Below are 121,035 nucleotides of genomic sequence, written 5' to 3' on the forward strand. Positions count from 1 at the left end.
ACAGTGTGGAGCCTGCTTAGGATTCTCTGTCTCCCTCTCCTTCTGCCCCTCTGCTGCTCATACTCTCTCAAATTGAAATTTTTTTTTTTTTTGCTGTTCAGCTTGATTTCTAATACCCTGTGCTCCAGATTCATTTTTCTGTATCTTCTAATTCTGTATTTCTAATTCTGTAATTCTAATTCTAATTTCATTTGTTATTGTATTCTTCAGGTCTGATTGTTTTTTTTTTATCTTCTCTTTGTTGAAGTACTCCCTGAACTCAAGTCCAGTAGGGGCACCTGGGTGGCTCAGTCAGTTCAGCGTCCCACTTTGGCTCAGGTCATGATCTCATGGTTTGTGGGTTCGAGCCCCATATCGTGCTCTGTGCTTACAGCTCACAGCCTGGAGCCTGCTTCAGATTTCTGTGTCTCCGTCTCTGCCCTTCCCCTGCTCACATTCTAGCTCTCAAAAATAAATAAATGTAAAAATGAATTCAAGTCCAGTGAACATCTTTATGACTGTTACTCTGAACCCTTTTATTAGGTAGATGGCTTATCTCTGGTTCTTTTTTTTGGAACATACTCCTCTCATTTTGTCTCTGTATGAGGTCAGCTGCGGCAGGTCTGGAAGGTAGCGGCCTTATGTAGGAGGCATCCTATGGGGGCAGCAGTGCTGTCTCCCCTGGTCACCAGAATCAGGTGCCCTAGCTGTGTCCCCTGTGTGGGCTGTGTGTGCTGGGGAGTGGGGCTAGCCTCCGGTGAGACTGGCTGTGAGGTTTGGCCACAGCTGCAGTGAATACTGTGGTGGGCATGGCTCCACCCTGTGCCGTGGTACGGGGGTTGTGCCCGTTGGGAAGGTGGGTCCAAAGGGTAATGTCTAGGCCATGCTGGTGGTGCCAGCAAAGTAGATGAAAAGTGTCACATCTGGCACCCACCAGCCTCGGTCCAAGTAGGCTAAAAGATGGGAGTCTTCCATTCCCAGAAAAAACTCTTACAGATTGTTGCCCCTCCAGCACATGCCCTAAACTGAGTAAATAACCTAGGCACTTTTCAATCTGCTGCCTCTACTCTTTTGAGAGTAGAGCCTCGGTTTCCTATAACCTTCTGGAGTGAAGCTCCACAGATTTTCACAGCTAGACATCATGGGAGCGCATCTTCCCGGTGCATACGCCAAGGTAGGGGGTACTCAGGGTGGGGACTGACCCTCCACGCTTATGGGTGATATCTCTCCCTCTTCCGGGTCACTGCACCAGGGATTTGCCTCCTGGCCGCATCTCTGCCTCCTGTCCTTCTCAGTGCAGTTTTTTCTTTGTACCTTTGGCTGTGTAAGAGCTGTGCGGCTAGCCTTTGGGTCGTTCTCAGAGGGAGTTGCACTTCGTATAGCTGCACCATTGGTGTGTTTTTGCGAGCAGCTGAGCTCAGAACCTCCTTACTCTGCCATCTTCCTGGGAGTCCCAGTGGATGCACTGAGGGTCCACGCGCACACCACGTGCTTCCTCCTCACCTGTGCGGTCCCGCTGTGTGCCTGTGCCACCACACCTGCATCTGTGGTGTTGGCTACAGCTAGGTGTATACCTATATATTCTGAGTCCAGTTGAGCTGCTTGTGGTAGATAAAGGTTGAGCCATCTACCTTTCATAAATTGTGACAGGGTAGGCAACATTCAATTCCAGACTTGAGGGAAAGTGGCTCTTTAAAAGTAGACTCCTTTTCAAGGTTTCTTCTATTTGAAAAAAACAAAAACAAAAAAAAACCCAGACACACTGAGAGATGTTACTTGGATTCTTCTGTTTCTCCATAAATGCCAATCTGAAGGCCACTTCTGCAAAGAAACACTAGAACAGTGCTCTACTCTGAACAAGATTGGATTTTGCTCTGACACTTCCCACTTCTTCAATGTCACAATCATCTGGGTAGAGGCCAAAGCTTAAACCAATTTGTGTGCGTAAAAATAAAAAAAGCAAAGCAGGTCTTTCTGAACTTGGCTTCACAGTCCCAGAGTTAGGTCCTTGTTTGCAGAGGGAGCCTGAGGGCCAGCTCAGTCAGATGACCCATATCTGGGTGTTTGCTTCGTTTCTTGATGTATTCCAGAGTTTTCACCTAGGAGGAAAAAGAAAGATCAGTATCCTTTTGGTTCAGCTAGGCACCAACAAATCAACCGTATTGTGAGCTGATGCTGTCTTACAGCTAAAGTCTTTTGAAGCATAAAGGAGGGGAAGAAACCAAAAAGTGTTAAAGTAAAACTTCTTAGTTTACAATTTGCTTATAAAATCAGATTTTGGTATGACCAGGAATAGCTGCTATTTCTATATATGTCTTTTTGTTTTCATTTTGAGAGGGCACGAACAGGGGAGAGGTGGAGAGAGAGAGGGGGACAGAGGATCCGAAGGGGCTCTGCGCTGAGAGCAGAGAGCGTGACGCGAGGCTCAAAGTCACAAACTATGAGATTATGACCTGAGCTGAAACTGAACGCTTAACTGAGCCACCAGGCGCCCTATTATTCAGAGGGAAAAAAAGGAAGATGAGCACTGATGTGGTATTGAGGCCAGCTGTGCTTTGGCCAGTGGGTTTGTGTCGCTCACCAGGACCCCCATGCTCCCAGAGCCTCACCATGGTCCTGGTGTCTGCACAGCCGTGCCTCTGTGCCAGGTGCCACAGGTTGACAGAGAGTTGGTTGAGTCTGTTGTTGCGCAGGTCCCCGTGGGCCAAGATGCTATTAAAGAAGGAAAGGCCCAACGAGCTCTGGCGCTTCAGGGCCTGAAATAGAAGAGAGAGATCAGGATCAGGCAGTGGGGCACAGGCGGGGGCCCCGCGTGGACATCAGCTCTACCTTGGATCTTCTGGAGGGGCTGCTTAATCTCTGAGTCCCGCCTTCATCTGTAGGACAGGAAGGTAATGCCAGCTCACAGGGTAAGTGAGGACCGAATGAGATGATGCATATAAAGCCCTTTGCCCTGTGCCTCCATGGGCATTTATTACTCAAGTACAGATGAAAACGAAAAGTCTAAAATAAGTCTTTCAGTTGTGTCCTCAAGCCACCCAAAGTGCAGTCACTACCCAGTAACCAAAGGGCAGAAATAAAGGCCAAATGACAACAGCTCCCCAAGAGCAACAGCCAGGCCCAGCTTTTATAAGAACCATTCTATACTTTGATTCCAAATCTAGCCTCTCTTAATCTGATTTCAAGTACCTAAATAAGAAAAAGTCTAACCCAAATGTTAAAGGAGACCAGACCTGAATCCCAGCTTTGCATGGTACAAGACAAAAAGAGAAAGTCAATCTCCAAAATGCAACAACAGTCCTAGGAGAAAAGATACAAGTTCTGAAAGGTAAACAGAGGCATGTGGAAAGCCAAATAAATAGGGGGGTGCTGACAGGAGCCAAGTTCACTCATGTATCCATGTGGACCCTGGACGGTTGATGACCTGGGCCCTTGCTGAATGCCCTTGGCTCACACTGCAGAACATCACTGGGCTCAGAGCCTCATTCATCTCCTTTGCTCCCTGGCGGCTAATGGGAATGGAGCCCTTACGGGGGACCAGGTATTCTGCTCTGTGCTTTACAGAGCTCATCAGAGTTACCTACACAGCAGATCTTTGTGGGAGGCATACTTCTAACCAGCTGCGTGAAGCACATGTTTAGCACTGTCTCTCAGGAATCCCAACCCCTGGTTATTTAAGCGTCATGCTAGGTGCTGGGGTGAAGGGACTTAGCAGGTGTAAAGTTATGGACTGACTTTACAGAGTCCTGGATTACCTGGGTGGGCCCAATTGAATCACTTGAGCCCTAAACAGAGAAATTTCTGAGAGAGAAGTCGGCAGAAGGAGGGAGACTGGAGATCAGAAGCATTTGACCACCATTAATGGGTCTCAAGAGGGAAGAAGAGGGGCCAAAAGCCAAAAAAGCAGCTTCTAGAAGCTAAGAACCTCTAGCCAAGAGCCAGCAAAGAAACAGGACTTCAGTCCTACAACTGCATGGAACTCAAGTGTGCCAACACCCTAAAATAAGCTGGTCAGTCAACATCTTGATTTTGACCTTGTAAAATCCAGCCAGCGCCAACTCAAACTATGAAATAATAAATGAGTATTTTAAGCTGTTGAGTTTGTGCCAATTTTCTTAAGGCTGCAATAGGAACCCAGTCCACTCCCATTGTGTAGAGGCCTCCAAGTTCAGAAAGCTTTGGGGAATTTGCTCACAGATGACAGCGCAGAGGTCCAGTTGTCCCACTCCAGCTGATACGATATTCCCATAGACTCAGTGCTGGCATCACATTAGGAATCCAGACTCTGAGGAGGCTAAGAGTTGCCTCTGTCAACTACTCTAGGTGGACAAAACCAACCTACTAATCATGCATCTGTTCATCATTTCACAAATATTCATGGGGCCTGGACTCTGCTAACTGCTGAACCAACTTAACCCCTCCTGCCATCCTCTCCCAAGTGAGAATTTAAAATATCTTGGTGGAGGAAAAAAATAATGACCAAGGAGCAGCACAGCTGGGTGATGGTGGCTGAATGGCAAGGAAGAGACACCCCCCACCCCCCGTTGAGTCTGCTTTGGCAACAGCCTGGACCAGGTGACAGTCCTAGAAGCTGAGCTGACTCAACATCACAGTCAAAGAGTGGGGTCATCCTGTGCAGGGCCCAAGCCTGCAGGCACAGGGAACTCCTGCCTGCTTTGGGGTCTTTAATCTAATGAGACAATACAGTTCTACCCCAACCGGGAACCTGGGCAGAGATGACCATTCATTGAGTTCCAGCCCTGGTCTGATGCTGGGACTACAAGAGTGCACCCTTTCTGCTTACAAGAGGAAGCTAAAAGAAAATTCTATTTCAAATACAACTAAAAGAGTCACCCCTGAGAGAGGCCCTTGAACCACATTTCATTGAAGTGGGAGGTTTTTTTTTAAAGTCAAACAAGAGAGACCATATCTAACAAGTGGCTGTTTCCCCATTCTGGATCTTCCCAGTAAACATTTTACCCTAAAAAGCTCAATCCACATGTGGTTTAAGTGCATAGCCCCTTAAAAGTGAAATTATTAGAGACAGATCTGAGGGACGAGAAGTCATGCCAGCCAACAAGCAGACCCAGAAAACCACAAACACATTATGAGAGGACCAAATCAGGCCTTGAGCCCCCCTCCTCTTCTCCAAGGTTTTAAATAGAAAAGAGCTTTTCATTCTTTGCCTATGAGAAATGTCATTTCCAGGAAGCTCCATGGGTCTGGCATGATTCCCAGCTTCACCACACCCAAATAAACAACTTCATACTCAGGGGTAAAATGGCCAACTCCATGTGGATTAAGGGGACAATTTTGGAAGTAGGTCTACTACCAGCAACGAGAGATGGGATACTCAGGACTGGCATCAATCAGCATTGGGGTTTTTCAACAGCATGAAGCTTCACTTTCCACTAGGTAGAAGAATCTGACCCCTTTTTCCCAGAGACCAGACTCGAGAGGATCCCATCTCCAGGGATCCTGCCATGACACGGTTGTCTGTGCTGAATTTTACACTGCACTGTTAAAAGGATGATCTGTTCCATTTTAGCTCGATCCACCCATATTTTTCTAATAAATGTGCATATATAGAAGGACATTTTCATTTAATGTCCCTGGTATTTATGGGGAGTTAAAACGTTCTTTTGAAAAATTCCAACTTTGCTGTTTTCTCAGAACCCTGATTCAGAGTCATTATCACCATCAATGCTCCCTCCTTCAAGAGAAAAAGAGACATAAACATTAAATTACAGCACTGTCCCCTCCCACTCCATTAGCTGCAAGTATACATTCTAAGACACCCTAGTAAATGTCTGGAACCACAGACAGTACCGAGCTTTATATATACTGCTTTTTCCTATACATACATACCTATGGCAGTTTATAAATTAGGCACAGTAAGAAATTAACAAAATAGAATTCTATAATAAAAGTTATGTTAATGTGGTCTTGAAAATATTGTACCATACTCGCTCTTTTTAGGATGTAAGGTGATAAAATGCCTACATGAGGTGAATGATGTAGTGTTAGGCTACTACCAGCCTTCTAATGAGATGTCAGGAGGAGGATAATTTGCTTGTGGATCCTAGTTGAAACCAGGTACCTGCAACTGCGTGATGGGGCAAGGAGGTGGGAGGACGATGACTGGACATAACTACATATTTATATATATAGTTCTCAGGTTTATTTTTATTGTGAGCTTGGGATTTTTCTAGGCTATGGTCGTTTATGCTGTTGGTGGCCACCTGTGATTAAACCCAGCCTGTTGCATCAAGTTGAAGAAATGTATTTATTTTCAAGCCATGTAGCAAATTTTTCTTGAGTGTAAGCTGTTAAACACATACCATTGCTCTGAGGGCCCTGGGTTTTAAAAATCAGGAAAAGGTACTAAGAACAATTTTTCATGGCAGAGGAGCAGAGGGGGACCTGACTAGTGAAGTAAGTGGAAGCTGAAGGTGAAGGACTCCACTCCGTGGGGTAGAAAGAGCTCTCACCTGAAAACCACCTATTGGTGCAAAGGAAAGCTGGGTCTTTAACCCTAACAGTGTTTGAAAAAGGCCTCTTCTAATACTCACTGGTTTGATAAACCAGTTTCTCTGAAGAAACTGGGGTTCTGATTCTGCCCCTTGCCCAGACAGCCAGGCGCCCTCCATGTGTTAACTTCTCCAGAGTTCTGTAGCCCTGTGTCCAGAAGGGTCCCCAGGTTGGCGGGACACCCTCAAAGTACACTCCCTCCATAGAGAGGGCACTGTGACCAACTCTGGACCCAGGGCAGCAGTTCTGTATTTTCCTTCTGCCTCTTGGACTGCTAACCCTAAGGCTGGCCCTGAACTTGGCAGGGGCTGCTGGAGAATGGAGTCCAGAAAAAATACCTCTCTCTCTAGCACCTGCTTGAATACCCTGGGGATGATGGGAACCCAGAACACAGATGTATGTCACACATGCGTACACCCACAGCTGTGTAATATTCTGGTGGGGCAGGGGGATAAGGGCAATGGTGGTGTTTTATATAGCCCTGGAAATGAGTAATAATTTAACTTGAAATCCACTTTGATCTTACTCTGTATTCAAAGGATTTGATGGGGTGGGGATGCAGCAGCAAAAACTAGGAACCAGAGAATCTGAGGAAGGGAAGGAAGGGGAAGGCTTGGAAAGCTACTGGGAAGCAGGCAGTCCAAAATCTGCCTTAGGTTTGGGAAAGGGAATTGAGCAGGACACAGGCAAGAACAGGGCCTGCCATGATGAAATCCGGAACGAGACATCAGGTTGTCTCTTGACAGTTGGGAATAAAAAAGCCCCAAATGCTCAGAGCTTCAAGCTGACAGCTTGGAGTAATAAAGAGCAAGACCCCAGGGAGCAGGTGGAGGCAGAAACAAATTCAAGTGCCGGCTGACCCACAGAAGGAATGCAGAGAAAGGTCAGGCATCAGCTCTGACTCCTAAAGTACTGCCGGCCTCCACCCCCTAACGCAGTAACAGAGATGAGCATCGGTCTGAACAACTAACTGCCTCGGCCAAACCTGAGACGGGCTGCTGGGATCCATCTGTCACCCACATGTTTGGGTTGAAGCTGCAAAAAAGGAAGTCATGATTGGTCTAACGGGAAGGGAACCAGGTAGTTCTGTAGATTGGACTAAGTGAAAATTAACATTAAAATCAGTTAAGCATCTAACTTTATGGAGAACATGGAAAAACTGCTCTAAAAATGTAAAAGATCTAGCATCTGATACATTGGTGTATTCTGTGGGTAAGAACATGGGTTCCAGAAGACTGCCTTGACCACATATCGTGTGGCTGCCACTCCAGGATTTTGTCCTTGCCTGTGAAGTTTAAAGGCACAGCTGTCCGACTGTCCTGAGGTTTAGGTGAGACAATGCATGCAGAGTCGTCAACACCACACTTAAGTAGAACAAAGTCTGGAGAAACAGAACCTACCATCATAGGAGGACAATAACCACATGCTTATCTTACAAGATAAGCAGAAAGGCCTTGGTTGAGGAGGGCAATGCAGTCGTTAAAAAACTACTACTGTAAGCTGGGAGGTCTGTAGGTGGGGACCCTGGTGTTCATTCACCAGAGGAAACCCAGGGCTGTGGAGAAACCTGAGCCTCCATTTCCTTTTCTGTACAGTAAGAACAAACACAGCACTTGTACCTTGGCATGAAAAAAATGCAGGCAAAGCACAGGCTGTTTATTCAGTATGTAGTGGTCAAGGATTTGCTGTATGCCAGCCTCAAGGTGTGGGGATGCTGTGGTGAGTGACAGACCCTAGAGACTTAACCTCAGGCACAAGGAGGTCTCCAAAACTCATGGCACAAGGTCCCTGTCCCCATGGAGCTTAAATTCTGGTGGGAGAGGCAAACAACTGAAATAAGCAGAACATTTCAGAGAGTGACCAAGTAAAGTAGGAGCAAAACCCCTGGATGGAGCACTCATCATGTCTGCACATAAACACACTATTCACGTGAATGAGTTTCCTTTCCAGAATGAACCAACGTTTGCCCTAGAAACTTGTGCACTCAGAGCAAGCAGCAGCAGGAGGACAGGCAGAGGGCACCTACCTCATCCTTGGCCAAGGTTTTCAGATGCTCCAGGATCTGAGCCATCACCGTTTCACACAGCTTGTTGTTTTCAGCCAGAAATTTGGTGTCTCCCCCATAGAGGCTGTCGTTGGAGTCAACTGATGGAACAGACCAGAGCAGTGAGCAAAATGTGGTATGCCCATTCAAAGGAATATCATTTAATCATAAAAAGGAATGAAATTCTGACACGTTAAAACATGGATGAATCCTAAAATCTTTATAAGTGAAATGTGCCAGGCACAAAAGGGCAAATACTGCATGATTCCTCTTTTACGAGCTACTAGAATAGGTAAATCCATAGAAGGAAGTAGAATGGAGGTCAGCACAGGCTGGGGAGACAGGGAGGGAACAGGAAGTCACTGTATTGGGTACAGAGTGCTGGGATGATGAAAAAATTCTGGAAATGGACGGTGGTAATGGCTTCACAACATTGAATATACTTGATAAAACTGAATTGTACACTTAATGATAGTTAAAATGGTAACCTTTATTACTATGTGTATTTTAACAATTTTTTTAATGTAGTCTTAGTACAAAAAAGTCAAGATCTCTGATTACAGAGACCACTCCAAAGGATTTATTTATTTTAAGAAAATAATCAAGGGGTGCCTGAGTGGCTCAGTCGGTTAAGCATCCAACTTCGGCTCAGGCGAGAGTATCATAGTTCATGAGTTCGAGCCCCACGTCGGGCTCTGTGCTGACAGCTCAGAGCCTGGAGCCTGCTTCAGATTCTGTGTCTCCCTCTCTTTCTGCCCCTCCCCTGCTCATGCTCATGATCTGTCTCTCTCTCTCAAGAATAAATATTGAAAAAAAATTTTTTTTAAAGAAAATAATCCAGCAGGTACCCAAAGATGCACATATATGATGTTTGTTGTTTTGCTGTGAACAGCAGCATTCGTTATATGTTCACTGTATGTTCATTATAAACTTGTTTAAAAGGGTGAAATGAGAAGTAATGTAAATGTCGATCAACAGAGTTTTAACTAAATGCTCTGTTACGGGGCGCCTGGGTGGCGCAGTCGGTTAAGCGTCCGACTTCAGCCAGGTCACAATCTCGCGGTCCGTGAGTTCGAGCCCCGCATCAGGCTCTGGGCTGACGGCTCGGAGCCTGGAGCCTGTTTCCAATTCTGTGTCTCCCTCTCTCTCTGCCCCTCCCCCGTTCATGCTCTATCTCTCTCTGTCCCAAAAATAAATAAAAAAACGTTGAAAAACAATTAAAAAAAAAAAATGCTCTGTTACAATATTAAATACTAGGAGGATAATAAACGATGTGATCTATAGTTGTTAATTACCATATACTATGTTATACTATTAGTAACAGTTACAAGATACTATCAATTTTAATTTTAATTTTTTTTAAGTTTATTTATTTTGAAAAGAGAGTACATGAGTGGAGGAGGGGCAGAGAGAGGGAGAGAGAATCCCAAGGAAGCTCTGTACTGTCAGTGCAGAGCTGGACGTGGAGCTTGAACCTGTGAACCATGAGATCACAACCTGAGCCGAAGTCAAGAGCTGGACACTCAATGGAATGAGCCAATCAGATGCCCCAAGCTACTATTAATTTTTAAAAAGTAACAAAACAGTATCCATAGTAGAGCCTTTATATAAATATAGCACACAGATACACATATATCCATGTATATTTCCTAATTTATAGTTGCTTAAGAACCAATTTTTAATTATTTCCTTTCAATTTGTCTGAATCTTTTAGAGAATGGGACAGAGGCGCCTGGGTGGCTCAGTCGGTTGGGTGTCTGACTTTGGCTCAGGTCATGATCTCCAGGTCCATGGGTTCGAGCCCTGCATTGGGCTCTGTGCTGACAGCTTGGAGCCTGGAACCTGTGTTGGATTCTGTGTCTCCCTCTCTCCCTGCCCCTCCTCTGCTCGTGCTCTAGCTCTCTCAAAAATAAATAAACAAAAAAAGAGAACGGGACAGATAATAAGCATGTAGTAATTAATTGATAAAATAATTTCAGACATGTCTTATGTACATTTCTAGTTGCTGTTTCAAAGCAGTACGTTGAATACCTGCCTGTCTCACCTCGAAACACCAGCTGACACCATTTTGCTCCTTGTGTGCAAGCTCTCTCACTTGCTCTCTCCACACACACACACACACACACACACACACACACTCACTCACTCACTCACTCACACATAATGGGTTTTTCTAGCCAAACCATTTGTGAGCAGATTGCAGACCTGTTGTCTAAGAATAATGAACAACTGCTCCCCAGCAGTCTCCTTGCGCCCCGGCTTCTCTGTCCAAAGGCAATCTCTCATCCAATTCTGCCTGTTTATGGGTCTATGTCTCAACTACTATCCACCATTCAGAGGATGACAGCTATTCTTAAAAGAATGTAACAGACTGTGATTCTTGTAAAAGAATGTGATTCAGCCAGTCACCACCACCTGATTTTGCAGGGCAGCAAAACTGCAGCTGGTGAAGGAATTTCTCACATCCACTGCTGAGGACCAGAATAGTTCTTGGCATAAATTCTCAGTCTTACTCCGGGTTGGAACCTACTCTTTCTGATTAGCTCAGCACTGGAAAAGAGAGAAGGTCTGAGACTGCCCATGGCCAACACTCCCCAGGCGGGCCAGGCGTGTGTTCAGAGCAGGCTGCTCGCGTGCGCACACACACACTGCACCTCTTGGGTAAGGGTCTGCTCTGCACCAGATTCCACGCTAGGAGCTGGGGACCCAGTGGGGGCCAAGGCTGATTTGGTTCCTGCCTCAGAGAGCTCACAGACCATTAGCAGATGCAGACCAGCAAACTGAAAAGCACGTACTGAATGTCAGAAGGGGGCAGTACAAGGGGTTATGGGATCCTGAAATCTAGGCTTGGGACGGAACTCTGGAATTAACAAGGACAGGCTAAGCTCCACAGCTTGAATTCACCGGACAAGTGGAAAAAGGGGCTAGGGGGCAGGATGAGTTTTCCATACTTGATAATGATGGAGGGAGCAAAGGGCCAAGTTGAGAATTAAAAGGAAGTTGGTCAGACCAGTGTGTATAGTGGCCCCGAGAGTCCCCTGAGGGAGACATGATATCCCTGGCAGGTGGCCACTAAGAATAGCCCACAATCCCTGCATCTGTCTTGCCCTGCGATCACGACCCTGAACGCTTCAAGGGCCTGGCAGGTGACATGGAGGAGCAAAGGGGCTACACTGGCTTCACAGGGGCATCCTGGATTGTGGTCTTCCAACTAGCTGGATACACACTATCTGCATATTAAATAAACATGCAGGGGCACCTGGGTGGCTCAGCTAGTTGAGTGTCTGACTCTTGATTTCAGCTCAGGTCATGATTCCAGGGTCATGGGATTGAGCCCCATGTCAGGCACCGCGCTGAGTGTAGAGCCTGCTTGAGATTCTCCCTCTGCCCTTCTACCCGACTTGCATGCGCTCTCTCAAATAAAAGAATATAATAAAAAGTAAATAAAAAAGGAACACTCCATACACAGGAAACTTTCCCTCACACATCAAACATGTCTACTCTCTCACATTTGTAGGAGAGCACTGGAGTTCTTGCTCCAGGAAATCTCAGAATGTCATCGGATTAATCTAGAAAGAAAGTAGCAAAGGAATTCTTTGTAAATGCAAAAAAATTTTACCGTAGTTCTTGAGAAGTTCTAACCTGTTTCAACACTGTAAAAGGCTGCCTAGAGTAAGAAAGGGGTGGGGAAAGGAAGCGCCTCCCGTGGCCCCCTGGGCCTCTCTCCTCCTAAGCCAATTGTCAGGTCACAATTGCACATCCAGAGTAAACACAGCTGGGCCAAGAAAGAAGGAAAACAACCCACCCGGCCTTCCATTTTCTTCTCTAAAAGCCAGAAATCTAGACTCCTGTCTATTGCACATAGCCACACTCCCTTTGCTTGCACTCTGGCTCCCAGTCTGCCAGCTGTATAGTTTAGACAGAGGGTTAAACGAATCTGCTCAAATAGGAGGATGAGGAGAGGACAGGAGACAGGAAAGGGCTTACCCCTCTAACAGGGCCCAAGGTTTGCAGACCCAATTCCAGGTCAGTGCCTGGTCCTCAGAAGTGTCTCTACTGTTATATGTGCACTTGGCAAAAAAAGGAAATAAAAATGCCAACCAATAGGAGAGCCGGGGTGGCTCGGTCAGTGAAGTGTCCGACTTCAGCTCAGGTCATGATCTTGCAGTTTGTGGGTTTGAGGCCTGCATCAGGCTCTGTGCTGACAGCTCAGAGCCTGGAGCCTGCTTTGGATTCTGTGTCTCCCTCTCTCTGCCCCTCCCCCACTCATGCTCGCGCTCGCTCTCTCTCTCTCTTTCTCTCTCTCAAAAATAAAAAAAGGCAACAAATATAGGAAAAGGTGCACAATCTCATTGCTGAGAAATGCAAATTACACTCACTAAAACAGCCCAAATGAAAAAGACTGACCACACGGAGGGAACAAAGGGAACACTCATTCATGCCTAGTGGGAGTGTCAATTGGTACAACCACTTTGGAAGAAAACTGTGAGATAGTATCTACCAAAGCTGAACATAAGCAAATCCAGTGAGCCATCAATTCCACCCGTAGGCATATCGCCAGTGGAAATGTACACCAAGAGCACATATAAATGTGTTCACAGCAGCACTACCCTCAACAGCCAGAACCAGGACCACTGGAAACATGCAAATGTTCAAACCGGAGGGAATGAATAAATTCTGGTATGGTCACCGGGTGGAATACTACACGGCAATGCAAAAGGATGCACGCCAGCTACGCACGGCACAGGTGAATCTCACACACACAGAGTATCGAGTGGAAGAGGCCCGACACCAAAGAATGCTCGCTAAACAATTTCACTGACCTCAAAAGTCGAAAACGTACAAACTAACCTGTGATGCTGGAAGCAGAGTGGTGTGCCCTGGAGGGGAAAGTGGGGGCGATGACTGGGTGGGGGCATGATCTGGGTGGGGGTTACCTGGGTGTGTTCACTTTGTGATGATTCATTGAGCTTTCCAGCTGGCTGTATGTCTGACATATGTTATGATTTAATTAAAACACTGTTATTTTATAAGAGGAGGCAGCATGACGCATGCTCCACAGTTCAGGGTGTGACTTGCACTTCCACCAATAACCGGCCACAGGCCCTGGAGTAAACCATGGCGTCTCTCGGAGTCTCCCCTTGCTCACACATAAAATGGGGATGTAAATGCCTGTCTCACACGCTTCAGGGCCGTGAGGAGTACAGAAGAAAGATCCGTGGAGTCTGGGGTGGGCCTTGGCACGCAGTAGGAGCTCAAGTCTCAGGTGCTGTCATCATCCACATCAACCTGCCTCCCTAAGTTACATCTTAACTATTAGCCCCCAAATGCCAGCTAGAGGAAGGCTGAGAGTTGTAGCAGAAGGCCCTCCCTTAGCACTGCAAATGTGTTTCCAGAAATTTCCAAGTGGAGAGACCGTTGCTTAAACCCTGAAGTATGCAATTACCGGCCAACGCACTTTTCACAACAATAGGGCCATCTTGGGAAAACCGATAATTAGAACGGAGGGTCTGACAAGCAGGTGGGTGCTTGGGCTCAGTGGGCAGATGTCTGGAATTGGGACTGTCCTGCGTTACATGCAGGATGTGAGAAGTCTGCTTTCAAATTCCTGGCAGCAGATGCAGAATGGCTGGTAGCACGTGGGGGAGGCAAGGCCACCTCCTTCCTCCTGAGCATCTGAAATAGGGGTTCCCTGAGCCTCAGCATCACCTGAAGAACTAGGTAAAAACACCCAGGGTCCCACCTGAGTCTGTGGTTAGGGGCAGGCCTGGGAGAAGCTCATGCCTATGGACATCAAACCACCTTTCTAGGTTATTCTGTAGCACACCAGAGAGAGCACGGAGTGAGTGCTTGGAGTGCTCCCCTAAACTTGTCAGGTTGTCAAAATGATTTTGGATATTTGTTAAAGACAAAATTCTCCGGCCTCTTCTTGGGGTTCCCAATTGAGAAAGGGCAGGATGGGGCTCAGGGATCTGCTCAGGTTCTTACTTGGGCACATGTAGTGAGACCCTGGACTAGAAGTTTCTGGTGCGTAAAACCCTAAGGGATTTAAAAACAAAAACATTTTACTGGACTTTCATGAAATTCCAGCTCGGTGTAGTCCAGTGGGAGGGGACCCCACTACCTTTGTCTATGTGGTAGAGATAGGTCTCCTGGCTCATGGCGGATAGGAGGTGCAGGACACAGGTGTAGATGCGGATTTTGTCGTCACTGTTGTCCTCCCAGGTGTAGTCCTGGATCACGTTGAGAAGCTCTCGGACAAGGAACAGGACCCCATGTTCTGGGTGATCCTAGCGGAAAGCCAAAAAAGGATAAATAATGCTAGATAGGAAGCAGGAGGAGAAACCAAAAAACAAAAAATCCACCAGGATAGAAGCCCGGGTCCCTCCCTTTAGCAGCTCTCGGGGAATGGAAGTGCCAGCTACTTTGCAGGCGAGCCCACTCACAAGCCTGCTCAAACACCACTGAGAAAACGGACAGGATAATGTTCCTCCCGCCGACGAGCATGCTCCAGTCTGGGGAGACGAGCTTGGAGAGCCTCTTTGGGTCCAAGGAATGAGGGAGCTAAGTTACCTGTCAGCTTAATGGCCTGTTTCCAAAATTACACACTGGTTCTATGTGTAGAGCAGTAAAAAGTCCTGCTCCTCCGACTCCAAAAGCAAGATTGTGGGTGTTGTAGCAGATCCGACATCGGAAGCCACCTGCTTTGCGTAAGCCCCCAGTGATCACTGTCACCAGCAAGGGCACCAGCGTTAAATATAGCCTTGCTCTTCAGGGCGTTCAGTGACATTAACAGCTAAAGTGAGGACGCTCTCTCGGGAGAGGAAAAAACCCAAGAGGCAGAGCACAGAATGGTGTTCCTCAGATGTTGAAATGAATCGGAAGAGTGTGCCGGATGCCACAAAGCCAGCAGCTTAGTTCACTTCCAACAAGCTGCCTGCATTTCTCTGGCTCCCCTTCTGAACATGCTCCATGGAGGCCTACCGCCAAGAGTCAGTGCCCAGCTCTGCCACCATCGTCTTGCTCACCCGGTGGCTACACCTTGCCCCTCATCCACTCCAGCCAGCACCTTTATGTCTCCTGGGCCCAGCTGGACCACTCAGAATCCTGCCAGGACACAGTGGGCATGCTCAAAATGGTTCCGTGAGGACCAGTTCAAAAAGGATTATTTATCGAGACAGGGGCAGCGTGAAGGGAGCTGGAGAGGAAGGACAGGCGAGGCACCCGGGGCCTCATGACAGCAGGAAGCCCTTACCGACCCTGGACTGAAAGCACAAGGTGTGTGTGTGTGGGGGGGGGGGGGGGGGTAGGACCGGAAGTGCAAGACCCGCAGCTGGAGACGGCACCTAGCAGGAGCTGCAGCCTCGGGTAGAAGAACAAGGCCGCTGCCAACCCATGGCCGCGTCAGGGGACAGATGCCCCAAACTCGCTCTCCTCCCGCCTTCCAGTGTGCTGTTGGTCCTGCCGCTGGCTGAGCGACTTGGAGACCAGAAGGGAGCCCAGGTGAGGCGGTCCCCAGGGGCCGGTCTCCCACACAGAGCTCCACGGAAGCGCAGAGGATGCTGCCGCCGGCAGCTCGCGTGCCAAGGATGGCTGGCTTCCCGGCCCTACCGCACCCCCCGACTGGAATCTTCATCTGCAAGACTTGGCCACACTGGCTCCTCGACAGCCTCCAGATCCCATTGTACACGCCAGCTTCTCAGTGAGGCCTTCTCCGATCAGCCAGCCAGAGCCTTGCTCACCGCTGGCCCCCAGTCTCCATCACAGACCGTCCTGTCTGTAATTCTGCAGTGCAGTTCTCAAGTGACTTCCTCACTCCCGCAGTGAACTGCCCCACAATATCTCTTGTTTTCGCTTATCTTTCATCGTCGCCTGTAACCCAGCACGACAGACACTTCATCTGCCATATTTGCCGATACACAGCCAGGACTGCCCTGGGAACACAGTGTGAACGGTGTCCCGCCCTGTCCCTGGTTCTAGGACAGTGCTGGGCGCAGGCAAGCACCCAGTAAGTCATGGTGGTTGGATTCCAGTTTGGGCACCTTCTATGTGCCAGGCGCTGAGGTGGCTACAAAGACGAATAACAGTAGCTAAGTTTTATGGTGGCTATCGTAGCTTTTCTGTGTTCCAGTTAGATATGATCATGACCACCCCCCCCACCCCCAATTTCACAGATGGCAGATGAGCCACAGAATGGTTAAGTGGCACTGCTGGTAGGTGGAGGAACCAGGGCTTGAGCTCTGACAGTCTGGCTCCAGAGCAGAGATTCCTAACTGTTAATACTGTATTTTTCTTGCCCCTCTCTGACTTTATGGAGCTGGCTAACTAGGGGAAGCCTTACATGTAAGCCAGCTATTTTGTGACTATTGTTTTTTTAACCTTTGCTTTTTTTTGAGCAAGAAAGAGCGTGAGCAGGGGAGGGGCACAGAGAGAGGGAGACACAGAATCCAAAGCAGGCTCCAGGCCCTGAGCTGTCAGCACAGAGCCCGAAGGGGGCTCGAACTCAAAAACCACAAGATCATGACCTAAGCTGATCTTGAAGTCAGGTACTTAACCGACTGAGCCACCCAGGAGCTCCTCCATTGCCTACAATTTTTAACTGAATCAAAATTAGGCCTCTGAAGTGGTAACACTGAACCTGTTCAATCAAGTCTGTATGTCCTACCAAATGTTATAGAGAAGTCTGTCCGCCAAGAGGCTGACCGCTGCTAACACCACAGCAGATTACTTCAAAATGCTCTGAAAGTGACACCGTTTGCCGAAGAGAGGCTGGCCTGGGGAAATGTTTATTTCTGCATTTAAAATGACTTTAAATTTTTTTTCTAAACAAATAAAATGAAGTCTTTTAAAAGCCTTGTACACGGTTGGTAGGAACACAAAATGGTACAGCCACTATGGAAAACAGCATGGAGGTTCCTTGAAAAATTAAGAGGAGAACTACCAGGGGTGCCAGGATGGCTCAGTCAATTAAGCGTCTGACTCTTGATTTTGGCTCAAGTCATGATCTCACAATTGGGAGATCAAGCCCTACAGTGGGCTCCAGGCTGGATGTGAAGCCTGTTTTAAGATTCTTTCTCTCCCTCTCACTCTGCCCCTCTTTCCTGCTCACGCTGTCTCTCTCAAAAGAAAAAAAAAAAAAAGAACAGAACTACCATATGATTCAGCAGTCCAGCAATCCCACCTTCGGGTATTTGTCCAAAGAGTTGAAATCAGGATCTGAAAGAGGTATCGGTATTCTCATGTCCGCTGTGGCACTATTCACAGTAGCCAAGATGTGGAAACAACCTAAACGCCCACTAGTGGATGCATGGATAATGAAAATGTGATATACATACACAATGGATTAATATTCAGCCTTAAAAAAAACGGAAATTCTGTCAAATATGACAACATGGATGAACCCTGGAAGCCAGTAAGTGAAAGAAGCCAATCACAGAGAAATACTCATGATTCCACTTACATAAGGCATCTAAAACAGTTATGTTCACAGAATTAAGAATAGATGGTGGCTGCCAGGGGCTAGGAGGAGGAGGAAATGGAGAGCTACTCATCGATGGGCTTATGAGGCACCTGGGTGGCTCAGTCGGTTAAGTGTCCAACTCTTGATTTTGACTCGGGTCATGATCTCACGGTTCATGGGATCGAGCCCTGCATCAGGCTCTGTGCTGAGAGCAAAGAGCCTGCTTGGGATTCTGTCTCTGCACGCTCTGTCTCTGTCTCTGCACGCTTGCTCTCTCTCTCTCTCAAAATAAACAGTTTTTTAAAAATGGGCTTAAGGTTTCAATTAAGCAAGACGAAGACACTCTAGAGAGCTGCTGTACAACACGGTGCCTGTAGTTAACAATACTGTATCACATACTTAAAAATGTGTTAAGATGGTACATCTCTTGTTAAATGCTCTTACAATAATAAAATTAAACTTAAAAAATTAAGTAAAAGCTGTGACACGAAAGGATATGATCTGAACCAGGTAAAAGCGGGATACAGGAGTTGCCTTCATACTAAACCTACTCACAAGAGACGTGCCTCACGTGAGGCCCATCCTGGGGCCCCGGAGCCCACAGCCTCGGCTATTCAGGCTGAACATCTTCCATATTTATTACTAATGCTGTATCCCACAGGACGGATGGAGGGTTGCTAAGGCTCAGCCTTGAGGTGATAAAGTGCCCTGTCAACGTTTCAGACTCAGATGGTGCTGAACAGACCCCGGAGCAGCACAGACCTGCTGCTCTACTGCTCACTAGCTGTGCGACCTCAAGCTGCACAGGCTCCCCAGCATGGGTGCCTCACGTGGAAAAGGCACAGTGATCCCTACTTTGCAGGGCTTGGAGGAGGAGTCCCAGAGACTGAAGGCTGCTGAAGGTCTGCAGTACAGCACAGGACAGGGGACAGGCAATCACAAGGGATATTCATCTCCTGATCTTTACTAAACCCCCACAGAAGCGTGCACACTGATACCAGGAACGAGACAATCCGCTGAGGCCAGGGGGACGTTCTGGTGAATGCCAATGGACCAGGCAGGCGACAGAAATGGGTCCAGAGGCACTCATGGGAATTGGAGAGAGTGCACATGCCTCTTCCTCCCTCCACAGCATGGGCCAGCTGCCGCGGGTCGGAGAATGTGGGCCCCACATGGCAGGATCTGATTTCTCAAGAGGAACTAAAAAGCTGGGTTTTTCTGTGATCTACCAATTTTTAAACGTGGGTAATTCATACCAAATGTTTTCCATCATTGTGTGGCCAAAAACCGTGTCTCTGGGTTGGATGCCACCCACTGGTCATCAGCATGCAACCCCAGGGACAGAGCTTCTGGGTCAAAAGTACTTTCAGATCAACTGTTTCATTCAACCTCATAACAGCCCCGCCAGGCAGGCATTTGGGTGACATTTTAGAAAGGTGACAATTATCTGAGGCTCTGAAGAGTTACAAAACGTTCCCAATGCCATAAGGCTGCTGAGTCACTGGGTCAGACGGCACTCAAGTTTCTGACTCCAAGCACAAGGCTTTCGTCCAGTCTCTGATTTTTAACATGAAGAAAATCTCATGTGTAGAAGGACAATGCATCCCAATTAACCAACAAACAATGACACTGATCAGCTTAGATTACTCCTTAGAAATGCTGGGGATTTTTTCTTCTTTTTTTTTTTTTTGGTCCCCTCACTTGACAACTAGACTCTCCAAAATACAGAGAAACTGTTTATACAAAGGACTAAGAAGGTGATTTGAAAACACTGAGGTCAGGCGTTGAGCACTGCCTCCTGACCAAGCCATCTTGTCTCCCCAGAACCTGGGATTTCAACCTGGACACTTGGAAGCTAAGTCACTCTTTGCCTCCTCGGCTCCACTGAGAATTCACACGCCATTCCAAATGCACACTTCAGTGGTTAGGATACTCCCAGAGCTGTGCAACTGTCACCACAATCAATTTGAGAACATTTCTGTCACCCCAAAAAGGAACTGTGTACTCATGAGAAAGAGTTGCTTCCTGGCCTGAGTGCAGAGGGATGTTTTTTCAAGTGCGGTCCTGGACCATCCACACCTGAACTACTCAGGAGGCTTTCAAAAGTGCCGATTCAGGGCCCCATCCTAACCTACTGAGTCAACCTCTCTGGGAGGGGGCCCCAAGAATCTGTATTTTAGCACGGATCCCGGATTCCTGTACATGTTTTGTACCTGGACCCTGTCAGAGCCCGGTGAAGGCTATGGGCTCCTCAGGATATGACTTGTAATACAGGAAATACAATAAATAAAAACAAAAAAATAAAATAAATGCAGAAAATAAAATATGCAAGACCACAAAAGAAATATAAAACATACTCATCAAAATATTTTTTTCAATATATTTGTTATATAATGTATTCTATTAGTTCTTGATGAGTATGTTTGATTAGCAATTATGCTAAAATATACTTGTCAAAATATTTTTTCAATGTATTTGTTATACCGTATTCTATTACTTCTTGGTGAGTATGTTTAATTAAGTCTTCTGAAATATCTGTCACCTTAAATGTGATATGAACAAATGGTTGATTTCTTTGGTGACAAATTCCTAGCCCTGTGACTACCTGCTACTGTGGCTCGTTGCCTATATAACTCACAATGGAAAAAAACCAAAAAACTCACAAGGGAGCAAAGGGCCAATTTCAGTTTCACAGAGATTTGTAAAAATTGAGATTTTTTTTTCTCATCTAAATTCATGGTTGCCCTGCCAGACCCTCAGGAAGCAAGCAGGGAGACTGTGGGTTAAGAACCTCTGCTAGGGTGAGGGTCCTGGTGCTGGGTCTGGAGAGACAGAAGCCTGATTCCTGCCAGCCCAAGCCTGACTGCACATCAGAATGTTCCAGAAAAAACCCCAGCATCCTTCCAACAATGTCTTCTTTGATCTCCACTATCTCATTTTGGTTTCTAGCACTTGCCATCAAAAGAACATCACCATCACCGTTTACAGGGTTGGACTGTTCTAACCACATGTGTACACTCACTCACTTAATCCTCACAATGACCTGGAGATGAAGACACTATTGTTACTCCCGTTTTATAGATTAGGAAACTGCAGCCCAGGCATGTTATATAATTGCCTGAGCCTACGGGGTAGGAAGAGGGGGAGGGGAGATTCCACCCTAGGCATCTTCGTCCAAGGCCTCAGTCCTTAACCCCTAAGTGGCACCCACTTGACTACGTACAGAACCGCAACTAAGACACCCAGTATACAAAATGAATGGAAAAGACATTGAGTAACTTAGGGATGCCTGGCTGGCTCAGTTGGTAGAGCATGTGACTCTCGATCTCAGGGTCTTAAGATCGAGCCCCGTGTTGAGGGAGGAGATTATTTACTAAATAAAAGTAAACAAAACACTGAGCAACGTAAACCTCTGATTAGAAAAGCAGCACATAGACACAGATAGAATGTCCCTGCACTTTTAGGGCTGAAGATGTACATGAGGCAGATCAAAGAAGGACATCACCTATGGCTCTTCTGGCGAAACGTACCGGAACTATTAATAAAGTAGAAAAGAAATTGCAGAGGAATTCCAGAAGGAATGATTCTGACGGTCGCATCTTTCCATCGATATTAATCGTCTTTGGAACTTCTGGAATGAGGCTTATAGCGGCTTTGAAGAAGGCATCGGCTGCAAGACAGAAGAAAAGTCCGAGTATGAGAACTCTGAAAAATTCAGGGTCTGCTTTCTTCTTCACCTGGCTGCCAGGCCCGTCCTGCGAGTTACATGGAAGGCAGGCCATGCTGAGGGCCAGATACAGTGGGCAGGTCCGACTGGAGGGCTTCTGCAACCTTAACCGACTCGTAGAACATTCCGCGGAGAGGGTACTGCTGTTGCCTCACATCTCCACCTCTCTCCCTCCTTCTTCACTGAGCAATTCAGCTCAAAGAGCCTCCGTCAGGGTGGCTTTGATAATTAAGTGAAATAAACAAGTGGCCAATTTTTACAGAAAGCCAAGAAATAGTAGCTGCCGGGGCAGACAGCTCAACCCAGACTTGGTTCACCAAACCCTCCCGTTCACCTTGGGAGGAAGGCCACGTGCCTGCTCCTTCAGCAGTGTCCTGGGTATGCTCGAGGTGCCAGCACGAGACGTGGAGCGGGGTGCAAACTCTGGTCTGCCTGGGTCTACTCCAGCACCATATTTGTTACACCATATTTGTTAAAGTAACTGAACCCTCTGAAGGAATCCACACGTGCACGCCCACGCACATGCACACAACAAGCTTCTGAGACTTCTGACTAGGTAAATAGTTCTGAGAATCACTTGGGAGATAAAGATATACATATATTTTAAGTTTATTTACTTTGAGAGCCAGAGTGCGCAGGGGAAGGGCAGAAAGAGAGCAAATCCCGGTCAGCACCGAGCACAACTCAGGGCTTGAACCCACGAACCATGAAATCACGACCTGAGCCTAAACCAAGAATCCGGCACTTGACCGACTGAGCCACCCTGGTGCCCCAAGATATTTTTTAAACCACAAAGTTGTCTATAAAACAAGAAGACCTCAAAGGATGAGAGAAAGCAAGGGAAGGGGAGAGCAGAGGAAGAGAGGGATGGAAGAGTAGATGGGAGGGAGGCAGCAATAGGAGGACAGAGACAGGGAGGAACGGACGGGGAGACAAGCAAGGACTGGAGGTGGGGGTGGAGAGGGAGAGAGTTCTTAAGAGAACTGCCAAAGTATTCCACATGAGAAAAAGCCTCAAGGTCGAAACAGACAAAACACTGACCTGACAAGTGAAATTTTAAACTACCCAACAAGATCAAACGTTTACATGGTCCACATAAATATACTTCCACTCCGAAACGACTTGCAGCGATGCGGAGAGAACACTGCGCTGGCACACAGCATCCTGAACCCAAGCGGGAGCCCCACCCAGCAGCCCAAAGGGGCAAACCCAACAACAAACGCCTGCCCTCTGGGAACAAAGCCCTGCACTTAATGAGAAGAGTATGTGTCTGCAGCTCGATGTGGGCTTTTTTTTTTTTGGTCTTCCCTCCCTTCCTTCTTCAAAGAAAAAAAAACAAAAACCCAAAAACAAACATGTTAAGGAAAGACCATTCTCTCAGAGTTTTCTCTATAAAGTTACCTCTGGTCCTGAATACTCCCTTCCCAGGCTCTCTCCCACACTGAACTCACACCCTTACGTTCACCTCAGCAAATTTATTAAGCACCAACGGTGACCAGGCACTGTGGACACACAAGGAGGAAAGGGGGTGAAAGTTGACAACATCAGTAGGGTGATGAGACTGACCTGATCACACTATTTCACACCTACCTACGGGGAACCTGTTGTGTCCTTTGGTCTGGGGGTGGAGGGAGGACGGGGAGGACACAAAGCAGCTGATGTTGATCTTGTATAGAAAGAGATTAAATACAGGGGCGCTGGGAAAAGACACTTGATATCTCGGCCTACAGATAGTAGTAAATGACACTACTAAAGGGACCACAGACACTCCTAAGCCCTGTTTTAGGTAGTTTGTATTCTTAGTCCCCAGCAGTCCTATGGGAAAGACACAATGATTTCAACGCCCACATGAGGAAATAAGCTCAAAAAGGGGGTGGCCAAATCAGAGTAGCCCAGGGATGGTCAAAGACTGAGCTGAGCAGAGTTTAAAGGCCATCACCCTCACTGAGCAATACAATAAAATTTGCATTATTTTTTTAAAAATGTTTTATTTATTTTGAGTGAGATAGAGAGCACACATGCACGTGTGTAAGTGGGGGAGGTGCAGAAAGAGCGGAGAGAGAGAATCCCCAGCAGGTTCTGTGCTGTCAGCCTGGAGCCCGATTCAGGGGCTCGATCTCATGATTTGTGAGATCATGACCTGAGCCAAAATCAAGAGTTGGATGCTTAACTGACCGAACCATCCAGGTGCCCCAAAATCGTGTTTTTTAAAAAAAACACAAGCCTACAAATCATAGATCTGATAAGGGGTTTATATCTAGAATATATAAAGAAATTCTCCAATAACAGCAAAACAAGTAACCTGATTAACAATGGGCAAAGGACCTGAACAGTTTTCCAAATACACAAATGGTCAACAAGCACATGAAAAGATGCTCAACATCAATAATCATTGGGAAAATGCAAATCAGTGCAATCCCCCAGAGATTTCATCACTGGGAGAAAACTTCAGGATGGGCACCATAAAAAAACAAAGAACAAAAACAAAAACCAGTAAGTAACAAGTGCTGGCAAAGATGTAGAGAAGCTGCTGGTGGGAAAGTAAAACAGTGCAGCTGCCGTGGGAAACTCTTTGGTGGTCCCTCAAAAAGTGAAACACAGAATTATGCTCTCAGCCTGCAATCCTACTTCTAGGTTCACATTCAAAAGAAAGGAAAGCAGGGACTCAGATACTTGTACATGAATGTTCACGGCAGCATTATTCACATTAGCCAAAAGGTGGAAACAACCCTAGCATCCATCAACAGGTGAACGGATAGGAAAACGTAGAACATATATACAACAGGATTATTATGTAGCCTTAAAGAGGAAGCAGATTCTGATACATGCTACAACATGGACGCACCCTGAAAACATTACACCAAGTGAAACAGGTCTGACACAAGGACATATTGCTGTAGGATTTCGCTTTTATGAGGCAGAGGTATTGACTGCATGGAGACAGAAAGTAGAATGGGGAAAGGGGAATAGTTACTGTGTAAAGGGTACAGGTTGCATTGGGTTTGGAGGGATGAAAAGGTCTGGAAATGGATGGTGGTGAGGGCTGCGTGACATTGTGAATGTACCTAAAACCAATGAATTGTAGCTGAAAAATGCTTACAATGATACATTTTATGTTCCTCATTCGTAACCACACCACACAAGAAACAGAGCTGAATCTAGCGCTGAGGTTCAGCTCTCTGGGAACAGGCAGGCCTGGACGCCAGCTCTGGCTGTCTTCCTTCTACGGGAAAAGCTCTCTGTCCCCATGGCTCTACAGGAACTGCTTTCTGGTGAAAACATTAAGTCCGTAATGAGCAAGGTGAAGAGCTTCTCTCAGCGGAAATGAAAATTCTGCTCAGAACAACGCCAAAGACCATTATTTATTCTATTTATGTGCTTGTTACCAAGTGGCCACGAGAAAAGTGCCCATTATTATGCCTCATTAAAGAGGGCGCAGCTTTGTGCAGGGCACCCTGTTCCTCACAAACACCCCCCACTCAGTTCCCATTCCAAAGGAGAGGGCTAAAATAAACAGTTATTTAGGGGTTGGGGCAATGTTCCAGAGTGTTCCAAAGCAGATTTTTATTTCTATCCTTAGAAGACTTACTCCATATATAAAATCTTATCTAGGAGACTTCTCAATTTTGATCTCGTAATTAGAGCTCAAATCCTATTTTATATGAAAAGTTTTTCCTCCTAGAGTTCAGAATAATGACGTCAATACCATAGAACACTTTTGTGGCTATTAAAAGCCCTGGAAGACAATCCAAGATAAAATGGGCTACATGTGTTTTGTTTTGTTTTGTAAAAGACCTACAGAAAAAGGAGAAATCCGATTCCAATCCATAAACACTATTATTCCTGTTTCACCGCGGGGGGGTGGTGGGGGTTAGTAAGGGGCGGTGGGGAGGGAAAAGCAAGCATATGTACCAGCCTCCCTATGCTTTATCTTTTTCCACTGGATCTTCTGAGGTTTCACTGGACAACCGGGCTTCTTTTCCACATCTTACTTTAAAAAAGGAATTAAAAATAAAAACCAAAACTACCACTCAGGGATGCCTGGCCGGACCCACGTCCATTCTGTTGCGAGATCCTTCTTCGTGGGGTGTCCACTCCTCTGCAGAGCAGCATTCTGTTGTTTTCTGTGCCAGAGCCAACATGTCCCTCAGCGCTGCCGGGTTCTGGGTGAAGGGCAAGCAGAGCCACCATCCCTGCTCTCAGTACGAGGGGCTGAGCTGCTCGCGAAGCCAGTTTTCCAAAATTGCTTTAGCAGAAGCATCAGAAGCTTTGCTAAAAATACAGGTTCCCAGGCCTAATATGGCCGATGGGAACGTACTCTGCAGGACCTGGCGGTTCCTCCAACTTTAAGTGTGCATGGATGCTGTGTACACATGTTACATACAGGCTACAATGCGGCCGAACCTTAAAATCATATCCTAAATGAAAGGAATCAATCATAAGAGACCTGTATTGTAAGCCTGCACTTATATAAAATAATAAGAACAGGCAAATCCATAGAAACAAAAAGTAGACGGGCAGCTGCCTGGAGCTTGAAGGAGGAGCAAAAAGGAATGACTACTCAGTGGGTCCAGGGTTTCCTTTTGGGGTGATAAAAATGTGCTGGAATTAGTGATGACAGTTGCACAACTCTGTGAGTGTCCTAAAAACCAGTGAATTGTACACTTAGTAGAAGGATGGATTTTACGATACATGAACCTATCAGGTCTCACTCAGCTGTTACTTAAAAAATATATACGAATTCCTAGGTCCTGCCTTAAATGTACTGAACCACATTACCCAAGATAAAGAATGGGGTCAGGGGAGGCACATGGGTGGCTCAGTCAGTTAAGCATCTGACTTCAGCTCAGATCACGATCTTGTGGTTCACGAGCTCGAGCCCCGTGTCACACTCTGTGCTGACAGCTCAGAGCCTGAAGCCTGCTTCAGATTCTGTGTCTCCCTCTCTCTGTGTCCCTCCCTTACTCATGCTGTCTCTCTCAAAAATAAAAATAAAATGTTAAAAAAATAAAAAACAAACTGTTGCATTGTCATATCCTGGAAATGATGTGGCTAATAAACAGAACACAGTACATCTATGTAAAGATGCCTATGATATATTAAGCACAAATCGTTATATACCTGTGTACAGCAGCATCCTATCTTTGTAAGAAAAACGGGTATATCCTTATGTAGATGCATAAAAATAAGTGAGGCACTAGAATGCCAAAGTATTAACTGTGATATAGGACTTGTGGCTGAGGGTGAAAGAAACTGGGATCTTTCACTTACCGCTAAGTTACTGCTTGGAATTTTAATTTACATTTCTAAAAATAATTTTTCTTTAGCATACATACAAAGGCAATGTAATGCTTTAAACTTTTCAATCACAGAAATGTGCAAAAGAACAAGTGAGGCTGTAAGGTAGACAAGGCAGATGATCAAAGGGGGTATCTGAATAGTAACCCCTTCCTTCTTAACCAGGGGTGGGAGCCCACCCACAGCCCAGGGACTCCAGACTCCTGCTGCTCCAAGGGACATCCACCCTCCTCGTGTGCATCAAGCAAGGCACTAAGGGTGGCACACACCTTCCAGAGGCCCAGGTACTGGCCTGCCCCCCACAGCCAATGCGCCAGGAAGGTTCCTCTCTGATTAGTTGCTTGATGAAGTGAGGCGTAATTCAGGGTTCAAGCTCTCTAGACAGCTCCACTTGAATGGATTTTTCTGGAGGCTTTAGAAGGTCTCAGCCTGTGCTCTGAAGCCTTTTCCAGATCCCCGAAGGCAACTCAAGAACTAGTGGCCTCCCACAGGCATGCTCGCCTGAATAGACCATTCCTATCTGTTTTGTGCACCAAGGCTCTACATAGGACTCTGTCTGAATGACAGATAGGGTTCCACATTCTCAGAGACTAGAATATCCACCAATTTGACAACTACTGAAAACCTTCAAAATGTTCAGAATTAAGACGCCAGTTGCTCATTGTTGGCAAGAGCAAAAAAACTGGAAAGGGTCCAAATATTTTTCAATAGGAGTTTAGGAGAAAAATGGAGGGGGGCTGGGGAAATAATTTATAGCACTTCCAAAAAGAAAAGGAAATGACCTAGAACACTGGACAGCCATTACAAAGAATGGGGTGGATCTTTATGTACTGACATGGGTTAAGTGGGAAGGGGCAGGGGGAGAAAAGACCAATATTTACTGCTAAGTGAAAAAAGCAAATTGAAGGGGCGCCTGGGTGGCTCAGTCGCGGTTAAGCGGCCGACTTCGGCTCAGGTCATGATCTCGCGGTCCGTGAGTTCGAGCCCCACGTCGGGCTCTGTGCTGACAGCTCAAAGCCTGGAGCAGGCTTTGGATTCTGTGTCTCCCTCTCTCTCTGCCCCTGCCCCTGCCCCGCTCTCTACCCACCCCCCTCTCAAAAATAACATTAAAAATTTTTAAAAGAAAAAAGAAAAACATTGCAGAAGACACAATCCCATTCCTAAGGGTGGTGGGGACTGCGTGTATATATAAGAATATAGATAGAAGTGGAGGGAAGGAGAGCAGAAGAGAGGTAAAGCATGAGAATGAAGGAGTATTTCTAAATGAACCTATAGAAAAAAAAATTAAGAAAACTATCCCAAATGTTAACAATGGCTGTTTTTTCGAAGGGAGGAAACAGAGCAGATTACTGATGACTTTTATTTTGAGGCCTTTTATGTTTGTTTGTTAAGTTCTACACTTCTTTATTTGTGGGAATTTTTTCAAATGAGCATGAAATAAATTTTTTTAGTAAAAATCATTAAGATTTAAAGTAACGTACAAGCTATTATTCAGTGGGAAACAAGTCGGTACCCCCAAACACCCTCCATACATGGTAACATAAACTCAAGACTTGTGACCTCTGAGAGTCAGGTGATCCTTTTGTGTCCCCAGCATTGTCAACACAGACTAGGATTCAGCACATGAATCTAAACACACAGTCAAGAAGCGATGACCCACCTTAAGAGGTGGCATTTGGTTTTTTAAATAACAGATTAGGTCACTGCTAATGGAAGTCTATACTACTTGTCAGAACCATAAAATCCCAGGGCTAAACAAGAGCTCAGAAGCCACTCCACTCCCAAACACACCTTCAAAATCACATGCCCTCCTGGACACGTGAGACAAGACAGTCCTGGGTCCAGCTCTCTAAGAAAGGGGGCATCGTGATTTCTTGGGACAAAACGTCACAAGAAGGTGAAAGACTCCTTCCTGTCCCTTGAATATGCTTGATCAAAGCGGGATTCTGGCTACACTCCACAAGTTCTAACAACCCTGTTGCTAAACTAATCTTTACCAGTCTTCAACATTTTCCATCTCTTGATGAGTGTAGGTTTGGAGTGACAACATCAATATAATGGAAACTACTGTACAGATGTAATGTCAGGACGCAGCTTACCACCTCAAACTTTGTATTTTGGACTGTTAATGTCCTTCCACCCTACCCCCAAATCCGTATGCTGGAATCCTACCCCCAAAGATGGTACCGGTGGGAACACTGAGGTGTGAAATCATGAGGTGGAGCCCTCACAAATGGGATCAGTGCCCTTATACGAGAGGCCCCGGAGAAAACTCTCACTCTTTCCACATGTGAGCACACAGTGAGAAGATGGCGGTCTATGAGCCAAGAAGTCTTCGCCAGACACTGATCTGCTGGTAGCTTGGTCTTGGGCTTCCCTGAGCGACCAATGTTTGTCACTGAAGTCACTCAGCCCATGGGATTTTTGTTTCAGCAGGCTGAACTTTGGTCTGCACTGAAGATGCACTGTCACCAAGTGACAGGGCTGCCTTTGGGTAAAGCCTCAGAGTCCAAATGGCCAATTGATCGTCCACAGGTGAGTTATCCATAGAGATTTAACACTATTTATGACTACACTGTGTTTTTGTAATAGAATTTGTTATTACAGCAGTTAAGTTTGAGGACTGAAGGAGCCACTAATTTGATAATATGTAATGTATACAGAGTAAGATTTAAAGAAATATGAATGCCCAGAAACAATTAAATACTTTATTCATTAATGCTTAATTGTTATCAATGACAGCTTAATCTAACCTTGATTTTGCCATGTGGTTTATGCAGAATGCCTTTTCAATTCACTGATTATCAACACACTGTGAAAGTCCACTGGGGTCATAGAAATGACTTCTCAGTCCAATGTGCTACCCATGTCACCGGACTCCTGTCTTTGGAGCTAATGCACAGTCAACACACCTTCCTACCATCTCTGCAATGGCTCACAGGAGGTTGTGAAGAAGTCTCTGCGGATATTAGGTTTGGATTTCCCGAAGCAGAAAAGATTAACTAACTCTCATCTTCATTCTGGTTGTTTTCTACATAAACTTATCTAATGTTCAATCTGTAACAACTGGTCTCCAGCAACCACATACACCCAGGGTTAGAAATAATACTTTGTATTAGGGTTTAGAGGAACTAACCCACTTCAGGAAAGCTCAAGGGTGGAAAGAGCACTTGAAGTCAGATCAGGCCACTTATTAGCTGGACGGTCCTGGGCAAGTCATGTCACACTTCTGAGCCACAGTATCCTCATCTGTAAAATGAACATAAACCACCGAGCAAATACTACATACTGAATAAGACTAGATTGCTTTGCAGGAATTTTCAGTTCTCATCAGGCCCCAAACTATCTTCCTAAGTTGATCTCTTACCCATTCCTTCCAGATGCATTGTTTCCAGCCTGTAGGCCTTTGCACCTGGCTGCTGTCTCAGCCTAGAATGCCCTCTGCCTCATTTCAGCATATAAAGATCCTCCTTTCCCTCCAGGCAACTCAATGCCACCCATTTTAAAAAGCTTTATTTTTTTATTTTTTTTTATTTTTTGCTCTTCTAAGCCAAAGGGTCAGCTTTCTCTCCCTTAAAATTCTATCGCACGTTTTATGAAATCTTGCACAACATTTATCACAAGCTGCCTTGTTTAACTGTAAACAGATTCACTCTCCCCTATTAGCACACAGTCTCAAAGTGCATTCCTTTTCTGGCACAATGCTTGGCACAGTGGCTTGTGTGTAAAAAATGGCCAAGAAATGCTGGCGGGAGCAAGAAAATTGTTGATATTTACTAATATAAAGAGCTAAGTGAACTTACGGGGAGACTCTTGCCCTGCTCCTTTTCTGTGGGTTGCATTATGGGTTGCCCTCCATCCCAGGCCCTTATATTCTGTAAGGTGGATGGACCATGTGAACATGGATGACGAGTTTCATGCCATGTGCCCACGTGAACTGTTCTGGCAAAAATAACCTGCTTTGTCCACGATCACCAGAGGGTTTGTGAGAACAGTCACATCAAACACATTCTTCAGAGGATGGCCTGTCAACAGAACTAGTAAATGTGACCTTAAGCATAAACCCCAGTGACCTGGTAAGTGGATAGAGGATACTTTCCTCCATCACAAGCCACCCATCATTCTCCAGGAGGATAAAAAATGCTTTCTCTCCTCCACCCTGCTGTCCAGGCCACCTCCATTAGCCGTGATGGTTCACAGTGGTCAGTGGGCCTCCTAGTAGCAGGCCACAGCCTCTCCTCTGCTTTTTTGGGTTCCTCACGGATCAAAACAGCAAAATAGCTTCATTCAACAGGTCTATACAGCTTGGCATATGTTTGAGCCTAACTTGTTTTCTTTCACCTAAAACTATGAAAAGAAGTTATGTAAAACCTACTAGAAGGCTCTGATGGGACTCTCTTCTGAACAGCAGGGTTACTTAGTAGTTATGTCCATACCATGAAAAGCTTGGGTACCATTTTACATGTATTGATATTATTAAGAATTATCAACCATTATTATCGTAGGATTGCCACTCCTTCATTCAGCACCTCTTGAGCACCCGTGTGGTAGGCAACGTGCCAGGAGCCAGGGACGCAACGTCCAACAAGACACGTCAGATTTCATGGAGCAGATACTCTTGCAAGGGAGAAAAGTGGACATTTACTTATTAACCTGCTAAATAAAACAGCAGTAAGTCCAGTGAGGGAAAAGTGCCAAGATAACACATCTAGAATAACCTGATCTCACTCTTAGTTTGTTTAGGGGTGGAGAGGCCAAGGCTGGTTTTCCCTAAGAACTGGCTTGTGAGTAAGCTCTGAAGGATAAAGATGCAAAAAAATAAATAAAAATGTACAATTTAAAAGGAGGGGGAGACAATTCTATAGGAGTGGAAAGCATTATTATTAATAAAAGAACAAAACCATTTTGCTTGTTTTCTCTACTGTTTTGTCTTTGGAGGAACTGCATACCCGTTTTGATTTTTTCCCCCAGGGTAATTCAGCAGGTTAATCTTCAAAGAATGATCATCTTTCCTGTGGATTTCTCAAGGTTTTGCCTCGGACAAGTATGCTTTCAGAAGCCTGAAACCACAGAGCTGGCATTGTATGCAGAACTCCAGAGCATACTTTTGTCTTTTGAGAGACAATTCTGTGAGGTTAATGTTTACTGAGCAGCTACTGTGTGCCAGTGAGTCAAGTTCTCTGAGTACGTTTTCTCATTTAATCTGTGACAGGTACCATAGCCATCACCTCCACCTGACAGATGAGGAAACAGGCACAAAAAGGCCAATTTGGCCAAGGGCACCCTGCTGGTGAGTGGCAGAGTCCAGATTGGGAGACCAGCAGTGAGGGACTCATCTTGACATCCTGCTGCTGGCCAAATACACCACGGGCTTCCCCACCTCCCATGCCTTTGCTCAAGCCCTTTGCCCCACCTGGAACGCCAACTGTTCCTTCTCTCCTCCCCATCTCCGCCTGATAAGTTCTCCTTCTAAGCCCCATCTGAAACATGACTTCCATTGTAAAACCACCCTCCTTTCTCAGATTAGAAACTGTAAAGATAAAGGTACCAAGACAAAAATAAAGGGCAAAAAAATTTGTTCCTGCTGTGGCCTGGTAATAATCTTCTGGGAAGAACCACTCACAAACAAGAGCAAGCACTTATCTAATGAAGTGGCTGAAAGCAAAGATAAACACGCATCTCCAGGTGAGGGGCACAAGCCCCATTTCTCCTCACTACTGGGACAATGGGTGGCTTTGAAACAAATCCCCCCCACATCCCACTCTATGTACTACCTCAGTACGTCCATAGGACCAGAACTGGGCCTCCCCTGTAAAAAGCCTCCATCAGCATCCCACACAGCGCTGGCTGAGAGTTCAATGGGAATTTAACGTCAGGCTGGACCCAGTCCTGGCAAAGCCACCGTCCGATAAACAAGATACATACCACTGAAGCTGGATCAAGGGAGGCCAGAAAGTGGACTGGGGGGAGAGAATTGTTTTCTAACCAGCTGAGAGGGAGGGTGTTTAAGGTGGGGGTTGGGGGGGGGGGGTGAACAACAGTGGCCCATTTCCACAAGCTTCATTTAATTTATATTTAGCCTTCCCATGCTCAGTAATTGAATGTATTATTTATTTTGGCCACAACCGCTGCATGTGGCTTTCGGAACAACAATCATAGGCTTTTAAGGTTTAGTGCCATAGCATTTAGAGACTAGAGTAAAAATCATCAGATAAATTATTAAACATGAAGTGGACGCCACATTCCTGCTCCTCCTGCAGTGGCTTGAAGTGTGGGATGAGGCAGATGAGGAGGTCCAGAACTCTAACACCGAGGGCACTAATCACCCGCACAGCGGGTACCAGGCTGTTCCGATGCTGCTTATCTCCTGGTGTGGACCGAGGTCGTTACAGGGCAGCACAGGAAAGCAAAAGCCACCCAGGGCTCTTGAAGAACAGTTCTTAGAGCAGCAAATCTTTGATGATAGGGGAGACTTTATTTGGCTTAAGAATTTTTGCCTTAAAAAAAAAAATTGCATGAAGCCCCATATGGAGTCCAGTCATAATAAGCTTGCCTGGAATCTACAATATCTTAGATCATGGTCTTAGTTTGTAAGTTGGGAGGAGAAAGATCAAGGCTTCTAGAGCCCCCACTTACAGTTCTGTGCTCTGGTACCTGCAGTTCAGAATCTGTTCCCAATGTTTCAAGTTAGGCCAAACTCGAGCGTTCCTACATTAATTGTACTGTTCCTGAACTTTTTAAGAGGGAGCCAGTTTATAGTAAGATGTTAAGTTTCATACATCAACCTAAGCACCTAAGCTAATTAATCCACTCTACTCTTCATTTTGCATGGCATCAGGTTTTTGGTGGTGCCTGTTCATTTTTGTTTTAACTTGTTTCTTGCTAACCCATCATCCTTACCAAAGCAGGCACTAGGAGAAGTGTTTACCCACACACGACAAGGGCAGGTGGGGAGACTGGATGTCCAGACAATAAGCAACATATGCAATAAGAAAACACAGATCAACAGCATAATGACGATCACAAGGATGGTACAGAGCATGAGAGACTAGGAAGCTGCATTCAGCCAGACCGGTGTTTTGTTTTGTTTTGTTTTGTTTAATTTACGTCCAACTTAGTTAGCATATAGTGCAATGATTTCAGGAGCAGAATCCAGTGATTCAGCCCCTACATATAACACCCAGTGCTCATCCCAACAAGTGTTCTCCCCGATGCCCCTTGCCCATTTAGCCCAACCCCCCAACCACAACCCCTCCAGCAACCCTCAGTTTGTTCTCTATATTTAAGAGTCTCTTGGGGCGCCTGGGTGTCTCAGTCGGTTAAGCGGCCGACTTCGGCTCAGGTCATGATCTCGTGGTCCGTGAGTTCGAGCCCCGCGTTGGGCTCTGTGCTGACAGCTCAGAGCCTGGAGCCTGTTTCGGATTCTGTGTCTCCCTCTCTCTGACCCTCCCCCGTTCATGCTCTGTCTCTCTCTGTCTCAAAAATAAATAAACGTTAAAAAAAAAAAAAAGAGTCTCTTATGTTTTGTCTCCCTCCCTGTTTTTATGTTTTTATATTATTTTTGCTTCCCTTCCCTTATGTTTATCTGTTTTGTAGAGAGAATCTTAAGCAGACGTCACACCCAGCACGAGGGGCTTGGTCCCACCACTGAGATCATGACCTGAGCCAAAACCAAGAGTCAGACACTCAACCAACTGAGGCACCCAGGAGCCCCTGGGGGAAGATCATTTTAGAAAGAGGGAACAGCAAGTACAAAGACTCTGAACTGGAATACAGCTTAGCATGTTCAAAGAACAGAAGAAGGCCACTGTGGCTTAAGTGTGGTGGAAGACGAGGACAAAAGGCAGGCAGGCACCAGAACACACGAGGACTCACAGGCAGGGTGTTGGATGCAATTCCAAATGTGGTGGGAGGCTACTGGAGTCCTCAGGAGTCAGAAGCAAAACTAAGCGGAGTTTGAAAAGGCTCATGGGTAGCGATCATGTTTGGAGACCTCAGTGCCCAGAACTGCCCCAGGTGAATGAAGATACAGATCAACATACCAGAACTGCCATGCCGAGGACGACTCTCCAACCCACCCAGGGAGCCCATCCAAACCAAAGGCACCACGTGGTCGATCACGAAACTTGGCTTTATCCTGTGAGGTCAGGTGGGAGATGGGAGTGGAGGGCAGACCATGACTGAAAACATCAACCCACCGGTGTCAAAGAAGCCCTCAAGTTAGTCACTGAAGCTTCCCAATTGTGGGCACTGCAAATGCTCTGTCAGCAGTGAGAGGCACAGCCTTGAGTCGGACAGATGAGGGGCTGAGTGCTGGCCATGGAGCCCTGGGGGCTCACTTGGGAAAGCAGGCACCAGCCCCAGGCCTGCCTCATGTGGCCGTTGGGAGGTTGAAATGAGTGTGCCAAGAGCTCGCCACATAAAAATGCTCCATAAATGGAGCTCTTATACTCTTTGTGTTTCGGCCTGATGGATGGATACCTCCTGTCCCAGGGGGTGACAAGCGCCTCCTGTAGCAAATATGTGCGACCTCCAACACTCCGCCTGAGGGCTTTCTTTTGGGTCAAGTGGAGAACAGGGCAGGGTGCAGCTGATGACCCAGAAGCAGCCCTCAGTCAATGGCAGAATAAAGAGTAAATAACCCAATTCTCCTGGCAAGGCAGTGCCGAGGCTGTTCGACACCCGTCCTAGAGGTCCCCAGGGGGAACGTACCTCAGCTGCCCACAGCAGTAACCTGCCCAGAAGCACACCTCTTGTTGGCTTCCTTCCCTTCCTTGTCTCAGTGCCCCCATCACTCTACGGACACTCTCGGGGATCGCCTCCCAAATAAACCAGTTGGCTCCTATACCTAGTACAGGAATGGGTCTTGAGCACAATTTTTATCACTAAAAGTAACCTGTGGAGAGTATTCTTTCTATACTTATTAGATTCTATGTGTAGGTCTCTGGGGTTTCAAACAAACAAACATCAACAAAAAATAAACAGGAATCTACTGTGAGGAAGTAGTTCTAACTTGTAACATTCTCTACGCGCACTTATCCTGAGCTGCCTGACCTGGCCTGTGTGAGACAGATTTCAGAAGGTCCTTACAGGCAAATAGCTTCCCTCTGTAATCTGTCTGATTCTATAAAGGTGTGTATGTCCAATGTGCTTCCTGCTAAAGAAACAGATTTAAAACTCATCAGGTATTAATCAGTTATTTTTTTCTTTCCTTAAAAGAATCTCTCTCTTTACACACACACACATACACGCACGCACGCACACACACACACACACGCACACACACACAGAGCTGAGCCAGCTTTCCTAAGCAGCCAGGAAATGCTCAGAGGTGAGAATGACGGGCTTACCTTGGGAAAGGCACTGGTTGGCCAAGGCAACCTGACCAGAATGCAGGTAGAGGTTGAGGCGCGTGAAGATGCCCACCAGGGAGGGAATGGTAATGAAGCAGTAGGCAACACAGGCCTAGAAGGAGGGGAAGAAACACCGCAGGTTACATCAGCAGTACCATCACGGCAGACTGGTCCTCCTGTTCTCATCCGTCACGTATTTTCAAGCAAAAATACTTAATTAGTCTCCTCATTCTGAGCCCCAACTTTCCCCTCTTGAGTCTGCGACATACACTCCAGATGTGTCTGTGGGAGGAGGGGGAGGGGCAAGTGAGGAGAGTAAGGGTGTAAGAAAAATAAATCCTCATCCATCATCGAAGGAAATAGATAACACCCGACGTTGAATAAGAAGCAGAATCTGAAACCAATTACTTAAAAATATGGAGGTAATTACAAGAAGAAATTGCTCAAAGAGGGTTTGAGGTGGTTGTCTCTGAGGAAAGAGGTATGAGGTCAGGGTGGGATGGTATACTTTTTTTCTTGCTGCCTTCTTTTTGGTCCAACTCCATTTTTTTAAAAACACAGATATGTATTACTTTGATAAAAATTTTGAGTGGCACACTCAAGAAGGTGGATTTTTTTTTTCACAGTTGAGAACTTTTCAAGGGGGAAGAAGGTAGTAGACCTTCCAGTTACAGGCATAAGCAGGAGGTAATTCGGCTGGCACAAAACTGCAATCCACCGTTCAACCACTCCTTCATAACACACATCCAAGGTGAGACATCTTTGATCATTTCTTTTGAAAATAGTAGGAAAATTGGTTAGTCAGTAGATACTCAAGGAAAAGTTAATCTGGAAAATCAATACTGAACCACCCTTAGGACACACTTGTCTTCTGGGAAGAGCAATTTAGAAACTTACAAATCAAACAACTCATTAGGGTTCAAAGTCTGAGTCTTCTCTCTAGAACATACCCGCACAAATGCAGCCGTCTTTCTGGAATGATTTCCTTTCATTACTTTTCTTGTTTCCATTGCCAACCGGTTTACACTCTGGGTTTATTAATTAAAAAACAAAACAGAAATGGTTATGAAATGATAGCTGGCTCAGATTCATGCCTCCCATAGAGATCTGGATATTAACTGCATACAAGTCAGTAAGAACATGCTATCTGGGGCCCAGACTGGCTAATGCTGAACGCTGAAATGCCAGAGGGGCCATCAGGCCTGATTCCCCCTCGGCTTAAGCAAACATCTCCAAGACGGTAAGAACAAAAGGCACTCCTGCCTATCAGTCGGCACTGGGAATGACCATTTTCTGGTTTAATGAATAGCCAGGGTTCACTTCATTTCCAGAAATCCCACACACGAAGCTTGAGATCTTAGAGATCCTAAAAGAAATCTCCAAATCTGCAAGCAAACACACAAGTCAGCGATGCAACAGTAACATGAACCATAAGAACGGAAGTAATAGCTCCCACACTGAACTCAGAGGACACAGGTGCTGGGTGCTGTTCTAAGAGCCGTACCCTCATTAGGTCACTTAACCCCCCAACCCTACAAGGTGAGCACTATTACCTCCCACTGAATTCCAGATGAGGTCTCTACCTTTAGAACTTAAGTTCACATACCCTGATAACCAGCAACCAAATAAAAAGGTTGCTCTCCTTGAGTTTATGTGAAGCAATTAAAGAGCCTTGAGGAATCTTTCCACAAATTGAGAAGTTCGGTCCTATGGTTCCCAAACTGTGTGGTGTGACATCCTCGAGGGCTGTAGCAAACTCACGGGGGTAGTGCGATTATTTTAGGGCAACAGAACAATGTTCAATTTTTGAACACTGTGTCAAGAACGGGTATGAGGTGGCCCACAGATTCAACACTGGACTGCACTGTTGCTTATAGCGACATTCTATCTTTGTGAAACGGGTTTTCAGCAGCTGCTCTGATCAAAAGCAAGTAGTGTGCAAAAATCAATGTGGAAAAAAAAATCAATGTGGAACAAGAAAGAAGGGTAGTGATGCCAACCCGATTCTAAGGTTTGAGAAGCTGTGCAGTGCCCAGTAGACACACACGCTTAAGTAATTGTGATTATTTAAGAATAAAGATATGTTATTTCTCTTTCAATTTACATATGGTGTTATTTCAAAGAGCTATCCAATTGTTAGGGTATAAATACTCAAACTGTTTGAGTCTAACTGTCTAATAAACAGAACCATTATTTCTTTCTTTTGGCCTGGGGGCCCCATGAAAAGCTACCATGATCTAACAATGTTGGGACTCTGGTTAAGCTACAAGGACCACAGGTTAGTTATTTCTATAAGTAACTAATCAGGTAACTCACTTTGCCACTGGCATATGGGAATGAGAATATGCTAATTTCAGAGCAAAAGAGGTCAGTAAAAACCATCCAAAGACTTAAGCAAAATTGCAGACTGGATTAATCTTTGAAAAACCACCTTTTACGCCCTAAAGAACAGGAGTGTTATGGGGCCACAAGAATCCCAGGTTAAACTCCAGGCCTGGCATATAAACAATAAATATTGACTGAGAAAACAAACGAATACATGAAAATCCTTACGTGAATCAACTGCACAAGAACAGGTTCCAGGTTGCAAAACATTGACCTAGCCTCAACGTAAAAACTTAGTTGCTGTTCAAAATCACGGCCAAAGGACACCTAGAAGCAAGGAAAACGATGCTGAGAGTGTTATCTCTAGGCAACTGTAAGCACATAGCATGGAAAAGAGTTTACCTGAGGGGCACCTGGGTGGCTCAGTCTGTTAAGCATTTGACTGCAGCTCAGGTCACGATCTTGCCGTTCTTGAGTTCAAGCCCAGCATTAGGCTCAGAGCCTGGAGCCTGCTTCAGATTCTGTGTCTATCTCTCTCTCCTCCCCTCCCCTGCTCACGCTCTGTCTCTCTCAAAAATAAATCAATGTTAAAAAAATTTTTTTTAATAATAATAAAAAAAAGAGTTTTCCCTGAGCGTTGTGTGGGAGGGAAAGTGCTGAGATGAGAAGTCATCAAAATTCCCGCCAACAGCAATGAATAGGTGGAAACGTCAGGGGTACACAAACACACTCGAGCACGCTGGAATCTACTCCAATTAGACTTCACATTACTTTGCCCAGTGTGTAACTGAAATATTACCATTACCACCTCATCTTTATGACATGAGCACTGGACTAGAAAATAAAAAGACCAAAGGGTTCAGAGCAGAATCTCAGAATGTAAATAGAGTTTCCCAGGCTAGATGGAAACCACTGGAAAGGAAATAATGGAATTGTGTTTGTTGGCTATGGCCTTTTCACGGAACATCAATTTGGTTATTGAGCACCATTTGTCAGAGGGTTTTCCCTAATAAGAGCCACACCTTTCTGCCTCCTGATGGGGAATCCAACCTCAGCAACTTACTGGTGGCTGCTGGAGCCATAGATGGAAGTTTCTCCATCAATAAAAATCCCCTTTCCCCCCATTTCTTCCAATTTATGAACAGCTGGTTAGTAGGATAAACTTTACTGTTACAGCAATCATTTTTGTCCAGAGGGGGTTTAACGTTGCTATTTCCATTATAGCTATCAGGTTTCACATCTTATTTCCTCATATTCTCCACTATAACTTGGTGGCTTTCAGACAAAGCCATAAAAGGCTAAAATGCCACCTGATCAGCGTATAAGTCAAGGGCAAGGAGAGTCACCTGGTAAAAGGTGCATTTCCTAACATGGGAATTGGAAGGCTGATTCTGATTTTGCATCGAAATGGATTTTATCTACAGAGTCAGTTGAACAATTAGCACTGACCCTCTTGTTGAACCAGTCACATGTTCAAGGTTATTTTCACAGGGATCTGGTGATTTTCATCTTGGCCAGCTTTTGTCTTGACATTCGTATGAGAAGAAGATACTGGCAGCAGTTGGTATTTTAGCTCTGCGCACCCAGGATTAAAGCAAAGGTGGTTCTGGCTAGGGTGGTGTGGTGGGTCATTCCCAAAGAAGGCTGAACAATTGCTCCCACACGGCTTGTGGTGTTGCAGGGTCCCTGTGGACTCTTCCCTCCCCTCCAAGGCGATAACCCTGTGACCCCTCTGACCAAGAGAACAAAGCAGGAGGCAGCACTGGTCACGGTGCAATTTCTTAACTTTGGTCTTAAAAGGCCTGCGGCTTCCCTCTGTGCCTGCACCACGTAAGAGAGCTCAGCAGAGACAGCTGGACAATGGCAGAAGAGCAGAGAGTAAGAGGCCACACGGATGAGAAATGAGGCCCCAACGGCAAGACCCTATACAAGTAAGCAAGGCCATGTGGATCCAACGTGGCCCCAATCCTGCTACACAGAGCAGCCTGGCCACACATTCAACCCACAGGATCGTTACGAATGAATAAAACACCAATATTTAAAGCTGCTAAGTTTTGGGGTGAGTTGTTACGCACCAACAGGTTAACTAAAACAATGGGAGAGCAGGTGCTTGGCATTGTGTCCACACCCATCCCCCGCCCAAACCATTTTTTACCATCACCTGATGAGCAGCACATCGGGGGCTTCAGGGAGCCCCTTGTCCCCACTCCCGGTCCACGTGATTTGGGCTGCCCAGGTGTATGCATGTCTCCCGGGCCTGGCCAGTCCGTGTGCTCATTCCCCCTCACCGCAGCAATTCGTGCAGGGATGAGCCAGTGACCCAAATCAATCTAGAGACTCAGTCCCAGGACTTCTGCTGGAACCCTTCCTGCTGGGCTGCAGCGCTGGAAGGAATGGAAACCTAGAGCCCCTGAGGGGAGTGAGGCTGCCTGGGAGGACATCCCGAGAGCAGATCCACGGGCCAAAGACACACAGACGGCAGGTCCTGACGACACCACAGAGACACCCGTGTCCAGCTGCTCCATTCCTGGACTTCGTGTCACATGAGCCAATAAGTCCCCCACTCCACCCTCCCCTTTATTTTTTCCTTAAGCCAGTTTGTCTTGGCTCTCTTTGCCCCCAGGGGAGTGCTGGCTAATGTAAGATGTTTTCTAATTTCATCTTATCTTAATAAAAATGAAAAGCACCAGGGAACATAATGTTAACTGCTTTCCCCGGAGTAAGAGTAAACAATTACATCACATTCCAAGCGCACTGCAACTTTTTCCCCAAGACTTACCATTTTTATAAATCCATTAATCAAATATGCCAGCATTCTTTTCTCATCCTCAAGAGTGAGTGCACTAAAATCAATAATTGTACATAATTAACATCGAGGTAATAAATGCAAGTTTCCAAAGGATACAGAAGAAGCAAACAATTTAACAGGTAAGAACATTGTGCATTTTTTAGATTTAAAAAACTCCCAACAGGCTGTGTTTCTTTTGGTGAAAATATATAATCTAAATGAACATAATTTAAATGTGTGTTTCTCATCTGTCTCAAAGACGGTGTTTCCAAGAAAGGTTCACTTTCTTTCCCTTGGAATTTGGACAGCAAGGTCCAACTTCAAATTTTATATTTCAGAGGAGTTTAGTTCAACAGTTCGTCGTAAAAACTTTCAAACATGCAGCAAAGTCAAAAGACATTTACAGCAAACATCCATACATCCAGCACCCAGATCCCACAATTATCATTTTACAGTATCTGCTCTATCACATAACTATCCCCTTCCCTCTCCATCCATCAATCCAGCTCACTCTGGGGAGGCATCTTAAAGTACATTACAGATGGCAACTACCTCTATTTAATAGCAATATTAATACTAATATAAATAAGAAAATGCCATGTCCTTAGTTTTCATTACACGTGTGAAGGCCTGTTAACAGTTCCGCAAGTTTATTTTTAAAGAAAACTTAAGAGCCTACAGCAAACAGGAGCCAAGTTTCTTGTGTATTGGTTCGTTCTAGGGGAAAGTACTGGCAAAGACTGCTTACCACCCGCTAACAAAGCAATGTCCCTTTCATTCTTTGAGATTCCCATTTCCCAGCCTCCTTTGTAGCTGGGTGTGACCATATGACAGTTCTGGCCAATGGGATGGAAGCACAAGTGGTGGTGAGCCTTCCAAGTTTCCTCCCAGAAAGAAAACTACTGTCCATCAATGCCCATGGGCTATACATGGTGGAGGTAAGCCAGCTGCCCCCGGGAAGACAAGGACAACATCCCCGAGGGATAGCAGAGCAACGAGACAGCAGGGACCTGGCTGGTGCTCTAAAGCAGACCTACCTACCCCAACCTTCTGGTCTCACACCTTTAGCAAGAGAGAAATAAACTTGCCATGTTACTGAAGCTAAAACCCAGGATCCTACCAATAAGAGTGCCTTTCTGGATGTGTTTTGTGCCTTTATTTCTATTTTTGCTCAACTAAAAAGTTCATTGGTTCCATTTATTATGAAAAGTCTTGATATTTTTACTTTTATAACTCTTCCTGAGGTTGCAAACACAAAGCCATGAAAACCAAGATTCCAAAATTCAGAAGAAAAAAAAAGAAATACAATTCACCTTGTTGATGGTTAAGTTCCAAAACCATTTTCTCAATTCTTAGAACATTTTCCACTGAATCAAGCTGCTGTGCTTTAAAAATTCTTTGGGGACTAAAATTTAAGCCACAAATAAGCAGGAACTGCTTCAAACACAACCAAGTGGAAACACGTAAGGAAAAAAACAACTAGAAAGCAAAGGAGTCATAATTTGGCCTTTGACCCAAAAGGTAAGGCCAATGGATGGACAGGACTGGGCCTCAAGTCTGCCAAACAACTAGAGCCCTTCATGTAAGGAATATATGCCATTTCATTTGAATTTCAAATAGCTGGCTAATAATGAGAGAGATCTGAAGCTTAGGTTACTGGATGAGTGAACTCATTACTCCCCTATCTGCTGCTCTCAAGTCTCCAGGAGACATGGAGTTTGAGTTCACTTGGATGAAACCAGTCTTTTTCTCTCAACAGAAATCCCTTTGTAAAAACATCTGCCATCTCATGTTTGCAGGAAGGTTACCCTCACTCTCTCTTCTCCTGGGCTGGAATGTCCTCATTAGCAAGAATTTTAATAGACACCACAAAATGATACTATTCACAGTGGCAGCTTAAAGCAGTAATTCCCCAATGTACTATTTACGTGGTATTAAGACCCAATCCATGTTATGTTTCAGCCTTTAGCGTGGCTTACTTCACAGAGTCATGCATGGTCTTGCAAACGTGCAAAAGGGCGTTCAGAATGACGGGGTCCTTTGTGGGCTCCTGCTGATGCCTACAAGACATTTAAAGACAATGGTAAAAGCGATGTCCACCCACAGCAATGAAAATATGGATGAGTTTCTCATCTGCACATATCTGAGAAACAGCAAATTACCCAGCTGGCACTGAACATGTAATGGGCAATATTCTGTTTTTCTCTTAACTCTTCTTTCAATAACAAGTTTGCTTTTCTACACATATTCTAACTTCTCCTAAAATTATGGTAAATCCTACAAAACTGCTGCAATTCCTAAGCCAGGCAAAGGGCAAACCTGTTTGTTTTTTTACTACATTTCTTGAACCCTCTAAAGCAGTCTACAACCTGTCTATAACTGTGTTGAGTGCCAGGCAAAATTATTAATTTGGCTTTTCAAATAATATAGAAGGACAAGGTCTTATAACAAGTCCTTATGTGGGGAAAGTAGGTATATTTGTTCCAAGCATATGGAATTAATCTTTTAGGAAGACAACATAAGGAAAGCTTAAAACATACATTATTCAAGCAACATCTAACTCCGTTTTCCAAACTGAGGTTCTTTAGGTACCATCTTAATACATTTTATCTTGCCATATCTACATATTAATCTTTAGAGCAACTTTAACTTTTTAAATTTGACCTTGTCCTAACAGAATACATGAAAACACCAATTAAACTAATTATATTATCTAATATACCTTAAATTAAATATACAGTCTTTATGTATTTTTTTAAGTTTATTTATTTTGAGAGAGAAAGGGGGAGAGAGAGAGAGAGAGAGAGAGAGAGAGAGAGAATGAGCAGGGGAGGGGCAGAGAGAGGGAGAGAGTGAGAAAATCCCAAGCACTGTCAGTGTGGCGCCTAAAGAGGGGCTCAAACTCACGAACTCCAAGATTATGACCCGAGTTCAAGTCAAGAGTCGGATGCTTAACCAAAACTGAGCCACCCAGGTACCCCTAAATTTGCAACTTTTAAAATCAAAACCAAAATCTCTCCTCCATGTACCACCTAAAATTATTTTATGTTCCACCAGCAATATGGCAGTTTGGGGAAACACAGATTTAGTCAACAAAAGGAAAGCAACTAAATAGGAAAACTGATCACAAATCTAAACATTGAAGATGGAAAGCTCTCTAGTCCTGAGACCTTGACGAGTATGACTTTATTTTTATCTTTTAAAATGTTACTCTGGGGGCGCCTGGGTGGCTCAGTCGGTTAAGCGGCCGACTTCGGCTCAGGTCACGATCTCGCGGTCCGTGAGTTTGAGCCCCGCGTCAGGCTCTGTGCTGACAGCTCAGAGCCTGGAGCCTGTTTCAGATTCTGTGTCTCCCTCTCTCTCTGCCCCTCCCCTGTTCATGCTCTGTCTCTCTCTGTCTCAAAAATAAATAAACGTTAAAAAAAATAAAAAAATAAAAATAAATAAATAAATAAATAAATAAAATGTTACTCCGTAAGGAGTTCATTAACAGAATGCTCCTTCCAAATGCATATCAGAGTACAACGTAGGTGATGGCCAGGCTCCAGCTAATACTTATTACTCTGTCTTTTTAAGCACTAATTACAAACTTCTATCACGACTGTTCCTTTTATGTGGTTGTCCCTTCAATGTTATTTTGGATGTTAAATACATCCATATCATTAGGCTTCAAAAGTACACAAACCAATTTCTTATCAACAGGTTTCACAAGGTCATCGGGAATCCCAGCTCCCGGTTTTGCCGTGTTACACTTACTTGATAAAAACTTCCATGATGCATTTGCAAACCTCCACCCGCACACTCTCTTTTTGGAACATGTCCAGAAATGGCAAAAATTTTTCCTAAAAATAAAAAAAAAGCACTCTACATGCAATTTACGCAAGTTACTGGAAGGAATTTGCGGGTCACATTTTCCTCGAAGGTCAAAGCAGAGAAAGAGTTGTTCATCTCTCTAAGGCAGCTCAGAAGAGGACTCCCCTAAAAGCAGGGAGAGGGCCCAGTACTATTAAAACAACTTACATGTTCCCAGGGGTCAGGGCTGGGACAGTTAACATTTTGGGAACCATCTGGCAATCTTTAGAGGACCATGGACTTTTCCAGAAAACACAAGGTGGGCTTCAGTCTTTTTTACAATTGTACTGACCAGAGAAAGAAGAGTCAGTTGTTCAGAGTGGCCTCCACATCCCGACTGTGCATTTACTAACTGTGCAACCTCACTCACATTACCCCACCTCCTCCAGCATCCGTTTTCCCATCTGTAAAGTGGGAATCCTAAGTGCTCCTACTTCCAGCAGTGCTGTGAAAACGGTACGAGACAATGCATGCCAAGGTCCAGCACGGTGCTTGAAGAATATGGCAAATGTCCAAAAAATAACAAGTTCTATTTTTAATTAAAAAACACACACACTCCTGTGAGTGCACATGAATGGAGCCAGAAGAGGGGGGAGTGGAAGGGAAGCGGATCCCCTAGGTTTGTACTCGTCCAGGGCACCAGAGCCAACTTGAAGGGGCATCATAGGATATTTGAAAGTTTGAAGGACACAGAAAAATCTCAATTCTGTCAGACACTGAGACAACTATTATTTCAACGCCATTTCATAGTTTCGATGTTAGACTGCACGTGTGACATAAGGTCACCTATGAAAATCAATGTGGAAGAGGAGAGGAGGAAGAGAATGTCCAGCCTGACTCCAATGTTTGAGAGGCTGTGTGGTGCTCAAGACAGGCACACATCCCATTAGTGAGTCATGAAAGAAATACAGATGATATTTTTCTTTCAGTCTGTGTACTAATTTTTCAGACGCTGATTAGGTTGTTATGCCATAAATACTGAGGTTGTTTAGACCTAACTACTTTGTAAAAGGAACCATTAAGTATTTCTTTTGGCCCGGGACACCAAGCGAACCTCTGACTCAGAAACAGATTTCCAAAGATAATTAAGGCACGTTACTTACCACTGAGAAGAGAACGGAGAAATCGTGGAAGTGGGCGATCACTTTCTTAATTATCGACTGAAGCTGCAAAACCACACAGAAAACACATTTTATTTAATAGAACTTGGGTATTTTTAGTTTTCTTTTAATTTTTAAGTGTTTATTTATTTGTATGAGAGAGAGAGAGATAGAGTGTGAGCAGGGGAGGGTCAGAGAGAGGGAGACACAGAATCCGAAGCAGGCTCCAGGCTCTGAGCTGTCAGCACACAGCCCGACGTGGGGGCTCGAACTCACAAACCGTGAGATCATGACCTGACCCAAAGTCAGACGCTTAACTGACTGAGCCACCCAGGCGCCCCAGAACTTAGATATTTTTAAAAGGCAACCTTCTTTCATTATTTGAAATTACAAGCACAATAAGGGAAACCTGGATCACTCAGGAAAGGGGGATTATTAGGGTGGGTTAGGCCCTGTATTAGTCTGCAGTCTTGGGGAAGCCACTGCTCAGAGTCATCATCGTCTTCTGTAAGATGGAGAGCAAAGCAGTGTCTTGCTCACCGTGAGGATTAGTGGGACAGTTCACGTAAGAGCCTTAGAGCAGTGTCGTGTGTATCCTTGGGAAGCTCTCCATTCAACGCAGCTATGAATATGCAAGAGGTGGGCAAACTTCTTCAAAGGGCCACAGAGTCATCACAACTGCTCAGCTCAGCTATGGAAGCTCAAACGCAGCCCCAGAGAACATGTGAACGAGTGGGTGTGGCTGGTTCCAATAAAACTTTATTCACAAAAACAACTGATGGGCTACATGTGGCCGATGGGTCAGTTTACAGACCCCTGTTCTAGCCCATCATGACCTTGTATTTACTGACTACTTCTGTGGAGAGGCAATGAACTGAGTTTGCCGGTGGAGTCAAAGGCCACGTCACTCACTACCCTGGGATGGTGCACAGTCCGTAAGGTTGGACCCAGATACCCAGGTACCGATGTCCACCAGCCCTCACCCTGAGATGTGCCCAGTCCTGCTGACAGGGAGAACCACAGAGGTGCTTTTTCTAAGGAAAATATAAATCCTTGCCGCTGACTACTGTCAAGAAGAGAGAATTCACTGACAAGTACTTGTGTTTATACTCAAAACACCGCTGTTTAAATCATTTGTTTAAATCACTTAAGACAAGGGGTTCACAACTCATATGGGCGGCTGTCCCGAATGCAGGCTGATCCTTGGGGTACCTTTTACACGCTGCTTCTAGATATGACAGAGTTGTACGGTGTAATTACTCCTCTCTCTTAGGAATGGACTATAGTAAAATTATTGTGTTAAAGTCTTCAATTAAATGGGTCCCTAGGATCAAAGTCTTACCAAATGCTGCTCAACAAAAATTCTAATGCAACTCAGTCTTCATCTGCGCCCAAGATCCTGATGACCCACAAGGGATACGAACTTTGCCCTCACATGCTTTATTCACTCAACGATGCTTACCAAGAGCCTGTTGTGCGCAACTATATATTGTTTTCATCACACCTAGAAAAATGTCAGGTAGTCAGTGCCTACTCAGTAAATTCTAATGATGAACTATTTTAATCTGCAAATGGTGAAAACATTCTTACCAAAATGTTAGAGAGAATTCTAAACTTCTCACAAGAACATGTAATTAATTTTCTTGTATTAAGTTAAGCTAGAAATTGATCACAGGCAATAAATGCCAGAACATCACATTATTAAATACAAAATCAATTATTAATTAGGTCAAAAGTTACTTTAAATGAAGCTTCGCTGGACTCTGTATTGGAGGGGGGAAAATACCTGATATCAAGGACTTTATTGAATCCGCTGACAAAACTACAATATGGACTGTGGAGTAGCCAATAGGAAAATGTAAGTGTCAAATCCCCTGAAGTCGATTCCCAAACTGTGGTTACACGGAGAACGTCCTTCTTCTTAGGAAATACTCACTGAATTCTTCAGAGGCAAAGTCACATGATGTATGCAACATAACCTCAAAGGAGTCGGAAAAAATGTAAACACATATTGATGTACGTGCGTGTGTACACAAGATAATGATAAAGCAAACACGGAAAATGTTCACAGCTGGTGAATCTTAGTAAAGACTAATGGGAGTTCTCTGAGCTATTCTTCCAATTTTCCAAGAAGCTGGACCTTATTTCCAAATAAAAAGTCAGTTTGACTGGAAAACACAGGCCCTTTATTTACTGGTGCCAAGCAAATGTGCCAGAGGATCCCATATGACATCTCACCTAATCCTCACAACCATTCTGAGTGTAGGACTATTATTCCCATTTTATAGGTAAGGAAACTGAGGCACAAGGTTAAGTAACTGAGTAAAGTGAGCATGACGAGGATACGGCGGAGCTAGGATTCGAAAAAAAGATTATCTGACTTCACAGCCTAACCCATGCAACATGCCTATTTGGTTCAACAGAATAAAATTTCTAACAGTGTGGAAATGAGAGAAGCAAATCCGTTACCTGAGGGTAGGAGTCTTCAAATGCACGATCTGGAGTCATGTGCTTGATGACATCAGCCAAAACGGTATTCACCTCTCGTTTCTAAGAGAGGAAAATAAACCTGTGTTAGACACTGAAAGGCAGTCGCTGTTTTTCTGGTGGCAAGGACACCAGAATATATATAACTTCAGAATATATCACATACCTTCCATGAAATAGTTTCAAATATTCTGCAGGAAATAGTTTAAGGGGAGAAATTCCACCTATGTCACAGCCCTGAAGGGAACTACTTCTGCACCAGGTCAGGACTAAAACGTTGTTCTCAAAGGTTCTGGGGTGTTACAGCTTTCCCTGGATGCTGGTAAAATCAGCCGTGCCACTTTCTGCCTGCCTGTCCAGGCTGTTCCCCAGGCACTGGCAGGAGCACCGAGGCATTGTGGGAAGTGCACAGAGTCAGCCCCTCCGAGCTGAGCGACCTTGATGCTCACTTCACTCTTGTCATTTCTATCAGGGGTCGGCCAACCACAGCCCAAATTCAGCCCTGGGCCTATTTTTGTACAGCCCACGAACTGAAAATGATTTTTACATTCAAACAAAAGAACACTTCATGACCCAAATTATGAGACTCAAATTTCAGTGTGCATAAAGTTTATTGGAACACGGCTGTGCTCACTCTTATTGTCTGTGGCTGCTTTCACATATAATGACAGAGTTGGATACTTGTGACAGAGATTGTATGACCTACAAAGCATCAAATATTTACTATCTGCCTCTCCACAGAAAAGGTACACTGACCCGTGGAATAGTGAAGCCTCCTGGCAAGGTCTCTATGAGGCTGCACAGCTTACAGGTAAAGTGCTTGGTATTTGTTACTTAAGGTATTTGTATCACACATATCTGTCATCTAAAGAGCTGCCGTTATATTTACTCTCTCACTTAATGCTCACTCATCTCCTTGGCATGAACGGGATTATCCCCATTTCACAGATGAGGAAGTGGAGGCTCAGACAAGTTAAGTGATTTAGCTTAGTGGTGATTCTGAAACTGGGATTAGAAATATGCCAGGGCAGCTGGAACATCTTGTAACAGAAAGCGAGGAGGGCATCAAAGACTATGGAGAGCATGTCAGAAGGACTCGGGAGCCACTTGATGACACACCCACTGGACAAAGGGGACAAATGAGCATCAGCAAGAATAATGTAACTCAAGTATATTTAAATCCATGAAAGATACCAACAACTACTCACTGGTCACCTTTGGGGATGCTGAGGAATCAAATCCTTATCCTACAACTAGCAGAGGAGAAAAAGCAGCATCAATCCTGCCTTTTTCTGTACAAACTTGCACTTCAGGGTAACCAAATACCTGACACGAGGAGGCCGTCTTTCTACAAGTATCCCAGCTAATAAACAAAGAAAAGCTGCTAATAATTCCAAGGATCACCAATTTGCAGCCCCTAAGAAACTATGAGATGCAACGAGCTTCGGCGGCTGCCCACGATATAGGGAGGCAACCAGCCACCATGAGCCTCCCAGGAGAAGTAGCAAACCAGCACCCGCAGGGCCAAAAAAATCGAATCTGAAGCTGATTAAGTTTCTAGAACTAACTGCCCACTGACAGGAAATAGACAGCAGAAGAACACAGTGGACACCACCACAAGACACAACTAGCCAGACCAGACGGGGAAACTCTACAGGACAAAAGACCCAAATTCTTCCACAAATAAATCACAGACGGAGGATAAAAGGGGAAGGGAAGGAGGAGGGGAAAAGAGAGAGAATTTGTAACTTAAAAGAACTCTTAGGAGTCTACTGCCACGTATGGGCCTTATTTTAATCCTGACTGAACAATTAAAAAAAAATACAAGACAACTGGGGAAATCTGAACGTTGAATGATTTTAATTTTTTATTAATTACTAATTTTTTTGTTGGGATAAGATTAAGGGAATCTTATATTTAACACACATGTGCTGAAAACTGACAGATGAAAACACAATGTTTGAGATTTTCTTCAGAATAATCCAGGGGTGAGGGTATAAATGAAACAAGATTTGTCACGAGTTGGTCATTTCTGGGTGAGGATTATAAGGGAAATCATGTTTGAAATTTCCAAAATAAGGATAAAACAAAAATTGGACAAAGTAAACAAAGTCAACAGACCAGCCTTACATAATGTTTAAAACGAGGCCAAAACCAATTTATCAAGTTAGAGGGCAGGACGGTGGCCCCCAAAGGCTGGGGGCTGTGACTAGAAGCAGAGTCCAGGGAGCTCGGGGCTGATTCCTGACTTCTTGATATGGACCATGATCACGCGGATATACTGTCTGAAGATTCATTAGGTAGCAAACTCACAATACATGCATTTTTCGGCACGAATGCCTGAATTCAGTTTTTAACAGCTGATGAAAATAAGCATTTTGGCAATAGGATGTGAACCCAGTCCTGCCTGCTTCTAAGGTCTGCTCTCTGACACACACAGTATTTCCCACACTGAGGTTCTGGTCTGGGCACAGGGAAAGAAGTCCCTCTGCTTAGAAAAAAATTACACGTAAGTCAAATATGTTTGAGAAATGCTACTTCCTGGACCCCCAGGAAGAGTCCCAATGCACTTTAGAATGTAAGCATCTAAGGGATCCTATGGGGGAAAAACTGCTTCCCTTGGTAATGGAGCATTTCCCCAATTTGCACGTGAGCATGACACTTTTGTGACAGTACGCATATCAACCCTCCACCACACTATAGTATAAAAGGATGCCATTTTTATAAATTAAGGACGATTACCACTGTAAAATGCCTAAATGCCTATTCTAGCCTTATTCATTATTATAAACACGAATAAAAACATAATTCTTCCAGGGGCGCTTGGGTGGCTCCGTTGGTTAAGCATCAGACCTCAGCTCAGGTCATGATCTCACAGTTGGTGAGTTTGAGCCCCACATCGGGCTCTGTGCTGACAGCTCAGAGCCTGGAGCCTGCTTCGGATTCTGTGTCTCCCTCTCTCTCTGCCCCTCCCCCTGCTCACACTCTGCCTCTCTCAAAAACAAACCAACATTAAAAGATACCAAAAACACAAAAAAACCCATAATTCTTCCCAAAACGATCCCACAGCCGCACATACCGTGAAATGCTTGCAGGTGTACTCCACCCATACCTCGGCACAGTTAACGTAGTCCTACAGAGAAAAAGTAAAGATGTGTCTACAACAGGAACACCGTGGCTAACCCTAGAGTCAAAGCTCATCATATGCAGATCCCTTCAAGGGTTCTGATAATCACTAGAGATGACAAGTGATAGGAATTCCAAGACGGGTTGGCTCATCTACAGAAAAGTCTAGCCCACTGATCTATCTTACCCTAAGAAGCAAAAGTTATATAGAAACACAGGAGTTGCTGGAAACTAACTAGACTTCCATTTCTGAATAGCTACTTGGGCCAAAATAGAAATCTGGGAAAAACTGAAGGGCAGCGGAGATCAAAGTCAGGAGTCCTGGCCACACCTCAACAGAGACACTGACCGTGGATCTGGTTGAAGAGCTTTGCTTAAATGTGATTTTTGCAGGTTCTGAGAAAAAAAAAAAAACAGACATCCTGCCTTTAAAACATAAACTCTGGGGCGCCTGGGTGGCTCAGTCAGTTAAGCGTCCGACTTCAGCTCAGGTCACGATCTCGCGGTCCATGAGTTCGAGCCCCGCGTCGGGCTCTGGGCTGATGGCTCAGAGCCTGGAGCCTGCTTCAGATTCTGTGTCTCCCTCTCTCTCTGCCCCTCCCCCGTTCATGCTCTGTCTCTGTCCCAAAAATAAATAAATGTTAAAAAAAAAAAATTTAAAAAAAAAACCCATAAACTCTTTTTCTGATAGAGAGGTGATGTACAGGTCGTAAAAAGGTTAAGAAAGCACTGAAGATTTTAGGTAGTAAATTCTGTGGTAGATTCAAGTGGGGGTGGGGGACCCACGGAGATACACCGGGATGGTCATGGAAATGGCAGTTAACAGCTAAATAGAGCTGCCTTCCCTGGAAAACATTCATGTGAAAAAAAAAATGCTCGAGGAAAAATACAGTCTGCAAGTGTATCTCTTCTGCTCTGACACTTTAAGGAGAAGAAAAAAAAGAGAAAATGGGAGGAAAGAAAACACTTATGTCATTCACACAAGAAAAGCCACATGAGAAGGTGAACTTAATGAGGCCATGTGAAGTTATAGACTGAAGGAAACCATTAACATGGGCTTTTGATGCAAGGGTGCTTTGAAGCACTCAGGGACAGACCCCACAGGCCCAGAGACTTTGGACTTCTGCATCCTAAAGAAGCTTTTTAGTTAGCCACTCGGGTTAAACAGAATTTCAACAGCTGAAGTTTAGTGAGGGTTTTGTTCAACTTAACATAGGTATGTGATTTTGTAAACAAGCTTCTAATTTTTCTAAGTTATATCAGTATTCTCAACACACTACTGTAAATGCAGTGACTGGTAAGGAGGTTATAAATGAACTCTAATATTTCCTTCTTGGTAAATGACTGTAAATGCTACACACCCACATTCAATTATTTGCTGTGTTTCAGTCTACACGTTTGTGTCCAAAACGCATATGTTGAGAATCGTAGCCCCGCAATGTGACAGCATTAGGAGTGGGGCCTTTGGGAGGTGATGAGGTCATGAGGGTTGAACCTTGATGAATAGGATTAATGTCCTGATAAAAGGGACCCCAGAACACCCTCTCCCCTTCACCCCCTCTCCACCTAGGGAGGAGGAGAAGCTGGCAGTCGGCAATCCGGAAGAGGGCCTTCACCGGAATCCATGGTGTCCCCCTGATTCCAGACTTGTAGACTCCAGAAGGGCAAGAAATCAATTTCTGTTGTTTGCAAGCCACCTGGTCTGTGGTGCCATTAAAGCAGCCAAGCTGAGATATGCTGCTGGCAGGAGAGGAATGGTTTGAAGGTGGTGAAGTCTGCCCAGCTGGTCCTTCAGCCGAAGACAGGCAGGGCCATTTACCCAGTGGCGGCCACGTAACTTGCTGATGTGTCGCCCATGAGGATGGTGAGACATGAAACCCAAACTCTACAAGATTATGGCCATCGCTGCATACTGTTCCAGCACCTAACAGCAGTGGATCCATCTTTCCACATCTCCGTCCAAGGGGCAACAATTAGAATTCCCTTTTGCTAATTATACATTTGACTGCTGAGCTTCCATTTAAGAATATCCTACTCAGTTGATATTTTCAAATCCAAATACTAAAGACAGCTGCATTTGGATGCTGTTTGCTAAGTCAGAGCAGAGGTCTTTCAAAGTTTCAAATATTTTTTCTCACTTTACGCTTTTACTACATCTTGAAGCCTAAAGAATTAGACATAATTAGGATAGAAAAATCAAAGAAATATATCTTTAGAGTTATCAATTCTCCACTATAGGTTAACGAAAATAATTTAAAATAGTATCATTCCTTGGGGCACCTGTGTGGCTCAGTCGGTTAAGGGTCTGACTTTGGCTCAGGTCATGATCTCATGGTTCGTCGGTTCAAGCCCCATGTCAGGCTCTGTGATGACAGCTCAGAGCCTGGAACCTGCTTCAGATTCTGTGTCTCCCTCTCTCTCTGCCCCCTCCCCTCCACCCCCTCAGCTCACGGTCTGTCTCTCTCCAAGTAAATAAACATTTAAAAAAAATTTTTTTAAATAGTATTATTTCTTAAAACGAAATAAAAACCCAGACGTAGGACTAGTGAAGATATCTTTTTTTTAAACCAAGAATTTACTGCCAGACTTGGACAAAAGGTAGTCTATCTGAGGTCTGAATGGTCACCCACCTGTGGATTCTTCAACTTAGTGATAACTTTCCAAGCTTCATTGAGAATCTGGAGTCGATCACCCTCAGGAGGGTCAGCCAAGGCTAAGTTTAACCCCAGTGAGCGAAAAAGAAGATGCTTAAAAAAAAAAAAAAAAAAAAGAATAGCAAACCATTGCAATACTGGAGATTTTAAATCAGAGCACCTTGAGGCTTAGAAAAAAGGCTGTAACCCTTAGCTCGTCTCATGGCTAATCTTCCAACATCTTCCTGAAGTTCTACCGCAGCCCTACATGCAAGTTAGAGACACTCAAAACAAAGAGCTGGCTCTGTGCACTGCTCTGATTCATGAGACACAACATTCTTGTGGACAGAGCTTTTTATAAATCATGAGTGAAGATACATTTTTAAAAGATGGAAGCCCAAGCCTTTCCTAAATACTTCACAGCGAGCTAATTTGATAGACTTAGGACTCACTGGCAGCAACTTACACGTGTCTAACAATCCCAATCACTAACTCACCTTCCAGCATGTTCTTCGGAAACAATGCCTGTTTTCTCTGTCGGCCCAAGAACCCCCACACAGCACCCTCTCCCTCGAGAGCTGTCGGGTAAACAGTGCCTATCTGTTCTCCCACTGAGCATGTGGTCAAGAGCCTACCTTGGGGAAACCCGACTCATCACACTCTTTAATCATGCCAATGAAATCCATGGACCTCGTGGCGATGAACTCGGCCCGGAAAGCGGACATCACGGAATTCAACAGCAAGGCGCTGCAAGACCCAAGTGCCCCATGTCAGAAGAACTTCCTCTTAATGAAAAGTGCTTTAATTTTAAGCACATATGTTGCTGGGAAGGATGAATGAAAGCTCTTTAAAGGTAAGGCTGGAAAAGAATTTTAAAAGGCTGGAGTAAAAAGGCAACCTCTAGAGACTAACACAGTGTTCTGTACTTATTTGGAACTCAATAAATGTTGAATTGGCTAGCTGGATTGACGGACAGCAAGCAATCACATCCATTTAAACAGATGCAAAATGAGCATGGTGCACTAATAAAACTAAACATCAAGTAATAATATTGATCCAAGCTGCAAATATATACCCCCATCTCTTACAAAAAGCACTGTTCTGGGACCTAGGGACATGTGACTTAGGGACATCTACCACAGAAGGGAAAAGAGAGGGGAACCTCTTGTGCCTGGAAGACAGGAAGATGGAATTTATCTCAACCCTTCCACTTACCACAGCCCCATGGGGAAAGGACTATTATGAAACCCATTTTACAGATGAGGAGACTGAGGCAGAGAACTCAAGTAAGTGACCCAAGTTCACAAAGCTGAGAAAGAGTAGAGCCAGGCACAGGAAGACGATCAGACTCCAGTTTCCCGACCTCTGTGCCATCCTGGCGCTCTGCTGACCCTCTTGCCCACGTGAGCATGCCAAGCTCAAAAACCAAACCAAAACAAAACACAACAAAAACAAATGACTTCCATTTCCAGACCCATGCTTTATGAATTTAAAAATACTTACTTGTTTCCTAGTTTCTTGCATCTCTCCATCATCTCAGTTAGCAGGGCCTAATTAAAAATAATAATGAAAATCATGAACTTGGAGAATCCGAAACGACATTTCTCACAAAGACATCTCCAAAGTAATACTCTAAAACAGATGTAGCCACATGCCCATTTCCAGAACTCTGTGTCTGGCGAAGATAGGGAGTCAGGGGCAGGGGCAGGGAGGAGTTCAACTGTATGGCACTAAACATCATGGGTAAGACCCCAGGCCCTGATGCCCTAGGGCATCAGGCACACTTGGGCTCAAATCCAGTCTCACCAACTACCAACAATTGGCCTTGGACCAGTCACCCGACTTGGTGAAGCCTGGGTCTCCTCCCCCTTTGCCAGAGGATGAGGAATAAGCAACTCAGGGCCTGGGGGTTGTGTGGGAATCTGCTCTTAGGGACTGGATGCCTCTGCCTGGCCGAACATAGTGCTGACTGCCCCTCTTCTCAACAGGTTCTGAGTAGAGCCTGAGACCCTGCCCCATAGGGCTTAGGGGTGGGACTGGGGGTGTAGAAGTGGCCTGCCCTTTTCTGTTTTCACTGAACAGCTCATCCTAAGGGGGGAGGAAGGGGGGAGAGATCTAGATTGGGTGAGGGGGGTGGGGGTGTCAGGAAGGCAAGTGTGTTGTGTTACTGTGTCAATAAACTGATTTAAAGTTAAAAAAAAAAAAAAAAAACAAAAAAACCATCACATGTGCAAGATTACCCCAGGACGGTGAGGGGTCTCCTGAACACTAGACACCAATGAGAATGGAAGTTTCTTGACTCCCCACCTCTCCTGTGATGCACCGTCCCCCTCCAGGTCCTCCCCATTTCACTGAGAATTTGCTAGCGCCCACTGTCCATGGTGAGATGCACTCCGCATTCATGATCCCCCCTCTCACAACCAGCCAGGAGGCAGGCTCTCTATTCTGCCACTGCACAGGTGAGAGACCAAGCCATGTAACAGTGAGTGGCCTGCTTGCACCAAGGTGACACACAGAGCTACCGCGGGCCAGATGTGACCCAGGCAGCCTGGCACCAAAGGCTAACCTCATCACTTTTCCTCCCAACAAATTTTGAGGCATATATTTCCTCCAAAAGGAAGTAAATGTTTTACTCACTGGAATACTGTTAATGGCTTTAGAGCTATCTTAAGACAATTACGTATTTCTAATCAAAGAGTTCTTGTTCTTTAAAAAAAAAGAAAAATCAATGGAAGAGGTATCCTTTAGGTCAGTGGTTTGGGTAAGGTTTTGAATGGCACAGACAAGGTCAACAGTAGAACTAAGGAGAAAGAGTGCTCACCAGGCTCCCAGCTAAGCACCACTGCTGCCTTTTCTTGTTTATGCTTCACAGTATCCTTGGGAGGCCCACCTAAGTCATTCCCACTTCACAGAAGAGAAAGTCCAAGCTCAGATACTTTGACTTTAAGTCACTTCCTAGTAAGTGGTGGAAATGAGATTTGTAGGATTCTGGCCCCCAGTTTTCTTTAGTGCAACTGCACCCCTTCCAGATGTGTCCCTTTGTGTCCTAGTGTTGCCTGAATAATTAAGGTAAAAGCTGATGATGGAGATACTGGCTGTACCCCAGAACCCTGATTTCATTCAGGTTTCTGTCTCTGCACCACAAATATCAGGTTAGGTGCTGTTATGGACTGAATTAGGTCCCCTCCAAATTCTTATGTTGAAGCCTTAAAGCCCAACGTGGTTGCATTTAGAGGCAGGGCTTTTAAAGACGTAATAATGAGAAATAAGGTCCAAAGTGTGGGGCCCTAATCCAACAGGACTGGTGTCTCTTTAAGAGGAAGAGACACCAGGAACACACATGCACAGAGAAACAACCATGTGAGGACACAGTGAGAAGGCAGTGCAAGCCTCATGAAAAACCAACACTGCCAGCACTTTGATCTTGGACTTCTAGCCTCCAGGACTGTGAGAAAATAAATTTTCCACACATTAACAAAAAATTTTTTAATGTTTATTTATTTGAGAGAGAGAGAGAGAGAGAGAGAGAGGTTGAGAGAGGTTGAGAGAGAGAGAGAGTGCGAGCAACAGAGAGGCAGAGAGAGAGGGAGACACAGAATCTGAAGCAGGCTCCGGGTTCTGAGCTGTCAGCACGGAGCCTGAAGCGGGGCTCGAACCCACCAACCAGAGATCATGACCTGAGCCAAAGCTGTATGCTCAACCAACTGAGCCACCCAGGAGCCCCGAGAATATATATTTTTTTGTTTAAGCCATCCAGTCTGTTAGGGCAACGTACTATGGTCTGAATGACCACCCAACTCCCAAGGAGAGGATATTAAGAGGTGATCAGGTGATGAGGGTGGAGCTCTTACAAATGGGATTAATACCCTTATAAAAGTGGCCCAAGAAAGCTCCCTTGTGCCACATGAAGGCATAGCAAAGGCAGCCATCTACGAACCAGGAAGCAGACCTTCACCAGACACCAAATCTGTTGGTATCTTGATCTTGCACTTCCCAGCTTTAGAACCGTGGGAAATACCTGTTACTTATCAGTCACTCAGTTGTGGTATTTTGTTATAACAGTCAGAAGGGATTAAAACGTAGCCTGAGCAAATTAACACAGATCCAAACCTATCACAGTGGTCTCATTCCCTTTGCTAATGGGGGATTTATACAATTGACGCATGAGAAAAGGTTTCCTTGTTCTTAAACAGGAACCCAAGGAACTGAAGCCTCCTCATCTTTCTGCCTCTGGATGCTGCCATGTCTGGATGTGATGACTGTAACGGCTGCAGCCACTTTGCTATCTGAGGATGATGGACAGAACCTGCCTCGCCCACGGCCTTTACCTGTTGTGTCAGAGAACACACTGAATTATTTTTGTAGGGCCAGTTAGGTGTTTGTTTCTTATAGTCAGAAGCATCTTAGCTGATGATAAAGTTGCCAATGTCACAAGTGGCTTCCCTAACCCTCTCATGGGATATTTATACTTGAAAAGTCATTCTTGGAGACCAGTATCAAAGTGGTTTCTGGAAAAGATTGAGAAAGAGAGATTCTACGGGATTATCAGACTGATACTTCCCAACACACACAAATAATCACACATTCAATACCTACTTATGGAGAAACTTTAAGACACTAAGTAGTATTCTAGGCACTGGGGACAAGGCAGTGAGGAAATCAGAAAACCATGCCCTCATGTGGCTTATTCTCTTACACACCCATGTGCACGCACACGAGCTCTTGGCCCACTACCTTTGACAAGATGAATTAGGGCAAATGCCAACATATGGACAAAACATCCTGGCCATTAAGACAAGTGCGTCAAAAGTTCTCTTTTTCACAGGATACAAATGCATTAAAAATGTATCCAAAAATGTAACTTAAAAATTTTTAAAAGCTCTGTGGTAATATAGGAATATAGAAAATGCCCACAAGTGTCCACGGAGCCAAATGATATGGATCTCAGGCAGGTCTGTTAGAGGTTATACATTTCTTCTGAGAAGTGACAGGATTGATTATCTTTGGCAAGAACAAGAGGAACAATAGCTCAAACCAGACTGAGATCGAAACAAGCCTATTGGCTGGGATAAACTATGAAAATGTGCAGCTCAGCATATTAGCTCGTACACACACATCAGAACTTAGAGGACACGGGAGACTCAGAAGGCCCCTACATTTATTTGTGTATTTGTTTTTTCATAAAAACTATAAAAATTGGGGCCACCTGGGTGGCTCAGTCGGTTTAAACGTCTAACTCTGGATTTCGGCTCAGGTCATGATCCCACAGTCGTGAGATTCAGCCCCGGGTCGGGCTCCACACTGAGAGTACGGAGTCTGCTTGGGATTCTCTCTCCCTGTCTCTTTCTGCTCCTTCCCTGCTCCCACTCTCTCTCTCCAAATAAACTTAAAAAAACACAAAAAACACTATAATAAGAAATGATTATGGAAAAAAAAGTTTAAGCCATACCACCTTATAGTAAGTAAAATGTGAACGCTTTCTTTCCTAACTCCCGCTTCCTAGGAAATCACCAGTGTCAACAGTGTGGTGTTTATCTTTCTAGACCTTTGTCTATACCCTGTGAATATATAGCTTTTTTTGTAAAAGCCCAGCTTGGGATTTTTTGTTTTATAAAAACGAATAATCTTGTACACATTGGGGTCACAAGTTGCTTTTTTTACTCAAGAATCTAGCATGGGCCTCCCTCTTCCCATGTCAGTACCCACACATCTACCTTATTCTTAATGGCTGAGGAATCCCTACCACACATAGAACATTATTGTTCCGATTGTTGCTGATACACTTTAAAAGTTTTTTTTATTTTGGGGCACCTGGGTGGCGCAGTCGGTTAAGCGTCCGACTTCAGCCAGGTCACGATCTCGCGGTCCGTGAGTTCGAGCCCCGCGTCAGGCTCTGGGCTGATGGCTCGGAGCCTGGAGCCTGTTTCCGATTCTGTGTCTCACTCTCTCTCTCTGCCCCTCCCCCGTTCATGCTCTGTCTCTCTCTGTCCCAAAAATAAATTAAAAAAAAAAAAAAAAAAGTTTTTTTATTTTGAACCAATTACAGACTCATAAGAAATTGTAAGAATAACAGAGGTCCTGGGTAACTGTCCCCCAGCTCTCAGCAATGGTGACATCTTACTTAACTACAATTGCATTATCAAAGCCAGGAAATTGACATTGGTAGAATACCATTAACTAGACTATTCCACCAGGTTTTCTGTTCACGCTTTATTGCGGGGAAAGGGGAGATCTTTGTGACAATTCATTAATATATATGAGTTTATATAACCACCATCTTATTTAACTATTGGATTTTTAATGTCATCTCCAGATGAGGGTTATTTACCTACTTCAAAAGTACAGGAAATGCAAAAGAAGTTGGACCAATACCGTGTTTCTAAAAGCTTTCTAAATTGAGAGCAACTCTCATGCAGCTAAGAGTGCTCCCAGATTTGTATTTCTGCTTTTGCTACATAACCTTCCAATCAGTGTTTACAAGTACTGCTTCATTAAAAAATATATATAGATTGAATATATACGTATCCTATTTTCCTTATTTCTCTGAATGAAGCAAATATGTAATGGGTGGGCAAAATCATAAACTGATCTTATGTCCCTTCCCCCGCCAGCCCAAGTCTCAAAGAAAGTATTTCAAAGTGAATAAAAAGAAATCCTATACCCCACACATTACAAGGAGGAAATTTTAATTTCTCATATTATTTCTCTTTCACTGGCAATTTTTTCCTAATTCAACAGAATGAAAGTGATACGCCTATACGCTTCGGCAGAAGTCAGCAATGGCCAAGGCTAGTGCTACATGTGCACTGCCAGCTGCATCACATGTTAGAGAATTTACAGGGCAATTCGTAGTATGCCCATTAGGTAACAGTCCCATGGGTCAGTTTGTTAGGGCCTTTAAATCCCTCCTCAGGTATAGCCATTAACAGCAGTTTCTAGAAAGAGTTTAGGAGTTGAGAGATCTCCTGAGTTCAGAGTTACCGATAAAATGGCTACATGGCTTTGACTCTTTCTAGCGGTGTGACCTTAGCAAGTTGTAAGCCTCGGGGGCCTCATCTGTATCACAGGGATAACAACAAAACCTAGCCTCGGGAAGCCGAGCGTGAGGAAGACAGACCAGGCAATGGAACTAACACAGGGCCTGGCACCCAGAGAGCCTCAGGAAAAGGGGATTATGTGAAGGGCTCCAGGGCTTAGCATCTCTGACTCACTTCCCACCTCCACTCCTCACATCCAACAAATTCGACTCTGAACACCTCATGACATGACTGAGGGTCACAGAACTTAACAGGTATTTGTTCTGATGTGAAGTGAGGGAAAAGCACCACAAAATTACGCACACAAAATCCTTACCTCTAAAACAAAAATACAGAGCAAGAACCGGAGTGGACAGAGAAATATGAGTACGGAAACATATCAAAATGTTAACACGGCAGGATTTTAGGTGGCTCTTTTTCTCCTTTTCACCTGTCTTTTCCAAATTCTTTCCAGTATATGTATTTTTATTAAGGTTTTCTGATTATAGAAATCTTCTCCTTCCCGTTCCGCGGCTTACCAACCCTTCTTTCTCTCATCCACCTGGTCTGCACCTGCCAGTCTGAGGTTTGAGTGTTGCTTGTTTCCCATCGTCCTCCTGATGGAAGTTCTTCAAGCTCGGCCTGATCTCCACCACACCACGTTCGCCGACTCTGTAACCCGGTCCACATCCAGCCAGCCCAGTTTCTCCCTGTTCTCCAGTAATGCTGGTCTCCTTAATATGCCTCTTACCTGCCTCTACGTGTACAGTTCCTTCCCTGGGCCATTCCTTTACTCCCTGAACCCGCCCCCTACTTGTTTCCTGACTTGCAGGTCAGCCCAGACCCCCATCTGCCTCAGTGAGTCCCGTAGAGACCAAACATAAGGGTGGTAGCTGCTTGCTTTGCCTGGTGCCCCTATCTCTTGGCCACGCACTGATGTGTATTATCACGGTCACTTCATGACAGCCCTTCAGGGAAGGTTCTAGCGTTGGCCCCATTTTACAGCTCGTAAAACTGAGGCACAAAGAGATCAAGGAGCCCAAGGCAACACAGCCATAATCTGAACCCAGGTCTGCCCAACTGCCTGTCCGGCCTCTAAAGATGCACTTTCCTCTTCATTCATCCAACATTTACAAACCGCACTGCACAGCTTAGCAAGGGACCACATGGATTCCCTGTCAGACAAGACCCACCACTCATGTCAGGGACCAGAACTTTCTCCTTCTACACCTCCCATACCACCTCTGGCAAACGAAAAGCTACTGAAAATGATGAAAAGCTTACCAAGGAATTTGTTTTCACTGCCCAAAAACAGATCTTAAGAGATGGTTACTTTTTTCCATGCAGAATGTGCCTGAAATTGAGGGCATAAGTCCGTTTTTTAACTTACTATAATATTATTTCAGTTGTATGGGGGGCAGGGATCCTGTCTTCAAACAACAAAAAAGTCTTTCTAAATAATGATTTTTTTTTTTTTTTTTTTTTTTTTTTTTTTTTTTGGATTTCAATCTGAAATTTCATATGGTAGATATTCATGGCTGAAGCCATTTCTCCTGTCCCCTATCTTACTGCCTGCCCTGTATATTTTCGGCCAAACTGACAACCCCCTGTTTGGGAGGCATGGCCTAATGTCCCAAATGACACATCCCAGCCACTCAGAGTTTTTAGGCATGAGACACACCCATTTTCAACACCACCTTCCACAATGACATGGATTCTTCTGCATTTTGAAAATGATTAACATTTTTTTAACGTGATGCTGCAAGTCCCGTATTTAAGTGCCCGAAGAATCAGAGTTTATTATTATTCGGGTGACCTAATTTTTTTAATCACTTCTTCTGGCACAGTAATGATTTCCTAGAGTTTTACTCCCTGGGAAAGCTGTGTTCCCAGCTTCCGCCATCCTTTGAGATTACTGGTGCTTAAAATAAAAGGAAGAATGCCTTATGACAGGTACCTTTTGTTTTAATCCGATTTGTCCTTTTCGTTAAAATAAGGAGGAAAAAAAAAACAGTGTTCCCATTTTCAAATTTTCAAACCCATCAAGCCTGCTCACAGGCTGTAGTCACTCAACTGAACAGGTGGGGGCGCCTCTCCTTCTAGTCAGGCTTGCGGTACCTCTTCCCAGGAGCCTGGGCCACGGTGTGGCTGCTGAGACTCCCGAAATCACAGAGATCGACCAGCAAATTTTCAATCTTCCATACATATTGACTTGATTTAAAATCAACTTAATGGTAAAAAAGTCACCTGAAATTTAAGATGCCCCTTTTTTTCTCCTCATACTTCAGGATTCAGGAAAATTGAAATGGAAGTAATGCATTATATTTGGTTGAAAAAGTTGGGGCGCCTGGGTGGCTCAGTCGGTTAAGCGGCCGACTTTGGCTCAGGTCGCGATCTCACGGTCCGTGAGTTCGAGCCCCGCGTCGGGCATCTGTGCTGATGGCTCAGAGCCTGGAGCCTGCTTCCGATTCTGTGTCTCCCTCTCTCTCTGACCCTCCCCCATTCATGCTCTGTCTCTCTCTGTCTCAAAAATAAATAAACGTTAAAAAAAAAAAAATTAAAAAAAAAAAAAAAAAAAAGTTAGAAAACACAGGCCAAGAAAAGGAAGTTAAGACGATACAAAATCTCACCTTCCGGTGCTATTTTGACATGCCCCCTCCCCAGTTCTCTCATACAGATATAAAAATCATGTCCACAGTCCTGAAAACACAACAAACACTCCAGTGCTACGAGTGGGGGACTCCACCAAGCAACGCAAATCGATTGTCCTATTCGATTTGTGCAAAAAACCCCCCAAAACAGGAATTAACGCTTCCGTTTCAAAGATGAAAAAAAAAAGACTCAGAGCGGTTAGGTAGGGACAAGTGACTTGACTGTTCTGTCCCGACAGCTGGAAGCAATGGAGCTGAGATTCGGACCCAGGCACCCCGACTCCAGGGCCCAACGTGAACACCAGGCCATGCTACCACTTAGAATACACACCGCAAGACATGTAGCCTCCTTGTTGGACACACCGGTTATTGCGAACACCCTTACATCATTATGTACAGATCTTCATCATGGTCTTCCATCGTTTTAAATAGGCCCTGCAACATCCCATTGAACCTACATGGATCCCCAAATCTAACCAATCCCTTGTGATGACAGCTTCCAATGCTGTGCCAGCACGAACCCATACACCTGGATGTACGTGTGCATGCCTGTGTCTTTATGCACTTGTCCAATTATTTCTACGTGCTATTCTTTTTTTTAAGTTTACTGTTTGAGAGAGACAGAGACAGTATGAGTGGGGGAGGGGCAAAGGGGGGGGGTGGAGAGAGAGAGAGAGAGAGAGTGAGAGAGAGAGAGAGAGAATGAATCCAAGCAGATTCCAAGTTCAGCACGGAGCCTAACGCAGGGCTTGAACCCACAAACCATGAGATCGTGACCTGAGCCGAAATCAAGAGTCAGAAACTTAACCGACTGAGCCACGCAAGCACCCCTTACATTTAATTTTACCGTTGTAAGACCATTAACGTGAGATTTACCTCTTAACACATTTTTTAAGTGTGTGATACAGTATCGTTAACTACAGGTACAGTGTTGTACAGATCTCTAGAGCTTATTCATCTTGCTTAATTGAAACTTTAAGCCCATTTTTAAAAAACTGATTATTTTGAGAGAGAGAGAGAGAGAGAGAGAGAGAGAGAAAGAGATAGAGTGCCAGCAGGGGAGGGGCAGAGAGAGAGGGAGAGAGAGAATCCCAAGCAGGCTCCATGCTCGAATCCACGAAACCATGAAATCATGACCTCAGCCGAAACCAAGAGACCAAGCCACCACCCAGGCTCCCCTACGTGATAACCTCCCCCTTTTTGTAATATTTTTATTTATTTTTTAGAGAGAAAAACAGAGCATGAGCAGGGGACGGGCAGAGAGAGAGGGAGACCTAGAATCTGAAGCAGGCTCCAGCTGAGCTGTCAGCACAGAGCCTGATGTGGGCTTGAACCCACAAACTGTGAGATCATGACCTGAGCCAAAGTGGGACACTTATTAACTGAATGTGCCACCCAGGCACCCCCACTCTGCAATATTCTTTAAGAGGGATTGTTTAGTCAAAGTCATATCCTTTTATCTCTTTCTTTATGGCTGTCAAGGTATTTGCAGCTTCCAGGAAAAGGGAGGTATACTTGAATTTTGCTCTCCACTATGTATCAAGTGCTCTCCACTACGTAGCAAGACCCCTTCTTCCTTCTCCCCACAGACTAAATTCTGAACCATCTGCTGAAGTAGCTTCATCTACCACAGTTACCAGGCCAAGTAGAACTGGTGTTCTACTTCTCAGTCTTGGGTAAGAAAAAGAATATTTCTGCTAGTATTCTGATTGTACTTGAATTCCTAATGCTACTTTGATTAGACCAAAAAAAAAGAAGGAACAGAAAAAAAATCTTATAAATGCAATTACCTGAGTTTCACTTTCCCTCTGTAAAACGGGGCAACTGTTACCTGTTCTACCAACTTCTTAGATTACTGTAAACACGAAAGGGGGGCATGAAGTTTAGTGAACTAAGAAGCAATGAAACCCACTGGCCCCGTAGCCACATTCTACGGGTTGCTGTCCAGTCACCATGACCTGAGGTACGTGACCTTTCAGAGGTATTTGGCCTCTCTGAGCCTCCCTCCCAGAGTTGTTAGATGAGACAACCAAGGAAAAGTGCTGAGCACAGAACCAGCCACCATAGTGAGCCCTACCCTTTGAGACGGCTGGGTAGCACTGGGGTTGCTGTGGCCATTATCAATGGGCCCTGTTTACATTCCCGAGCACCATGGTGTAGAGGTTGTGACAACATAATGGAAGGGAGGGGAGCCCCAGCATTCCTCCTGTGTGAACTTCACACCGAAGCCACCTGGCAGTTACCTCGGGGGCATGGTAGGAGATGCACTGGAAGATCCAATCCATGGCAGGTGAGTACAAGGGCAGGTAGGATGGGAGCTCCACTCCCTGGACCACCAGCTGGTTCTGGACTGTATCGCCATGAATCTATAGGAGACCAAATAAACACTCAGAAAACGAGGGGAATAATAATCAACGAAGAGCAAGTAACTCACAGACTTACTTGCATACTTGTAAGTAACTCACAATGCATACTTGTAAGCATTTGGGTGGCCTCAAGAGAAATAGCCTGGTTTCTCAGGTTTTTTTTTTTTTTTTTAAACTAGAAAAAACACACAGAAAGTTTCCCATGCCGCCAAGCTGAGCTGTTTTGGGAACGCACGCCGCGCAGAGAAGTAACCTGACAAAAATGGAGCCAGCAGATGTGAGGAAGAAAGGCTGATCAACTAGAGACATTTCCTGTTAACACATGCATATTAATTCTCCCCGCTTCCTCAGTACAATCAACACATTTTAATTATCTGTAACAAACGCGAGTACAATTTTGTGGGGTTTACACATTTAAAGAGCTTTAAGGCAATCTCAACTTGGAAATCCAACTGGGTTTTGTGAATTTGTGATCATATAACTGTTATATCAATTAGCTGTTCCGACAGTGTTCTCTTACCTGTTTGAATGTGAGGAGGAAGTCAAAGAAGTTCTTATTCAGGCTTTCTTTCAGATGTGGAGCCACCTCCATCCCCACCTGTGGCCAACCAAAAGAAAACTACCTTGACTCTGGACGAACAGGTTGCAAATAATATATACGGTGGGATCCCATTTTTGTAAATTAAAAATAGACACAGGAATAAATGTAGGCATTGAGTCCAGAAAGTTAATTTTTCTTCTTTTTGCTTATCTGTTTTCTTATTCAATAAGCATGCATACTTTTATAAGAAAAACCACAGAAGCTATTTTTAATGAAAAAGAGGCAACATTTGCAGTAATCATCTTTGCAATTTCCCAGAGGTAATGAATGTATTTCTGAACAGATGACCAAGAGAACAAATCAATACAGTGCAAAGGAAGAAAGTACCCTCAGGATTGTGTATACAATATTCTCTTCCTCTCAAAAGAAAAAAAAAAAAAGAAACACACATGTGGCCGCACTTACTAGATGAAGCAAAAAAGACTTTGGTATAAGAGAGACAGCTGGGATTTCACCAGTGCATTGTGAAAACCTACAGATTCATTCTTTGCTGGGCAGTCATGGAAGCAGACAAGCTTTTTTCAACATATCTTAAGCAATTTTATATAAGACCAGCATGTGGTAGAACAATGCTATAACCCATTGGCTCCTGCATTCATTGTTTAAAAAAGAGTGGAACATTCCAGCTGAAAAATTTTGCTAATCATAGAGAAGGCAGCCAGAGCCCTGGGATTGGATGGAAAAGTGAAGGTATAAGCTATGGAGGGGAGTTCATGTGTTTAAAACAAAAGCATAGTGGGGCGCCTGGGTGGCTCAGTCAGTTCGTCGTCCGACTTCAGCACAGGTCATGATCTCACAGTTGGTGGGTTTGAGCCCGCATCTGGCTCTGTGCTGACAGCTCAGAGCCTGGAGCCGGCTTCTGATTCTGTGTCTCCCTCTCTCTCTGCCCCACCCCCACTCACACTCTGTCTCTCTGTCTCTTAAAAATAAATAAATTTAAAAAAAAAATAAAAAAATAAAACAAAAGCATCGTAATGTTTCTTCAACTGAGCTTCTCGGATACATCTCAATTCCAATTGCTACTTAAGCACAAAACAACTTTGTAGGAGAAGGTGCTTTTCTGGGACCCGGTTTCCTCAAACGGGGACAGATTTCCGCCCGCTCACCTCCCCCTACTCAAGGTCATGAAGATGAACAATGATGATATTTTTTAGAGACCATGAAGAGTCCCTTTGAGAAGAATCATGCGCGATCTATGGGGCGCTGACTTCCAAGGGCAGCTCCGTGGCTGTTGAGGTTTTCAAGGACAAGCAGTAGATAAAAAAAAAAATACTAACAAACATCAGATCCAGTTCTACTGTGTTCTACTGTCTTCCCTTCCACTTAATCATACCGTAGAAAAGGCAGTAATTATCTGTTAGGCAACAGTTACGGAAGGCCCAGTGAACAAGCAACAGCAATGAGCTGAAGGGGCCGTGACTTAGCAGAGGAGTTAATCATACTTTCCTTTAATAAACAGCTTTGAGCTCCGCCCACGCCCTACCCACTCACTGCTTTCTGTGTTTTATTTCTTTCTTTCCATCAAGACAAATGAGCAGCTTGGAAATCTGCTTGGGTCTAAAAGATTTCTACCCAGAGTAGCAAGGGTAGTAGCACATGATTTCCACCTGCTGTTTCCGCCTGCCTAGCGTGCATTCCCTATTTCTGGCATCAGCAAATTGGATTTATCTTTGGGGAAGCAAACCTCCCTCTTACAGCATTAGGTTTGAGGAGAAGCTGGACCCATCCTACCCTGAGTTCCAGGGGTAGGCAAAGATCCGGGCTTACTCAGGTGGCAGATCTCATCCCATGGCCACAATGACTGGTCTACTGAGGGACAAGTGACCCAACATGTCCACTGAGAGTCAGCCATGAGGCTCTGGCCCACACTTCTGAGGAAAAGGCATTCTCTTTCCACTGGGAGGATGGAAGCCTGGAGCTGCTGAGTAAGGCACAGAATGAAGTCAACCCAGATGAAGGCAGAGCTGAGTGATGAAGGAGAGGACAGTTCTTGGTGACACTCTGAAGGCCCTTGGAACTAGTCATGCCTGCACTGCCCCGAGATCCTTCAGACACATGAGCCAACAAACCCTCCTTTTTGCTTAAAATAGAATGAACTGGGTTTTTGCCGCTTGTGACTGCAAGAACCCTTAGGGATGCACAGGCTGTCCCTTTTATGTCAAAAGACTTAGTAACTACCCAACGTAGGCAACTGAGGCAAAACCTGGGTTAACAAACATCATTTCAACAGATCAACTGCATTCTGTCACCGGTCTTCCCGGGTTAGGTCTGCAGTCTCTCTTCACTGTCACTAAGTTTTAAAGTTGCATCTGCCGTTGTAAATGCCAGAAACAGATATATCTCTTCCCTAACCTTGCAACTTTAAACTTCAAGCTTTACAACTGAATGGATTTGCAAAGAACGCGTAGTTCCACCTTTTTTATTTCTCTTTAACGACCAGAATCATCTTCATTAATAAGCACAGTGACTAGATCTTTATTACTCTATTATTCAACAGATGTCAAGGGAAGTCTGAATAATGTGCTGTGTTCAAAAAGGGAAAGGCAGTGGAGTGCAGATATGCAAATGACGATAAGCCGGCATTTCCCCCACAGGACCCAACAGTGTTCTGCACATGATAGGCCCTCAACAAACCCTGACTCAGAAGGAGTATTCAAGCTTCAATACATTCCAAAGCCGAAGCTCTAGGAAACATACCTGATACTCCTGTAAGAAAAACTCCAACCCAAGTTTCAAGTAGATGGCAATGCATCAACGCTTTAGCCTCTGTTACCAACGGGGAGTATGCTGCCCTTAAATGAGAAGTGTTTTCTTTCCTTCTTAGGTATTAGGGAGCAGACCTATAAAAAGTGTCCTTCATAATGATGTTTGCTATTTATTCCAAGGGCATCGACTGTTTGATTTCTTTGTGACACTTGAGACCACAGGGCTTCTGTCATTTGCTAGATGTCCTGGAAAGGACGTCGGTCCAAGACTACCGGTTCTCACCATTCTGATTTAAAAATATGAATGATTGGGGCGCCTGGGTGGCTCAGTTGGTTGACCATCTGACTTTGGCTCAGGTCATGATCTTGCGGTTCGTGAGTTCGAGCCTCGCATCAGGCTCTGTGCTGACAGCTCAGAGCCTGGAGCCTGCTGCAGATTCTGTGTCCCCCTCTCTCTCCGCCCCACCCCTGCTTGTGCTCTCTTTCAAAAATGAATAAACATTAAAAAAATTTTTTTTAAATATGAATGATCACCAGCAAGAGCTGGGGGAGGCCCTGTAGCTTTGTCCTCCAGGAAGTCTGCAGTTCATGAGGACCCTAGAAAACAGGGGCAATAAGCCCTCCTTCAAGGCAAATAAAGCTGATGGGACTAACAAGGACTCCCTGGGCAAGCTGACAGCAGCTCAGCCTCCCTAGGAGCTGACGAAAAATAACTGTAAACTCTCCATGGGTTGCACTTTTCTAAAGGAAAAGAGTTTCAAGTAGAAGCTTCATGGTGCTTTAAGAGAGAAAAAGGCTGGCGTGCCTGGATGGCTCAGTTGGTAAAGCGTCCGACTTTAGCCCAGGTCATGATCTCCTGGTTTGTGAGTTCGAGCCCTGCATCGGGTTCTGTGCTGACAGCACAGAGCCTGGAGCCTGCTTTGGATTCTGTGTCTTCCTCTCTCTCTGCCCTTGCCCCACGTGTGTCCTGTCTCTCAAAAATAAATAAACATTAAAAAAAAATTTTTTTTAATTTAAGAGAGGAAAAAGTTAAGTGATTTACAATCGGGACCACCTCCTCCATCAGAGCAGCTCCAAGAAGAGGCTCTCGTAGCCTGTAGCCTGTAGCCTTCCGTGGCTGCTGACACTTATCAGCACCTCACCCTGCTGGGCTGCCCCCACCCACTCTCACCCTGCACCAACTCTTTAATGTAGGAAGGGAGAAACCAATAACACAATCCAATCCAAGACAAAAGGAAAGCAGACTTCAACTCAATGAAAAGCAACCTACCTATCAGCCGAAATGCCTTGGGAGCCTCCTTCCCGGCAAAAACTGGAGAAATAATTAATTCTGAAAACCAGTTCATTTGTAAGAAGATAACCTTAAACGCCCCCTAATTAGAGTTATTAAGTGGATCTACTTTAAAATTAATTTTTGAGAGAAATCCTACAGCTGTGCTTTCTGTGGAAGAGCCGTGTTCTAAATTTAGCAGCTAACGAAGTCCTTCTTGTGGTGGCTCGTGAGATGCCGGGGAAGGAGAAGCCTACGTGAGCGTGTGAGCAGCCCGTGTGAGTGCCCAGTGACCCGGCGCAGCCTACCCGGCACAGATAGGCCCTCGCGTACACAGACACCAGCGGGTCTCCAATCCCTCGAATCATACACGTCAGTCGGGGCAGACATTCTGAAATCCCCCTGTTAGAAACAAAAAGAGGGCAGCATTATACCCCTTGGGAAAACTCTGTATCTTTTAAAATACAGATAAAGGTACATATGCTTCCTAAACGTTGGGGGGGGGGGGGGGAACAATCCAATTTCAGAGACAAACCAAGGCCAAACCTTGCATTTTCCAAGGCAACCTAACAATAGTCTTTCTCTCTTGACACAATTCACTCACTGCTAAAGTCTTTACCATTTGCTCAGTGCTGGAGTCTAACCTTTACTTTTTTGCCTGTTTGAGGTCACATTTATTTTATTAATTTAACAGTTTTTTTTCCCTCAGTTATTTTCCATCCACTGGTTACTCCTTGACCTTCTTGACATTCTCGCCATAGCTATTATTCCTCTGGCACTGACTTCCTATTCTGTGCCCCACTCCATCCTGGCACCCAGCTCCTGGCACCTCAGGCTGCCATCAATGATCCCCCATCACTGTGAACTGTGATTTACTTCTTTCTCCTGTGACATGGCACTTCCCTCTGCCTTGGGCATCATCCTCCCTGAATGGTGAGGCAAAACAACTATTTCTTTAGCACCAGGGTTATCCCCAACAACTAAACCCAGGTGCCCTTAGATCCAAAAGAAACACCTTTGGTACATATTCCAAACTCAAACTACATCACTACTGAGCATGAACAGTCAGCCTCTGGCTTTAGGGAGTTTATTATCTGCATCAAACAACGCCTTAGGTAACCCAGAGCAACATGCAGCTCAGGGGTAAAGACTTTTGCTTCTGACATCAGCTTCATCACTGTCTTCTGCAGCGCCAGCAAATACTGAGCTGAGCATGAGCCCGCTGTGGGCCAGTCATGCTCTCAACAAACCCTCCTAGACCTCTTCTTACAGACTTGTTTGCAGAGATGGAGGGCCAGAGATGCTAAATAACTTGCCAAGACCACACAGAGTCAGGATTCTTCCATGAGGTACTCAGCCAACTTCTCCTAGCTGGACTCTTCTCTTCCATAAAACAGCCAACAAAAATGCTCTCTTTGGGGCACCTGCGTGGCTCGGTCCATTTAGCATCTGACTTCGGCTCAGGTCATGGTGTCACGTTCATGAGTTCCAGCCCCACATCGGGCCCCTGCTGCTGTCCACACAGAGCTTGCTTGGGAACCTCTGTTCCCTTCTCTCTGCCCCTCCCCCATGTTGTGCTCTCACACACACGCTCTCTCAAAAATAAATTTTTAAAAGTATGCATAAATAAATAAAATGCTCTACCTCAACAAGTTTCCATTTAGATGAGATGGGAAAATGCACAGAAGGTGCTTAGCACTAGATCTATTACATGCTAATTAACTACATGCTAAGAACTCGGCGAATGATAGCTATCATATCGCCATTAGTGTAAGTATGAGATTTCTTGGAAATGTTGTGATTCTAGACATATCAGAAGAGCCTTACGTTTTGGAGAGGAACTTGTTACATTTCAGGATGGATGCTTCCACATAACTACGAAAACATTCCATTAAGGAAGACATTTTCCAGATGGCCTGTTCCCTATGGCAAAAAGACTGGACTACTCATGAAGAGTACAGAGGCAGGACTTCAGGACAGGGAGGCACAATGGCTCTCACTAGTCCAGAGAACTAAGCTAACGGCTTGTGGCTTCCCTACTTGGTTTTCAAAGTTTCATACTTATTTAAAATAAATTTTGGAAAATGTTACAGGCTGATTCACTGTGGCGTGCTGAAGTTTAAGCTGCCTTTTGAGCATTTCCAATCAAGGCTTTATGGGGAAAGAGTGGACTTTAGCTAACCAAGATTCGTTTGTGTATAAGGTGAATTCTGTTCTTCAAAACTTGCATTTGTGCAGGGAACCCTGACCCTGTTCCTTTCAAGTTTTTGAAACCAGGGAAAACACATAAAGATGAAACACTTTAATTGAGAGAATTAATGTGGGAATGTTCCTCTAGGAAACAAAAGCCTGGAACATGGCATCATATTCAAAGTAAGAAAACAGAACACCATTTGGGGAGAGAGGAGTCCAAAGGCTTCGACGATGTAGCTGGCCCTGGATTTTCAGGCTGGTAACCGTAACGGGACCAAATTTTCCACAGGAATTTCAGGGCGCCCCATCACATGGCTTCTATTAGTGGTGCAACTCTTTCAGCCTATCTTTAAAACCATCAGACAAAAAAAAAAGGATACAATCTCGGAATGAGTTCCCTGATGGAAGCAATCTTGAAAAACCAATTTAAGCATGTTTCTTTGGCCGTGTCATTGACATTCTCTGGAGAGAAGTGATCTGGAATGCAAAAACAATACCCATCAGCCCCGCTGTTTCTTCGGATCTGTTACAGCAGCAGGAGTCCTGAGATAGGAGAACGTTACAATGGAGCAGAAAGCGTGCCCTACCCAGTTCTCCTGGGTCTTTCCTTCCACTTATTAATACACAATCCGTGACAGTGAGAGCTACACACGAGACTTTCTAAATGATGCTCAGAGTGCTTTACACATATCAGGTCACCTCATCGCCCCAATAGCCCTCCACGGTACATACTTCCATTTTACTCTTTGATAGATGTGGAGACCAAGGCCCAGAGATGTTAAGGGCACACCGCAGGCAAATGTGAGAGCTGCAGTTCGACTCAGGCTGTCTGGCTCCACAGCCTACATTCTTAGCCACCGCCTCTAACACAAGCCAGAGATTCACCCGCCAGTAACTATGACGATATGGTTGGGAATTCCAGATGATTTAGAAGCCTACAACTGTAATGTGGCATGTGATCCAAGTTTGTGCTCTGCGTATCACCTGGGCCAGACCTGAAGGTACACCAAGCGGCAAGGTGAGAAACCTGCCAGTTAGACTGACAGCTCAATACTCCCTCCAAGACTTGAGTCGTCTTGTGGCAAAACTGCCAGTTTCCCCCATTATCTGTGCTGTTCCTCTTCAGTAAGAGGCCTGGCCCTTTCCTGCTGGGCACACAGCCATCCCCACAGCTAGGTATGGCCATGCAACCAGCTTCTGGTCCCAGGATAGGAACAGTAGTGCAACTTCTAGGAAATGTCTTGAAGGGAACACCTCCACTCCTTCTTTCCTTCTGTCCGTCCTGCTGGATGGAATGCCACTGTGATGCCACAACCTGCATCACGACCTCGAGCCATGAGAGCGACAGGACACAAGTCAGGATCCTCGGCACCAGGCTGGCTGCCCCACCAGCCCTGACCTTGTTATTATTATTTTGAGTTTTCTGGAACTGGCACCCAAGCCTAGTCTTGACATGCATCTTAGTAAGGAATGGAAGAGAGTAGGGAACAAGGAAAACAATCAAAAACAACCTCTTCCCCCCCCCCCCCCCCCCCCGCCACCTGCCCCACAAACTCATCATGTGGCACTGGTTTCTTCTAGGGGCAGAAATTATTTCTTTTAGGGGCACCTGGGTGGTTCAGTTGGTTGAAAATCTGACTTCTGATTTTGGCTCAGATCATGATCTCAAGGTTCATGAGTTTGAGTCCCACGTCGGGCTCTGTGCTGACAGCACAGAACCTGTTTGGGATTCTCCCTCTCCCCACCTCCCCTCTTCTCTCTCTCAAAATAAATAAACTTAAAATATATGATTTCTTCAAAATGATTTCCACATATTAGATCCCTATCCCACTGCTGGATATGCTTTATACTTTTAATATTTAATCAAAAGGGGGGGGCCGCGTGGCTGGCTCAGTCGGTAGAGTGTGTAACCCTTGATTGGGAGGTGGGGAGCTGGACCCCCATGAGTGGTGTAAAGTTTACTAAATAAATAAATAAATAAATAAATAAATAAATAAATAAATAAGATTCAATCAAAAAGGGAGAAGTTAATCACTTTAGAATATAGCAAACGAACCCTAGCTTGCTGCCCTAATGCGCTGGGCACAGAATCACTTTCTGTCCCTGATTCTGCTTTCTGCAAATGAGTGGCACACGATTAGGGTGATCAAAATTCTGATAGAATCAGCAAAAAAGATAAACCTCTAGGTACTTCGCCAGCAGAGAACAGTCACAACTCACAACTGCAGATATTCTGAAACTGCAATCTCAAGTATTTATCTATTTTTGGACATCATGGAATGCTTCATTCATTCAAGAACTATTCTCAGTGCCATTTCCAGAGGGAAGGGAAATTACCATTTTCCCTTTTCTGCCCTGAACCCGTGCACTTTAAGTAACTTTTCAAGTTCCAAGAGATCCAGACAGGAAAAGATAAGGGATATTCCTAAATTCATTTGTCAATCAGGCTCTGTGGAAAAAGGAGGGGTGGGATTCATTTCCCTTCATATGACCGACTGAATCATGGGACCCGAAACCCAAAAACAAAAATAAGTCTCTGCAGTCAACTAATAAAAACCCCTCACTCTACAGTTGAGGGAAAGGAGATCCAGAAAAGAGCTTCACCATAAGCCATTACCTACCAGCCCTGGCAAGAGCTTTCTCTGGTGAAGCCCAGGGCTGGACACTGGAGACCTCAGAGGCACAGAAAGGCAAGCTGTCCTGCATGTCCACATTGACTGCAAGCTATACAATCGTCTGCAAATGCCAGTACAAAGAAATTAAGAAAAAACTATGTTATGCAGAACTTTAAAATCCTATAGTGAAGTGTGGCCCTGGCAGGCTCAGTCAGTAGAGCATGTGACTCTTGACCTTGGGTCCAAGCCCCACACTAAGTATAGTGTTGACTTACTTACTAAATAAATACAACCTTGTAGCAAAGTAGATCTTGCATTCCTAGACTTCATTTGCTCAACACAAATGTTTTAAGAACCAACTCAAAGCAGGAGTCTAGCCTCTAAGGAGGTAACAATACACAAGACAGACCCTGTCCTCATGAAACCTAGATTCCAGTGGCAGCAAAAACATAATGGGAAAAAAAAATAAGCAAGCAAGCAAAATCAGGTAATAGTCAATACCATGAAAGATATAAAACTAAGTATTAGATTAGAGAGTGACTTAGGGGTGCAGACTCATTAGGGTGGTCAGAGAAGGTTCTGCCAGAGTGGCATTTGAGCTGAGCCCTGAATTATATAAAAAGGAGCCAGCCATGTTTAAATGTAGATGGAATATATTCCAGAAAGAGGAAACATCAAGGGCAAAGGCCCTGAGGTAGATATGGTGTCTGGGAGGTCAAAGAAGAAAAAAGCAAGCCAATGTGGTGAGCAGGAAGAGGAGAAGCAGGCATTACAAGCCAGGTCACACTGGCTACAGCCTTGGTGAGCAGTCAGGTTCTTTTTTTTTTTTTTCTTTTTTTTTTCTTTTTTTTTTCTTTCTTTCTCTCTTTAGAGAGAGAGAGAGAGACGGCATGAGCCAGGGGAGAGGGGGAAGGACAGAGGGAGGGAGAAGGAGAAGGAGAAAGAGAAAGAGGGACGGAGAAAGGGAGAGGGAGAGGGAGAGGGAGAGGGAGAGGGAGAGGGAGAGGGAGAGGGAGAGGGAGAGAGAGAGAGAGAGAGAGAGAGAGAAAGACAGAACCCCAAGTAGGTTCTGCGCTGTCAGAGCAGAGCCCGATGCAGGGCTCAAGCTCACGAAACTGTGAGATCAGGACCTGAGCTGAAATCAAGAGTCAGACCAACTTAACCAACTGAGCCACCCAGGTGCCCCAGGAGTCAGAGTTTTTCAAGGTGCAATGGAAAGTCCATGAAGGAGGTCTAAGCAGAGGAATGGCTTAACGGGGCACCATTTATACTTTAGCACTTGAGCTGAGACACGGAGAATGAATTCAGAATTTGGAAATCAATTCAGAGACTTCAATGTAACAGCAGAGATTCTCCCTTCTAGTTCCCACTTATTTTTCTTTTATGGTGCTTCTTCCTTCAACCCTGAACTTCTGTGGATATTTCAGGAGGAGGGAGGAGTCTAGTTCTCTTTAATTTGCCAAGTCTCTACCCTAGCAGCAAGAGGTCTCTTTACATAACAGTGTTTATAGGGATGTCATCTTGGTACCGGCCTCCAAGGCCAGGTCAGTTAAGGACTCTGCTTACCCAGATGCAGCCTTCGGGGAAAAACTGAAGATGGGAATGCCCACAGCTGACGAGAACCACAACGCGATAAACCCAAGTTATTTCTCCCAAGATGGAAATAAAGTTCCTTTATCACTTCGAGTAGATGGTCTCTCCGTGAATGTGCTGGATTAAGAAATGTTGCAGGGAAAACCACCCCATCTAGTAGTACATACTTTCCATGACCCCAAAGGACACCGGCATCCTCCTCAACTCCTAAGAGGTACGCCTTAGTTAAAATTCCTGAAGGTGAAGGGCTCAAAAATGAAATTCACCAGTCAGAACTTGATTCAAATGGAAAGAATGAGTACACATGCCACCAGATTTCTCTCTGCACATAATCTCTTTGGGCAGAATTCTGCACAGTAGATTTGAAAAGCTTTCTGCATAATTATTGTTAAAAGACATCCCCAAGATCACTGACATTTTTGAGAGAGATTTGCCCTTCTCTTTCAGGTTCTTGGAACCACAGAACACTACATGCAGATGAAGATTTTAACTGAAAGAAAAAATAAATAAATGAAGAAATTACTTGCAGAAAGCAAAAACCTGGTTTGCATTGCTGAAGGTAAAAAAAAAAAAAAGTATTGAGGAAGGAAGAGTTTTTAGTGATGTAAGTGCTAATTAATAAATTTAGACAAGAACTGGAAAAGAATAGGACAATAGCCTTTCATCTTGAACTTCTACGGTTTAGGGAGGGAGGAAGTTGTTAATAACTTCGTGAACTGGCTCTAAAATGTCATTTGTATACTTAGTGAAAATTGGGAAAAAGGAAAATTACTGTAGTAGATGCAAACTCAAATACCTCTAGGGATTAGACAAGTAACATCTATGTTCTTAAAGGGTTAGGTGTACCATACAGGGTAGCAGAACATGTACCAAAAAGCATTTTCTTTTTATTTTATTTTTTTACTGTATACTTGTTTTTGAGAGAGAGTGCGAGGGGGGTAGGGGCAGAGAGAGAGGGAGACAGAGGATCCAAAGCAGGCTCTGTGCTGAGGGCAGAGAGCCCGATGCGGGGCTGGAACTCACAAACTGTGAGATCATGACCTAAGCCAAAGTGGGACGCTTAACCGACTGAGCCACCCCGGTGCCCCTACCAAAAATTATTTTTAAAAATACCGTTGTGGGGGCGCCTGGCTGGCTCAGTCAGCAGAGCATGTGACTCTTCATCTCAGGGTTCTGAGTTTGAGCCCGACATTGAGTGGAGAGATTACTTAAAAATAAAATCTTAAGGGGTGCCTGGGGGGCTCAGTTGGTCAAACGTCCCACTTTGCCTCAGGTCGTGATCCTGCAGTTCCTGTGTTCAAGCTCCATATTGTGGTCTGTGCTGACAGCTCAGAGCCTGGAGCCTGCTTCAGATTCTGTGTCTCCCTCTCTCTGCCCCTCCCCTACACGTACTCAGTCTCTCTCTCAAAAATAAACATTTGAAGCAGTTTTTTTTAGGAAAAAAATAAAATCTTAAAAAGAATTGTTTTTAATGTTCATTTTTGACAGGGGTAGGGGAAGAGAGGGAGGGAGACAGAATCCAAAGCAAGAGCCAGGCTCTGAGCTGTCAGCACACAGCCGGATGTGGGGCTCGAACTCACCAATGGTGAGATCATGACCTGAGCTGAAGTCGGACACTTAAGTGACTGAGCCACCCAGGCGCCCCAAAAATAAAATAAAATCTTTAAAAAAAAATACTACTGTCGCCAAAGAAAACATCTATTTGGGTTTAATTCTGCCTACAAGCGTGCATCTGTCGCTGCTGGTATAGTGTACAAGTTGGCAAGTATCAATTAAGTAAGTGCACCCACATTTCCCAAATCCTTAAAGCTGACAGAGAAGGCCTTTGCACTCTGGCTGGCCCCTGCCTACCTCTCCAGGCTCACCACCTCCCAATCTTGATGCCCTAGAACATGGGAAGAGCTGATAAAAACATAACAGCTGTGATGTGGTGAAGAGGAGAGTCTAAAACAGCACCTTGCAATGGAAATGTCATGTGAGCCATGTTCCAAGAGATAAAACAAGTGAAATTTAAAAAAAAAAAATTTTTTTAATGTTTATTTATTTTTGAGAGAGAGAGAGAGAGAGAGAGAGAGAGCGAGCGAGCATGAGCAGGGGGAGGGGCAGAGAGAGACGGAGACACAGAATTTGAAACAGACTCCAGGCTCTGAGCTGTCAGCATAGAGCCAGATGCTGGGCTCAAACTCACAAACCGTGAGATATGACCTGAGCTGAAGTCGGATGCTTAACCGACTGAGCCGCCCAGGTGCCCCAAAACAAGTGAAATTTTAATACAATACTTCATTTAACCCAATTCATCCAAAATGTCATTTCAACATGTCATCAATTTAAAAAAATCATTAGTGAGATACTTCCTGGTCTTCTGTTTGTATTAAGTCTCTGAAATCCAGTGTATTTTTCTGTTAATGCTTAGCTATTTATTTTCAGAGAAAGAAAAGCAGAGTGATCCCCATGCAGGCTCCAAGCTGTCTGCACAGAGCCCGACGCAGGGCTCAATCTCACAAACTGCGATATCATGACCTGAGCCAAAATCCAGAGTCAGTTGCTTAACCAAGACTGAGCCATCCAGGCGCCCCCAAGTGTTTTGTTAATATACGCGGCATGCCTCAGTTTGGACTGGCCAGGTCTCAAGTGTCCCATGTGACCCGTGGCCACCATCTTGGACAGCGCAGATTCAGCATAAGAACAAGGCTCCTACTAGCTGGCGGCAGGGCCGCATGCAAGTCCCTGGCTCTTCCCCGTGGGTTTGATCATCTGACACAAGATGACTCTTAGAACCCCACAGGTCTCTTCTTCCTGAGAAATAACTGCATTAAATCATTTTAAAATAACAGATAACACAGACGGATGAAAGAAAGGATAAGTGAACAGGTCAATTATGGGTTGTTGTCACTAATGCCATCATCTGGCCAAGACCAGGCAGAGTTGGAGCAGGCTCGTTATCTTAATTTGTATGGATGAGAAGGTTTCCTTACAGCAGCTCTAAAAACATTTATGTGATAAGAGAGGTTCATAATCAAGTTGTCCCATTATAACCTCCTGAGAATGTAAAATGGATTGGCAATAAATTTAATGCAAACATCACTTAAGCACCAATTGTAAATTTAAAGCATCTGTAATTATTGATTTATTTGTCATTGTTCTTTAATATATATAAACTTGGTTTCTGCAAGTTGCTTCTTGGGAACATTATGTAGGAAAAAATGCCAAGCAGCAAAGGAATTCAAGTTGCTATAAAAGTTCAGCTGGGTGGCTCAGTCGGTTAGCGCCTAACTCTTGACTTCAGCTCAGGGTGTAGTCTCACAGTTCATGGGATCAAGCCCTCTGACTCTGTGCTGACAACGCAGAGCCTGCTTGGGATTCTCCCTCTCCTCTCTCTCTGCTCCTACCCCACATGCATGTGCTAGCACACTCTCTCTCTCAAAATAAATAAACACTAAAAAAAAAAAAAAAATTCACTTAAATCTAGATGTAATACCTTTTTGGTCTCCTAGATTCAAATTACTTGCCCAAAATTCTTGGTTGGGCCATTTGAAAACCTTCTAGTGTTTTTAGGAAACGGAGATGGTCAGAAATCTGTAGAGGTGTTTTTTCTACTTTTAACACATCAAACACAAAAGAAATCTTATACTGAGTTCAGTAAATCCTGACTTGATGTAAGCCTTCTAATCACAACTCCAGGGCAGAATAACAGAGGCAGAAGAGCTACAACATCACCTGGTAAGACGCTGCGGTTATCCACACACATGGAGAAGATGCGCTCGTACACGAGCTTTCCTGGGGAGAGAAGGACATAAGGGGTTAGCATCGGGCTCCTCAGGAGCAAACACGAAATAAACATTTGTTAATTAGGGGCACAGAGATGGCATCGCCCAGAGCGCTTCAATTCATGATAATATGCTGCCACCTAGTGGGACAAACGTTGAGCCCCATTTCTTTGTTTTTAATAAAATGAGGGAAACTTTTTACTTTCTGAGATCCAGGAAAGTAATCCTTCTCCCCTTAGAGAGGGAAATGTAGGGCCAAAGGGACCTTAGGCACCTCCATTCACTCGATAAATAGGCAACAGTCCACGTTTTATTTCTAAGGCAGAGGCTGCAAATGGGCAGCCAGGGATCCATTCCATCTGGCCCACAACACAAAGTGCTTTAACATTTTTTAATTAGTTGCCAAAAGGTAAAAACTTTCATTTACATGAAAAACCCAATTTCCGGCCTCTTCGCAAATGATCTACCAAAAATGGCCCACATCCCTATAGGATAAAAATGAGCTAAAATAGATTAGCAGCTGCCCTTTCAAATGGTGTATACACTACCCAGTTTGCCCTGGTCTCCACCACTCTGCCTCTCAGCAACTGCCTGCTTCACTCATTTATGTGATCTGCTCGTTTGACATTCAACTACTGAGTGCTACGAGAGTAGAAATCTGTGTCTGTTTTGTTCATGGGTATATCCCCAGGACTAGATGAGTGCCTGGCATACTGTCGAGGTTCTGTTTTTCTTAGATGCATAAATGAATGTATTTCAGGTGATGTGGGTCACAGGTCCACTGCGACTATTCAAATCTGTTGTCGCTCAAAAGTGATCATAGACAATGTGCCAACAGCTGTGGTTGTGTTTCAATAATAATAAAACTTTACTTACAAAAACAAGTGGGCAGGGTAGACTTAGTCTACAAGCCACCCCCTAATCTAGCACTAAAAGCTTTATTTATTCTGTGTATTTTAGAAAATGCTATCCATATCCAAGGGATAAAAATTACACTTCTATTCATTTCCCAGAGACTCCCAAATCACCTTTAATGTTCAAAGTATTTCCCTGAGTTCATGTGTTTGTTTTTTTACACACACACACACACACACACACACCCCATAACCCTGTTGTTCAGGGCACCAAAGAACCACACATCCTGTCCATACACGGAAAAAGAGACAGGAAGTTCTAAGAACATGAAATCCAATGACTTCACCAAGAAATGACACAAGGCTAAGATGAAGGGCAGGAAGCCAACCAAACGGAGGAGCCATCTAGGTGGTTCTCCCAGTGTGGACTACTTACGATATAATCACATAAAGACCCCTGTTGAAAATCACATTCCTGGGGCTCACCTCAGAGCTAGTGAAAAATAGTATTTTAGGGGGTGAAGACTAGGAATATGAATCTTGAATAACCTTGCTAGGGAATTCTTGTATACACCACGTGTAAAAACCATGGTTTTAGGCAAGCACGAGTCTACGAGCTATAACTTGTCTTGGGTATGGGAATCTCTAAAAACAGTGGCAAGCCTCCATCATCCCTCTAAACCAGGGGTCTCCAACCTCGGCTAAACATTCAAGCCACCTGGCATGTCTGAAAATAAGCTGATGTCTGGGTCTGTCCTCAGAGATTCTGATAAAAATGGTCTCTTGGGGCGCCTGGGTGGCTCTGTCAGTTAAGGGTCTGACTTCGGATCAGGTCATGATCTCCCGGTTCATGAAGTTCGAGCCCTGCGTTGGGTTCTATGCTGACAGTTCAGAGCCTAGAGCCTGCTTCAGATTCTGGGTCTCCCTCTCTCTCTGCACCTCCCCCATTCATGCTCTGTGTCTCTCTCAAAGATAAATAAACCTTAAAAAAGAAAAAAAAAAAAGGTCTGAGGTGGGGCTTGAACATTGGGCAAGTTTTTAAAGTTTCCCATCTTTGGTGTGTACCATCAGTTCAACTGAGAAGGTCCCCGGAAACCTATGGAATAAACCCTAGTTCTCAAAGCCACCTGCCTTTTGCCTTCTGGCAGGAAGTGCTTTCCTTATGTGCGGCCCTGGGCTCCCGTGGCAGCCATACCTGGCACCATGATGGGCTCTGCTGTGATGACCACAGAACACGGCACTAAGGACTTCATATAATTTTACCCTGGGCCATCACACAGCAGGCCATGCTGGACAGCTGTATAACTTCTCACCTCCTACGGTGCATGGACCAGATTTATGAGCACACAACACCTTTACTTTCTTCACAATAAGCTTGCCACCCCTCCGAAACCACAAGTAATTGTTACGTTTCGCATTCATATGCTAAGGGGCCTTTAACTACTAAATCATTTTTGGCCAAGCGAGTTTGGTGAATTATTTTTTTCCTTTGTCTTGAGAAATAATACCCAATCCTAGATTGATTTCCCTTCTTGACTCACAATGTTCTCAGTCAGTAACACTAAAATGAATACAGTGAGAGCTGCTAATGTTTTCTGAGCACTTACTCTGTACCAAGTACCGTTCAAAGTTGTCTACGCTGATCCTGCCAGGCAAGTTCTTAGAAGAGGAAAAACATTATATGCTTCCTATGCATTCTCTTAATTCTGTCCCAAAACCCCCCAGAGACAGGGTCTGTTATGCCATTTTACAGATGAAAAAAAACAAGGCTCAGGTACACATGACTCTGGAAGAGGAGACGCAGGCATGGGACATGGGCAGATAGACTCCAGGGCCCGGCTCCGTGCTTGGTGCCTCCAGTGAAATCCCACTGGAAGGCCAGCATGCGCCTTCTCGCTGCAAATGCTCAGGGCTGTGTCCCATATCCCTGCCCAGCAAGATGCTCCAACCTACAGCTGTCCAGGTCAACCACCAAGCACCTGCCCCCATACTGTCACGCACCTCCCTAAGGAGCAGTGTTAGGACGATGCTTCCAAGTGGATCTCAGCACTCCGATCTCCCACCTCTTTTGTAAAAGGCGAAAACTGTCCATTATGTTGTGCCCACAGCACAACAGAGTCTCCTTCAGCACCTGCAGACCCAGGCTGCCTCATAGTCCTGAGGAATATCATCTGTAACAGATCCTGACAAGGGCACCACTGGGAGCATGGTTCGGAAGCAGAGGAGGGAGAATAGTGTTGAAAGTCGGTACCTCATCTACATGTTTGGTTTTAACAGGAAAAAACATTCCCCTGATTCAAAATTCAAATAAGGCTGTGGAAGGTACTGAGGGAAGGTTGTCTCTGGCCCATCCCTGTCCAACCTCACTGCCCCCGCCACCCTCTGAGGGCTCCCGCTTTACTTAGTTTCTTGGACATCCTTCTAACGTTTCTTCAGGCAAATACAAGTCAACGTCAACAAGGTTTCCAGCGTCTCCTTCTTTCTTACACAAAAGAGAACATACTCTATTCTGCATCTTGACTTTCTCTCGTGATGACACATATACCCTGGAGATCCCTCCACAGCGGAAAACAGAGCACACCCTCCCTCTTTCTTATGGGTTTCCTATGCTCCAGCGTACAGATGGACCGTCATTTATTTAACTGGTCCCCTACCGATGGCCACCTGGGTTGTTGCTGGGCTTTGCTATCATAAATGGGATGAATTCCCAGCGGTGAGGTTGCTGGGTCAAACGTATACCCATTTGTAATTTTCACAGAGAGTAAAATCTCCCCTGTGAGCCACATACAAGAGAAATAAAACAGGTCTTCGACTGCAGAGAGAACTCACAGTCCCAGCTCTGCCGCTCACTCCCCTTGTGACCTTTGGCAAGCTGTGGCTCACGCCCCTCATCTGTAAAATGGGGTTAATTACAGAACCCGCCTCACATGCTGTGATGACGAGGATGTGATTTATTATCTCTAAAGCACCCAGAATGGAGTCGGGACCAAGGACATTATTTGTTGAGGGTTGATCACTGCTATTATCAACTCTCAGCCCAGCTAATTTCTGGGATGCGGCAAGGACAGGCACCTGCACTGTATCCTGAGCTTGCCAAGGCAGGAGACTGGGGTGCCACCATTGGAGGCTGGCAAAATGGTTGTGCAAAATTTTCACAAAGTTAATGTCCACATCCAGCTAGGCTTGTAGGTTAGAAACTGGTCCACTGGTGTCCCCGAGCTAGTGTCACTCAGGATGCTGACTCATGCAAAAGAAACTTGCAAGAGGCAGGTGAGGGAAACCAGAGGCCAGCATGTTGACTCACTGTGAGAACCAGACACAACCATCGACCCCTCTCCCTGACTGACGTCCTCGCTCCTGAAAGCAGGCTGTGTAAGAGGACAAGGCAAGGCCCAAAAGTTGTATGACTTGGTATCTCTTCTGAGAGCCTAACTCACCCGTCCATTCTGAAAATCCATTCATTCTCTCCATCCCCACTGCCTCCTCGGCCTCATACCTCAAGTGCAGCAATGGCCTCCTACCTAACCAGGCTCCCGGCCCTACCTCTGCCCTGCAGTCTAGTCTCAACAAGCAGCCACTAAAACAAATCCCGTCACAGGGCTTCTGGGTGGCTCAGTCGGTTAAGTGTCCAACTTCGGCTCAGGTCAGGAGTCTCACGGCTCTGGAGTTCGAGCCCGGTGTCGGGCTCTCTGCTGTTAGCATGGAGCCCACTTCAGATCCTCTGTCTCCCTCTCTCTCTGCCCCTCCCCCTTCTCTCTTAAAAATTAACAAGCATTAACAAACAAATCACATCACATTGCTTCTCTGCTTAACACCCCCCAGGGGTTCCTCAGAGTCAAAGCCCAAGCCCTTCCAATGACTTACAAGGCCCACCATGGTCTCTGACCCATTCAGCTCCCATGCCACCACCCTGTACACCCCACTCCCAGCCACCCTGGCCTCTCCGTTCTCCAAACCTGTCAGTCACACTCCCACCCCAAGGCCTTTGCACCAGCGGTCCCTTAGCCTAATATGGGCGATCCCTTCCATACCCAGAGAGAATGTGGCTCATCTCTCCTCTCCTTCAAGCACTTGCTCAAATAGCAACTTCTAGCAGGGCCTCCTGTGACCACCCTATTTAAAATTGCAGTCTCCATCACCCCTCACCGACCCTCCTTCAATTCCCCTCACCTTGCTCTATTTTGTTTTTTGTTTTGTTTTGTTTTCTCCAGAGAGCTGATCATCATCTAACACATAATTGGGTTTACTTCTTTTGCAAATACCCTTTCACTGAACATAAGCCCACAAAGGTGAGGATTTTTGTCTCTTATTACTGACACATCCTTTGTACTCAGCAGAGCTCCTGGGCCGACGGGTCGTTGCCCAACCAGGCCATCTCTTCTTGTAGTCCAGTTAGCTCCCACTCCCCTTTCTTCTGCGAACAGCATCACCTTTCTGCTTTTCGGTGACCTGGATAATCTGCATACTCATCCCGCAGATACCATGAATGACTCCGAAACTAACCTGTGAACTAACCAGGCCAAGGAAATGGAATTCTGGAACTTTTTGTTGAATGATGGGATGAAGCTCTTTCCTCATCCTGGGACTACTAGCAAAAGAACTGATACCACCTTGCAGAGTGAGAATGAAGCGAATCCTAGGCAAAGTACTAGAAAATGCCAACACAACTGTTTGAGTTCCTGAATCCAGAAACCACCCCTGGGCTTTCCAGCATACGACAATAATAAATAACCCCCTATATAATAAATAACTAGTAGGAGTTAGATTCTCTATCATTTATTCCAGCCAATACATGCAGTCCCCGGTCTCCTGTGAAGACGACGGGGATCTCTGCTTGATATTTTGTTTTCTGACACATTAGATCATTCTATGGGTTACAGATGAGACTTGCTGCTTGGGAGTCCATGGGTCCCTCCTTGGTAAGACAGCCAATGTCTCTGTTCTGGTCCACGAGGGGTTCAGCTCTCAGAAGGCAATTCCATGTGCTAGCTCTCCTGGGGCACCTCACTGCTGAACATCAAACATAGCCTTGAGAGCTGCATGGTTTGATGTCCTGGCCACTGACAACCACCGAGGAGCACAAAGGCCTCCTACTTCTCCAGAGGAGCTCCAGGTTATTCTCTTCAGTCTAGATCATTCAGCTTGAGGTGGGGAGCACGGGGTGAGGGGCAGCCGTGATGCTACGGGAAAGCTCACAAGAGCTGCAGCAGTCATTTGGGCAGGAGAGCACTGTGGCTTGGACTAAGGTGATCATAGTGAAGACAGATAAAAATGGACGAACTCAAGAGGGACTCAGGATACTGAAGAACCTCATACTGGATTAAACATGGGGCACAGGGTAAAAGACTCTCAGATCTCCAGCTTGGGCAATGGGACAGAGGATGCTGCCATATTCCCCAGGAGAGAAACCCACTGGGAGTGCTGGGCAGAGAAGCCACACTCAGTTCTGACAAAGGGAGTTCCAGACGCAATAGGGCAACAGACAAGAGCCGGTTCAGATAGGAAGTGTGCTCCCCAGTTCCCCCTGGCTTCACTCACTTGCTCTTCCAGCCTATCAGAAGGTTAGAAAACATGAGATTTAAGATTCTTTCAAAAATAGCATCCTTGTTAATGAGCAGAGGTGGGGAGTGGTCTGGTCTCCCTCATGGTCTACCCAACTACTTAAACCTCAAAAGAAATTAAAGCACTGCTACCATCCAGCTTTCCAACAAAACAGATGTCTTTTCTAGATCTAAGATGAACAGAACTAGAACTTACCAAATGTGTCAAGTATGTCGGTGATAAGGACAAATTTGCTTGGGTAGAACTGAATAACGCTTGTGTCCGAAAGCAGCTTTGAACACTAAAAAAAGAGAAGATAAAAGGAAATTCACTCCATCGTGTCTGACTTGGTTGGAATGCTCCAGGACTGGAAAATTAATTTCTATAAACAAGTGCAGATGCTTACCATGTGCCAAGCCCCATGCTAGACACTGGAGATATAATGATAAACAAAACCACTGTCCTTTTGACAAAGGAGGCCAGACTCTGCTCTCTACAGAGCCTCTAATGGAAAGACACCGTCACTTCCCTCCAAGAAAACCACAGGACTGAGGAATCTCATCCAGAAGGATCTTTGCTCATACAGCGAACTAGGGTCAGCATCAAAGTCACCAAGAGAAGTCAAGGACACCTCTCCCATCAGTGTCCTCACAGATGACTCCATCTTTGTTCCAACTGCTTTTCAGCACAGCCTCCTGTGGTTTATTTCACAATGGTCTTGATTCTTTAACGTTCTCTTCTATGAAATGTTCCCATCAGTACATCTCCAGGGCTTCTAAAACTAGCATCTATTTTTTTTCCTTAATTGAAGTACAGTTGACACACAACGTACGTTAGTTTCAAGTCTACACTATATAAAAACATCGTGCTAAGCTCACTGCGAGTGTAGCCCCCATCTGTCACCATAAAACAGTACCATTGACTATATTCCCTGTGCTGTACGTTTTATCCCCGTAACATCTATGATTTATCCTCACTTCCAAACTTCCCTCTAAAAGCAAAGATGACAAGCTTCAGAGAGCACATGTTTGTGTGCAACTGTGATACTCAACACGGGGAACATTCCAGCTTTGCAGGGAATCGCTCAGTCCCCGTGCGATTATCACTCATACCAGAGGGCCATCGACACATACAGAACTCTTAATGGAAGACTGCAGCCACACAACGTGGCCCCAAGCACCCCAGATTAAGTCATCTTTTATGATCAAAAGCAAAATATCTATTTCTTCTTGGTATAGCTGGGTGGCTCAGTTGGTAGGTGTCCGACTTTGGCTCAGGTCATGATCTCACAGTTCGTGGGTTCAGGCCCTGGATTGGGCTCAGTGCTAGCAGTGTAGAGTCTGTTTAGGATTCTCTCTCTCTCCCTCCCTCTATGTCCTTTCCTCTCTCTCTCTCTCTCAAAAAACAAAAACCCACAACTATTTCTTCTTTGAAGAACTAAATGTAATGCCCTGAAATCTTTTCCAATTCACAAGTCCATGCAAACAACTAAACACTTGACCTTCAGATACAAATATGTCACTTAAAAACAAAAGATATTTGAAGTGCCTGGGTGGCTCAGTCAGTTAAGTGACTTTGACTCAGATCATGATCTCGCAGTTCATGAGTTTGAGCCCCGTATCAGACTCTGTGCTGACAGTTTGGAGCCTGGAGCCTGCTTCGGATTCTCTGTCTCCCTCTCTCTCTGCCCCTCTCTTGCTCGTGCTGTATCTCTCTCTCAAAATAAATAAAGAAACATTATAAAGAAAAGACACTTGACATTTGGAATGAGTCCTTTAATATGCATTTCCGACGTGCAGAGAATGGAAATAATGTGCAACCTATCAAAAGGTAGGCTGGCATGGGTTTTCAGGTTGGCGTGGTCATCCAATTTCTAAATTGTTAAATTCACCAAGTTTCTCCACAGCATTTGAGCCTAAAAATAAACACAGTGTCTAATGTGCAAAACAACCTCTTACAGCCCAAGTATTATGGGGGGGGAGGGGCGGGAGGGCAGAAGGGTGAGGGGAATGTAAGGCGTTAAAACAATGGTGTTGACACCAAATGTAGCATTCGGATGTTCATAGAAATCCACTTCCTGACGCCTTGCTTGCTGTTTGTCTTCCGCCCTTCAGGAAAGCTCCAGCTTAAACAACAGCCGCGCAAGATTTCAGGGCTTGCTTGGAAAAAGCAAACAATTCTGAATCCTAGAGACTGTTTATGATACACAGCCCTTGGTTCCTATGGGTGTGACATCTCCTGAGTTCCCACCCAGGGCTCCTCAGAGAGGAGTAGCACCCAGCAGTGAGGTGAGAAGACACGATTCAAACAGAAGATTTCAAACTAAACACAGCTGGCACTTCCCAACATCTGTGTGTGGAGTGCTCTCCCAGGCTGGTATCACAGAACAGACATTTTCCAGAAGGGAAAAGGAAGCAGAATTTCTTCAATCCACAGTTCAAGTCATAATGATGTCATAAATTGAAGTACCCCTCCCCCCCCCCCCGCCTTTAAATCACTATTTTGAAGATTCCAGTTTTTTTTTTTTCAACTTTTTTTTTTTTTTTTTAATTTATTTTTGGGACAGAGAGAGACAGAGCATGAATGGGGGAGGGGCAGAGAGAGAGGGAGACACAGAATCGGAAACAGGCTCCAGGCTCCGAGCCATCAGCCCAGAGCCTGACGCGGGGCTCGAACTCACGGACCGCGAGATCGTGACCTGGCTGAAGTCGGACGACTGCGCCAGCCAGGCGCCCCGAAGATTACAGTTTTTTTAAAGCTTTGGTGCAGTTTCCTAAATAAAAATGAGGCAGCCCAAGGTGTTAAAAATACAGAGTCCCTGATCCATGTGAAACCTACTGGTCAAAACCTCCAGCTGAGGTGCCAGGTCATCGGCATTTTTGACAAAGGCTCCAGGTGACCGTTGCCGCGGAACCCAAAACGCACTGGGTGCATGAGATCCATAATCGGCAGCTAACTCTGCTAACTAAGCATTCTACAGCCTGTATGTTCTCAGCTTTGGAATCATCTGGGAGCTTTTAAAAATAATGGCACCTGGGTCCCAATCCCAGGGATTCTAATTAAGCTGGTCTGGGGGGCAGCTCAGACTCAGGACCTTTTTGAAGCCCCCAAGCGATTCCGACACGCAGCTGAGGTAGAGAACCACCGAGGCAGACATTTCCTGAACAACTGACTGATAAATTACTCTGCCTGAAATACTTGCTATGGAACTTATCAGCACTGCTGGAAAAGTACTAAAATGGTGTTTTTCATTTGTTTCCAATTAGTAACATTCTACAAGGCCACTAGCAGTTTCTAGAATTCAGTTAGGAATTAGGCATATAAACACACACACACACACACACACACACACACACACACACACACACACACACCCAAATAACCAAAAACAAAAGGATAAAGATAACTGATAGCCAAATACTAAGAAAGAAAGACAGATCAAAGGAAGCAAGCAAACAGACTAATCAATCAGAGGACAATTACCACTGAGAATACGTGGGGAAAAAATCCAAACAATATAATAGAAAAATGAACAAGAGGAATCAATGAAAGCTACTTTCCAGAGAAGGAAACCCACATGGCCGATAAACAAGTAAAAAGATGCCTGATCTTATTATAATCAGGGAATTGCAAATTAAAACCACAATACAATGATTTTATTATCTCTTAAATTGGAAAAATTAAAATAGAAAGTCTGCTCACACCAAATGTTGGTAGGATGCTCAACAACACAGACTCCCACAATCCCACCGCTGCTACCAGTGCGTGCTGGCACAGCTATGCTGGAAAGTAACTCAATGTTGTCTGATAAAGCTGAAGAGGCACACACACCCCACACCCACTCTCAGGTAAGGGCCCTCATCCCCAGAGAGGCCAGCAGGCATGTCCAAGAGTGATCACACCAGCATCATTCATAACAACGAGAAAAGGGAAAAACCAGATACCCACCAAGAGAAAGAGTGATACATATTTTATGCATCAGTAGACTCATTACTGCTAGGTTGGCAAATTTCTCTCATCTACAAGGTCAACACAATCCCTACCAAAATCCCAGAAGGTCTTTTTTTTTTTTTTTGGGGGGGGGGAGGGTGGGTAGAAATTGACAGGTTGATCCTCTAAATCACATGGAAATGCAAAGGACCCCAGGATAGCCAAAACACATTTTTGGGAAAAAAAAAAAAAAAAAAAGAACCAATGTAAAACACTTACACTGACCAGTTTCAAAAATTACCATAAAGCTACAGTAATCGAGACAGTGTGGTAATGGCATAAGGAGAGACTTACACAGATTTAAGGAATTAATTCAAGAACCCAGAAATAAACCCTTGCATTTACAGTCAGGTGACTTTTGATAAATATGCCAAAATAATTCAATCGGGAAAAGACAGCCTTTTCAACAAATGTTGGCGAGAAAACCAGACATCTGCATGCAAAACAAATGAATCTAAGGGAGCCTGGGTGGCTCAGTCAGCGGAGTGTCAGACTTGATCATGCCGCTTAGCTCATTAGCTCAGGTCATGATCTCACGGTTCATGAGTTCAAGCCCCACGTTGGGCTTTGCACTGACAGAGTGGAGCCTGCTTTTAATTCTCTGTCCCCCTCTCTCTCTCTTTGCCCCTCCTCCACTCACTCCCCCTCTCCAAAAAGAAACACTAAAATTTAAAAAAACAAAAACAAAAAAACAAGTCTAGACCTTTATACTACACACAAAAATCACTTCAATATGGGCCATAAACCTAGATGTATGAGCTAAAACTATGAAGCTTCTAGAACAAAACATAGGAAAAAATTCTCACCACCTTGAATTAAACCAAGAGTTATTAGCTATTTACTCCAAAAGCATGAGTCAAAAGAGAGACTATTGATAAATTTGATTTTGTTAAAATTATAAACTCCCCTTCAAAAGACACCAGTGTGAAAATGAGGACAGGCCACAGACCAGGAGACACTTGATAAGGAACTTGTATCAAGGATACATAAAGAATTGTTACAACTCAACTAGAACATAACCTGATTTTTAAAATAGGCCAGTCTTATTAAGTACATTTTTCACTAACAGAGAGAAAAATGGCCAATGGGCATAGGAAAAGAGGCTTAACATCATCAGTCCACAGGGATTTCAAATTAATGCCACAAATGAGATACCACTTTAGACCCACTGGGGTGGCTACAATCAAAATAACAGTAACACGGGTGCTGGACAAGACATAGAGGACCTGGAACCCACACACCAAGCTGGTAGGGATGCAAACAGACAGCCCTTTGGAAAGCAGGTTGGCCATTTCTCAAAAAGTTAAACATACCCTTATCATAGGACTCAGCAATTCTACCCCTAGGAATCTACTCAAGAGAGATCAAAGCATAGGTCCATGCAAAGACTTCTATACAAATGTTCACAGTAGCATCATTCATAATAGCCAGAGTAGAAATGACCTGTGTCCATCAACTTGTTAATGGTTAAGTAAAAATGTGGTTATTCAATGGAGCGGCTGGGTGGCTCAGTCGGTTAAGCGTCCGACTTCAGCTCAGGTCATGATCTCACGCTTTGTGGATTCGAGCCCCACATCAGGCTCTGTGCTGACAACTCAGAGCTTGGAGCCTGCTTCAAATTCCGTGTCTCCCTCTCTCTCTGCCTTTCCCCTGCTCACACTCTGTCTCTGTGTCTCCCCAAAATAAATAAATGTTAAAAGAAAAAATTAAAAAAAAAAAAAAAAAAACAAAAAAAAAAAAACGTGGTCATCCATATAACGGACTACTACTTAGCAACAAAAAGGTACAGGGTATCAATACAACAGCACGGACAAACCTCAAAAAACATTATGCTAAGTGGAAGAATCCAGAGGCGAAAGATTACACAAAGAATGGTCCCTATACACGAAAGGTCTCCAAAAGGCAGATTTATAGTCAGAAAGCAGACCAGTAGTTTTCTGGGGCTGGAAGTGACAGGGTCTGAGTGCGAACAGGCTTGAGAGAATTTGGGAGAGGGGGTATAAAAATGCTCTAAAACTGAGTTGTGTAAATAGCTAAGTAACTGTTACTAAAAATCACTGAACTATATTCCAGTAAGACTACCACACAACACAATACTTTACTGCAGAGCAAATAAGGTGAACTGGGCTCATTTCTCTCTACCTGCCCCTTGACTCTCTTTTTTGGTTAAAAAAGTACTCTTTAAAGTATCCAAAGTAAAAGAGTTACTATTAACCAGATGTGGAGTTAATGAAACACTTTCATGGTTATTTTCTTTGAGAAGACATGAATTAAATCTTCTCCAGATGTCAAACTCTTGGAAGTCAAGTTCTCTATACTCCAGTCCTCTTGGGGAGATGTGGCCAATGAAAATATTTTGAAGAAGTGCTTATTAGTTTAGATATTTTCTTACTTGAGCCACTCAGCAAGCAACCCCCATCATGTGCATCCAGGATGAGAGGACTCTTCTTTGGGAGTATTTACTTTGTAAACTAACAACAGTGACTGCAGGGAAATGAGCCCAGGTTTGCCGGTCTTGAAACGCACATACACACAAAACCACCTGCCACACAAAGTGTCACCTTTAAAGATTTCAAGCACTCAGTGTAAAGACTCTAGAGGAGAAAACAAAGGTCACATAGCCAAGATATGTTTTTTCCTTTTCTCTCTTTTTTATATTGCCATGACGTTGACCAAGAACAGAATTATCCTTTTGAACTAAAATGGCTGTTCAGAAATTCTTTGTGAACTCTGCTCTGAAACATAATGCACACATTAGTCCTTTTACAGTGTATTTCTCAGCATGTCTTGCCATGACAAGATGATCTGAAGGGTCAAGAAACAGAATAAGCTATTTTCCTTACAGAATTTGATCTTGTGATCCAAGAGTTGTCATGAATCAACAAATTCATCAACAAAGGGTTCAACAAATGTACGTCTCCTAACACTGTGAACATGTTTTGTCACGTGATTATGTAGAATGAGCCAGAAATGCATATATCAGTGACACACAACCATTAATCCCAAAGATACAAAGGAAATCTGATCAAGGAAACCCAAGATAGTTGGTCAATCTTTAGTCTGTACAAATTGTAATTTGTGTCAGCAGATGTACCAAGGCCACTGAACTGCACAATCCAGAGGGAATCATTAATTCTGTAATCCAAGCTGAATGTCCTGGAATTGTGCAGTATACAACCCGTGCAGGTGTACATGGTGGCCCTCAATAAAACATTCATAATCATGGCCTTTCACAATAAGTATGTGAAAATGGAACAGGTTAAAAAAAGTAGGGTAAGACTCTGAAGGCAGGCCTCTGAAAAACCCTAATTATCTACAAAAGAAGTTTTACATAGGAAATTCTGGGGGAAAAAGAAAAAAAAAAAAATCACTAGACCTGACCTGGATGACTATTTTTAGAGCCTTCACTTTCTGGTCCGAGGCCCATGCATCCTTCAGAGACTGGTTGAGCTCCTCAATGCGGTTCACATAATCCTGTTGAGTCAAGTTCAACAGTTCCTTCTGGGATCCCTGTGGGCAGAAAGTAGGAAGGTGTTGACACAAAAGGAAAAACATTATTTGGTCACCAACCCCATGAATAATACTGAGTATTGACTGAGCTTCAGTATCTAAGTTTTCCTCACAACCCCCCAGGACTGATAGTATTGTCCTGTGACGGAAGAGGCCCTCTGAGTTTTCTGCAAAGACGGACAGAGTGCAGGCAGTGAGATGGGCCTTGGAGCAAGTCAGACCTAAGTCAACCCCCTTGTTCACCCACTCACTGGCCATGTGATTCTGGGTGAGCAGCTCTCCTCCCAGAGCCTCATCTATACCAGGACAACAGGATCCACCACCTTATTTAATACTCACTGGGACCTACCGTGGACCAGCCATGGGCCACCAAATGCTCGAGATACAAAGGTGAGCAAAAAGACATTATTTCTATGCTAACAGAGTTTAATGTACAAAGGATGAGATGGATATTAATGAAAACTGAGGTAAAGGCTCCAGAGGAAACAATTCTATGCAGACCTATAGCATAGTTCACTGAATCTGAGGTGCCAATTATAACAAGCACAATTCTTGGTGTACTACCAAGGAAGAAAAAAATACCCGTCACGGACATGCATCAATAACAAACACAGCTCAGTTTCAAGGATAGTCAAATGTGGGGGAAAGGCTTTCTCTCAGAAAGGAAGAAATATGGTAACAAAGGAATGGCCTCTAGACAGGTGGTCAAGAATGGTTTCCTGGAGGAAGTGATACATGGGACAGATGCTCCATGGTGTGTGGGTTTTATCGGACAATGTGGAAAGTGGAGGGCAGGGGCTTTACCTAGACCAGGGAGAGTGCCTTCAGGGCAGAAAGGAGACCATATCAAAAAGCTGTGGTGAGGTCACCTGGGTACCTCAGTCAGTCAGCTGAACGTCTAACTCTTGATTTTGACTCAGGTCATGATCCCAGGGTCGTGGGATCAAGCCCCTCATCAGGTTCTGTGCTGACATATGGTGGAGCCTGCCTGGGATTGTCTCCCCCTCTCTCTGTGCTCCTCCCCAAGTTGTGCACCCACACATTAAATAAGCATTTAAAAAAAAAAATACTGGCATTCATTAAAAAAAAAAAAAAGAAAAGAAAAAAAAAGAAAGCTCTGGCAGAAGAAAGGTAGACCATCCCAAGGATGAATTAAAAATAAACATAAAGACTTAACACAGCCTTTGGCACGTGGTACCTGCTCATTAATCCTCGGCTACTGTTAAGATGCTATTTACAAAGTTCACAGGAGTGAGGGTCGTCCTAACCCACATGAGACCAGGAACCAAATCTCTTTTCTATCAATCTTCCCTGGAATCCCAAGAACTCTTTACTAAGGAAATACATGTAGGATGTTCAGGAAATTTGGACTGATCCCAACTGGTCACTTGAACTAGGAGACAGGGTCCTCCTTATCCCTCGGCAGTAGGAGGAGCTCCGTGACTAACTTGGGCGAATGGGCCATGAGCACAGCTGCCTGTGTCCCTTCTGGGCTGAGGCAGTGAAAAGTGACCCTTTTTCAGCTCTACTGTGATGAACCTGGGAACATTCTGTTGAGATGGCAGCATTACATGATGATGGCGAGTCTGTCGCCTTCACAGGATGAGTAATGTGAGGAAGAAATAAACTTGTGTTACATTAGGCCACTGAGATATGGAGGTTCACTTGTTACCGCAGTATCACCTAGCCTTGCCCTGACTGATAAACCATGTTTGCTTGGAAGCCATGGGGCAGCCATCTGCTGCTATGAGCACGGAGAAGCAAGAAAATCCACCTGCAGGGGGAAAAATAAAATAGAGAACCAGAGAGGCAGTGACAAGAGGCTCCATGGAAAAGAGAGAGGCAGAGGACAGTTGGTAGCCGTCTGGGCGATTCTTTAGCTCTTGGTTCCAGGCTGCTGTGCCCTTGGGTTCAGGGTAGTGCCCCCGTATCCTGCAACAGAGTCCCCATTTGCAACTTAAGCCAGCTCAAGTGACATTCAGATGGAAGAGCTTTGGTGAAAATGCTCAGCAAGTCCATTCGTACCAGCCAAGGTTGGCTGAGGATATGAAGACTGAGGCTCCCGGTCGCCCTAATTCAAAACGTGTCCTTTCCGAATTGAGGAATAGATGTGGACTAACAGACTTTGCTGGGCACCAAACTCTGGTCTCAGAGCCGGAAGGACCCTGAACCAAGGGCCAAGAGGCAGGACCCCGCGATGGCAACTGCCATCACACGGCCCTCTGTGGATTTCAAAGCATCAGCACTGGATCCACACACCTATGTTCTTTATCCCCATGTTACAATCAGGGAAGCGGATATAGGAAGGGGGAACGCCCAAGGGCACTCTACTAATAAGCAGTTGAGCTACAGCCTCTAGACTCAGGTTGGGCTGGTGGGGACACCAAATAACTCGTGCAGAGCGCATCCCATATGTGCTGGCTGTTGGTCTAGACACTTGAGATACATTAAGTTACAACTCTAAGAAGCAGGTACTATGCAGCATCCCCATTCTACAGATAAGTAAACTCAGGCACAGAGCTGTTAAGCACCTTGCCCCAAATCACAGAACTGCCACATGGTAGAGCTGAGATTCAAACTCAGGCAGTCTGGCTCCAGAGTCTGTCTTACTCGCGATGTTATGCTGCCTCTCTAAACGCCATCCCAGAAGACGCAAACCCACCTGCCTCCAGGGGCCAGGCTAGTAGTGTTTATGAGTCAATCGGGAAAGGGAGGACTGTGTACCCTGGATGGCGCGTGCCCTGGTTAACTGCAGGAAGGTGGACTCACAATTATCAGGTGGAATTAAAAACAAAAAAAAATCTGACTTATATGTGAAACTTACCCATTTTTAAGAGTTGGCAAGTGAGTCATGTTTTTTAAAAGCGTATTTTTTGAATGACTCCTGGGGGCCACAGCAAGCCAGCAGAGCAGCGGTGTGCAGCTTCTGCACAAGGTAGGACCCTTATCTATGCAAGGCGGCTTCCCTAGGAGATGGCTCCCGCTGGATTTTACGTCAAATCCTGTCTCCCTACACGATCTGGGTTTGCTCAGGCATCACAGTGAGAAGACGCCTTCAGAAAACCAGCCCACGGCAACTCCTGTGAGCGTGGCCAACCGCACGGCTGGCACCTTTCCCTGATCAGCTGGTGCCTCAGGAGGAACGAGCACAATGTGCGGCTTGGGAATTAATCAAAGAGCAGCCACCAAGACGAATCTCACTTGGAAGAAGGAACGAAAGCATGATCCTCCCTGTGCTCAGCAAATGACTTGCTCACCTCCTCAAAGTCATCCAGCTCCTCCAGCCTGGTCCGAACCTTCTCCGACATGGCGGACGTGGTGGTCGCTTTGCCTAAACAGAATAGATTCATGTCACACAGAATGGATTTCTCAGACACCAACTCCCCCCCAGGGAAAGGCATCTTTCACTCTACGCTTCGTTGTGAATAAAGAGGCCAGGGAACAATTTCATTACAGACAACGCCACGATTTTGAAAACAACGTCCTTACATAACCAAAGTTCCACCGGAAACATTTTTGTTTAAAAGCTGCCCCCCCTAGCTCGGTGGGGCCAGCCTCCATGGTTCCACTCCATTCGGTATTACAAACTTTTCCCTGCCTCACTCGCTTGCTAAAGAAAGGCAGTCCAGAGGGGATGCCAAAAACCCATCATGTGATTGTTTTCTACCAACAAAAAGGCCCTCTCAGGCTCGCACTCAGTGCAGGACCGAAGCACTCTGATACCACTACAACCACGTCACTGTGTGCCCAGCACGAGGGCTTCAAAGCCCTCTCTTCAAGAAAACAGGGCTGGCCACGCCTCCTTCCATCACCTGTCAGAGATGAAGGGACACCCTCCGGGCTGTGGGCCAACCACAGGGCGAGGCTATCTGTCCAGCTGGCTCTCCAGTGACTCTTATCTCAGAACCTTGTCCCCATCTGAAAGGGGCTTCTGTTCTAGCTCTGAGGTCCCCCTGCTCCCACCCACCAAACTCAGGAATGAAAGTTCATTCTTTTAAGGCACTAGCGTCTCAGATCTGTTGCGAACTCACTGATTTGTCAGGGATCAGCTGAGAGCAAGGCACAGTTATTTATTTGCTAAAAAAACAACTAAGTTTCCCAGTACTGGTTTCTGTTTTTGTTTTTTTACCTCATTTCCACTTTTCCTCTTATTTTGAAATATGTAGAGAAAGTGCACATATGTACATTTTAACAGATAATCATAACCTTTGTAACCACCACCTTGCTCATACACCGTCTTACTTCTTTTGTTAACCATTATCTTTAGTTCATGAATTTTACCCTTGTTGTTGCACAGAGCTGTTTCCCTGTTTATTATTTTCCACTGGGTTAATACAGCACAATGTACTTCTTATTCTGTTGATGGATGTCTGGGTTGTTTCCTATTTGGGGCTACAGTAAATAATGCTGCTGTGAACATTTGTGTTTTCTGGTTTGTATACACATACATTTCTTCAGGGCAGCGGGCAGCGCTTCTCAAACTTTCAGAGGAGTCACTTACAGATGAATTAACACACAGAGGCTGATTTTTAGTAGGCCTGGCAGGGCCTGGGACTCTGCCTTACTAATGCAGCTGGCCCTTGGACCACACTTTAAGAAAAACAAGGGGACGCCTGGGTGGTTCAGTCAGTTGGGCATCCGACTTCAGCTCAGGTCATGATCTCACAGCTTGTGAGTTTGAGCCCCGCCTCGGGCTCTATGCTGACAGCTCAGAGCCTAGAGCCTGCTTCAGATTCTGTGTCTCCCTCTCTTTCTGCCCCTCCCCCACCCACATTCTATCTCAAAACAAACAAACAAACAAAAAAACATGGATTTGGGTAGAGCTGGAAAAACACTTTCCCTAAAGGGTCAGATAGAAATATTTTACATTTATGGGGTACCTGGGTGGCTCAGTTGGTTAACCATCAGACTCTGGATATCGGCTCAGGTCATGATGTCACAATTCACGAGACTGAGCCCCGTGTCCGGCTCTGTGCTGACAGCACAGAACTTGCTCGGGATTCTCTCTCTCCCTCTCTCTGCCCCTCCCCCAATTATTCATACCCATGCTCGCTCTCAAAATAAACTTCATAAATATTTTAGGTTTTGTGAGTCACGTGGTTTCTCTCACACCTACTCAACTCTGTCATCACAGCACAAAAGCAACCACAAACAATATGTAAACAGACTGGCATGGCTGTGTTCCAATAAAACTTTACTTCCAAACTTAAACAGGGGGCCAGATCTTGCCCTGCAGGATGTAGTTTGCTAATTTCTGATCTAGAGTATATCCTAGTAGAATTGTCGGGTCCAAGGGTTGGCCCAACTTCAATTTTAACAGATAACGCGAAAGTGCTCTTTACACAGTGGTTTTATCGTTTTAACCTCCTACTGGCAACATAAGCCTTCCTGCTGCTCTACGTTCCCACCAGCAAGCCATCTCGTCCATCTTTCTGATCTCTCCAAACTGGTGGCTATGCAACAGTAGGATTTACTTTTTCACGGTTTGGGGTCAAAGTTATGGCCCTCACAAGGTGCTCCCACTCTCTTGATTACTCAGGTGCTGCCCCCACCTGCAGACAACGGGGGAGAGTCGCAGCTGCCATACTCGTGATTTGCACGTAAACCACAGCTATGCTCATCTGTACCCCGTGGGTAGCTGAGCTGTGTCCATTGCCTCAGAATCGCCTAGGAGCCTCAAAACAAAACAAAACAAAAAAAACACCAATTCCTGGGTCCCATTCCTCAAGATACATTCAACAAGTGGAACAGGGCCCCATGGTCTTTATGTCTATAAAAGTTGCACAGCTAGTCTGAGGCACGCTGGTCAGAGCCTCTGACCGTGTATCCAGGCTGAAGAAACAGCACTGCCGTGTTGCCGTGTTCAGGGACCCGTGGCCGGTAAGACTGTGGCTCCCATCCCTAGCCTGTCTGCCTTCTCACAAGGGATAAAGACTTAAAGCAAAGTAAAGGATCTCTAAAAAGGAGAATTTTAACCATTCTACAGCTGCTGAGGAGGGGACGGGGAGCAGATGCTACTGCTCTGTCTAAATTCAAACAGTGAGCTCATGTTGTACTTTTAATAACTTTTGTCTTTTTTCCCCCCATTCATCACATGAGTATGTATTTCAGTTCTGCTAAGTCTGTACACAATCTAGGAAGTAACAGCTTTAATGGAATTAAACACCAGTGTGGATACTGCAAACTTTTTTATACTAAAGGTAATGAGCCAATTCCCCATCAAGAGTAACAACAACCCAAACTCACCTTTTTCAGATCCCATAAACAGATTCTGCAGAGGCAAGTAACAATTTGTTAGTATTTTTTAAAACTTAATACCGTTTCTATGACAAAAAAAAACTTGTAAGATACTTAAATATTCAAGTTACACTAAGGCCACATGATCTGTTATTTTCCAGCAAAGCTACTTACTTATACAAATGCAAAACAATTATTTCATCAAAGGAGGAAAACACAGCTCACCAAAAACTACCGAAGATTCAAATTTCCACTCAGCTCAGGACACTCAAAGTGAGCCAACAAAGAGCAAAATTTTGAGGACAACGGCGTCAGGAGGTAGCAGTTAGCTTACTCTACGTCAGGGCTTCACAATCTGGGCACTACTGATGTTACGGGCAGGGAAACCCGGTTGCGTGGGGACGGTCCTGTACATGGAGGGTGTTAGCAGCGCCTGCTCTCTACCCACTAGATTGCCAGCAACGCCTCCACAGTGCAACAACCAACACTGCCTCCAGACATTGCCATGTGTCCGCTGGGGGGTAAAATTACTCCTGGCTGCAAAATCACTGCTCTAAATTAACTCCGTGCATTCAGAAAATCAGAACCAAACTACCGGTCCAGCAACTCTGCCTGCACACTGCTCACCTAGCGCAAACCCTGAGAGGAAGTGGGGAGAGGCGTCGTCACAGAGCCTTCCTGGTTGCCCCCCGAGTTCACCCCTTCCTCCGTACTCACAGCCCGGATTTCTGATGGGCACATTTGTCGCATTTCCCAGCATCCCCTCCATCTGCATATGGCCCATGACGACCTTCAAGACAAATTCGGGTGTGTGGGTGGGGACACTGGGAGGACAAATGTGGCTGGGTGTGTGGATGGGGACACTGGGAGGGGTCCTTATATGAGCGAGGGTGCATTCTACTTTCCCTTTTCCTCCTCCAACAACTTGGACATGAGGCGACCCTGAACACAGCAGGGCAGCAGGACAGGAAGAGCCAGACCCCTGATGACTCTGGAGCCGCCACACCAGCCTGAACTACCCACCTCTCCACTTCCTTTCAGTGCCAAGAGAGGAACGTCACTGTGGCATACGTCATCACGTCATCAGGGAGGGCTTGGGTCAGAAGCTCCCAGATCTCGTCCTCAGTAACCCAGGCATTCCCCTGCTCTCCCTGACTGGCTCAGCTCAGAGCCTTTCATCACGTGAGCAACCTGCCCCCACACATCGTCGGCCTCATCTCCCTCACATCCCCAGGCACAAGCCAACGACTTGGTCCAGAGGCCACCCGGTGAACTTGAGGCCATGGAAGAAAACTGGAGCCACAGGAAGAAGTAAACCTTCTTTGGGGCGTCAGTCTCCTCACTTCCCAACTCAAACCTCCCCAGAGATGGGCTCCGATTCTTTCTCTGAACGGTGCCAGATCCTGGATTCTTAACACATTTTTTTGAGAAACCAACCAGCACATTTGCTCCCAACTAACATGGACATAATGAGCCAAACTCACAGAGCCCAGGAGTTGGGCAACATTAGCTGTGATATTGTGATTTATAAGAAATACATATTGCATCTTGATCCTGTTCCTGGCCCAGAAGCTCCTACTACCCTTGGAATGTCTTAAGCCCTCAGAGTGGTCAAGGAGACTTTGTTAAGTTAATCAAGTGACTTCTGGACACACCTAAGGATGGGGACTGGTTTCCAGGGGAAACAAACATTTGATTGCAGGGCTGGAACCTTCAGTGCCACTCCTGACCTCCAGGGAGGGGAGAGGGGGGCTGAAGATTGAATCAATCACGTCTATTTATTAAGGCCTCCCTAAGAACCTAAAAGGACTGGGTTCAGAGAGCTTCCTGACTGGTGAGACAGAATGTCCATGCCATCCGGTAGGACCCCAAACCCCAAGGGGACAGAAGGTCTTCTGTTTAGAACCTCGCTCTCTGTCTCTCTTCAAGTGGATGTTGATTTGCAGCCTTTAATATCCTTGTAATCTCGTGAGTAAACGGGTTTCCTGAGTTCTGTGAGCCACTTAGCAAATTGACCGAACCCAAGGAGGGGATCATGGGAGTCTGACGCACAGCCAGACGGTCAGAAGCACAGGTGACAACATGGACTCACAGAGGACTGTGAAGTGGGAGAGAAGGTTGAGGGACTAGGCGCCTGACTTGCAGGAATGGACATGAGCTCCAGGGATCTGGGTGTCAGAACTGAGTTGACCTGCAGGACACCCAGCTGGTGTCAGAGAATTGTTTGGTGTGGGGGGTGGGGAGATCCTGTACAGGCACCTGGGGGCAGAATCCTAACAAAAAGAAATCCCTACCAGATGGGAAGCAGGCCCTGGGAGAAGAGTGCGCTGGTACTCACGATAGACAGCTTCTCTGTGGTCGTGTACCGGGCAAGGATTTCTCCTCGTTTGCTGGCCCAGGGCTCAAAGTCTGATCCTACGATGGAGTTCTCATCTCGGTCTCGTCTCTTTCTAGAGCTGTCCTATGGAAAGGCAAGACAAGCTCTCAGCAGCAGTATCCTTTTCATCTTTAAAAAGAAAGTATAGGGACACCAGGGTGGCTCAGTTAAGCATCTGACTTCAGCTCAGGTCATGATCTCATGGTTCTAGAGTCTGAGCCCCGTGTTGGGCTCTGTACTGACAGCTCAGAGCCTGGAGCTGCTTCAGATTCTGTGTCTCCCTCTCTCTCTATGCCCCTCCCTCACTCTCTCTCTCTCAAAAATAAATAAAACGTTAAAAAAATTTTTTAAAAACCACTAAGTATAGGGGCGCCTGGGTGGCTCAGTTAAGGTCTGACTCTTCATCTCAGTTCAGGTCATGATCTCCTGGTTCGTGAGTTTGAGCCCCCACATCAGACTCTGTGCTGACAGCACAGAGCCTGCTTGGGATTCTGTCTCTCCTTCTCTCTCTGACCCTCTCCTGCTTGCTCTCTCCCTCTCAAAATAAAAACAAACAAAAACTACAAGCAAACGCAATAGTTGATAACATGGCAGGGTAAAACTGATTATGTGCTAGGAAAGCAGAACTTAAATGTTCTCATCAAATTAAAAAAATGTAAATACGTGAAATGACGGGTGTAGTAACTCAATGGGGGGAATGGTTTCACAGGTGCATACAAGTACCAGGTCATTACGCTGACACTTTAAAAGTCTCACAATTTCCTCTGTCGATTTTATCTGATAAAGCTAAAGAAAAGGGGCGCCTGGGTGGCTCAGTTGGTTAAGCGTCTGACTCTTGGTTTCGGCTCAGGTCATGACCCCAGAGTTCTGGGTTCAGGTCCCACATCAGGCTCTGCGTTTACGGTGCAGAGCCAGCCTGGCATTCTATCTCCCTCTCTCTCTCCTTCTCTCCCTCAAAATAAATGGATAAACTTAAAGAAAAGCTAAAGAAAAGGAAGTATAAGCAAAGGCAGACAGTCCCCCAGTGCAGAATAAAATAAGTCTAAAGGTTTACTAGATAACACTTTTTCAGGCCAATTCACCCCAAAGGGCCAATAAACAGATCAAAAGACACTCAGGCTCACTGAGAATCAAGGAAAGGCAAACGATCATCTTTCAGCCACCAAAATGGTGAAGTTACAATGACTGGTAATGTCCCAGCTGGCAAGGATGCAGGACAACAGACACTCTGAAGTTCTGCTGGGGGTGGTATAAATGGTGAAGCCTTTTTGGAGAATGATTTGGGAGTAGCCATCAAAACCTTAAACACACATTGCCTAGCCCAGCGTTTAACTCTTCTACGTGAGAAATCAGCGGTTTGCTTACAGAATTACATAAAAATAAATGAAAAAAAAAAAAAGGATAATAAAGGGTGAAATTAAAATCAAGAATGAATTTTAAAATGCTTTAATAAAGAAAAGAAGAAACTTCCAAGATCCGCACTAGCCTCTCACAGAGGGGGGTGGGGGGGGTGGGGAGAGGAGGGCTCTGTAAGGGGGACCCTGTGGGTGTCTGGATCCTGAAAACTGTCGCAACGACAATGTGGGATCTGTGCCATTTAGAAACAAAAAAGTGAGGGCACCCTGGGAGGCTCAGTCAGTTAAGCAACCGACTTCGGCTCAGGTCATGATCTCACAGCTCTTGAGTTCAAGCCCCGCATCCAGCTCTGTGGTGATAGCTCGGAGCCTAGAGCCTGCTTCAGATTCTGTGTCTCCCTCTCTCTCTGCCCCACCCCCACTTGTGCTCTGTCTCTCAAAATGAATAGATGTTAAAAAAAAAAAAAGAAATTTTTTTTTTTAAACAAAAAGAAAAGCGGCCAGCCCTGCCCCCACAGGACTGACCACGAGCAGGGAGTGTTACCGGGGCTGCAGGGTCAGCCGTGGCCGCGAACATGGAGAGGGGGTCTGTCCCATCCAGCACGCTGCTCAGTGGGTCCACCACAGAGCTGGAAGACGAGGAGGACGTGGAGGAAGTGCTGCCTTTCCGGCTCACTTTCTTGGTCTTGGACTCTGTGACCTGTGGGGAAAACCCGAGCAGGTAAAGCGGGAATCTCCTATGACCTTCCCCCAACACTCAATGCGTTTTCCCTCGTTCCCTTAGTTGAACTGACCATTGCTTTGTGGCAGGGACACTTACATTTTGTGACAAACTGAGAGGACTCAAAATCCCAGCTATGGAGGAAGGGATTAGAAGGTGGGATCGAACTGCACCCTGGTAGGGCCCTCTTACACAAAGCAGGTCCCCAGACAAGCAGCAGCCACATCACATGGAGCTCGTCAAAAAACACGGACTCTGGAGCTCCACCTTGGATCTACTGCATCGGAAGCTGCGACTTAACACGATCTCCTTCCTTTTCGAAGAACTTCGAATGCCACATCCTGCTGAGCACTGAGGGACAGGTGGGGTGTCAGGGTGTGAAGCCATGTTTTTGTTCCACTGGCCCCCAACTCTTTCTGACTTCAGATGACCAGATCAGGGGTGAACCCCTGAGCCAAGAAGATCCAACCAGTGTTTCTGCTGAAAATGCAGCACAAAATCCAGAAGGGCTGGCTGGGCTCCACTCTCCTCCTTAAACAAAGAAGCTCTGAAAACCCAGGGGCTGAGGGAAGTAATGGACACTCTGGACATATCCACAGGAAGGCAGAGAAAACCCGTCTTCAGAGAGGACAGGATGTGATAGAATGAAAGAAAGGGCTGGATAAAAGAGAACTTGACCAGCCTTTGTCCTGGTTCTGGGAAAGGAGGGTCTGGTCCTTGGAGTGTCTGTCATTCACACGCCCCTCAGTCACACATGACTTGATGGTAACAAGACCAGCATGGGGGCTGGTCATGAGAAAGACCACTCCTGTGAGCACAGTCAGGGGGTATCAGCCTGACCTTAGGGGAGGGAGGCTGGAGATCAGGTCCAGTCATGTGGGCAAGGAATCACTGCGTCACGCTGTGTAATGAAACCCCAACACAAAGTGTGGACACACCAAAGCTCAGTGGAGCTTCCTGGCTGGTGGCTGCACCATGTGCCGGGAGGTGATACACCTGTTCCATAGGCAGAGGGCAGAGAGCTCTGTCTTCAGGACGTTCCTGGGCCTCACCTACCTGTCTCTTATTTGGCTGCTCATTTGTATCCTTCATATAAAACTGTAAACACAGGGCTTCTGAGTTGTCTGAGCTCTCCTAGCACATTATCAAGCCTGAGGGGAGGTCTGGATTTGCAGACAGTTGATCAGCGGGTGGCCTGGGGTCCCCCAAATCTGCAGTGGGTGTCTGAAGCAAGGACTGTCTTTTTGAAGAGCTTGCCCTAAACCTGTAGGGTCTGACACCAACCCCGGATGATCTGGCAAAGGGCCTCCTATTGGTACACAATTGTCATTTTGTCTGCCTGGCATCTGTCCCTCCTTCTCCCAGGCTTGGCAGTTGTTTTCTTTGGGAAAGTGGCCCTCCCCGACTCTTGGCTCCTACAGGCCTGGTTGGGGTGGAGGGGTTCTACCCCAACCCAGTCAGTCAGCACATTCCCTTCCCCGGGGCACCAGCCTGGGTCAGGGAGGGACACAGAACCAGAAAAGAGAAACTCCCCGCTCTCGTGTCACGAAAGCTGCAGGATGGAAGCCTGGAGCTGATGTGGCTGGTCTGTGTCCACGGGAGTGAGTTCTCAGATTGGAAACGACCCACTGGTGTCTCAGTCGTGACTCTACAAGCCCACAGGGCCTGGGGGGGAGGGGGAGGGCAGACACTCCAGCTGTGACCTCCTGCTTTATGCAATGGCCTCTGGGCATTCTAAGGTATGTGTCTGTCACCCTCACCCCCACCCGTGATGACAGCCACACAGCTTCTATTATCTGCTGGTGAAACAGTGCTAACCCAGAAGAGAGGGACCATCTATATCACTGGCCTGCTTTTCACTTTGCTTTTTAAATAACTCACACAGATGAAGACGCCATTCAGAACAGCATCTTCAGGACAGGCAAACTTAAGAAGGGGTTTCGTTTATACGCCCACATCAGGAGCAACGGCATCACCCGCTCGTGACAACCTCGCAAATGTGAGCAAGGGCACAAGGAACATGACGGTGGGTGAGGTCAACGTCACGAAAACCAGGGCCTGGGAACAAAGTGGCCGATAGAAATGTGCAAAAGCAGCTCCGGCCGGCAAGTGGGAAAGACCCAGGAACCCGGCTTGTCATTTTGAGGAGTGAGAGGTTAGAGAGGTTAGAGAGGGCCTCGTGACAAAACTTACGGTTATGGGCTTCAGCGGGTGATAGTCCCCAAACTCCAGTGGCACAGCCTCCAGCCGGCAGGACGCAAACTCTGCCTTGTAGTTCCTCCCCCGGGAGTGCCTGGCGGACAAATCCCAGACCGCCACCATCAGTTGAAGGAGATACAGAACACATTCAAACCATCTGCTCAGACCTTCTCAGGGCTACAGCGGCTCATGGCGCAACAGTATTTCTACCGAGCCCAAGAAACGCTGCAGAGAATTTTAACACTCAGTTTGAAGGTGCACAATGCCACCCAGGGATCCGGGACCCGTGAGGCCAGACGCCAGAACCAAGGGCACTGGATGAAGTGAGGTCAACTCTCCCCCACACACTGTTCTCCCCCCGACAGCCAGCGCCCAAGGAGGAGCTGAAGAGAGGGGCGTGCAGGGGGAGGGAGAAAGCCGGCCCTGCTCTCCCCACCAAGTTCACGAACGCTGTGGAGCCAGAGAAAGTAGCTGAGCGAGAAGTAGACAAAGAGCACCCGATTTCATGGGTCTTGTGAAGGGATCACGAGATAGACAAGGGGACAAAGTATCCACACTGAGGCACGAGAGGAAAACACATGGGAAGAAGAGCAGTGTGAAAGGCCTCAGGGCGGAAGGGAAGGTCTCAGAACGGGCAGAGAAAAACGGGAAGAGGAATGGGCAGCAGCAGTATGTGAAGGGATGGCAGCTAAGATTCTTCCAAACTAGGGGCGCCTGGGGGGCTCAGTCGGTTGAGCTTCTGACACCTGGTTTTGGCTCAGGTCATGATCTCTCAGTTTGTGGGTTTGAGTACCGCATCAGGCTCTGAGCTAACAGTGTGGAGCCTGCTTGGGGTTCTCTCTCTCTACCCACCCCCCCCCCCCACCGACCCTCCCTTGCTTGTACACATGCCTTCTCTCTAAGTAAATAAACTTTAAAAAAAAAAAAAAAAAAAAATTTTTAAACCAAAATAGAATTGTTCCAAACTAAAGACCTCAAGCTATAGATTCAAGAAACACGCATGCCCCAAGCAGGACCCACACAAAAAAGAAAACAAAAACCATACTTAGGGCCTTCATAGTAAAATGGCTAAAAATAGAGGATTTCTTAGAACGAATAAAGACACCTTATTTTCAAAGGGTGACGATTATATTACTGTCTCAGCAGAGAGGAGAGCCAGCAGACAAAGGGATCGTACCAGTGAAGTACCAAAGAAATTAACTGCCAGACAAAAACCCTGCACCTAGTGAAACGGTCCTTCAGTCATGACGGAAAGAGTTTCCCGTTAAAGAAAAACCAACAACAGCATGTACAGAACTACACTTAAAAAAAAAGCTACACGGATTGGAAGAATAAATATTGTCAAAATGTCAATACTACCCAAAGCTATCTACACATTCAATGCAATCCCAATCAAAATTGCACCAGCATTCTTCTCGAAGCTAGAACAAGCAATTCTAAAATTCATATGGAAACACAAAAGGCCCCGAATAGCCAAAGTAATTTTGAAGAAGACCAAAGCAGGAGGCATCACAATCCCAGACTTTAGCCTCTACTACAAAGCTGTCATCATCAAGACAGCATGTTATTGGCATAAAAACAGACACACAGACCAATGGAATAGAATAGAAACCCCAGAACTAGACCCACAAACGTATGGCCAACTCATCTTTGACAAAGCAGGAAAGAATATCCAATGGAAAAAAGACAGTCTCTTTAACAAATGGTGCTGGGAGAACTGGACAGCAACATGCAGAAGATTGAAACTAGACCACTTGCTCACACCATTCACAAAAATAAACTCAAAATGGATAAAGGACCTGAATGTGAGACAGGAAACCATCAAAACCCTAGAGGAGAAAGCAGGAAAAGACCTCTCTAACCTCAGCCGTAGCAATTTCTTACTTGACACATCCCCAAAGGCAAGGGAATTAAAAGCAAAAATGAACTACTGGGACCTTATGAAGATAAAAAGCTTCTGCACAGCAAAGGAAACAACCAACAAAACTAAAAGGCAACCAACGGAATGGGAAAAGATATTTGCAAATGACATATCGGTCAAATCTTATAAAGACCTCACCAAACTCCACACCCGAAAAACAAAAATCCCAGTGAAGAAATGGGCAGAAAACATGAATAGACACTTCTCTAAAGAAGACATCCGGATGGCCAACAGGCACATGAAAAGATGCTCAACGTCGCTCCTCATCAGGGAAATACAAATCAAAACCACACTCAGATATCACCTCACGCCAGTCAGAGTGGCCAAAATGAACAAATCAGGAGACTATAGGTGCTGGAGAGGATGTGGAGAAATGGGAACCCTCTTGCACTGTTGGTGGAAATGCAAACTGGTGCAGCCACTCTGGAAAACAGTGTGGAGGTTCCTCAAAAAATTAAAAATAGACCTACCCTATGACCCAGCAATAGCACTGCTAGGAATTGACCCAAGGGATACAGGAGTACGGATGCATAGGGGCACTTGTACCCCAATGTTTATAGCAGCACTCTCAACAATAGCCAAATGATGGAAAGAGCCTAAATGTCCATCAACTGATGAATGGATAAAAAAACTGGTTTATATACACAATGGAGTACTACGTGGCAATGAGAAAGAATGAAATACGGCCCTTTGTAGCAACATGGATGGAACTGGAGAGTGTGATGCTAAGTGAAATAAGCCATACAGAGAAAGACAGATACCATATGGTTTCAATCTTATGTGGAAACTGAGAAACTTAACAGAAACCCATGGGGGAGGGGAAGGAAGAAAAAAAAAAGAGGTTAGAGTGGGAGAGAGCCAAAGCATAAGAGACTCTTAAAAACTGAGAACAAACTGAGGGTTGATGGGGGGTGGGAGGGAGGGGAGGGTGGGTGATGGGTACTGAGGAGGGCACCTTTTGGGATGAGCACTGGGTGTTGTATGGAAACCAATTTGACAATAAACTTCATATATTGAAAAAAATAAAAAATAAAAAATAAGTAGAAGCACATTTAATTGTAGTGTGATTCTGAAAGTAGTAAAAAAAATTAAAATAAAAAAATAGAAAATAAAAAAAAGCTACACAGAGAAACAAAATCCCAGCTGAAAACAAAAAACTATATACATATGTATATATGTGCATACACACTGTGTATACACGTATGTACATATGTATAGGCTATGCATACATATCAAAGAGTAAAAAAAAAAGGTAAAGGTGTGGATAAAGAGATTAGTGACTACAAAAAACAGTAGCTCATAGTATTTAAAATACGTGTAGGGGGCACCTGGGTGGCTCAGGGGGTTAAGTGTCTGCATCTAACTCTTGACTTCTGCTCAGGTCATGATCCCTGGGTTGTGGGATTGAGCCCCGAGTCGAGCCCCATGCTAAGCCTGCTTCAGATTCTCTCTCTCTCTCCCTCTGCCCCTCTCCCCTGCTATCTAAAATAAAAAAATGAGTAAAATAAAACAGAGGTAGAATTAAAACTCAGGTCAACCAGCACAGAAGAGGCACTATGGTATGAATGTTTGTCCCCACCCCCCCCAGCCCCCCAAATTCACTGACTGAAATCCTAACCTCGCCTTTGGGAGGTGATGAGGTCTCAAGGGAGGAGCCGCATGATAACCGGGACCCCAGAGAGCCCCCGCCCCGTGAAGACACGCAGTGCAGGCACTGGGTGAAAAGCAGGAGGCGCCTCGCCTCACCGGGCTGGCCAGACGTCCAGCCTCCAGGAGAAACAAGTATTTTTTGTTGTAAGTTGCAGCATCTGTGGTTTTTTTTTCTTTTTCTTTTTTTTTTTTTTTTTTTTTTTACAGCAGCAGCTCGAACGGACTAAGCCTCGGACTGAGAAGTGGGGCTGCTGCCTTAACAAATACCTAAAAACGAGGAAGCGAGTCTGGAACTGGAACGGGCACAGGCTGGAAGAGTTTTCCAAGACCGGCGAGAAAAGCCACCGCCCCGAGTGGACGGTCAGGGGCGATGCGATGATGGTGAGGGCTTGGAGAGCTGCAGAGAAAGCCTCAGCCGTCCTGGAGAAGACGCCAGGGGTCGCAAACAGAAGCTGGTGGAACAGACGGCCTAGGCCAGACCAGCAAGGCTGCAGATGGAAACGGGGACTGTGCTACTGGACACGGAGAGGCGATCCCAGTCAGGACGCGGCGTCCCGGACTGTGCTCACACCCTGGTGTCCTGTGGACGGCAGAACTTGTATGCGACGGAACGGGGTATTTGCAGGAGGACGTTTCTGGGCAAAGTGTTGCAGGGAGCAGCTTGACTGTTCTCCGGCTCATCAAAAGGGAAACAATTTAAAAACATGGAGAATTGGGGCGCCTGGGTGGCTCAGTCAGTTGAGTGTTCAACTTCGGCCCAGGTCATGATCTCGGGGTTCGTGGGTTTGAGTCCCACATCAGGCTCTGTGCTGACAGCTTGGAGCCTAGAGCCTGCTTCCGATTCTGTGTCTCCCTCTCTCTCTCTCTCTGCCTCTCCCCCACTCACGTGTACGCGCTCTCTCTCTCTCTCTCAAAAATAAATATTAAAAAAAGCCTTAAAAACCCCGTGGAGAATTAGGTCTCAAAGAGCATAAAGCTGGTCCCCTTTGTTCATCGGCCTGAGCGTCCCCTGAATTCACCCTCTGCCCTACTCACAGCTGTGTGCCTTCACTAGTACTTAAGGAACCCCAAATCCAACTAACACCCTGCAGTCAGCCTTATGGGTGAGCCCACCCACCCAGAAACCTACTCAGTATGAGAGAACAGAGATCCCAGGTCATTTGACTTCTATCCCTTTCTAAATAAATATGGCTTTGTGAGCACGAAAGGAGGAAGGCCAGTCAACAATACAAATTCATCTCTACTTTTTATGTTTTATTTATTTTTTTAAAGAACTACTGCTTTCACCTCTTTTGGTGGGGGAGGGGGCAGAGAATCTCGAGCAGGCTCGACATTCAGCATGGAACCCAAAATGGGGCTCGATCCCACAACCCTGGGATCATGACCTGAGCTGAAATCAAGAGTTGAATGCTCAACCGACTGAGCCACCCAGGCACCCCACTACTTTTTATTTTTTGGAAAGGAAAACCCCTATCACGATATATTGCCTGGTCTCTCTGGGTCACATTTACCAAGCATACCAGTCCTCCCCTTCCAAAAATATGAAATATTCTTCCTGACTCCCTTTAATTTTTTTTAAGGTTTTTTGGGTTGTTTTTTTTTTGAGAGACAGAGAGCGACTGAGCATGAGCAGGGGAGGAGGAGAGAGGGAGAGAGAGAATCCCAAACAGGCTCCACCCTGTCAGTGCAGAGCCTGATGCAGGGCTTGAATTCACAATCTGTGAGATCATGACCTGAGCTGAAATAAAGAGTTGGACGCTTAACCAACTCAGTTCCCCCCAAGTACCTCCCGACTCCCTTTAATATGCTGCCAGCCAATCCCTGATTTATAAAATAAAGACACCCCCCCCAAGAATAAGGAAACTGGAATAACAGTCATCAGTGGCCATAAGGGAGTCTAAAAATCAAATTACACTTTTTCTCTCTTCAGATCATTCTTACCTTTATCAATAGAACTCTGAAAGGTTAATCTAGTGGAATGAGTAGAAATGTAACCGGACCTGAAATTCAGTTGCAAATGTTTTTCATCCCTGTAATAATCATTAACAAATCAATCCACAGCTGAGCAAGACTGTATCCCAAGAACAGGGTGACTGGATACACAGAATCAAATAATAGTTCTCGTTTACAATGGACTTGCTGTACAGCAGGATCCAGGCCAAGCCCTTTCCCTGAACTTCCTTGTTTAACCAACTGCCTAATGCTAAGATGCTATCATTACGCCCATTTTTCAGAGAAGCTGAGGCTTAGAGTTGAGGGGACAGCAGCACGTGACAGGGACACAAAAACCGAGGCAGCCTGACTCTCATGCAGGAAGGAGCTCTGGAGACCATCCATGGGTCATCTTAAGAACCTTAAGCAATTGTCTACCTTTGTCTAGTTTTTCTTTTAAAGAACCAAGCTTTGAAATAATTTGTTTATTTGGATGAGGGAGGAGGGGCAGAGAGAGAGACAATCCCAAGCAAGCTCCACATTCAGTGCTGAGCCCAACATGGGGTTCGATCCCACAACCACAAGATCATGGCCTGAGCAGAAGCCAAGGGTCAGACACCTATCCTACTGAGCCACCCAGGCGTCCTGAAATAGTTTTTTGTTTGTTTGTTTTTTTACAAGTTTGAAGGGAAGGAATTCCTTGGGGAAAAAAATAAATAGTTTCTGGAGAAATGTAAAAAAAAAAAAAAAAAAGGAAACATTTACCCCTTTCGAAATTCCACATCAAACAGCTATATTTTGATCTTTCTATCGCTTCTTCCATTATTCCCTCAAATTCCCGGTCAGGCTCACCGGTTTACCCAACGTTTGAGATGCTAAAAAGCATGGTTGTCAATGCCTAGGTCTTTGCTAAGGCCAACAGCGCCCCCCAGCGGGCATTTTCTAGAAATCCCTACCTTGCTTTTTTTCCCCCTCAGAACACAGCAGCCGGTAAAAATCCCCCATCATCCCAGCTTCCAAAGGCTCGTGTGCATCCTTGGCAGCTGCCACAGAAGAAAAGGCCAACATTTCCCACCTCCACTCCTGGCCTGGCCGCTGGCTACTCAAAGTGTGGCTCACAGATCACTTTGCAAGGGCATCACCAGGGGAGTGTGGAAATACCACAGATCAGGGTCTGCACATTAGCAAATTCCCTCGGGTGATTTATAGCCCCGCAGCCCAGGGCATGGGTGGGAGGTCCAGCTGCTGGGAATGGTTAGGATCACAGCCTCTGGACTCCACACCTCACTGCTCCTTGAAGGCTGTACCACTTTAAGGAAACTAACTGCTTCACCTGTCTGCCTCCATGACCTCATCTGAAAAATGGGTTTTGAGGATTAAATGGGATGCTGCACATTCAACACTTAACACCGTGCCTGGCGTGCGCACACACACGTCTCTGTAAATGTCAAATTTAGCGACAGAAACACATTTCTCCTCTGTAGACCTTCTCTGTTTCCTCACTCATCCCACAGACTACTACTGCCCCTCCTTTCTGCCAAACCCCATGCCAGGCACGACCAGGGTTAAAACGCAGTTCTTTTAATTTGAAGAACAACAAGTCTTGGGAGACTTTAGGGTGAACACGGGCTGCCACAGGAATGTCGAGAGCACAGTCAGCTTAGGAACTTTGGAAACCCTACAAGTTAAAAGGCATATGGCACCTCTGTTTGTGATTTAAAGTAAAACTGTCACAGGTAAAACTGTTCTGGGAAGCAGAGATTAAAAGACCATCTCCCCGGGTTTTCTGATCAGAAAATTGCAGACAAGTTAATTGAAGCCAGATGTTTTTCATTGTTCTTGGTGTTTAAACCTTAATGATTCCCTAAAAGGTGCTTCGAATCACTAGATCCAAGGAAACTCAGTGGCATTCAATCCAGATTTAATGTATCAAGAATTTGGAAAGGGGCGCCTGGCTGGCTCAGTGGATTAAGTGTCCGACTTCAGCTCAGGTCATAATCTCACGGTTCGTGGGTTCAGCCCTGCGTCATGCTCTGTGCTGACAGTTCAGAGCCTGGAGCCTGCTTCGGATTCTATGTCTCCCTCTCGCTCTGCCCTCCCCCACTCTGCCCCTCCCCTGCTCACGAGCGCGCTCGCTCTCTCTCAAAAATAAACCAACATTAAAAAAAAGACTAACTGCTTCACCTGTCTGCCTCCATGACCTCATCTGAAAAATGGGTTCTGAGGATTAAAAAATGGATTTTGAGGAAAAATGGGTTTTGAGGATTCCTTCCTTTGGAAGGAAGCTGCTTAACTGTCAATATTTCAAGAGTCTAAGGCTGTATATTCTTTCATTTGCTCACTTACTCATTCACGGGAAACCACATTTGGAAAGAAAGATCAGAAAGTGATTTCCCTACCACCTCACACCTGCCAGAATGGCTAAAATGAACAACTCAGGAGACAATGGACGTAGACGAGGATGCAGAGAAAGGGGAACACTTTTGCACAGTTGGTGGGAATGCAAGCTGGTGCAACCACTCTGGAAAACAGTGTGGAGGTTCTTCAAAAAATTAAAAATAGAGGGGCACCTGGGTGGCTCAGTCGGTTAAGTGTCCGACTTCGGATCAGGTCGTATCTTGCAGTTTGTGAGTTCGAGTCCCGCATCGGGCTCTGTGCTGACAGCTGGGAGACAGAAGCCTGCTTTGGATTCTGTGTCTCCCCCTCTCTCTGTCCCTCCCATGCTCATGGTCTATCTCCGTCTCTCAATAACAAATAAACATTAAAAGAAAAAATTTTTTAATTAAAAATAGAGCTACCCTACGACCCAGCAATTGCACTACTAGATATTTATCCAAAGGATACAAAAAGGCTGATTCGAAGAGGCACATGCACCCCAATGTTTATAGCAGTTCTATCAACAAGAGCCAAATCATGGAAAGTGCCCACACATCCACAGTGATGAATGGATAAAGAAGATGTGGGGGGTGTGTGTGTGGACTATTACTCAAAGATCAAAAAGAATGCAATCTTGCCATTTGCAACAACATGGATGGAACTAGAATGTATTATGCCAATCAAAATAAGTCAGAGAAAGACAAATATCATATGATTTCATTCATATGTGGAATTTAAGAAACAAAACATAGGGGAAGATGAACACAGGGGAAGGAAAGCAAAAATAAGATAAAAACAGAGAGGGAGGCAAACCAGAAAAGACTCAAACTCAGAACAAACTGAGGGTTATTGGAGGGGTGTTGGGGGGGTGGTGAGCTAACTGGCTGATGGGCATTAGGAGGGCACTTGCTGTGATCACTAAATTCTACTCCTGAAACCATTACTACGCTGTGTGTTAATTAGCTTCGATTTAAATTAAAAAAAAAAAAAAACAAAAACCCTCCTCTCCCTTTCTGAGATGCAGGGTAGACCTCCCATCTATTTCCCAAATAAACCCACTAGAACCATCACAGCTTGTTGACTTCTTCCCGCACACACAGCACGGCGGGACCCTCAGCACGAGCCACTCCCAGCTACTCCAACCACAAGAGCCCTGCCCGGCCGGTCAGCCAGGGCACACGCTGTCCCCGCCTGTTCTGAGCTCCTATTCACTCTCCGAAACCCATGTAAGGGTCTGCCTTTCTCAAGCCTTCCCCAAGGCCCAGGTGAAATTACATCTCATGACCCTTCTACTCGGTGTGTCTGCTCCACGAAACTAACTCCTTAAGGCCAAGGGGTACGTCCGCAGACTGTGCATCCCCAGTGCCCAGCGGGAAGCCCTGCACACAGTGGGACGAAGGGCAGCCATTTCACAGAGAAGCAATCGAGTGTCCTCCAGGTGAGCCGAGTAGCACTGGAAACAGCTAGGTGTCCCCTATCGTCCAGACCGAGCTGACTCCACCACTCTTTGCACGCAGCGCCCCCAGAACCTGGGACACAGGAAGCCGGGGAACTTGAGTTTTCTTTAGGGAGTGAATGGAGAGGGGAGCGTGAAAGGTGCAAGGAACGGGTAGCCGGGAGGGAACCACCCGTGGGGCCTCAGGGACCTCTTGTGGACCAGGGTAGCGGCCGGGGATTCTGCGGTCAAAACAACCGGGTACGGAATGGGAGGCTCCACCAGCACCTCACCAAGAGAGCAATTCCCGTTGACTCACACAAGCTCACACTCGCAGAGACAGCAGATATAGTCCCTCTCCCAAACCAACCACCGCTTCTTCCTTACCAGGGAAAGACGGCCATCTTCCCGGTCACATGAGCAGTTGCACCAGGACCGCCAGCCCGTTTTTCCCTCCCAGACCCCGCCCCGCCCCGCCCCGCCCCGCCCCGCCCCGCCCCGCTCCGCCCCGCCCCGCTCCGCTCTGGCCGCCATGATTGAAAGGGGCAGATGCTCAGGAGCTGAGCCTTGGGAGCGCCATGATTGTGAGGGGCGGACGGACACGCTGAGCAGTTCGTCGGCGCCATAATCATGAGGGCCAACGCACGTCTGCTAGCCTTTCGTCGGCGCCATGATCGTGAGTGGCAAACGCACTTCCGTTGTGCTGTGACGCCATGATTGTGAAGGGTAGATGCCCTCACTCAAAAACGGTTGTGGGGACGGGAACCAGCATCGAAGAGCCAACGCTGTGGGCACCGTGATCCTAAGGGGCAGGCAAACTTCCGCTGAGTGGTCCGCGACGCCATGATTGTGAAGGTCAGGCATACGTCTCCCCACCCCCATCCCGTCCACCACTTCCGGAGGGTACGTACACTTCTAGAGCGCCTCCCCAGATGCCATGATTGTGAAGGGCAGGTAAACTTCCGGGGCACTATCCTAGAGGCCGTAATTGTGCCACCATGATTGTGAAAACAAACGTCCGCCCTCAGTGCCCAGATTACGCCGTCAGCCAGCACTTAGTTGTGGGGGCGGGCGCCAGTGTCGAAAAACCGATGCTTATGCCGTTTGCCGGCACCGTTGTTGCAATGGGCAGACACACTGCCGCTGCACTGCGACGCCACGATTGTGAGGGGCGAACATACTTTCGGAGCGCTGTCCGCGGCGCCATGATTACGAGGGGTGGGCGTGCTTTGGCTGAGGGCCCCTATGGCGCCATGATTTTGATGGGCACGCGCCCTTCCTGGTGGGCTACTGTGGTGCCATGATAGTAAGGGGCGAACGCATTTCCCCTGCGTCGTGCGCGATGCCATAATTGTGAGGGGCAAGGCGCCTGTGTCGTCCGCCAGTTGCCATGATTGTAAAGGGCAGACATAACCCCCCCCCCCCCCCCCCCCGGGAGGCGTGTCCGCAACACTAATGTACAGAGTGTAGGGGGCAGCAGGCTGCCTAACCCACCTTCGCCTTCTGGGTGCTAACAAGAATCCGGAGACAGATGGAGCGAAGACGCTAACCGTGGCTGGGTGTGGGGAAAGGGTCTGTGGGGTTCGTGCGGTTTTACAGTTAATTCGCTGTTTGGCTGGGGTAAACCATGCCGACGCTTTCCCCTCCCCGCGTCTCTAAGGGTTGCCCTGGATCCGAATAGACCGCCTTCGTCTGGAGCTAAATCACATGAGGAAGTTGGGGCTAGCTTCTCACCCAGCTTGACAAAGCTGTACGTTTCTGTAAAGGTGGACACCCGTTTCAACCCCAGAACTTATGTTGTCGTGTTTTCTCGGGTTACTATGTATGTGTGTATGTGTGTGTGTACACACACATACACACACACATATATACATACATATATATACATACGTACATATACACATATATATACATATATATATACATACGTATATATATACATACATATATATGTACACACATACATACTCGGGTTACTATATATATAATATATATATAATTTCCTAGCAACTACCGCATACTGAACGCCTGCTGTGCCAGGCGCCCTGCGGGCATCTCACGTGCCCCTCACCGCAAACCTGAGGTCACTACCACGGCCACCTGTTCGGGAGCCACTGCAGGTGCACTGCTTGAAGCCAGGAAGTGCCCTTAGCGGGAGCGACTGCGGGTTAACCGACCTGATGGGAGGACGTGCTCAATCTCGAGGCGGCATCTCATCCCCCTTTTCTTTGCAAGAGCCTGTTTTGACAGCACATAAACCACTTTCCCAAGAAACAACGGAATAATATACTCCGGGCCCTCTGACGGCACACGGAGTTTCGCACCCCGGGTCCTGGTGTGTTCACCTGGGAAATTAGTCTAGAACTCATTCTAGAACTAGTTCAAGACTCAGGTGTGGGGAGATTCTGAAATGCCTGGCACGCGGTCAGCACGCCCCTGGCTGGAGCTGAGCTTGCAGGCAGGCAAAGGAGCCCGTTGCGCCTTCAGAGCTTTTCTCTCCGGGGTAACCTGCCGTCGCCTGCGCGTGCGGACCGGCGCGGGCTCGCGTTAACACGCCCGCTGGGGACCGGGGCCCGGGGCGACCCGGCTGGTGCAGCACCCACGGCGCCAGGTGCACCGCTGCACCGCGCGCTTCCGGAGCGGGCTGTTAGCACCCACGGGGGCCAAGAAGCAAACCACCTCAAGAAATTGAAGAATTGGGAGTCACAGGGAAACTGGGCCAATAAAGGAAGACAAGTGAAAAGGTAGTATTTTATTGTCCAGGATAATTTTGGTTAGACACGATTTTTGCCCTCAGAGCTGATGGAGAATGGGACTCCACTACCCCATAATCCAGTTGGTTCGCTGTATTCAGCAACGCCCCAGGTTTGTTTCTAGGTTGGGTTTAAATGTTTACGTAAATTCCAGTTAACATACAGCGTGATATTAGTTTCGGATGTACAGTACAGTGATTCTCCCTTATTTTTAATGATTTTTATGACATTTACCTACGCCCGCTCCGGTTCCTTAGAGATAAAGCAATCCACCTCCCATTTGCTTGCGTGTAACTGTTACTTTTCATTGGGGTGATTGTTCATGGGCCGGTGGCCCCTGACAAAAAAGATCTTCCTCTCCCAAACGGGTCCTTGTTTTCAGCTCAGAATGAGTAAGAAGGATTCCCAGTCATACCCTCACGTCCACCACTCCCCGCGCACGAAATGAACCAGAGTTCAAGGGTGGCCACAGGGAAAGGGAGGGGCTCTTTCCACCCTGCCTTGCGGACTGGGCGGTGCAGCCTCTCCCCTGTGGGGGTAAAAACCAGGGGCACGCGAGGCGCTCAGCTGGGACGAGGGCGCAGGAACAAGAGCGGGATCTTGAAGCTGTGCACCTGAGAGGCTTTGATGGGCGCGGCAAGCTGAGCGCCCCTCCCCTTTGGCCCCGCGCAGGCGGCCGGCTCCTAAAAAGCCAAGCCCCTTAG

General features: G+C 45.6%; 1 protein-coding gene and 1 long non-coding RNA gene across 8 annotated transcripts; one reads left to right on the forward strand and one right to left on the reverse strand.

Moving 5' to 3' along the window:
- Positions 1-487: 487 nt before the first annotated feature.
- Positions 488-118,575, reverse strand: VPS35L (VPS35 endosomal protein sorting factor like). Of its 7 annotated transcripts, XM_042922493.1 has the most exons (33): positions 118,490-118,575; positions 118,272-118,380; positions 108,259-108,358; positions 106,258-106,416; positions 105,889-106,044; positions 103,951-104,073; positions 101,622-101,646; positions 98,633-98,706; positions 95,247-95,375; positions 88,092-88,176; positions 81,431-81,490; positions 73,886-73,982; positions 73,140-73,187; positions 71,621-71,714; positions 67,257-67,334; positions 66,614-66,736; positions 56,207-56,253; positions 55,339-55,450; positions 54,701-54,817; positions 52,024-52,077; positions 48,927-49,007; positions 46,461-46,523; positions 45,262-45,347; positions 43,485-43,565; positions 41,497-41,560; positions 38,946-39,044; positions 37,343-37,420; positions 36,390-36,504; positions 21,545-21,684; positions 14,679-14,844; positions 8,537-8,655; positions 2,589-2,735; positions 488-2,078 (listed from the first exon to the last, which is right to left on the reverse strand). In XM_042922493.1, the coding sequence occupies exons 5-33, from the start codon at positions 105,919-105,921 to the stop codon at positions 1,980-1,982; spliced, it is 2,637 nt and encodes an 878-aa protein (XP_042778427.1). In that variant the 5' UTR covers positions 105,922-106,044; positions 106,258-106,416; positions 108,259-108,358; positions 118,272-118,380; positions 118,490-118,575; the 3' UTR covers positions 488-1,979. The 7 variants fall into 7 exon arrangements, with proteins under 7 accessions (XP_042778427.1, XP_042778426.1, XP_042778425.1 ...); XM_042922492.1 differs by lacking the exon at positions 118,272-118,380; XM_042922491.1 differs by lacking the exons at positions 106,258-106,416; positions 118,272-118,380; positions 118,490-118,575 and adding an exon at positions 117,966-118,032.
- LOC122210065 lies at positions 66,462-67,188 on the forward strand. Its single transcript, XR_006197903.1, has 2 exons — positions 66,462-66,660; positions 66,916-67,188. It is a non-coding gene; the product is annotated as an uncharacterized LOC122210065 (long non-coding RNA).
- Positions 118,576-121,035: the final 2,460 nt, after the last annotated feature.

Source organism: Panthera leo, chromosome E3 (genome assembly GCF_018350215.1).
Source record: "Panthera leo isolate Ple1 chromosome E3, P.leo_Ple1_pat1.1, whole genome shotgun sequence".
Classification (NCBI taxonomy): domain Eukaryota; kingdom Metazoa; phylum Chordata; class Mammalia; order Carnivora; family Felidae; genus Panthera; species Panthera leo.

Bases quoted from the DNA above. Each gene is read 5' to 3' on its own strand.
- VPS35L (XM_042922491.1), bottom strand. The intron at 66,737-67,256 runs GTAAGAGAACAC...GGTCTCCTATAG, and splicing joins TCCTCCTCACATTCAAACAG to ATTCATGGCGATACAGTCCA. The intron at 41,561-43,484 runs GTAAGCCACGCT...TATTGATTTTAG, and splicing joins ACCATGCATGACTCTGTGAA to TGCACTCACTCTTGAGGATG.